Here is a 118,102-nt window from a genome sequence, read left to right as displayed (position 1 = left end):
TTTGCGACCCCATGGACTGTAGCCCGCCAGGCTCCTCTGTCCATGGGATTTCCCAAGAATACCGGAGTGGGTTGCCCTCTCCTTCTCCAGGGGATTTTCCCCACCCAGGGATCGAACGCTCGTCCCTTATGTCTCCTGCATTGGCAGGCGGGTTCTTTACCTCGTGTCACCTGGAAAGCCCAGAGGTGTAAGAGATGAGGGTTCAGCCCCTGGGTTGGTAACATCCCCTGGAGGAGGGCATGGCAACCCACTCCAGTGTTCTTGCCTGGAGAATCTCATGGACAGAGGAGCCTGGCGGGCTATGGTCCACAGGGTCGCAAGGAGTAGGACACAACCTAAACAACCTAGCATCCGCTGTCTTGCTCAGTGTCAGTGTTATGTATGTGGGATTCTCCCTCTTCTGTGGCTCTGTGGCTCAGTCATTTCACTGCTACTGTGCATTCCATTATATGGAGAGTCACAGTTTATTCATTCTCCTACTGATGACATTTGGGTCCTTTCCAGTTGGGGGTGATTGTAAATAAAAGCTTACTTTTTAATATTAATATTATGATAAAGGGACCTTTTCTTTGGGCCTGTCTAAAGGAGATTCTGGGCTTCCCTGGTGGCTCAAAGGGTGAAGCATCTGCCTGTGATATGGGAGACCCAGGTTCAATCCCTGGGTCGGGAAGATCCCCTGGAGAAGGAAATGGCAACCCACTCCAGTATTCTCATCTGAAGAATCCCATGGACAGAGGAGCCTGATGGGCTACAGTCCACAGGGTCGCAAAGAGTCGGACACGACTGAGCGACTACACTTTACACTTTAAAGGAGAGTCGAAGTTATGCTTGAAGGTCATTATTGGTTGTCCAGGGGCATTATATCTGCCCCTGGAAAGATATCAAAATCTCAACTCAGCCCTTTCGTCTCATGTACCAGCAGATGTCTGGTCCAAGGAAAAACACTAAGTCAGCCTCCTGAATTTGGGGGAGGGTCAGGTCTTGTTAAGAGACAAGAAATTTCACAAGTGTTTGGCTGAACTCATGTACTAATGTCTAAAGTTGAGCAATAGGGTAAGAAATAAAAAGGCAGCCAAGTAACCCTTTGGCTCATCTTTAAGTCTCTTGAGATGTTCTGAAGGCTTCTTCATTTTTTTTTTAAGTTTATTTCAGAAACGCCAAAACCCTAGAGAAGGCTAGGATTTCATCTTGGCCGAAGCAAGGGCTTTCCTATTTCCTCAGCAGAGGAGCGAGGGTTCTGAGACTGTCCGGAAAGACCCTTCCAGCTTTGGAATTCCTGGATCGTGCCCACTGATTGGGGCTCCCAGGCAGGGCCACTGGGGCTGGCGAGCTCCTCTATGATGTCACAGGGCTTTGTGAGGCAGCCTGGGGCAGCCTGTGTTCTGAGCCCCGCCATGCAGGCAGGGGACCCGGCACAATCAAGTAATTTGCTCAGAATCCAGGCGCCACTGAGTCAGCCACTCAGGACGAAATTCCATCTTTGAGATCATTTGTTGAGCATAGAGTCCTGCCCAAATCTGCCTATGACCCAGCTTGGAGAATACATCGACTCCATAGCAACCAGTGTTTGTCTCAGTGGTAGGTGGCTGAGATCCATATGCTGAAAAGTGAGAAGATGGGGAGGGGGTGTCCTTTCACATAGAAAAAGTGAGCGCAGTGCATCAAATCTCTGAATTTTTGAATAGGACGCTGGCTCTGGGGATCAAGATTAAGGTCAGATTTTTCAGGCTGGGTTATGCCACCCAAGAGTCTTACTGGGCATCGTAATAACTTTAGTTCTTAAAAATCAGGGCCAGTTCTCATTGTATACCACAAAGGTACACCTTTTGTACTTCTTAAGGTTTATACAAAATGAAAGTACTACTTATTAAAAAAGCAAAATAGAAAAAAAAAAAAAAAACACCTCTTCCTAGTATCAGAAGCAATCAATCCTAAAGGAAATCAACCCTGAATACTCACTGGAAGGACTGATGCTGAAGCTGAGGCTCCAATACTTTGGCCACTTGATGTGAAGAGCTGACTCACTGGAAAAGACCTTTTATTGGGGTTCAGTCGCTCAGTCGTGTCTGACTCTTTGTGACCCCATGGACTTATGCAGCCCACCTCTTTGCAACCCAATGGACTGCAGCTCGCCAGGCTTCCCTGTCCTTCACCACCTCCCGGAGCTTGCTCAAACCCATGTCCACTGAGTCAGTGATGCCATCCAGCCATCTCATCCTCTGTCATCCCCTTCTCCTGCATCTTTCCCTTCCCTCATCAGGGAAAAGATCTTGTGCAGAGATCACTATTAAGACTGTTCTAGGAAAGCAAAGGATTACAAATACTGATTATTTGCAGAAAAAAATTAGCTGTGACATTACGTAAAGCATGGTCATGTTTTCCTGGCTCAGAGACTTACATTTTAAAACTCAATGACCGTAAATACAGATTTAGTTTAGGGTTTTGGTTTCTTGGTGTGTGTGTGCATGTGTGCATGTGTTAGTGATTTTTAGCAGCATTCTTTTCTGTTTTACTGCTTTCTTTTCATTAACTCAGGGGTTTTTTTTTAATGCACTTAACATTTTACTTGCTATACATATAAATTATCTTTGAAATATGGTTTAACAAATTAATTCTGTATTTTTCCAGCATGTAAGTTTTAGTGAAGAAAATAATCGAACATGATTTTCCTCTGAGACGGCAGAGTTGAAAAGCCAGTCACAGACCTATCTCTTGGTAGGAGACGTTTTCTGTGTTTTGCGGGAGTGTCGGGGAGGGTGCAGGGGTGGGGAGGATGGGAGATGAGGTCCGTGTTCCTCTGCTTTAAGAAAATCTAATGTAGGATAACTTACGTTAGTAAAATAAGAAGTCTGGAGGGAGAGAGATTTTTATGTGGTCACATCTAAAGAAAACTTTCCCCAGTGTTCTTTTTATGTATATCTTTTCATTTTATATTGGAGTATAGGGAAGCCCTGGTGGCTCAGCGGTAAATGCCAATGCAGGAGACATGGGTTCAGTACCTGGGTTGGGAAGATCCCCTGGAGAAGGGCATGGCTACCCACTCCTGTATTCTTGCCTGGAGAATCCCATGGACAGAGGAGTTTGGCGGGCTACAGTCCATGGGGTCACAAAGAGTCGGACAGGACTGAGCAACTAAACAACAAAGAGTTGATTTGCAACATTGTGTTAGTTTAAGGTATACAGCAATGTGATTCAGTTATATACATACACGTATCTATTCTTTCCCACTTTTCCTTAGTATAGTAGAATTCCAGAGAATGTCGATTTATTGTCCAGTAATACTTCTGTCGTACGAATTCAAGTGTATATTTTGTATATTAAACTTGGTGGCCTCCCTTCACTAGTTTAACCTCCCTTTAACTAGTTTCTAATTCCTTTTGGGTTTTGGAGAACCTCAAAACAGAAGCCTCTTAAAATGACATTAAATAGGACGATGTTCAAACAGCTTCATTCTCTTTCCAGTTCCTTTAATCCGCCCATTTTCCCTCATTAAAAGTTATCTTCTTCTCTTACACATTGGCTATTTCTTCTTTTTATAATTAATTAACTTATTTGGTTGCTCTGGATCTTTGTTGGTTACATGTAGGCTTTCTCTAGTGGCAGTGCCCAGGCTTCTCATTGTGGTGGCTTCTCTTGTTGCAAAGCACAGGCTTTAGGCACATGGGCTTCAGTAGCTGCAACATGTGAGCTCAGTAGTAGTCTAGTAGGTTGAGTTGCTCCTTGGCATGTGGAATCTTCCAGGACCAAGGATTGAACCTATGTCCCCTACATTGTCAGGCAGATTCTTATCCACTGTACCACCAAGGAAATCCTGATAGTTCTTTCCTTAATCAAGTGTTTCATTTTTAAAGGGATTATTCATTCAATCAGCAAACCTTTATTGTGCGACCAAGATCTTGGTGAGGGTGTTGGGTCCTCTGTGCTTGGAGAATGCTCCTGTGTTAGTAAACTGCCGAATCCAGCTTTACACACCCGCGCCCTTTACCTGGCATCCTCAGGACTCCTCCCAGACACACGGCCTGACTCCACTGGTGGTGCTGCTTGGGCCCTGCAGATCTCAGGAACAGACTCTCCTCCATGGGGGTGGGTCTTGCACTTTCCCAGCCATGCTATGATGTGACTTGGCCCTTGTTACTGATCCGGTGGCCAGGAGTGGACTTGAGACCGAGACTTAAAGTGACTGTAGCATTCCACAGTCCCATCAGTGGGGCATACACTGCTCCTTGCCCACTTTCTTTCCACCATGGGATGTTGCATGTTTTTATTAATACATTTCTAACGGTCTGATTGGGGCTTCCCTGGTAGCTCAGCTGGTAAAGAATCCACCTGCAATGCAGGAGACCCTGGTTCGATTCCTAGGTTGGGAAGATCCCCTGGAGAAGGGATAGGCTACCCACCCCAGTATTCTTGGGCTTCCCTGGTGGCTCAGATGGTAAAGACTATGCCTGCAATGCAGGAGACCTGGGTTCAATCCCTGGGTCAGGAATATCACCTGGAGAAGGGCATGGCAACCCACTCCAGTATCCTTGCCTGGAGAATCCCCGTGGACAGAGGAGCCTGGTGGGCGACAGTCCATGGGGTCACACAGATTAAGTGACTAACCAGCAGCAGCGACAGTCTGACCAGCGTCAGATCTGCTTTTTTAAAAGAGACCTATGCTATCACTCCTACATGGGCTGAGCATGTGTAGGGATGAAAAACCCTTCTTTCACATTTTTTCCTTTAGTTTTATCTCAGGAGTTTGGGTCAATGACTTTAAATGATATTGTATGTTTTATAAGCATGTTATACATTTTGACTTTAAGAAATCTTATGAGGGGACTTCCTTGGGGATCTGCACTCCCAATTCAGGGGGCCTGGGTTTGATCCCTGCTCAGGGAACTAGATCCTACATTCTGTTACTAAGAGCCCACCCTCGGCATGAAGATCCTGCATGGCACAACTACACCCCAGCAGAAATCTTATGAATATGGAGTTTTAAGAGTTTTTTTTCTAAGGGTACACTTTATCTTATCAAAGTATGAGATAAGCACTGATGTCAAAATGATCCTGTTTTAGAAACACTGTAAATTGAATTTAAGCCAAGTAGACGATCTCCACACCATCAAAATATCTAATACAGCTTCTCGTAAATCTTTCTGGTTTAGGAAATATTAAAATGGACCTTCAAAAATGCTAGGTTTACAATGAGAAATGTTATAATTCAGTGCTTACTCTGTGCCTCCGTGACATTCGGCATCTGGATAGCCGTCTTTAGTATTTATCTTCGCTACAATCATGTGAAGAAGCAAGCGAAGATCCAGGAGAAAGGAAATCCGTTCATCTGGTCGCTTGGAGAAAAACTGCAAAGTAAACCTGATTCAGCGCACATCCCGAGAGCTTACAACGTGAGAGTGGAGAGGCAAAGTGAGGATGAGCCTGCAGAACCGAAGTCGTTGCTAAGATTGGGTAAGTACTTTGATTTCCTCTGTTAGCCATGGTAAGGGAAAAATATACCATACATTGAATATTGGGAAGAGGGAAGAGACTACCCTTTTTAGAGCAATGCAATTGTAAATTATGAAGTATTTCATATATGTTCATATATATATATATATATATATACCCACAGAGAGAAAATAACACAAACAGGCTTGTATGTATTTGCGTCATGAATGTGAGAATTTTAAAGTAATTTGCTATATTTGCTTCAGATACCTTTTTGTGTTTCTAAGAAATAAATTTTAATAGGTACAGTAAAACCTTCAACCCCATTCCCCTCCTCCCTGGATAGCTTCCTCATTTTCTTTAAGCAAAGTATAGCATGTATTTGAAGCATATTTGTAGCTGTTCTAGAATGAATTGCAATGCCCCTATGAATATTCACATATAAGTCTTTGTATAAAAATATTCTGTTTCTCTTAGGTAAATACCTTGGTATAGGATGGATGGTTCATATGGAAGCTGTATGCTTAACTTTTTCTAAATCCAGCTTATACATCTGGAAGTTCTCAGTTCACATACTGTTGAAGCCTAGCTTGAAGGAGTTTGAGCATTATCTTGGGAGCATGTGAAGTAAGGGCAATTGTACAGTAGTTTGAACATTCTTTGGCATTGCCCTTCTTTGGGATTGCAGTGAAAACTGACTTTTTCCAGTCCTGTGAACACAGCTGAGTTTTCCAAATTTGCTGGCAAATTGAGTGCAGCACTTTCACAGCATCATCTTTTAGGATTTGAAATAGTTCAACTGAAATTCCATCACCTCCACTAGCTTTGTTCATAGTAATGCTTCCTAAGGCCCACTTGACTTCACACTTCAGGATGTCTGGCTATGGGTGAGTGACCCCAGGATAGTGGTTGTCCAGATCTTTAAGAACTTTTTTGTATAGTTTTTCTGTGTATTCTTGCTACCTCTTCTTAATCTCTTCTGCTTCAGTTAGGTCCTTAGCCTTACTGTCCTTAATTGTGCCCATCTTTGCATGAAATGTTCCCTTGGTATCTCCAATTTTCTAGAAGAGATCTCTAGTCTTTCCTATAATATTGTTCTCTATTTCTTTGCATTGTTCACTTAAGAAGACTTTCTTATCTCTCCTTGCTATTCTCTGGAACTCTGCATTCAGTTGGGTATATCTTTCCCTGTCTCCCTTGCCTTTTACTTCTCTTCTTTTCTCAGCTAAATTTGTAAAGCCTCCTCAGACAACCACTTTGCCTTCTTGCATTTCTTTGGGATGGTTTTGGTCAACACCTACTGTACAATGTTACAAACCTCAGTCCATAGTTCTTCAGGCACTCTACCATATCTAATCCCTTGAATCTATTTGTCACTTCCACTATAATTACAAGGGATTTGATTTAGATCATAACTGAATGATCTAGTCGTTTTCCCTACTTTCTTCAACTTAAGCCTGAACTTTGCAATAAGGAGCTCATGATCTGAGCCACAGTCAGCTCCAGGTTTTATCATGATCCGAACCTCTGTCATTCATTGGATCATAGAGAAAGCAAGGGAATTCCAGAGAAACTGATACTTAACACTTCATTGACTACACTAAAGACTTTGGCTGACCAGAAAATTACTAGAGCTAATCAACGAATACAGTAAAGTTGCAGGATATAAAATTAACACGCAGAAATCTCTTGCATTCCTATACACTAACAATGAGAAAACAGAAAGAGAAATTAAGGAAACAATACCATTCACCATTGCAACAAAAAGAATAAAATACTTAGGAGTATATCTACCTAAAGAAACAAAAGACCTATACATAGAAAACTATAAAACACTGATGAAAGAAATCAAAGAGGACACAAACAGATGGAGAAATATACTGTGTTCATGGATTGGAAGAATCAATATTGTCAAAATGGCTATACTACCCAAAGCAATCTATAGATTCAATGCAATCCCTATCAAACTACCAACAGTATTTTTCACAGAACTAGAACAAATAATTTCACAATTTGTATGGAAATACAAAAAAACCTCGAATAGCCAAAGTAATCCTGAGAAAGAAGAATGGAACTGGAGGAATCAATCTGCCTGACTTCAGACTATACTACAAAGCCACAGTCATCAAGACAGTATGGTACTGGCACAAAGACAGAAATATAGATCAATGGAACAGAATAGAAAGCCCAGAGATAAATCCACGAACCTATGGTCACCTTATCTTCGACAAAGGAGACAAGGATATACAATGAAAAAAAGACAACCTCTTTAACAAGTGGTGCTGGGAAAACGGGTCAACCACCTGTAAAAGAATGAAACTAGAACACTTTCTAACACCATACACAAAAATAAACTCAAAATGGATTAAAGATCTAAATGTAAGACCAGAAACTATCAAACTCCTAGAGGAGAACATAGGCAAAACACTCTCCGACATAAATCACAGCAGGATCCTTTATGACCCATATCCCAGAATTTTAGAAATAAAAGCAAAAATAAACAAATAGGACCTAATGAAACTTAAAAGCTTTTGCACAACAAAGGAAACTATAAGCAAGGTGAAAAGACAGCCCTCAGATTGGGAGAAAATAATAGCAAATGAAGCAACAGACAAAGGATTAATCTCAAAAATATACAGGCAACTCCTCCAGCTCAACTCCAGAAAAATAAATGACCCAATCAAAAAATGTCTCCAAGGAAGACATACAGATGGCTAACAAACACATGAAAAGATGCTCAACATCACTCATTATCAGAGAAATGCAAATCAAAACCACAATGAGGTACCATTATACGCCAGTCAGGATGGCTGCTATCCAAAAGTCTACAAGCAATAAATGTTGGAGAGGGTGTGGAGAAAAGGGAACCCTCTTACACTGTTGGTGGGAATGCAAATTAGTACAGCCACTATGGAAAACAGTGTGGAGATTTCTTAAAAACCTGGAAATAGAACTGCCATATGACCCAGCAATCCCACTTCTGGGCATACACACCGAGGAGGCCAGATCTGAGAGAGACACGTGCACCCCAATGTTCATCGCAGCACTGTTTATAATAGCCAGGACATGGAAGCAACCTAGATGCCCATCAGCAGATGAATGGATGAGGAAGCTGTGGTACATATACACCATGGAATATTACTCAGCCATTAAAGAGAATTCAGTTGAATCAGTTCTAATGAGGTGGATGAAACTGGAGCCCATTATACAGAGCAAAGTAAGCCAGAAAGATAAAGACCATTACAGTATACTAACACATATATATGGAATTTAGAAAGATGGTAACGATAACCCTATATGCAAAACAGAAAAAGAGACTCAGATGTATAGAACAGACTTGTGGACTCTGGGAGAAGGCGAGGGTGGGATGTTTCAAGAGAACAGCATTGAAACATGTATATTATCTAGGGTGAAACAGATCACCAGCCCAGGTTGGGTGCATGAGACAAGTGCTCGGGCCTGGTGCACTGGGAAGACCCAGAGGGATCGGGTGGAGAGGGAGGTGGGAGGGGGGACCGGGATGGGGAATACATGTAAATCCATGGCTAATTCATTTCAATGTATGACAAAAACCACTGCAATGATGTAAAGTAATTAGCCTCCAACTAATAAAAATAAATGGAAAAAAAAATAAAATAAAAATAAAAAGAGTCTTCTCCAAAAAATAAAAATAAAAAATAAAGACTTTGGCTGTATGGATCACAAGAAACTGTGGAAAATGCTTAAAGGGATGGAATATCAGACTACCTTACCTGTCACCTGAGAAACGTGTATGCAAGCCAAGAAGCAACAGTTAGAAGTGGACACAGAACAATGGACTGGTTCAAAATTTTGAAAGGAGTACGTCAAGGCTGCATATTGTCACCCTACTTATTTAACTTATATGCAGAGTACATCATAAGAAATGCTGGGCTGGATGACTCATAGTCGGAATCAAGATTGCCAGGAGAAATATCAACAACCTCAGATATGCAGATGATACCACTCTAATGGCAGAAAGCAAAGAGGAACTAAAGGGCCTCTTGATGAGGGTGAAAGAGGAGAGTGAAAAAGCTGGCTTAAAACTCAACAGTCAAAAACCTAAGATCATGGCATCTGGTCCCATCACTTCATGGCAAAGAGAAGGGGAAAAAGTAGAAGCAGTGACAGATTTTGTTTTCTTGAACTCCAAAATCAGTGCAGACAGTTAACTACAGCCATGAAATTAAAAGACACTGACTCCTTGGTAGGAAAGCTCTGACAAACCTAGACAGCCTATTAAAGAGCAGAGACATCAGTTTGCCAACAAAGGTCCATATAGTCAAAACTATGGTTTTTCCAGTAGTCATGTACAGATGTCAGAGTTGGACCGTAAAGAAGGCTGGGTGCCAAAGAATTGATGCTTTCAAACTGTGGTGCTGGAGAAGATTCTTGAGAGTCCCTTGGACTGCAAGGAGATCAAACCAGTCAATCCTAAAAGAAATCAGTCTTGAATAGTCATTGGAAGGACTGATGCTGAAGGTAGAGCTCCAATACTCTGGCCACCTGATGTGAAGGATTGACTCATTGGAAAAGACCCTGATGCTGGGAAAGATTGAAGGCAGGAAGAGAAGGGGACAACAGAGGATGAGATGGTTGGATGGCATCATTGACTCAATGGACATGAGTTTGAGCAAGCTCCAGGAGATAATGAAGGACAGGGAAGTCTGGCTGCTGCAGTCTATGGGGTTGCAGAGAGTCATACGTGACTTAGCAACTGAACCACAACAAAATGCTCAGCTTTAAAGAAAATGACAAACCGTGTTCCAAAGTAAGGGTGCCATTTTCTATTCCCTTCAGCAGTGGAGGAGAATCCATTTTCTCCAGATTGGTCAACAGCTGACATGGTCAGATATTTAGATTTTAGCCATTATGATGGGTGAGAAATGGTAGGTATCAGTGTAGCCTTAATTTGCATTTTCCTAGGACTAAGGATTTTTGAGCACCTTTTCATGTGCTTAATGGCTGCACATCCATCTTCTTTTGTAAGGTATTTCTCCAAGTCTTCTGTCCACCTTTTTATTTATTTATGGCTGTGCTGGGTCTTTGTTGCTGTGTAGGCTTTTCTCTCATTGAGGCGAGTGGGGGTTACTCTCTAGTTATGGTGTGTGGGCTTCTCTTATTTCAGAGCACGGGCTCTAGGAGCTAGGACTTCAGTAGTTTTGGCACTTGGGCTTAGTTGCTCAGAGGCATGTGGTATCTTCCCAGATCAGGGATCAAACCTGTGTCTCCTGCATTGGCAGGCAGATTCTTTACCACTGAGCCACCAGGGAAGTCCCTGTCCATTTTTAAATTGGGATGTTTGTCTTCTGATTTCTAAGACTTTAAAAATATATTCTAGTTTCAAATCCTTTGATATGTGAGTTGCAAATATTTTGCACAAGTCTGTGCCTTCTCTTTTCATTCTTTTTAAAACTGAGATGTAATTGGTATATAACATTATGCTTATTTTAGGTGTACAACAATGATTTTACATATGTATACATTACAAGCACTTCCCCAGTGGTTCAGCAGTAACGAATCCACCTGCAATGCAGGAGAGGTGGGTTCTATCCCTGAGTTGGGAAGATCCCCTGGAGGAGGGCATGAAACCTACTCTGGTGTTCTTACCTGGAGAATCCCATGGACAGAGGAGCCTGGTGGGCTACATACAGTCCATAGGGTCACAAAGATTAGACAGGACTGAAGAGACTGAGCAGGCACGTATGCACACGTGTATTGCAAAACAGTTACCACAATAAATTTCATTAACATCCATCATCACACATAGTTAGATTTTTTTCATGTGATGATAATTTTTAAGGTCTACTCTCTTAGCAACTTTCAAGTGTACAATACAGTATGTAATACAGCATATTAACAGTAGTCACCATGCTGTACATTTTTATTCTCTTTTGAAGGGTTTTATTCAAGAAGCATTATAAAATAAAAGGTGCCTTTTATTCAATAAGCCAGGTGGCACAGTGGGAAAGAATTCGTCTGCCAAAACAGGAGACACAAGAGATGCGGGTTCAATCCCTGGGTCAGGAAGATCCCCTGGAGTAGGAAATGGCAATGCACTCCAGGCTTCTTGCCTCAAAAATTACAAGGACAGAGGAGCCTGGTGGGCTACAGTCCATGGGGTCACAAAGAGTCGGACATGACTGAACACAGAACATATTCCAGAAGCAAAATTTACTTCTCCTTAGTGAGGAGGAGAGCCTGATTTCAATTCTTCTAGGTTTCTTTGAGGTTTGTTTTATGATCCAGGGTATGGTCTATCTTGGTGAATGCTCCATGGATACTTGAAAAAAAAATTGTATTCTGATATTGTTAGGTGAAGTGTTTCATATATATATATAAAATCCCAATTAGATCTGGTTGGTTGATTGTATTGTTCAGTTCTTCTGTATCCTTGCTGAGTTTCTGGCTGGTAGTTCTGACAGTTGTTAAGAGTGGGTGTTGAAGACCCTGATTATAATTGTGGGTTTCTCTGTTTCTACTTTCAACTCTATTGGGCTGTTTCATGTATTTTGAGGCTGGTTTTTGGCATGCTTCTATTTAGAATCATTATGTATTACTCCCTGGAGAAGGAAATGGCAACCCACTCCAGTATTCTTGCCCGGAAATTCCACGGACAGAAGAGCCTGGCGGTCTGCAGTCCGTGGGGTCAGAGAGTTGGGTACTATTGAGCAACTGAGCACGCATATGTATTACTGGGAGCCACAGGGGGCGCTGTGGTTCTCCCGTTGGTGCTGGTTGGACTAGAGTGGCTGTTGCCAAAAGTTTTCCGCGGTTTTGTTTGTCCCCTTTCCTGGCCCTGTGGCTAGGCGGAACAGGCTTATCTGGGAGCTCGTTTTGTCTGCGCCTATTAGTGGTTCCACTTGCAGGCTTTGACAGCACCCTGTCTGAGAAGGGGACGACAGCGGATGAGATGGTTGGATGGCGTCACCAACCCAATGGACATGAGTTTGAGTAAACTCCGGGAGATGGTGATGGACAGGGAGGCCTGGCATGCTGCAGTCCATGGAGTCGCAAAGAGTCAGATATGACTGAGCGACTGAATTGAACTGAACCGAACTGTCTGGGATTTACAGGAGGTAACAAAGAAATCAGGAGCCCACTGTCTCCTTCCTCCTAAGACCCCTAGCCAATCTGCCCCCTTACCTCCATCTTTCAGAGAACCCCTTGCTTATCTGCTGTGTCATGCCAAGGATTTTTTTAGGTGTAAGAAAGAGGACCTAAAAGAAATGGGGTCACTGATTTTTGATAGGAACCCGCTTTATAAGCAACATAGAATTTATATCAGTTTTGGAAAACATTCCTCAGGCAATGGAAAAGACAGTTCATTCTCCCATAAACAGAGCACAATATAAATCTACTAAGGAAACTTAACTACTTACATTATTCAAGTTTCTGACTTTTTCTCTGATTCGCAGTTGTTCTTAAAAATTTTCATTTCTGTTTATTTGTGGCAGTATATATTGATATATTTAACAATTTTTCCTTAAGTAGTTTATTGCAGCATTATTTGATGTCTACAAGATCATGACTATTAAATCTTTATTGTAACTTATTGTAAGTATAAAATGACTTTCTGGGTTGTCCTTCCAGTGAATTCTATACTTTAAAAAATATTTTGACTCCTGTGTTCTTTGAACATTCTTCCACTTTTAACCATTTTAGTTCATCTTATTTATCTTTTATGGTTTCATTTTGGTTTTTATTACCATCTAAGAGTTTTTATCATTTTTTTTTTTTTTTTTTTTTTAGTTTTTATCTTTTAATGGGAAATTCCCCTGGAGAAGGAAATGGCAACCCACTCCAGTAGTCTTGCCTAGAAAATTCCATGGATGGAGAAGCCTGGTGGGCTACAGTCCGTGGGGTCACAAAGAGTCAGACACGACTGAGCAACTTCACTTTCTTTGACTTTCTGCCAACTTTATTTATTGTTACGACTAATGGGCTTTCCTGGTGACTCAGTTGGTAAAGAGTCTGCCTGCAATGGGGGAGACCTGGGTTCAATCCCTGTGTCCCGAAGATCCCCTGAAGAAGGCAGTGGCAGCCCGCTCCAGTATTCTTGCTGGAGAATCCCGTGGACAGAGCAGCCTGGTGCGCTGCAGTCCATGGGGTCACAGAAAGTCAAGACTCGACCGAGTGTCTAACACCGCTGCTCACTGCTGTGTTGGCTGTCCTCGGTCATCTTATTGTATTCTCTTAAACAGAGTTCTGGAAGAGGGACTTTAGCTCTCACCTGCCCTAAACCCCTCAGTCAATATAGCTTCACAGGACGGTTGTGAATCGTGATATGACCAAGGAGGCCGAGCACATACTTCTCTGGAGAGACTGAATGACTGAGGGTAACTCATTGTTCAGGTTTTGCTAAGGGCTCTGCTTTGAGGTGTGTGAATCTTTTGATTTTAACCTTATCATCTGGTGCAGGTGACAGGTTTAGGTTCCACAAAAACTACTCTGACGTGTTATAAAAGGAGTGAATTCAGGATATCTTTGTCATTGTCCTTTATCAATGTGACGGTGGTAAACCTATACTTATGTGACTTAACACCTTTTCTTTCAGGTGAGAATTTTAACTATTCAACCCCAGAATTTATACATGGATATTCAACATATGGATTTAATCCCATTATCAGTAAGAACTTGGGCCACTACAGAAACGTGCCAGATACCAGGAATGTCATGTATGTTCCCTCTGATATTTTTTTTTACATATTACATATTAGTTTAAGATATACAGCATACTGATTTGATATTTGTATATATTGAAAAGTGATCATCACAGTAATCTAAGTAACACTGATCACCATACCCAGCGGCTTCCCCAGTGGCTCAGAGGTAAAGAATCCACCTGCAATGCAGGAGACACTGGTTTGATCCCTGGGTCAGGAAGATCCCCTGCAGAAAGGCATGACAACCCACTCCAGAACTCTTGCCTGAAAAATTCCGTGGACAGAGGAGCCTAGTGGGCTACAGTTCATAGAGTCGCAAAGAGCCGGACAGGGCTGAAGGGACTGAGCCCAGCACAGGAGCACCATACATGGATACAATTTTTTCTTCCCTTGTGATGAGAACTTTGAAGATCCTCTTTCCTAGTAACTTTCAAATACGCGATACAGTGTCTTCAGCTACAGTTGCCATATTGCACCTTACATCCCCATGACATTTATTTCACAACTGGAATTTTGTACCTTCCTTATCTCCTTCACCCACCTCTGGCAACCACCAGTCTGTTCTTTGGATCCATGAAGTTGTTTTTTTTTGGGGGGAGGGGTACTGTTTTTTGTTCCTTTGTTTTAGATTCTATGCGTATGTGAGATCATGTGGTATTTGTCTTTCTCCGACTTGTTTCACTTAGCAAAATGCCCTCAAGATCCATTCACGTTGTTGCAAATGGCAAGATTTCCTCCTTTTTAATGGACGAATTTTATAGATAAATATAGATGTATAGATCATATTTTCTTTATCCATTCACCACTCATAAATACTTAGGTTGATTCCATGTCTTGGCTCTTGTAAATAATGCTATAATGAACATGGTGGGGGGTACATATATCTTTTTGAGTTAGTGCTTTTGTTTTCTTCAGATAAATACCCAGAAGTGAAATTTCTGGCTCATATGGCAGTTCTATTTTTAATTTTTTGAGGAACTTCCAGTACTGGTTTTCTATAATTGTTGCACCAATTTACATTTCCACCAATGATGCACAAGGATTCCCTTTTCTCCACATAACCCCAACACTTGTTACTTATTGGCTGTTTGATAAGAACCTTTCAGACAGGTGTGAAGTGGTATGTCATTGTGGTTTTGATTTACGTTTTCCTGATGATTTGTGACATTGAGCATCTTTTCATGTGCCTGTTGCCCATCTGTATGTCTTCTCTGGAAAAAAAAAATGTCTCTTCTGATCCTCTGCCCATTTTTAAATCCGGTTGGTTTTTTTTTTCACTATTAAATTGTGTGACTTCTTTACATATGTTAGATATTAACACCTCATCAGATATATGATTTGCAAGCATTTTCTCCTGTTCAGTAGGTTGCCTTTTTGCTTTCTTGAGGGTTTCCTTTGCCGTGCAGAAGCTTTTTGGTCTGATATAGTCCCACTTGTTTATTTTTGCTTTTGTTACACTTGCTTTTGGTGTCAGATCTATAGAAATTCAAGACTGATGTCAAAGAGCTTACTGCCTATCTTTTCTTCTAGGAGATTAATAGTTTTAGGTCTTATATTCATTTAATTCATTTCTTGTGGGTCTTCATAGAACCGTTCAACTTCAGCTTCTTCAGCATTACTGGTTGGGGCATAGGCTTGCATTACCGTGATATTGAATGGTTTGCCTTGGAAACGAACAGAGATCATTCTGTCGTTTTTGAGATTGCATCCAAGTACTGCATTTTGGACTCCTTTGTTGACCATGATGGCTACTCCATTTCTTCTAAGGGATTCCTGTCCACAGTAGTAGATATAATGGTCATCTGAGTTAAATTCACCCATTCCTGTCCATTTTAGTTCACTGATTCCTAGAATGTCAACATTCACTCTTGCCATCTCCTGTTTGACCACTTCCAATTTGCCTTGATTCATGGACCTAACATTCCAGGTTCCTATGTGATATTGCTCTTTACAGCATCAGACCTTGCTTCTATCACCAGTCACATCCACAACCGCGTCTTGTTTTTGCTTTGGCTCCATCCCTTCATTCTTTCTGGAGTTATTTCTCCACTGATCTCCAGTAGCATATTGGGCACCTAGTGGCCTGGGGAGTTTCTCTTTCAGTGTCCTATCATTTTGCCTTTTCATAGTGTTCATGGGGTTCTCAAGGCAAGAATACTGAAGTGGTTTGCCAGTCCCTTCTCCCGTGGAGCACATTCTGTCAGACCTCTCCACCAGGACCCGTCCGTCTTGGGTGGCCCCACAGGGCATGGCTTAGTTTCACTGCGTTAGACAAGGCTGTGGTCTGTGTGATCAGACTGGCTAGTTGTCTGTGATTGTGGTTCCAGTCTGTCTGCCCTCTGATGCCCCCTTGCAACACCTACCGTCTTACTTAGGTTTCTCTTACCTTGGACGTGGGGTATCTCTTCATGGCTGCTCCAGCAAAGAGTAGCTGCTGCTTCTTACCTTGAAGGAGAGGTATCTCCTCATGGCCGCCCCTTCTGACCTTGAACGTGGAGTAGCTCCTCTTCGCCGCCGCCCCGACCTCCGGCGTGGGGTAGCTCCTCTTGGCCGCTCCTGCACGTCGCAGGAGCCTGCACTCTCGGTCGCTGCCTCTGACCTTGGGCAAGGGGTAGCTCTTCTCGGCTGCGCTTCTGCAAGTTTCGTTGCAGCCGCCATGCTTCTGCGAGGTCCATCGCAGCTGAAGTTGAACAGTTCTATGAAGACCTACAAGACCTTTTAGAACTAACCCAAAAAAGATGTTCTTTTCATTATAGGGGACTGGAATGCAAAAGTAGGAAGACAAGAAACACCTGGAGTAACAGGCAAATTTGGCCTTGGAGTAGAGAATGAAGCAGGGCAAAGGCTAACAGAGTTTTGCCAAGAGAACACACTGGTCATAGCAAACACCCTCTTCCAACAACGCAAGAGAAGACTCTACACATGGACATCACCAGATGATTAACACCAAAATCAGATTGATTATATTCTTTGCAGCCAAAGATGGAGAAGCTCTATACAGCCAGCAAAAACAAGACTGGGAGCTGACTATGGCTCAGATTACAAACTCCTTATTGCCAAATTCAGACTTAAATTGAAGAAAGTAGGGAAAACCACTAGACCATTCAGGTATGACCTAAATCAAATCCCTTATGATTTTACAGTTGAAGTGAGAAATAGATTTAAGGGACCAGATCTCATAAAGTGCCTGATGAACTATGGACAGAGGTTCGTGACATTGTACAGGAGACAGGGATCAAGACCATCCCCATGGAAAAGAAATGCAAAAAAAGCAAAATGGCTGTCTGAGGAGGCCTTTCAAATAGCTGTGAAAAGAAGTGAAAAGCAAAGGAGAAAAGGAAAGATATTCCCATTTGAATGCAGAGTTCCAAAGAATAGCAAGGAGAGATAAGAAAGCCTTCTTCAGTGATCAATGCAAAGAAATAGAGGAAAACAACAGAATGGGAAAGACTAGAGATCTCTTCAAGAAAATCAGAGATACCAAGGGAGCATTTCATGCAAAGATGGGCTCAATAAAGGACAGAAATGGTAGGGACCTAACAGAAGCAGAAGATATTAAGAAGAGGTGGCAATAATACACAGAAGAACTGTACAAAAAAGATCTTCATAACCCAGATAATCATGATGGTGTGATCACTCACCCAGAGCCAGACATCCTGGAATGTAAAGTCAATGGGCCTTAGAAAGCATCACTACGAACAAAGCTAGTGGAGGTAATGGAATTCCAATTGAGCTATTTCAAATCCTGAAAGATGATGCTGTGAAAGTGCTGCACTCAGTATGCCAGCACATTTGGAAAACTCAGCAGTGGCCACAGGACTGGAAAAGGTCAGTTTTTATTCCAATCCCAAAGAAAGGCAATCCCAAAGAATGTTCAAACTACAGCACAATTGCACTCATCTCACACACTAGTAAAGTAATGCTCAAAATTCTCCAAGCCAGGTTTCAGCAATACATGAACTATGAACTTCCAGATGTTCAAGCTGGTTTTCGAAAAAGCAGAGGAACCAGAGATCAAATTGCCAACATCCGCTGGATCACTGAAAAAGCAAGAGAGTTCCAGAAAAACATCTATTTCTGCTTTATTGACTATGCCAAAGCCTTTGACTGTGTGGATCACAATAAACTGTGGAAAATTCTGAAAGAGATGGGCATACCAGACCACCTGACCTGCCTCTTGAGAAACCTGTATGCAGGTCAGGAAGCAACAGTTAGAACTGGACATGGAACAACAGACTGGTTCCAAATAGGAAAAGGAGTACATCAAGGCTGTATATTGTCACCTTGCTTATTTAACTTATATGCAGTGTACATCATGAGAAACGCTGGGCTGGAAGAAGCACAAGCTGGAATCAAGATTGCCGGGAGAAATATCAATAACCTCAGATATGCAGATGACACCACCCTTATGGCAGAAAGTGAAGAGGAACTAAAGAGCCTCTTGATGAAAGTGAAAGAGGAGAGTGAAAAAGTTGACTTAAAGCTTAACATTCAGAAAACTAAGATCATGGCATCTGGTCCCATCACTTTATGGGAAATAGATGGGAAAACAGTGGAAACAGTGTCAGACTTTATTTTTTGGGGCTCCAAAATCACTGCAGATGGTGACTGCAGCCATGAAATTAAAAGATGCTTACTCCTTGGAAGGAAAGTTATTACCAACCTAGACAGCATATTAAAAAGCAGAGGCATTACTTTGCCAACAAAGGTCCATCTAGTCAGGGCTTTTCCAGTGGTCATGAATGGATATGAGTGTTGGACTGTAAAGAAAGCTGAATGCCAAAGAATTGATGCGTTTGAACTGTGGTGTTGGAGAAGACTCTTGAGAGTCCCTTGGACTGCAAGGAGATCCAACCAGTCCATCCTGAAGGAGATAAGTCCTGGGTGTTCATTGGAAGGACTGATGCTGAAGCTGAAACTCCAGTACTTTGGCCACCTGATGTGAAGAGTTGACTCATTGGAAAAGACCCTGATGCTGGGAGGGATTGGGGGCAGAAGAAGCAGGGGACAACAGAGGATGAGATGGCTGGATGGCATCACCAACTCGATGGACATGGGTTTGAGTAAACTCCGGGAGTTGGTGATGGACAGGGAGGCCTGGCATGCTCTGGTTCATGGGGTCACAAAGAGTTGGACATGACTGAGTGACTGAACTGAACTGAACTGAATTCATTTCTAATTAACTTGAGGGTATGGTATAAGATAGAGATCCAATTTCCTTCTTTGCATGTGGCTGTTGAGTTTTTCCAATTATTGAAGAGACTTTTCCCCACATTTTATATTCTTGGCTCATTTGTTTGAGCTCATTGTTATGTAAATTAATTGACCATATGTATGGGTTTATTTCTGTACTTTCTACTCTGTTCCATTGATCTATGTGTTTGTTTGTTTTTTGTGCCAGTACCATACTGCTGTGATTACTGTAGCAATCTGTGAAGTTTCCAATTCCTCCACCTTTTTGCCAGCATTTGGTGTGAACAGTCTTTTTAATTTTGGCCATTCGAATGCATCTGTAGTGGGATCTCATTGAGGTTTAATTTGCATTTTCCTGATACCTAATGATATTGTGCATCTATTTATGTGTTTATTTGTTATCTGTGTATCTTCTTTACATTTTGCCCATTTTAAATTTAAACTTCAAATATTTTGCCTGTTTTAAAATTGGCAATTAAAAATTAAAATAATAATAGAATTTATTTATTATTGAGTTTGGGAAATTTTTATATATTTGGGTATAAGTCCTTTATCAAATATATGATTACAAATATTTTCCCCTAGTCCATGGTTTGTTTTTTCATTCTCTCAATAGTTAGTACCTTTTGAAAAACAAAAGTTTTTAGTTTTAATGGAGTTCAATATTTTTTATAATTTGTTCCTGCTTAGCCCAGGATCACAAAAATTTTTCATTGGATTTTCTGCGAAGATGATCGTGACATCTGCATCCTTTCCAATTTGGATGCTTTTCTTTGACTTAACTTATCACACTGGCTAAAATCTCTAGTACAGCATTGAATAGACAACCTTGTTGTGTTCTTGATCTTAACACTCAGTTTTTCACCAGTAAGTGTGATGTTATTTTTAGGCTTCTCATATATGTTCTTTTTCAGGTTGCAGAAATTCTCTTCTTTTCCTAGTTTGTTGAGAGTTTTTCATCAGATGGATGTTGGATTTTGTCATATCTTTTTCTGTGCATTGAGATGTGTGTATCTTTAGCTTGTAAAGATGGTAAATTATGTTGATTTTCTAATGTTAAATAGAGGCTACATTTATGGGATATTCCCTACTTGGTCATGATGCCTTATCTTTTTCATATATTATTGCATTTGTTTTTGCTGAAATTCCAAAATTTTGTTTGGAATTTTACATCAGTGTTTGTGAGAGCGCTATTGAACATCCTTGTCTGGTTTTATCATCAGAGTGTTGTTGGCCTTGTAGAATGAGTCGGGAATTATTTTTTTAGGATTTAATTTTTTAATGTTTGTGATTGATTTCTGCTAAATACCTTACACTAAAGACATTTCTTTCCCTTCACTTGAAATTTTCTCCTTTATTTATTGACATTAATTTTCCTTTCCTTTCTTTAAAAATGGTTCTTCTCATGGATGTGTCACAATAATGCCAGAGGATTCTGGAGGAGCAACAGAATTGCTCTGTTGGTAGCAAAGTCCACTTCTGGCATATTCAATGACTGGCCAAAGCTATGTCAATTGAGAGTGGGTTTAGGATTTTATTCTAATCAGAAATGACTGCTAAATTCTATCAAATAATTTCTTAGCATGATCACTATGGCTTTCCTCCATCAAATTATTGATAACTTATGTTGAGCCATCCTTACATTCCTGAAATAAACTAACCTTAGTTATACTATTTTTCTAAAATGCTGTTTTATTTGATCTGCTAATATTTTGTCTAATTGTTTTGACCTGTATAAATTAATTAGTTTGTATCAGTGTTCCTCAGAGGTCTACAATTTCTCTGTGAAAATTTAAAAAGTCTGTGTCCTTGGAGATGTGAGCAGTCATATAATACCTAGTAGCACTGGCTAGTCAGGGCTTCCCCAGTGGTGCTAGTGGTAAAGAACCCGCCTGCCAGTGCAGGAGGTGGAAGAGATGAGGGTTTAATCCCTGGGTCGAGAAGATGCCCTGGAGGAGGGCATGGCAATCCTCTAGGATTCTTGCCTGGAGAATCCTGTGAACAGAGAAGCCTGGTGGGCTACAGTTCATGTGGCAGCAAAGAGTTGGACATGACTGAAGTGACTGAGCACCCAAGCACTGACTTGTCTAATTTAAAGAAACTTTCCTGTAACAGGAAGCACACACGTTGTATGTAGTGATTTCATTTCAGCAAAACACAACCCGAAAGTAAAATTAGTTTAATTATAATTTAACTGTTTTTAGCTGTAATTTACTAATTTTTTTTTAACAATTTTATTTATGGTTATATAAGAGCTTATAAGAGGCTTCCCAGGTACTGCCAGTAGTAAAGAATTCACCTGCAATGCAGGAGACACAAGAGATGCAAGTTCGATCCCTGGGTAATAAAGATCCCCTGGAGAAGGAAATGGCAACCTGCTCCAGTATTCTTGCCTGGAGAATTCCTTGGACAAAGGAGCCTGGAGGGCTACAGTCCATGGGTAACAAAGAGTCAGACATGACTGAGCACGCATCACCACCACCACCTCCAAGAGCTTATAAACACAAGATTGAGTTTTGTTTGCATATGCATATTTGGGAAACATTAAGGTAACTGAAATCATCCCTGGAGGGCTGACAGTTTTTTTCTTCTGAGCCTATGCAAGACTCAAGTTTAAGAAACTCTGCTTTGTTTTTGTTCTTTGAGTTACTGTCATCAGATTTTTATATCAAATTTATACTAGTTCCATAAAATGAATTTGTATGTTTTCTCTATATCTCTATGCTCTAAAATCATTAAAATACCATCATTATGTATTTCTTATTTTGAAATGGAACTTGTCTGGTAATTATGAAACACTGCTCCATTTTCTGCTGTCAGACATGGAACAAGTTTAGTTTTTTCGAAGGTTATTGATTGCTCTGCTCAGGCTTTCTATTTCTAGGGTCTATTCAGAACTATCTATTTTAATAAAAATCTACTTCATCTACTTTCAGATCTATTGGCTTAAAGTCACACATCCTGTTTTCGTAATTCTCTTTCACCTTTTCTGTCACCTTGCCTTCATTCTCATTCTTATTGTACATTTTTCTTCTCGATTTCAAAAGCTGGATAGAAATGGGTATATATTAGTCATCGTCCAGAAAACTTTTGCTTTGATTTATCAATTTTACTTTTTTTGTCTTCTAATGCATTAGTTTCTAGTTGCCTTTCTAGGGTTGTTTCTTCTTTCTTTTGATGTATTTTTGTGGTCTTTTTGCCCTTCTATAAGATTAAAATAGTTTATTTCATCTCTTCCTTAGATGATAATAACACATTTGTAAGTATTCATTTTATTCTGATTAGGATTCAGCTATATACATTAGGGTTTTTTTAAAAAAACAGTTCTTTGGTAATTGGCTGTGCTGGGTCTTTGTTGCTGCGTGTTCTTTCCCTGGTTGTGGCGAACAGCGGCTACTCTCTAGTCGTGGAGGATGAGCTTCTCACTGTGGTGGCTTCTCTCGTTGCAGAGCACGGGTCCCAGGTGCTCGGCCTCCCGTGGTTGCGGCTTGCAGGCTCCAGAGCACAGGCCCGGTAGCTGAGGCACGTGGGCTTTGTTGCTCCCCAGCGTGCGGGATCGTACGCTTAGAGGATTGTCACTCCGTTTAGTGCCCACTAGAGCCTTCCGACTCAGAGTGTGGTCTGAGGACCTGTAGCACTGGGAGCCCCTAGAAGCGTGTCAGCCCCCCTGAATGCCAGGCCTGACCCCAGACGTACTTAATCAGACTATGCATCTGGAAAGAAGCTCAGGAATGTTTCTGCGCATTAAAGTGCAACACTCTTCAGCTGGGTTGGCAGGGCTGCTGTAATAAAGTACCATAAACTGGCACACTCCAATGACAGCGGTTTGTTGTCTCACAGGTCTCTGGAGGCTGGGAAGTCAGAAACCTTGGTCGGCAGGGTTGGTTCTTTTCTGGGCTGAGGGGAGGATGGTTCAGGCCCCTCTCCTTGGCTTAGAGACGGCCCTTTTCTTCCTGGGTGTCTTCACATCACCCTGTGTCTGTCTCTGTCCCCAGGTCCCCTTTTTGGAAGGACATCAGCCTTATTGGATGAGGGCCACCCGAACGACCTCTCACTCATTACAGCAACCCCATTTCCAGATTGGGTCGTACTCTGGGGTGCTGGTGGTTAGGAGGCCAATACGTGAATACGGAGTAGGGGGACGCAAGTCAACCCGTAACAGTCCTGCTTTAACTAGACCTTTGGGAACCGTGTTAGCGAAGCACAACATCAGCTAACTGTGGACAGCCGAGCACTTGTCCAAATGACCTTCACCCTGAAAAGAAACGTGTTTAGGCCCAAAAGGTTTTCTCTACAGAAAGACCACAGCAACATTCAGCAATTAATTTTGGAGAAACCCATACACATTAGGTTTCTCTTAGCTGTTTACACTCATGTGATGTGAATTCAGGCTCCTTCAGTATCATTGTCTCATTCCTCTGAAGGGGCTCAATTTGTAGTTTTCTCAAAATGATGAACTTGGACTAGATAGAATATTAGAGATGTGATCCAGTAGCCTGAATTCACCATCTCTCTCATTCTTGGAGTTATACCCTCACCCCCTGCCCACTCCCATCTCTCACCTCTTTACTCTTTGATGAGGCAGTGATCTTAGGCTTCCCAGGTGGCACCAGTGACAAAGAATCCGCCTGCCAATGCAGGAGACACAAGAGATGTGGGTTGGATCCCTGGGCCAGGAAGATCCCCTGGAGGAGGAAAGGACATCCCACTCCAGTATTTTTGCCTGAAACTGTTTGCGGTTGCAAACAGTCAGACCCGACTGAGCACACATTCACAAGGCAGTGATCTTACTGGAACGTCAGCCTGTTAATCCTACCTGTTTCTGGGAAGCCACATTTTCTCATCTGACGATTTGGACCACATGAGACACACGGCATTCACCCCCCTGGCTGCCCCCTCAGGTCATTTCTTGATTCTGTCATCTCATATTCTCTTCCCTTCCAGCACGATGTCCGTTTCCACCCAGTAGGCACGGCTTCTGTATCTTCATCTAGTCTTGGATAAAAACGTTGACCAGGACAAGGTCCTCTTCTTCCATGGTGACATCAATCCACCAATATCCTGAAGGTCTGTCCAGGATCCCAGTGGGGCTTCTGCCCAGCACCTCCTTCCCTGGTGTTTCCCACCCCACCCCCGTTGTCGCATGGAGTGACTTTCTATTTTGACTCCACTGTCTGGCCACAATTGATTAGCCCAGGAAGGGGCACCTGAGCCAAACTGAGCTAGTGAATCCTTGTCCTGTGAATGTGGGGAAAGGAGGAAGTCTTAGCAGTTTCTCCTTGAGTGCTGGACTATTGGGCATGCTGACATCAGCGACATAGCCATTCTGTGGGAGTAAAGAACAGGAAGCAAGCCAGGCTGCAGAGAGAGAATACGAGCCGCATCATGAGACTTGTGTGCGTGTGTGCACAGTCATGTTTGACCCTTTGCAACACCACGGACCATGGCCCACCGGGCTCCTCTCTCCACAGAATTTTCCAGGCAAAAAAAACCAGAGTGGGTGGACTTTTCCCACTCTAGGAGATCTTCCCAACCCAGGCATTGACCTTGCATCTCCTGCACTGGCAGGCAGGTTCTTTACTGTTCTGCCACCTGAGAATCCCATAATGAGCCTTGTAGAATACTTACCACCTGCGGGACTTCCCTGGTAATCTAGTGGCTAAGATTCTGGGGCTAAGAATTCGAGTGGCTAAGGTTGTCGCCTGTAAAACACCATGGACAGAAGAGCCTGGAGGGCTACAGTCCATGGGGTTGCAAACAGTCAGACACGACTGAGTACACGCATGCACAAGGGGTGATCTTACTGGAACGTCAGCCTTTTGATCCTACCCGTTTCTGGGAAGCCAGTGCAGGGGGCCCGACTTCCAGCCCTAGGCAGCTAGACCCCGCACGTCACAGCTAAGAGTTTGCATGCCCGAATGCTGCAGCTGCAGAACCCATATGCCGCAAGGAAGACTGAAGATCCAGCGCACCACAACTAAGACCCAGGGAAGCCAAATAAATAAATATTAAAGAAAGAAAAGACAAGAGCAGTAACGGAGCATGTTAGACTGACTTTCAAACCTCTAGTTAGAATTGCTCTTCAATGCTCCAGGATCATGCCTGTCACCAGGTCCTGTGGGACATTTGGGTCCCCTTTACAGCGTACCTCTTTCTTAAGCTTAAGCTAGTTCCAGTTATCATTTACAACCAAAATATTTCAAAATACAACCCAATAAGGTAGCAATCCAAACAATGCTTAATAGCTAAAAACTAATATTACTAAAATTCAGAGTCCATATTTCTCTCAAGTGCACAAAAAAATAATAAAACATTTTTTGCCAGATCCTTGGAAGAAATCTAATTACACCATCTCCATTATTACATTTCTTTGTTGCAACAGACTATACAAGTGTAGAAATAGCACATGGATTTTCTTTGAAGATAGGACAATAAAGTTAATTTGAACCTTTTAATGTGTATAAGCTTATTAATTGATTTTTATAATAGAAATGAAAATATAGGTATAATTTATGTTTATACTATATTCAAAGTAGGACTAATTTTATCAAAACAGAGTCTCAGGAAAAAGCAATTATGACAGGCATTAAGAAGGGGGGAATGATTTAGACAATATTAGAACAGCATAAGACGTTTAAAGAAATTTTTGTATCTTAATTTTTGTGTTTTAAAAGTACTGTCATCTTATCATCATAATCATAAATTAAAAGAATAAAGAGGAAAAATTTGTATAAAGTGTTTCGACGAGTCCTCAAAACATCTAATGCTTTTAGATGAATCATTTTCTTCCTCTTTCTGCAGGTGTCGGAAAAAAACGTACCCAGCCAAACTACCTACTGCCAGCATCATCATTTGTTTCCACAATGAAGAATTTAGTGCCTTGTTTCGAACACTGTCCAGCATCATGACCCTCACTTCACAGTATATCCTTGAAGAAATTATTTTGGTAGATGACATGAGTGATTTTGGTAAGAGAGAATGCTAACCATCTTTCTAATCATCTTTGAAGTCAGTGCTATCTCTGTGGCACTTGAGTTATTTTATACAAAAAACATTTTTGGTGGGTGTCGAGGCAGGCACTACTTTGGAGCACTGATGGTGATGTGAGAGTTTGGTCCCTGACCTTCTGGTTGGGCTAATGGAGTGGCTAGCACTTCCTTGAGATAAACGTAGGGGCAAGCCGGTCTTTAGAGGTCATGGATGATGTTGAAAAAGTGATGTCTTGGATGGGTCAACAACAAGCTTTTACTGTATAGCACAAGGAACTGTATTCACCGTCTGGCGATAAACCATAATGGAAAAAAATATGAAAAAGAATATGCATAACTGAATCACTACAGTAGAAATTAACAGTAGAAATTTCTGTACCGTAGAAATTAACACAGCATTGTAAATCAACTCTACTTCAAGAAAGTAACATTTTTTTCAAAAGTGACATCTGAACTGAGATGAGTTGGGATTACATAGATGAAGGGGAAGGAAAAAGTATTTTAGGCAGAGAAAATGGCCCAGAGGCAACAGAAAATATGGTGAGTTTGGAATAGTTTTTTATTTTATGTAGGGTGTGTGTGTGTGTGTGCGCTCAATCGAGTCCTCCTCTTTGCGGCCCCATGGACTGTCACCCACCAGGCTCCTCTGTCCATGGAATTTTCCAGGCAAGAATACCGGAGTGGGTTACCATTTCCTCCTCCAAGAGATCTTCCCCTCCCAGGAATCAAACCTGTGTCTCTTGGGTCACCTGCCTTGGCAGGCGGATTTCTTTACCACTGCATCACTGGGAAAGGACTCACGTAATTTATGTATGAGCATAGTTTTAGGAGGGATGGGGTGGGCATAAAACCAGAAATGTAAAAAGGTAGCCCCTCATGAAGACATTGTTTGAATTTTATTTGGAGAAAATGGGGAATGATTCCAAGACTTAATGTAGGGTAATGACCCAACCCAGGTGCTTTACATGAAAGAATTCTAATCACACCAACTACACTTCAGGGTTTATTCCTTCATGTTCACTGATTTTAAAGAACTAGAACACTAGAACAAAATCTTTAGAGCTCTGTTTAGCATTTGAACTCAGTTGTCTATTTTACAACTTAATTCCAAACTTGAGGCAAGCCGAGAGGACCCAGATAAAGGATAAGCTCTCTGGGGTCTGCAGGTTGCCTGTGGGGTTCTTTTCTCATGGAAGCAATGCATGCATATTGGATACTACCTAAAGGTCTACCTAATCTACTGTGAATCTGACCCACTACAGGCTGGGACAGAAAAAAGAGGAGGAGAAATGGAAGGAAGAGGAGCAGGCAAGGGAAGAAAAGAAGAGGAGGTTTACCCTTGGAGAAGCAACCGAGATGCATCAACTCAAAAGTGAAATGGGGTCTTCCCTTGTGGTTCGGCAGTTAAGAATTCACCTGCCAGTGCGGGGGACACAGGTCTGACCCCTGATCTGGGGAGACCCCACATGCTGCAGGGCAACCGAGCCTGTGTGCCACAACTACTGAGCCTGGATGCCTAGAGGCCATGCTCTGCAACAAGAGAAGCCACCGCAGTGACAAGCCCGCGCACTGCGAGTAGAGAGTAGAGCCCTGCTCGCCACAAGAGAGGAAGCCTGTGCACAGCAAGAAAGACCAGTGCAGCCAAAAAAAAAAAAAAGTGGAATGGAACTCAAGCTAGTGTCAGCTCCATTTAGGAATTTCACTCATTGGCCAGGCACTGTATGCAGGTCAAGAAGCAACAGTTAAAACTGGACAAGGAACAACAGACTGGTTGCAAATCAGGAAAGGAGTACGTCAAGGCTGTATATTGTCACCCTGCTTATTTAACTTATATGCAGAGTATGTCATGTGAAATCCCGGGGCTGGATGAGGCACAAGCTGGAATCAAAATTGCCAGGAGAAATATCAATAATTTCAGATACGCAGATGACACCACCCATTATGGCAGAAAGTGAAGAAGAACTTAAGAGCCTCTTGATGAAAGTGAGAGGAGAGTGAAATAGTTGGCTTAAAGCTCAACATTCAGAAAACTAAGATCATGGCATCCAGTCCCATCACTTACTGGTAAATAGATGGGGAAACAATGGAAACAGTGGGAGACTTTATGCTTTTTGGGCTCCAAAATCCCTGCAGATCGTGACTGCAGCCATGACATTAAAAGATGCTTGCTCCTTGGAAGAAAAGCTATGACCAACCTAGACAGCATATTAAAAAGCAGAGACAATACTTTGCCAACAAATGTCCATCTAGTCAAAACTACGGTTTTTCCAGTAGCCATGTATGGATGTGAGAGTGGACTACAAAGAAAGGTGAGCCCAAGGAATTGATGCTTTTGAACTGTGGTGCTGGAGGAGACTCTTGAGAGTCCCTTGGACTGCAAGGAGATCCAACCAGTGCATCCTAAAGGAAATCCGTCCTGAATATTCATTGGAAGGACTGATGCTGAAGCTGAAACTCCAGTACTCTGGCCACCTGATTCGAAGAACTGACTCATTGGAAAAGACCCTCATGCTGGGAAAGTTGGAAGGCAGGAGGAGAAGGGGATGACAGAGGATGAGATGGTTGGATGGCATCACCGACTCAATGGACATGAGTTTGAGTAAGCTCTGGGAGTTGGTGATAGACAGAGAGGCCTGGTGTGCTGCAGTCCACGGAGTCACAAAGAGTCAGACACGACTGAGCGACTGAACTGAACTGTGTAGGACCCACCTGAATGCGAGGAGTCCAGTGCTGTTCATTTCTGGTTTTGTGCGTGGGAGGGGATGTGGAAGGATGGCTAGGTTCCTCATCTGGCTGAACAACACATCTGGCCACATGTGGGGCAAAAGGCCCCAGTAAAGCCATGAGCAGGCAGCAGGGGGATCTTTGCTGGACTGTGAAGTCTAACATCTCACCCAAAGGATGAAGATCCTGCCATGGACGTGCAGTCCCAGGAGGACTGAGGAGCTCCCCAGGGGCCCCAGCCTTTCAGAACTATGCCGAGAGTTCAGAGACACACCTGGAGATCTGCCCAGATGTTCTTCAGGCATCAGAGGACTCGCCGCTGATGGCTGAGAGATGGTTGGACCAGACACTCTGCTTCTCCGGGATCCACAGCCACCTGATGGGTGATCATTTCACCCACACCACCAAGGAGCTTAGTCCTGGACCCACACAGAACCTCAAACACAGGAAATGCAGGAAATGGGGTGTTAGGTGTCCTGATGGTGCTCAGGGTTGAAGCACCCCCACTCTTAACCCACGATGATTTCCTGTGGGCTCTAGGAGAACTTTCTTGAACTGAAGCTAGTCTTTTCTGGCTCATACCAGTGGGTACTGGTGATGGAGTCCCTCAGCTTGGGATGGCAGGGGCTGAGAGCCTAGACAACCACCTCCATTGAGTCACACGAGAGGCATGTCCAGGGCCGACCTGCTGCCATCCACCCTTCTCATAGTCCTGGTCCCTCTTGGCTGCACACAAGCAGCATGGCCATCTCCTGAATGACTCGAAGCCTCCACTTCACATCAGTGAGGACCGCTGCCAGAACAGCCTGTCTCCTCCCACGGCTGCCGCACAGACTTCCTCTGAGTCCTGGACGGTGGAGGGCATTTGTAGGCATCCGATCTGAGATGCTGCCCCTACCCTGCAAGGGTGGCTGTGCAGCCTGCAATCTGCCTCTGAGCAGGGCCCTGGCACTCTATTCACAGACAACGAAAGAGATTTCTTTTATTCTTCTGCCAAGACTATAGTGAACCTGCCTGTATTGACCCCCAGCCCCCAGATTCTCTGACCTCTGAGGCGTCGGTATCCGTCTCACCAGAGACTGACTCCTTCATTGTCGTTCAGTCCCTAAGGCATGTCCGACTCTTTGTGACCCCATAGACTGCAGCACACCAGGCTCCCCTGTCTTCCACCACCTTCCAGAGTTTGCTCAAATTCACATCCGTTGAATCGGTGATGCCATCCAACCATCTCATCCTCTGCCACCTCCTTCTCCTCTTGGCTTCAATCTTTCCCAGCATCAGGGTCTTTTCCAATGAGTAGGCTCTTCACATCAGGTGGCCAAAGTATTGGAGCTGCAGCTTCAGCATCAGTCCTTACAATGAATATTCAGGGTTGATTTCCTTTAGGATGGACTGGTTGGGTCTCCTTGCAGTCCAAGGGACTCTCAAGAGTCTTTTCCAGCCCCACAGTTCTAAAGTATCAATTTTTCGGCGCTCAGCCTTCTTTACGGACCAACTCTCACATCTATACATGACTACTGAAAAAAAAAACATAGCTTTGATTATGCAGACCTTTGTGGGCAAAGTGATGTCTCTGCTTTTTAATACACTGTCTAGATTGGTCATAGCTTTCCTTCCAAGAAGGAAAGGACCTCCTTTATCGTCATCATATTAACCTCTGAGTATTGAGTGACTGTTATGTGTCAGACTCTGTGCTTGGTGATATATTTCTTCTTCTCACTGCAGGCCTGCAAGGACTATGTTAGATCTGCCTTCTCACTGATGAGAAAGCTAAGACTTGAGTGGTTGATAACCGGCCTGGGGGTTAGTACCCCCAGGCACAACTGTTATAAATAGAGTCAGAATGCTCCAAAGCACCATAATATATGCTTTTTTCTATTAAAATTTTAATAATGATATATTAAAATAGAGGCATTTCATGGATTTCTCTGGTGGTCCAGTGGTTGGTACTCTGTGCTTCCAATGCAGAGGGCATGGGTTTAATCCTTGGTCAGGGAATTAAGAGCCCACATGCCACAAAATGTGGCCAAAATGTTAAAAAAAAAAAAAAAGGAGTATTTCACTAGCAACACAGAAGAATATTCACAGTTGATTTCAATGCTGAATCTCCTTTTGTTCACGTTTTGTGCACATTTTGTGCATGTTCATTCAATCAAACTTTCTTTTTTAAGTTTGGAACATCTGCAGAATAGCAGTTTTTAAGAATCAATCGAAATTATGAGAAACTGGTTTAATTTCTCATAATTACGAGAAAGTGGTTTAATTATGAGAAACTGGTTAATATACTTTGCAGTTGTCCAATGTTGACTCTTTTTTCCAGATGATTTGAAAGAGAAACTCGACTATCACTTGGAAATTTTTCGAGGAAAGATTAAATTAATAAGAAACAAAAAGAGAGAGGGGCTGATTCGAGCAAGGATGACCGGAGCATCACATGCTTCAGGTATGAAGGTTTTGCTCCAGACAGGACCCCATGTCTGTGTCCCAGAGGTCTTCCTGCCCATGTAGAAACCATCCTCACGTGTCTCCATGGCATAAACAGAAGAGTGGGAATATATTTCAGTCTTATGAGTCTTTAATCTTTGACTCTGAAAGTATTCTGCTTCAAGATGTTAATTTGTTATTTCAAATAGAAGACAAATAGAAGTTATCCATTGTTGGGGGGGTGGGAGGCATAAGCTCAGCCTCCTGTTACAGGACCAGCCCCCCAGGTACAGACACTGGGATGGAGTTGTACATGCAGGGGGCCCCCCAGGAGGGCGTGGCCTTGGAGTGAACACTCCAGAAGATCCCAAAGCTGGGGGACCTCCTGGGGCAGCTTCTCGTGAAGGGAGGTCTCAGCCGCCAGGAGCAGGGGATCCCATCTGGCCTCCGGCATCCCTTGGGACAGCAGCCCCGTCCTCCACTAAGGGCAGTTCCTGAGCTGTGAGACACGGGATACCAGCAAGGGAATGAGTCCCGAGGGGAATCCCGATGATCGAGCTTCCTGGAAGCCCAGGTAATCAGAGGGCTGTTCCCAGAAAATTAACCTAGGACCAAAGGTGAGGGGTGATGTTTAAGGGTCCGGCCATGTGGCAATCTGAGGAAATGTCTCCCTTCCTTAGCAAGGCTATTTCCTTATTGAGTAGAAGGCCAACTAAAAGCAAAATCGGAATTTTTTTTTTTTTTTTTTGTCTATTTTGGCCTGATCAATTGAGACATTGTCTTACTTAACTGCATTGCTCAGTCCTGTCCAACTCTATGGACTGTAGCCTGCCAGGCTCCTCTCTCCATGGGATTCTCCAGGCAAGAAAACTGGAGTGGTTGCCATTTCCTTCTCCAGGGGATCTTCCTGGCCCAGGGATCAACCCAGGTCTCCTGCATTGCAGGCGGATTCTTTCACTGTCTGAGCCACTGGGGGAAGCCCTCTACCAGATAATACGTAGGAACTGTCCAAAACTCAGTACAAACCACTAAAATGGAATGATGTGTGTCTTTTCAGAACGTTGATTCTATGCATTAATATGCATGTGTGTGTACATATGTATGTGTATATATACACACACGTACACATAGACACACACACATAGATTTAAGGGCTTTTAAATATATGGAATTGTACTATCTCTCTTGTTCTGAGACTTCCTCTTTTCATTTCAGTTTAATGTTTTGTAGCTTTTCCCATGACAATGCCTGATAGTTACCTCAGTTTTTGTTTCCAGAATAGTATAGTATTCCATATGGATTTCATAATTTGTGTCAGTCAGTCAGTTCAATCGCTCAGTCGTGTCCAACTCTTTGCGACCCCATGAATCGCAGCACACCAGGCCTCCCTGTCCATCACCAACTCCCGGAGTTTACTCAAACCCATGCCCATTGAGTCGGTGATGCCATCCAGCCATCTCATCCTCTGTCGTCCCCTTCTCCTCCTGCCCCCAATCCCTCCCAGCATCAGGGTCTTTTCCAATGAGTCAACTCTTCACATCAGGTGGCCAAAGTATTGGAGTTTCAGCTTCAGCATCAGTCCTTCCAGTGAATACCCAGGACTGATTTCCTTTAGGATGGACTGGTTGGATCTCCTTGCAGTCCAAGGGACCCTCAAGAGTCTTCTCCAACACCACAGTTCAAAAGCATCAATTTTTCAGTGCTCAGCTTTCTTCACAGTCCAACTCTCACATCCATACACGACCACTGGAAAAACCATAGCCTTGACCAGATGGACCTTTATTGGCAAAGTAATGTCTCTGCTTTTTAATATGCTATCTAGGTTGGTAATAACTTTCCTTCCAAGGAGTAAGCATCTTTTAATTTCATGGCTGCAGTCACCATCTGCAGTGATTTTGGAGCCCAAAAAAATAAAGTCTGACACTGTTTACACTGTTTCCCCATCTATTTCCCATGAAGTGATGGGACCAGAGGCCATGATCTTTGTTTTCTGAATGTTGAGCTTTAAGCCAACTTTTTCACTCTCCTCTTTCACGTTCATCAAGAGGCTTTTTAATTTCTCTTCACTTTCTGCCATAAGGGTGGTGTCATCTGCATATCTGAGGTTATTGATATTTCTCCTGGCAATCTTGATTCCAGCTTGTGCTTCTTCCAGCCCAGTGTTTCTCATGATGTACTCTGCATATAAGTTAAATAAGCAGCATGACAATATACAGCCTTGACATAGCCACTTGTCCTTTCCTGACTTTTATTTTTTACAATTACTGAAAAAAAAAATTGCACTGGCAATTTTTGTACTTACACCTTTGTGGAAATTAATGCTTGCACCTATGGGATAAATTCTTAAAAGTGGAATTGCTGGGCCGAAGGGGAGTCTTATTTTAAATTTTGATGGATGGTGCCAAATTGTCCTAAAACAGATGGCACCAATTAACAGCTCCATCACAAGGTATAAGAGGACCCTCTCCCTGGAGCCTTGCTGACACTGGTTATTTATTACCAATCATTCTGTGCTGTGCTTAGTCGCTCAGTTGTGTTTGACTCTCTGTGATCCCACGGACCGTAACCCACCAGGCTCCTCTGTCCATGGGGATTCTCCAGGCAAGAATACTGGATTGGGTTGCCCTCCTCCAGAGAATCTTTCTGACCCACGGATCGAACCCAGGTCTCCCTCACTGCAGGCAGATTCTTTACCATTTGAGCCACCAGGGAAGCCCAATCATTCTAGTCTTTGACGAAATTTTGGTCAAAAAGCTGTATCCTTTATTTTCTTGGCATTTTCTTGACTACTAGCAACAGGGAGTATTTTTTCATATTTTTATAGATTGTTTATAGATTTTTCTATGAATTTGGTCTGTTCATATCCTTTGTCAGTTTTTTGATTGGGTTGTTTGTCCTTTTGTTATTGATTTGAAGGTGCCTTTGTGATATGACTCCTGTGTTATATATATATACACTGCGAATATCATTCCCCAGTCTGTGGTTGCTCTTCCCATCTTTGTTGATGGTGTCTTGCGTTGAACAGAAGTCTTAGTCACTCAGTTGTGTCTGACTCTTTGTGACCCCATGGACTGTAGCCTGCCAAGCCTGCCAGGCTCCTCCATCCAGAGAATTCTCCAGGCAAGAATACTGGAGTGGGTTGCCATTTCCTTCTCCAGGGGCTCTTCCCGACCTAGGGATCAAACCAGAGTCTCCCGCATTGTAGGAAGACTCTTTACCATCTGAGCTACCAGGGAAGTTGAACAGAAGTTTACCAAAAAATCCGCTTCCTCTTGCTGGGCACAGGGCCGCGCAGGACTCTCCTGCCTTCCTTTCGGTAGGAATGGCCCATGACTGTTTCAGCCACATTTCCTGACCAAGGCGTGCAGGAAGTTGGTTTGTTCCCCTCCACTCTGTATTTCCCTTCTGGCTGACGAGGGTAGAGCTAAATGAGTAGAAAGAAACTTTGACTGCATAGGAGCTGTTGTGCATTTTGGAGGTTTACTTTAAGGGCCAATAGCTTTGGGACTTCCCTCGTGGCCCACTGGTTAAGATTCTGAGCTCACTGAGAGCTTGGGTTCCATCCCTGGTGGGGGATCTAAGACCCTACGTGCCACATGGTGCCACCTAAAAGGAAAAGTAGAAAGGAAGAGAGAAGTGAAATTCATTTAAAAAGTCATGGCCGCTAGCTTTAACTTAATAATGAAATAATCAGATTCATCAATATTTTTCTTTATGATTTTTATGTCTCTAGTTTGAGAAGTTCTTCCTTACTCTAAGATCCTGATGATATTCTACATTTTAAAAAAATGTTTGCTTTTCACGTTGCATTATTATTTTTTTTTTCAATTTCATTCATTTATTTTTGGCTGCACGGGTCTTTGTTGTTGCTGGGCTTTCACTAGTCGTGGTGAGCAGGGGTACTCTTTAGTTGCTGTTGGCAGGGTTCTCGTTGCAGCGGCTTCTCTTGTGGCAGAGCTTGGGCGCTAGGCCTGTGGGCTTCGCTAGCTGCGGCCCACAAGCTTACTTGCTCTGTGGCAGGTGCAATCCTCCCAGACCAGGGATTGAACCCGTGTCCCCTGCATTGGCAGGCAGACTCTCAACCCCTGGACCACCAGGGAAGCCCTGCCCTCATCACTCACCTCGCCTTGCGCTCCCCTGGTGTTACTGACCTCTCGCTGCTCCTCAAACATGCCAGCTTTACTCCTATCTCAGAGCCTTTCTTTGCGTGTGATTTTCCCACCTAGAATGTTCCTCCTCCAGTCCCCTGCGTGACCTGTTACTTCACTTTTGTTCAGGTCTCTGGTTCAGTGGCATGTTATCAGAAAGGCCGTTCGAAATCACCCTGTACAAAACAGCGAGGTCCTGTTCTTCTCTATCATCCTGCCTCTGATGGGGTTTTCTTGGTAATATTTATGGCTGCCTGTCCACTCGCCCTTGTGGGTGACGCTGCCTATGTGATGACCGAAGCTGCCCTCAAACTGAGACAGCTGTGATGAGTCTGTGCTGTGTCCTTGGCAGGAGGGCAAATGACCCCTGCTGGGTGGGTTTAACTGCATCAGGAAGAAATCGAAGGCTAGAGTTTTGCAAAGTGGAGAAAAATTGAGAAAGAGAAGCTCTAATTAGATGGCCTGAATAAAAAGGAAAGGGGACTTTTTTGCATGGGAGCAGAAATGTTATGGTTTGGAAGCAGCCATAAGTAGCTAGGAAATGCTGGCATTGTCCTGAACCCAAGGATTCTTGTGGTCAGGGAGGACGAGGAGAGACTTTCTATGAGAAACAGCATCTTCTTGGGAGAGTCAGGGTTACATCAGACAAGGAGGTCTGCAGGAGAACTTAGTGCAGGGAAATTTATTTTTTTAAGGGTTTTGTTTTTTAAAAGAGTTTTACTTATTTTTGTCTGTGTTGGGTTTTCCTTGCTGTTTGAGGGTTTTTCTCTAGTTGCAGCGAGCAGGGGCTATGCTCTAGTTGTGATGTGTGGGCTTCTCATTTCAGTGGCTTCTCTTCTTGTGGGGCACAGGCCCTAGGGTGTTGGGACACACGGGCTCAGTAGTTGCTGGTCAGGGGCTTAGTTGTTGTCTTGCTGAATCTCAGCGTGCACACCCTTCACTGAAGCCAGGGTAGGCGAGGTGCGGGCAAGGAAGCCGAAAGGAAACTCAAGGAGCCGAAGCAACTGCAGACACGTTTATTCTCTCCTGACCGGCCCAGCAGCTCCAGCAGCAGACACGCTGTGTTCTCTCATGGTTGACCCAGCGGACGCAGCCATAATGCAGCCTCAGAGGCCTTTCAGGGGGAGCTTACAGAACAAAAGTGGCCCGTGGCCAAGCAGGGACATCGTGATGCACACACACAGTGCTACAAGTGATCTCAGCTATTACAAAACCATGCATCTGCAAAATGTGGGGTGAGAGCAAGAGGCATGGGGCGAGAGAGCCTGACCACCTCCATCCTGGCTAATTTGCTCTTTCCCTAAAGTTGCCCAGTAACATGTGGAATCTTCCCAGACCAGGGATGAGCCCATGTCCCCTGCATTGACAGGTGGGTTCTTTACTGGACCACTAAGGTAGTCCGGAAATGTACTTTGAATAAGGGAACTGTGGACAGAGTGAAAGGGTAGTCCACAGTGGAACAGGGGGCTTGGGGGAATAAATACAAGGCAGTCTGGCAATGAGAATGCAGCCCCTTCCACTGAATTGGCCTGGATGGTCATCAAGAGGCCAAGAGGGCAGAGATGAGGTGTAGGTTTCAACTGCCATGCTGAAGGCAACAGGTTAGCAAAACCGAATACGCCATTGAGAGCTTGTGGTGTCACTTGAACATCACACAGAACGAGAGACGGTTTTGTTGTCTCCTATGGGAGACAGAAGAATGCCCTTCCCCAAGGAGGTCCTCCTAATTCCCAAAACCTGTTAACATGTTTACTCATGTGGTGCAGAGGGCAGTGTCTGAGTCTCTGCCACAAACATCCAAGGGAGGTAATGGAGGACAGAACAAAAAGCACTGGGTTTTGAAGCAGAGCCTTCATTTCAAGTTTGGTATGTGCCAATTACCAGTTCTGGAATCTTGGGCAAGTCACTTCTCTGAACCCCACATTCCTATTCCATGATATGGGAACAAAGATATATAACTAACATGGTTGTTGCAATGATTGAATGAGGTCATTATGAGCACTCTTTTTTAAGCATTAAGTATTAAACAATAGCTTATTAGAAAGTGATTACGTGTGTGCATGCTAAGTCGCTTTAGTCACGTCCCACTCTTTGCGACCCCATGGACTGTAGCCTGCCAGACTCCCCTCTCCATGAGATTCTCCAGGCAAGAATACTGGAGTGGGTTGCCATGCCTTCCACCAGGGGATCTTCTTGACCCAGGGATTGAACCTTCATCTTTTATATCTCCTGCATTGGCAGGCGGGTTCTTTACAGCTTAGCACCACCTGGGAAGCCCAGACAGTGAGTAGTACAAATAAATAAGAAATTAAAACATAGATATTTAATTATATGCTTCAAAATGATAAAATATGTAAAATAAAAGTAGGAGAAATACAGGGAAAAGTAATGAAAATACAGACTATTCATAGTGGGAAGTCTCTCAGAGATTTTAGAACTCATCATCCTTATCTTCCAGCTAGAGAAACTAATCTCCCCAAAAGACTAAAGACCTGCTCCAGGTCACATAATTCAGGACACAAACACTCAAATTCTGATTTCCATGGCAATGAATAGTATTACCACACTACTGGTCATGGAAACATAGCAAACAAACAAAAAAAAAGAAATTCAAATAGCAGAGTCACTTGAATTTTTTTCACAAAATCCAAATGACCATGTTTAACAGATTTATGGTGTGAATGAAGTGGAAATGCTTGGATATTTTATAAAAGTTTATCATACACTTAAGCACAAAGAGATTCTCTGTAAACTCCCCATAACTAGATTTTGTGCACCACATTATTAAACATCAATCTCAAAACAAAAAAATTAAGAAAGATAGCCATAACATAATACAATAAACTGAAATAAAATATTATTGTTTACAACAATTTTATTGTTAATAAAAATGAAAACATTTAATACCTTAAAAATAATTGCCTTAGAGACCAAATCGAGAATATTTAAAATAGATATAATGAGCTATATTAAATAGTGAAGGACAGGGAAACCTGGCATGCTGCAGTCCACGGGGTCACAAAGAGTCAGTCACGACTTAGCAAGTGAACAACAACAAACTAATGTTTAAATGTAAAAATGTTGACTCTAAGGAAAAGCAGAAAATAAAATGAAACAAGGGGAGAAAGAGACTGAAAATATTGAGAGAGATTGACACAGCATTTGTTCGTTTGTTTTTAAATATGAAAACAAAACTTGCAAAACGCTATTCCTAGAGAAGTTGTGGGAATAGGTTGTGCTGGGAAAGATTGAGGGCATGAGAAGGGGGCGACAGAGGATGAGATGGTGGGATAGCATCATCAACTCATTGGGCATGAGTTTGAGCAAACTCTGGGAGATGGGAAAGGACAGGGAAGCCTGGTGTGCTGCAATCCACGGGGTCGCAAAGAGTCGGACACGACTGAGCAACTGGACAACGGCTACAAAGGTTGCTGCAGGAAAGCAGAAAGCAAGCTTCCACTCAGGGAAGATGAAGAATATTTCTCCTGACTTTTAACTTCAGTGAGCAATTCACTTGTGAACACTTCACAGATATGTTTTTTAAGGAGGAAGGATGGGAAAGATCCTTTATCAGGCCCATTGAACTAGTGTCCTTCAGTGTTTGTTTTTTTAAAATCCGTTTGTTTGTTTTTGGCTGTTTATTTTGTTTGTTTATTTTTGTTGCTGCACACGTGCTTTTCTCTAGTTGTGGCCAGCACGGGCTACACTCTAGCTGCAGTGTGCAGGCTTCTCACTGCTGTGGCTTCTCTTGCGAGCACAGGCTCCAGGCGTGGAGGCTTCAGAAGTTGCAGCATGTGAGTGCAGTAGTTTTTGACTTCAGTAGTTTCAACTCAGGGTGCTCTAGAGCACAGGCTCAGTAGTTATGGCGCCCGGGCTTAGTTGCCCCGTGGCATGTGGGGTCTTCCCAGACCGGAGATCGAACCCATGTCTCCTACATTGGCAGGCAGATTCTTTACCACCAAGCCACTGGGGAAGTTCTGGCCCTTCAGTGATTTTAGATTCTCAGGAGAAGTTAGGAAGTTAATCTGGGCATATAGCATTTAGCAGAGTCACCATGTTGTACAACCATCACCCCCTCTTGTTTGAAAATATTTTCATCACCCCAAGAGAAAACCCCACACCCATAAATAGGGAAATTTTCTTATTTCCACTTCTCCCAGCCCCTGGCAACTACCAGTCTTCATCTGTCTGTGGATTTACTTATTCTGAAATGAAATCAGACCTTTTATGTCTGGCTCTTTCACCAGCATAATGCTTTTGAGAGTCATGTACATGTACCAGTACTTCATTTTTTATGGCTGGAGGATATTCCATTGTATGTGTATATGTGGTTTGTTTCTTTACTCATCTGTTGGTGGACATTTGGGCTATTTCCATGTTTGGGATAATATAAGGAGTACTGCTATAGATATGCATATACATGGGTACGTTTGAATTCTTTTTAATTTTTTTGTTGTTCTCAAAGCATGCAGGATCTTAGTTCCTCAACCAAGGGTTGAACCTGTGCCTCTTGCTTTGGAAGCATGGAATCTTAACCATTGGACTGCTGGGGAAGTCCCCTGAATTCTTTTTAAAATGTGCCAATGAGTGGAATTTCTGGGTCACATGGTAATTCTGTTTAACTTTTTGAGGAGCTGCCAAACTATTTTCCACAGCAGGTGGGCCATTTTGGGCTTCCTGGGTAGCACTAGTGGTAAAGAACCCACCTGCCAATACAGGAGATGTGAGAGGTGCAGGTTTGATCCCTGGGTCAGGAAGATCCCCTGGAGGAGGGCATGGCAACCCACTCCAGTATTTTTGCCTGGAGAATCCCATGGACAGAGGAGCCTGGTGGGCTACAGTCCATGGGGTTGCAGAGAGTCGGACACGACTGAAGTGACTTACCACACCACACAGCAACGTGTGAGAGTTCTGATTTTTCCATCCTCCCAGCAGTTATTATTTTCTCTTTTTTGTTTTAAATCTGATAGATGTGAAGTGGTATGAAGTGGTACCTCACTGTTTTAACTTGCGTCTCCTTAAAGAGGTATGATGTTGAGCATCTTTTCATGTGCCTGTTGGTTATTTGTATATCTTCTTTGGAGAACCAGATGGTATTTTTCACCTATCAAATTAGCTGACGTGATTTTTTAAATGTTTGTGTGATGTAATGTCATAGAAGCTATTTTAATGAAAAATGCAAAGTGTTGATTGGAAAAAGGTGTCAGGCTCTTTTTAGCTCGGTTTTGATCGAGGCATGAAGACAACAGGTATTATATTCCAAGGTGAGTTGTCTGACACCGTGTGCTCCGTGGCTCAGTCCTGTCCGACTCTTTGCAACCCCATGGACTGTACCTGCCAGGCCCCTCTGTCCATGCGGATTCTCCAGGCAAGAATACTGGAGTGGGTTGCCATGCCCTCCTCCAGGTCTGACACAGTACCATAAAGAAATTCCGAAATAGATATCTGAGAAGCAGTAAGAGAACTCAGCTACCTTCAGTCACGTTGTCAGAATTAGGATTTTTGGATAAAGCTGCTTGCTAAAGCCTGGTGAGAGGAACTTGATGTGAATTATTTCCTGTGTTGGGGGCTCAGCGCATCCTCAAACATTCGCACAGCAAAACCAGAAACATCCCGGGGGGAAGAGGAATGAACTGGTGTTGGCTTCTCACCAGGGAATCAAAAGGGCGGAAGAAGAGCTGCGGAACCAAGGACATTTGCATCTGTGTTAGTCTCTCTACTGATGGCAGGGTTTGCCCGGGCAATGTGTTTGGGTGAGAGAGCAAGCAGATCAGGGTTCCCAGCCCCTGGGCCACGGACAGGTAGCGGTCCATGGCCTGTCAGGAATAGGGCTGCACGGCAGGAGGTGGGCAAGTGAGCGAAGCTTCATCTGCATTTACAACTGCACCCCATCGCTGGGCTTCTCCTCCTGTCGGACCAGTGGCCGCATTAGATTCTCACAGAAGCACGAACCCTACTGTGAACTATGCATGCGAGGGATCCAGGTTGTATGTCCCTTATGAGAATTATCCTGAAACCATCCTCACCCCACCCTTGGTCTATGGAAACATTGTCTTCCCCAAATCCACAAAACTGATCCCTGGTGCCTAAAAAGGTTAGGGACTGCAGCTCTAACCCACAGTCACCAGCTCCTTCTGAATATCAGTGGCACACACTGTCCTGCATTTTTGATACAGTATCAAATATACATTTCTTACCTCCTCCTAGGGAAACTGAAAGCACCTTAATAGCCAAACTTCCCTGGTGGCTCAGATGGTAAAGTGTCTGCCTACAATGCGGGAGACCTGGGTTTGATCCCTGGGTTGGGAAGATCCCCTGGAGAGGGAAATGGCAACCCACTCCAGTATTCTTGCCTGGGCAATCCCATGGACAGAGGAGCATGGTGGGCTATAGTCCATGGGGTCGCAAAGAGTCAGACATGACTGAGCAACTTCACTTTCACTTTCATAGTAAGTGTTGGATAAATACTTGTTGCATTGAAACTCAATTTGTATTGTCAGGTGTTTCCTACACATGGGCTAATACTCACCTGTTTTTGCCTCCCCAGGGGACGTTCTAGTGTTTCTGGATAGCCACTGTGAGGTGAATAAAGTCTGGCTGGAGCCCTTGCTGAATGCCATTGCCAAGGACCCAAAAACGGTGGTGTGTCCTCTGATAGATGTCATTGATTACCTATCCCTGGAATACCAGCCCTCTCCTATTGTGAGAGGAGCTTTCAACTGGCATCTGGAATTTAAATGGGATCATGTTTTCTCTTATGAGATCGAGGGACCAGAAGGACCCACTACACCTATCCGGTGAGATTTCTTCTGGTAATGGAGAAATAGCATAGAGGTAGTGGGAGCAGGGGGAAGCCTGCAGAGATTATCACTTTGATTTCTCAAGCTTCATGAAGAGAAATATTTCATTGTTTATCTTGTTTCTAAAAGTCTGTAATAATAGAACATGGTAGGTTTTGTTTCTTTAATTGAAAGGAAGTGATGGAATTCCAGTTGAGCTATTTCAAATCCTGAAAGATGATGCTGTGAAAGTGCTGCACTCAGTATGCCAGCACATTTGGAAAACTCAGCAGTGGCCACAGGACTGGAAAAGGTCAGTTTTCATTCCAATCCCAAAGAAGGGCAATGCCAAAGAATGCTCAAACTACTGCACAATTGCACTCATCTCACATGCTAGTAAAGTAATGCTCAAAATTCTCCAAGCCAGGCTTCAGCAGTATGTGAACTGTGAACTTCCAGATGTTCAAGCTGTTTTTAGAATAGGCAGAGAAACCAGAGATCAAATTGCCAACATCTGCTGGATCGTCAAAAAAGCAAGAGAGTTCCAGAAAAACATCTATTTCTGCTTTATTGACTATGCCAAAGCCTTTGACTGTGTGGATCACAATAAACTGTGGAAAATTTTGAAGGAGATGGGAATACCAGACCACCTGACCTGCCTCTTGAGAAACCTATATACAGGTCAGGAAGCAACAGTTAGAACTGGACATGGAACAACAGACTGGATCCAAATAGGAAAAGGAGTACGTCAAGGCTGTATATTGTCACCCTGCTTATTTAACTTATATGCAGAGTACATCATGAGAAACGCTGGGCTGGATGAAGCACAAGCTGGAATCAAGATTGCCGGGAGAAATATCAATAACCTCAGATATATGCAGATGACACCACCCTTATGGCAGAAAGTGAAGAGGAACTTAAGAGCCTCTTGATAAAAGTGAGAGGAGAGTGAAATAGTTGGCTTAAAGCTCAACATTCAGAAAACTAAGATCATGGCATCTGGTCCCATCACTTCATGGGAAATAGATGGGGAAACAGTGGAAACAGTGTCAGACTTATTTTTCTGGGCTCCAAAATCACTGTGGATGGTGACTGCAGCCATGAAATTAAAAGATGCTTACTCCTTGGAAGGAAAGTTATGACCAACCTAGATAGCATATTAAAAAGCAGAGACATTACTTTGCCAACAAAGGTCCATCTAGTCAGGCTATGGTTTTTCGAGTAGTCATGAATGGATGTGAGAGTCGGACTATAAAAAGCTGAGTGCTGAAGAATTGATGCTTTTGAACTGTGGTGTTGGAAAAGACTCTTGAGAGTCCCTTGGACTGCAAGGAGATCCAATCAGTCCATCCTAAAGGAGGTCAGTCCTGAGTGTTCATTGGAGGGACTGATGTTGAAGCTAAAACTCCAATACTTTGGCCACCTGATGTGAAGAGCTGACTCATTGGAAAAGACCCTGATGCTGGGAAAGATTGAGGGCAGGAGGAGAAGGGGATGACAGAGGATGAGCTGGTTGGATGGAATCATCGACACAATGGACATGGGTTTGGGTGGACTCCGGGAGTTGGTGATGGACAGGGAGGCCTGGCGTGCTGCAGTTCATGGGGTCACAAAGAGTCGGACATGACTGAGCGACTGAACTGAACTGAATTGAATTGAGCATCTCATCCCGGTGCAGAATACCACATGGTTCATATCCCTCAGATTTCAGCTGTCCAGCTTTAAAATGTAGACATGATTCTCAGGGATCAGTTGCATGTTGATCAATGATTAGAATACTAGCACTGTGGATAGCCCAGAAAAAGTCAGTCTGCCAAATTCATATATAAAATATTTATCCAAGGGCTTCTGTCTATAATTTTATAGGTTGAGAAGAAGGTCATTTTCCTTGGATATTAGTCTTGGAAAATATATTTCTAAATGTGAGAATAATCTCATTGTTAGGGCTTCTAACTGCATTTATGAGGCTGTTTCTCAAGAGACTTTCTCCAGATCACTTCCCACATTTTCTAATAACTTTGACTCCAGGCTCACTTCTCCTTTAATGTTACCCTCTTTGTTTCACAAACTATATGAGTCAATTTTCTAACACCATAGCCTAGCAAGTCCTTCATCTTTGCCTCTATTTTAATTTAGCTAGGGTTGTGTGATCCTCTAAGAGTTACTTAACCTCTCTGAACCTTATTTCTTTCTCCATAAGTCTGGTGAATAATTTCACATGCTGTTATGAGAATTAAATGAGTACATACTTAAATGTATATGAACATAATTTTGAAGCTAACATGGGTGTTTTCTAGTTTTTAACTGTTTTCGCTATATTCAATATAACTTTGGCTAAAATCCGTAACGCCTGCACATATGGAATCAATCTAATGTCTGTGTGTCCTTTGTAGGTCACCTGCAATGGCTGGAGGAATTTTTGCTATAAGTAGGCATTATTTTAATGAAATTGGACAGTACGACAAGGGCATGAATCTGTGGGGAGGAGAAAACTTGGAACTCTCACTAAGGGTAATTCCAACCTTATGTTTTCAATAGTTACCTTTATAGATAGAAAGTAAAATCTAACTTTAAGTCACATAATATGTTGTGGCAGCTATGCCCTGTTTCCCTACAGGCACATCAGGTGCTATTCAGGTGTCACATCAAGTCAATGATTTATGGGATTCCTTACAGAAATGGGCTTCCCTTGTGGCTCAGCTGGTAAAGAATCTGCCTGCAATGCAGGAGACCTGGGTTCGATCGCTAAGTTGGGAAGATCCCCTGGAGAAGAGAAAGGCTACCCACTCCAGTATTCTGGCCTGGAGAATCCCATGGATTGTATAGTCCATGGGGTAGAAAAGAGTCAGACACGACTGAGCGACTTTCACTTACAGAAATGGAAAACCTTTCATAAAATATCAGATTTTCTTACCTATGTTTTTTCTAACATCAGATGTGTTAAATTAATATGATATTTCTCATGTTTGTGGAATCTCTTGGTAGTCGTAGCATGGTAGAAACAAACACAGGATTAAGAGGGAGAGGACTTGGGTGTCACTAAATATGTGGGCTGAGGTAGCCCTCTGTTTCTCTATCTGTAAAATAAGAGGACTTGGTTAAAGATGTTTAAGTTGTCTCCTGACTCGTAAATCTTGAGATACCTGCTACAGCATGGATGAAACTTGAAGACATTTTGCTAAGTGAAAGAAGCCGGAATGCACATGGGGTGAGTGAGTGAAAGTCGCTCAGTTGTGTCCGACTCTTTGTGACCCCAGGGGCTATATGGTCCATGGAATTCTCCAGGCCAGAATACTGGAGTGGTAGCCTTTCCCTTTTCCAGGGGATCTTCCCAATCCAGGAATCGAACCCAGGTCTCTCGCATTGTAGGTGGATTCTTTACCAGCTGAATTCTCAGGGAAGCCCCAGATGCAAATGACCATGTATTTATGAGTCCATTCATATGAAACGTCCAGACTAAGCACATCGGCAGGAACAGAATGTGAATTAGCGGTTGCCAGGGGCGGGGGGAGGAGAGTGACTGCTGATGGGGACAAGGTTTCTATTTGGGGTGGTGGAATGTCCCGGAACTCGATGGTGGCGAGGATTATGCAACCTTGTGAAAATACTGAAGATCACTGAGTTATATATTTTAGAAGGGTGAATTGCTGGTGGTGTACAAATTATACCAATAAAAATAATAGATTTAACTTAAAAAAAAAAAAAATTCTGGCCTCGCCTACCGCTCGGCCGAGCGTCTGAGCCGCCCGGGTCCAGAGCGCAGGCGGCGAGGCCCCCACATCTGCAGCGCGCTCGGGCTGCCGAACCGGCACCTCGCCTCCCGCCGCCCGATCTCCTTCTCCTCCCGCGCCGGGTCTCCCATGACGCCCGAGCCCCCGGCCGGCGACAATGACCACTTCCCTGCAAGATGGGCAGAGCGCCGCGAGTCGGGCGCCTGCCGGGACTCGCCGCTGGCCGCCCAGGTGTGCGGCCCTGCCCAGGGGAGGGGCGAAGCCCGGGACCTGGCGCCGGGCCCCTGGCTGCTCGCGCGGGCGCTCCTGCCCGCTCCGGACGCGACCCGCGGCTGTGCCGCACACAGGAGAAAAAAGAAAGATCTTGATGTTCGGAAATGCCACCTATTCCAAACCCTTTTCTGAGCTATGCTGCTCTCCATTTACATCTGTGTTGTCAGCAGGCCTGTTTCCCAAAGCAAATTCAAGGAAAAAACAGGTAATTAAAGTATGCAGTGAGGATGAAACCAGCAGAGCTTTAGAGGTACCCAGTGACACAACTGCCCGAGATGTTTGCCAGCTGTTGATCCTGAAGAATCACTACATTGATGACCACAGCTAGACCCTTTTTGAGCACCTTCCTCATGTAGGTCTAGAAAGAACAATAGAAGACCATGAGCTGGTGACTGAAGTGCTATCTAACTGGGAGATGGAAGAAGAAAATAAGCTATACTTTAGAAAAAAATATGCCAAATATGAATTCTTAAAAAACCCAATCTGTTTTTTCCCAGAGCATATGGTGTCTTTTGCAACTGAAACCAATGGTGACATATCCCCCACACAGATTTTGCAGATGTTTCTAAGTTCAAGCACATATCCTGAAATCCATGGCTTCTTACATTCAAAAGAACAGGGAAAGAAGTCCTGGAAAAGGATTTACTTCCTTTTAAGAAGATCCGGTTTATATTTTTCTACTAAAGGGACATCAAAGGAACCACGGCATTTGCAGCTTTTCAGCGAATTTGGCAATAGCGATATTTATGTGTCACTGGCAGGCGAAAAAAAACAAAACAAAACACAGAGCACTGACTAACTATGGATTCTGCTTTAAGTCTAACAAAGCAGGAGGGCCCCGAGACCTGAAAATGCTCTGTGCAGAAGAAGAGCAGAGTAGGATGTGCTGGGTGACCGAGGTTAGATTGCTTAAGTATGGCATGCAGCTGTACCGGAATTACATGCATCCATATCAAGGCAGAAGTGGCTACAGTTCTCAGAGTATATCTCCCATGAGAAGTATATCAGAGAAGTCCCTGGTAGCAATGGACTTCTCAGGCCAGAAAACCAGAGTTATAGAAAATCCCACTGAAGCCCTTTCCGTTGCAGTTGAAGAAGGACTAGCTTGGAGGAAAAAAGGATGTTTACGCTTGGGCAGTCACGGTAGCCCCACTGCGTCTTCACAGAGCTCTGCCACAAACATGGCTATCCATCAGTCCTAACCATGGTTTCACCACAAAATTTCTAGAGAGGAAGCTCAGCAATTAATTATTCATAAGGTCTAGTGGATGGAGTGTTCTTGGTATGGGATAGTCAGAGTAACCCCAAAACTTTTGTACTGTCAATGAGTCATGGACAAAAAATAAAGCACTTTCAAATTATACCAGTGGAAGATGGTGGTGAGATGTTCCACACCCTAGATGAGACATACAAGATTTACGGATCTAATCCAGTTGGTGGAGTTCTATCAACTCAATAAGGGTGTTCTTCCTTGCAAGCTGAAACATTATTGTGCTAGGATTGCACTTTAGCCAAACCAGAAGTGACTTGTTAAACTGGTAAGGAAAAAGAACTCAAGAAAAAGACCATAAATAAGGGTGAAGGCATTGCCATGGTGAAAATAATCTATTTCACCTACAATTACAAAAAATAGTTTGTGCATTACAAATAATTCAAGATTTGGGTTGATGTTACCTTCATCATTTAAAAATTCATTAGTTAAAATTAAACCTCAGAAAAAAATGAAAGAAAAAATTCTATGAGAACATTGGACATCAGGGTCAGTCCCAGCCCTATCCCTCACTTGCTGTAAGATGCTTGGCAGGTCATTCACTTTTCTAGTTCTAGGTTTTCTCACCTGTTAAATTGTTGTTATTTAGTTGCTAAGTCATATCTAACTCTTTGCAACCCCATGGACTCTATCCCACGAGGCTTCTCTGTCCATGGAATTTCCCAGGCAAGAATACTGGGATGGGTTACCATTTTCTTCTCCAGGGGATCTTCCCAACTCAGGAACTGAACCTGTGTCTCCTGCATTGGCTGGCAGCTTCTTTACCACTGAGTTGCCAGGGAAGCCTACACCTGTTAAATAGGAATAAATAAAAATTCCATTCTGAGAACTGTATAACAATTTAATGTGGGAATTCCCTGGTTGTCCAGTGGTTAGGACTCTGTGCTTTCACTGCCAAAGGCCTGGGTTCAATCCCTGGTCAGGGAACTAAGATACTGCAAGGTGCATAGCATGACCAAAAAAAAAAAAAAAAGATTTAATGAAATAATTGGGGTGGAGAATAAGGTACAAAGTAGATATGCCTGGAGAGTCTGAAGAAGATACTAAGGTATGACAATTCAAACATTTATCATATGTTTATTATAGGTCATTTTTTTGCATTTGACTAAATTCTAATAGATTTTTATAATGATCACTTTGAACTGTGCATAAACATGTGGGCTGTCAGCTCATCGTCATTGCCCTTCACATTTTTTCCCTCACTTTTCTCTGCTTTGTGTCTTTTCTAACAGAGACAATCAGATGTAGAGAAAACTGCTTCCTTTATGAGAAAATTCCTATTCTCTCTGAGCTTTAGCTTCTTGAGAAGTGTGTGTGTCTGTGTGTGTGTAAGTCGCTCAGTCATGTCCAATTCTTGTGACCCCATGGACTTTAGCCCACCAGGCTCCTCTGTCCATGGGATGCTCCAGGCAAGAATACTGGAGTGGGTTGCCATGGCCTCCTCCAAGGGATCCTCCCAACCCAGGGATCGAACCTGCATCTCTTACGTCTCCTGCATTGACAGGTGGGCTCTTTACCACTAGTGCCACCTGGGAAGCCCCTGCATTGGCAGACAGATTACCTCTAGTGCTCAGTCTTTTCCAGAAGTGTTCTTGGATTTTAGAGCAAAATCCAAGAAAATCCCCTTGCCTTGCTCAGCTGTGCTCAATCTCCTTCCCAGGAATTTATTCTTCTGTGTATCTCTCAAACATGGCTGTTCCCAAGACTTTTCTTGACAACACTTGCTCCTCACCCCACATGCTCTTCAGGGCTCAGGGCTGACGTGGAGCCATTTTTTGCACCTGTGAAGCCGTGCCTGTTGTTAACCTAGTGCAATGTTTCCTTATCTGCTAGGAAAAAACCTCTCCACTGAGCCAGCCACCTGCAGTCCACCATGCCAGCCTTCTCCACATCTCAGCCTTCCCCTCCACGACCCAGAAACGAAAGGGACCCAAAGGGGTCAAAAGGCGAGCCAGGGCCGCCAGGATTTGTAGCAGCATGTCTCTTCTCCTTGGCCCGTGTCTGTGCCATCCCCTGGTTGATCCTTTTCCTAATATACCCATGTCAGCTTCCGTGGCTGTAACTGACACCTGTGTGGTGCTAAAACCCACGTCCCGTTTTAGCTTCAGACTAAACGAGAGTCATCTCAGTTTCGGACTCTCTTGAGAGTTCAAGTGAAGTTCGAGGTCCAACACACCCATCATCTAAGGAGTAGCTCTTGCATCAGGCTGTGCCACGTGCTGGGTATTCAGAAGACGCAATCCCATTTCATTCATTTACTCACTCACTCATTCAACAGTATGTACTGAGAACCTGTTATGTGCCAAACACTGCACTGGGTGCTAAAGTATAGCAGCCCTTAATGTGGAAATGGTTTCGAATGGCATAAAGTTTCCATTCTCTTTGGGGTAGAGTAAAATGATTAGTTATTTAGTTGTATTTCTGATCACTGCGATGAAGGAGAAATACAGAGTACTGTGAGGTCATATAGAAGGGGAACCTGGCCTTGTCTTGGGGGAGGGGTGTATCTTCAGTGGCTTCCCTGAAGAAGTGGCATGTTAGGTGAGATGTGAAGGATACAATGTATTTCATTTTCCAGTTGTTATCATGTGTGACATGCACTGCTCTGAAATATTACAGATACTAGCTCACTTCATCTTCACAATAAACCTGGGAGGTAGGTACCCGCATTGTCTCCTGTTTAGAGTGGAGAAACGAAGTCACAGAGAGGTAGTATAGCTTGGCAAATTCACAGAACTCATAAGCAGTGTGCTCCAAACCTGTCCCTTCCTGGCTTTTATGATCTATTCAACTTCAGGTCTTAAGGCCCCCGCGGCCCCCCAGCTCCGGTTTACCCGGTTTCTAAGTCCCTTCTCGCTAATGAATGAATGTGAAGTCACTCAGTCATGTCCGACTCTTTGCAACCCCATGGACTGTAGCCTAGCAGGCACCTCTGTCCATGGGATTTTCCAGGCAAGAGTACTGGAGTGAGTTGCCATTTCCTTCTCCAGGGGATCTTCCCAACCCAGGGATTGAACCTGGGTCTCCCGCATTGCAGACAGATGCTTTACCATCTGAGCCACCAGGGGAGCCCAGGCTTCTCGCTGAGGCTGGCCATATATTGGATCCCTCCAATGCCCAGAACTTGCTTTAGTTGCCCCGAGCTCACTATTACCATTGCTCGTGGGAAGTGATGATTCGCTGGTGCCCTCGGAGCTGCAGCTTCAATTCCAACCTCGGAATAAGTCTCAGAACCAGGGTCCAGGTTGGCACCTCTGTTTCCCTGAGAGAGCATGCAGCCTGTGCCCTGGCTGGCCCCCTGCCTCAGTGCTCCATCCCACTGTACCCCAAAGGGTCAGGACACTGCCTCGAGGCCCAGGGCCCTGCTCTACACCCGGAGAACCACCTGCCTCACCTCCAGACTGGGCGTTTAGACCCGGACGCCAGCTCAGATTCGGCCCACAGTTGCTGCAGCCCGGGGAGGTTGCAGTTCGAGAGCAAACCACAAGTGCTGGTTTGTGCTAGAGAAGGGCTGAAGCGGGTTCTCCTGTGTCTTCACCTCGAGGATTAGGCAAGGATTAGGGCTGCTCAGCACCCAGCCCCCTGCTCAGACCAGTGACTTTTCTTGGCCCATCTGCTCAGAATTTCCACCCTGTAGGGTTTCCCCAAGTCCCTCTTTCTCTGCTCACTCCACCTGCTCCATAACCTTATCCAGATCACATTTGCGTGACTGATGGATGCAAGTGATACCAATTCTTGCCCCTTCCCAGTTCCTTCTCCTGAGTCATAAGCTTGTGTGACCAGTTGCCTACACGTTACCATCATTAGAATGTCCCATAGGTATGCTGACCAGCTAGGTGGGTGCTGGGAAAAAGGGGTGTCAAGGACAGCCCAGTTACCAGTCAGCTAATGCCATGATGATGCTTGTTACAGAGCAGTTCAAAACCAGGCAATTCAGAACAAGAAGCATCTACTTTCTTCTTTCAGATGTCTGCGGGTTGGCCAGCATGGCTCTGCCTGGGCATTTACACTGGCGGGGCTGGGCTCTGAGTCTGCTCAGCTTTGCTGGTCATTCTACTAGCAATTCTGGGCATGTTCTTATGTGACAGTAGGAAGGCAAAAGTCAAGGCGAACCACACAGCCTATCTAAAGTCTCCAGAGACACTGTGTCTGCTCATGTTCCATGGACCAAGGCTTGTCAAATGGACAAGTCCAAAATCAATGTGTCAGAGAAATATACTCTGCCCCTTGGTGAGGGGTAGAGAGCGAGACAATGTTTGCAGAACAGTATTTTCATCAATCACACCAAGTTTCTAGAATGAGCAGCTAAGTGGATAAGAGGTCTCATTTACTTCCTTAGTGTATCAGTTAGTTTTTGATGTGTAACAAACTGTCCCAAAAATACAGTAGCTTGAAACAACAAACAACTGTTACTCCTCAAAATTTGTTGTGTTGCTAAAATGGCTTTTTCGGTCACAGCCAGGAGGGCTGATTTTACTAGTGATGCTTACACATCTGTGTTCATCTGGAGGGTCAGCTGGTGCTGGCGAGCATGGGATGGCCTCATTTACATGTCTGACATCAGCCAGTGTCCAGTGTTGGGGCAGCGGAGGTGACCAGACCATTTGTCTCTCGTAGTTAGGCAGGCTAGCGAGGTTCATTCACTGTGAAGTGGTCACAAGGTTCCCAAGAGCAAAAGGTTCCCAAAGTGCTGCACACACTTTTCAAGCATCACCTTTGCTAATGTCCTGTTGGGCCAAAGCAAGTCACAAGGCCAAGACCAGTTTCAAGAGATGGAGAAATAAACCTCATTTCTTGATGAGTGGAGTACAGAGTTACTTAGCAGTTAGATGTGCAGGTAGGAATGAAAAGCATATGTGGCCGTGGTTATAACCTACCACACTTCACTACAGCAGAGACACTCTCATTTTACAAAATACAAACCCTAAGCACTTCACAAGTGTCAGATTATCTGATGCTCATAGCAATCCCATGAGACAGGTACTGTCTTTTTTTTTTTTTTTTTTTTAATATTTACTTATTTGGCTGTGTTTGATCTTAGTTGCTGCATGTGGGGCCTTTGTTGCTTTCTGTGGATCTCTCTTTTCAGTGCACAAACTTTCTAAGTGCCTAGGTTCTCTAGTTTTGTCATGCAGGCTCTCTAGTTGTGGCAGGTGGGCTCTGAAGTGTGCAGACTCAGTAGTAAGGCTGGTGCTGTTGTAATTCTCGTTTTACAGATGAGCAAACTGAGACAAAAATGGATTGAGTAACTTCTGTAACTTTCCCCAGATCACATGGCTCATAGGGGATTTGAACCACATGGAGTGGCCTCTGAGTTTGGATTCTGAAGTACTAAACTATACTAACTCTTTTTTGTGTTTTTTTAATTATTATTAATCTATTTATTTGGCTGCACTGGGTCTTAGTTGCAGCACATGGGATCTTTTGTTGTGTCTTGTGAACGCTGAGTTGTGGCATGTGGGGACTAGTTCCCAGACCAGGGATCTAACTCGGATGCCCTGCTTTGGGAGTGTGGAGTCTTAGCCACTGGACCACCAGAGAAGTCCCACTATATTAACTCGAGATGGGATATTCTCCCTCCTCACCATCCTCTTCCTCCTCCAATAATAATAGTAATACTGGGAGCTGGACAGGCTACTTCCAGCAGTGTATCCGAGAAAGAAAGCTGACCATCTCCCACATGGACAATGGGCAGAACAAAAGACGTGTCCAGATGGATTGTGTCCCTTTGAGAATGAATCAAGAGGAGAAGAGCAACCGCACGGGCCGTGTGAAAATGGGGCTAAGCTGTGACTGCATCCTCAATTTGACTTTTTGAGAAAGTCTCTTAGTGTGTGTTTTACTTTCACTCCCTATTGTCACTTTGGTTACTTGACTTTTGTTTTCTATTTTGTGCTCATAGCCAGATCTCTTTTTTGATAAGAAACATTTCACACATATAAGACTGCACCAACAATAATAAATACTTCTGTATCCATCCTAAATATTAAATGGATATTACTGATTTTCCAAATTTCCTTAAGATCTCTTGAAAAAGAGATTAAAACATTGTAGGTGACTGGTATCAGTTAGCTTTTGCTGCATAACAAAGCACCCCCAAGCAGTAGCTTCAATGATCAACTATTTAGTTCTTAATTGCAGGTGAAAAAGAGATTCAGAGAGGATATGTCTGATCATCAGCATGTAGCAAAGATGATAAAAGAACCTAAATCTTTGGACTTCTGCTCTAAGGGATTTTCTACTGTGTCATTCATTTTATTCTATTATTTTTTAAAAATTTATTTTATTTATTTGGTTGCACTGAGTCTCAGTTGTGGCATGTAGGATCCTCCCTGTGGTGAGGATTGCCCCACGTCATGTGAGATCTTAATTCCTGAGCCAGGGATCAAACACATGTCCCCCCCCACTGCAAGCTGGATTCTCAACCACTGGGCCATCAGGGAAATCCCTTCGTGATTCATTTAAGAGTCTCATGCTCTACCAATTGAGCAAGCCAGGTGAAGATACTGTGGCATGCATTCTGGAGAAGGCATTCAATGTGTATTTTTGTAGACATTTTATGGGAATCAGTTCAGTTCAGTCACTCAGTCATGTCCGACTCTTTGTGACCCCATGAACCACAGCACGCCAGGCCTCCCTGTCCATCACCAGCTCCTGGAGTCCACCCAAACCCATGTCCATTGAGTCAGTGATGCCATCCAACCATCTCATCCTCTGTCATTCCCTTCTCCTCCTGCCCTCAATCTTTCCCAGCATCAGGGTCTTTTCCAACGAGTCAGCTCTTCGCATCAGGTGGCCAAAGTACTGGAGTTTCAGCTTCAACATCAGTCCTTCCAATGAACACCCAGGACTGATCTTTAGGATGGACTGGTTGGATATTTCCGGGTATTTCTAAAGAACCCTGGAAGTTTGTTGTACCAGTCATTAGGTGTCACGTCAGAAGTTCTGCTTTTCCCTTTTCTTTAACATAATCCTTTCCAACTGTCTGATATTTTCACCATAATACTTTTGAGCATTGTTTTCAGTGAGTCTTATTTTAAATGATTAGGTGGATTTCCTAAGAAAATATCTATAAAACTGGGATGTTTGACCTTGATTAATTAGAACAGTGGTTCTCACACTTTAGAATGCATCAGAATCACCTAAAAAACTGATTGAAGTACAGAAATACTGGGCTCCCAGACCCAGCATTCTTAGGTCAGTAGGTCTGGGTAGGCCCAGGGATTTACATTTGTGAGTTCCCTACTGATGCTGTTGCTGCTGACCTAGGAACCATGTAAGCATCACTGACTCAAATGGAAGAGTTGTGTAAGTATACTCTACGTAAGGTTTATATTACAAGCACATTCTTTGTGATGTTATCTATAATAAAAAATTTAAAACTACCAACATTCCAATATTCTTGTATTATTCCAAATAATACAAGACTTTATAAATAACTTTGCAAAACATTAAATTAAAAAAGCAAGTTATCTTACTGCTGTGTATCTATGTATACACACATACATACTTGGATTATTAGATGGTTTCCCTGGTGGCTCAGTGGTAAAGAATTCCCCTACCAATGCAGAAGACGTAAGTTCAATCCCTGGGTCGGGAAGATCCCCTAGAGAAGGAAATGGCAACCCACTTCAGTATTCTTGCCTCATAAGTCCCATGAACAGAGGAGCCTGGTGGGCTACAGTCCACGGAGTCATGAAAGAGTTGGACACAACTTAGCAACTAAACAACAATTTCGATTAGTATTGACTGATGAAGTCTTTAAAAAGTGATTTTTTCCCCCTGTTTGCTTTTCTACACTTATTTTTCCTATGGTCATATATTTTTGTGTAGTAAAAAAAGTTATTAAAAATAAGCATTATAAAGTGTTTTAAGTACAAAAAAAGAGGAATAACTGAAGTCACCCATGATCAATGTTTCTTTTGTTACCTACTAACAGCCAACCCAATCCACTATTCTTGCCTGGAGAATCCCATGGACAGAGGAGCCTGGTGGGCTGCAGTCCATGGGGTTGCAAAGAGTTGGACAGGACTGAGCCTGAGCGACTGAACCTAACAGCCAGCAGTACTTAAGAGTCTCAGAAAATGTTATGAAAGTAACATTTGTAACATGAAAGTAACAATATGCTGAAAGGCATATTGTTTGAGAATATCCTAAGACAAAGTATCCTGTCAGTCTTCATATGATCAGCCTCAGAGTTGGTCATGTACGCGCAAGGCAGGACCACTTAGTATTCAGAGCCATGACGCTGGGGCCAGATTTGAGTTTGAAATTTGTGCTCTGCCACTATATTACTGGGCAAACTTCTTGACTAATGTTATGTATTAGTTTCTTCATTTGTAGAATGGGGATGATCACAGTGTAAGGTTGCTGTGAGGATTAAATGAAATAAGACACTTAACGATGGCTGTTGTTTCTGTTTTAATTCAGCAGTTGCCTGTTACTAGCAAACAGACACTAATCATTAATGCGTTTTCTGTTTTCCTTATGTCTATAGATCTGGATGTGTGGAGGCCAGCTCTATGTAATCCCCTGCTCTCGAGTTGGACACATCAATAGGCAACACACGACAAACCACTCTGAAGTTATAAAAGCCATGGAATATAACAATCTCAGACTGGTACACATTTGGCTAGATGAATACAAGGTGAAGGATACATTCCTGGTTTGGGAAGATGAGTCAGAACAGAGAGGGACTAGCTCTGAAGAAGCCTTCTACTGCCTTCCAGATACCAAAGTCTGTGCTTTTCCTTACATTAGGGTCCAGGTGGTGCTAGTGGTAAAGAACCCGCCTGCCAATGCAGGTAGACATAAGAGACATGGGTTCCATCCCTGGGTTGGGAAGATCCCCTGGAGAAGGGCATGGCTACCCACTCCAGTGTTCTTGCCTGGAGAATCCCATGGACAGAGGAGCCTGGTGGGCTACGGTCCACAGGATCGCAAAGAGTCGGACACGACTGAAGCAACTTAGCACACATGTGCCCTTTCAGTTCCTCACCCACTCATTTTTCAGACCCTATTTGCGATTAGTTCCTTCTAACCCACTACACTGGCACCTTACTCATTGTTTTAATCTCTAGGGAAACTCAGGTTTCTCAGGAGTAAATCGACCAACACACGAAGTCTGTTTTTTCTTCCCCAGGTCTATTTCCCACTCCCAAGATTACCCCTCTGCAGCAGACGCCTCTCTGTCCCCATCCCCACGCATTCTCTTCCTCGACTCGCTACCAAGTCCCAAGTGATGTGGCTGAAGCGCCACACATGAGGATCTTTGCTACCTCTTTTCCTTTCTGGTCAAAGGTTTTTACATCAAAGCCAGGCCCCTTCATGCGTGCATCTCCCCATGCTTTCAGCCTCTTACCAGGACCTTTAGAATGTGCATATAGAGAATATATAGATGCAGCTTTGTTTTAATTTGAAAGTTCAAACTGATGTGGACAGTAGCCACACGACCTCATTGCAGATACATGGGTAGAAATATGGAAGACTGTCTCTGTGATAGTATATGTCCTGGTCTTGATCTAATATTTCTTTATTAATATTTTAAATTATAAAAGTAATAATACTTCAAATTCTTTAGTAAGCAGGGCAATATGAATTAAAACCTCAGTGAGATATTTTTACATAGCCACCCAGAGGGGCGAAACATTTTTGAAGCCTGACAGGATCATGTGTGGGCAAGCATAGGCAGTCTCAGACACTGTGGGTGGGAGTGTTAATTGTTACAAACTCCTTTTGGGAAACAGTTTGGCACTATTGAATAAAATAATGAAAGATAATGACTATCCCATGATCTAGCAAGTCCATCCTGTGTAGACACTACAGAATGGGTGCTTCTGTGCACCAGAACAGATGAACAGGAATGTTTATAAACAGCTTTGATTGTGTTAGCCAAAACAGAATACAACCCAAATGCTTATCAGGAGGGGAATGGAATATGGTAAATATGATATGTTTAATCGATATACTTCTATGTAGCAATGAAAATTAACCAACTTTAGACACACATACAGCAGCATAGGTAAATCTTCAAGACAGTGAACAAAAGAAGCCAAACACAATAGCATACATACTGTATTTTTCCATTTCTATAAAGTTAAAAACATAATATCAAGCCATATCATTTATGCATGGATAATTAGATATCAATGCTAGAAAGAAAAGCAAAGAAATGAACACATAATCAGGATAGCACTTGAAACTTAAGAGGAAGAATTAACTGGTTTTGTTCTATTTCTTGACCTAGCCAAGTTTATTCAGGTTGATTTTTTTGATAATTCATTAAGGTGCACATTTATATTTTATGTGCTTCTTTTGTATACTTATTGTATTTCCTGATGTTTAAAAATTATTTTTAAAAAGGTGAAGCATCTGCATTTTTAAAAGTCTTACAGTATTGAAAAGTATGAAGTGAAAAGTAAGCTTCTGAAGCCCATAGTTCTACCCCTTAGAAGTCATCACTAACTTTCTGTAGTTTCTGTTACATTCACACACACAGGAGTATATAGCCTTTTCTTTTACATAACTAGATTTGAGCATCAGTATTTTGTTTTAGAATTTTCCATTTATTTATATAATTTAAAAACATACTTTCAAAGTCTTAAAATCAGAACATATAAACATGTCATTCTTTTAAATATTTCCTTTGAATAGATTTCCTAAAATTTATCCCATTAATAAACAGCCCCCATAGATAACATTCTGATCGTCTCAGCTTTTTGTTATTCTTTAACTCTGCTGAAATGAACATCCTTTCCCCATGTCTTTTTGCACATTTGTAGAGATATATCTTGAATAAATCTGGAAACAAGGACTCATGGGCCATGAATTAGTGCCTGCCTAAATCCTGATGAATGTCCAAACTGTGCTTCAGTGTCTACACTGGCGGAGGGAGAAACTGAAGCCAGGACGCCCTCCTCCAGAGCCAGTTTTCCCTTAGCCACTGCACCACCCTCTGTTTCTGAAACCATTAAAGTGTTGACGGGGACTGGGGAGTGAGGGGTTCTGTCCTGTAGCCTCACTGGGAGATCAGGAGAAAGGGGGAACACTACCACAGGTAACTATGACTCTGGGCTCTTGAGAAGCAGGACCTAGGTCTCCTAGTCCCTCTAGCTGCTTTCATCACGGTGGTCACAGCACAGCCTGTGAACAGCTGCGGCTGAGTGAGTCCTGGGTCTCATGTGTCTGCCCTCCCCACACAGAGGAAAAGGTTTATTGTTGACTGTTTTGTTTTAGTTCAGATGATGAAAATACATACTGCTCTGTTAGATGATGAAATTAGATTCTGCTCTGTTAGATATCATGACTTGATGAACAAAGATTTGTTTGGTTTCATGAAATGATTCTTTCCATTTAGGAACAGTTTTTTCTACGAAGACCTGCTCTGAAGTCTGCTGCCTATGGAAACATTAGTGAGCGTGTTGAGTTAAGGAAACGATTGGGTTGCAAGTCATTTCAGTGGTATTTGGATACTATCTTCCCAGAATTGGAGGCATCTGAGACAATCTCATGAGAGGAACACCAGTCGTTTTCATTAAAAAAGGGTTAAAAAGTCCCCTAGTCCTTCAACATAGAGAAGGGACAAGTTTGGACCATTATGAAATTATGTGAAATACAATAATAAATACAACCAGAATGGTTGACACCAGAATTGCCTTTTTTCCTCCCTTTAATGATGGCTCTGGGTACTTAGTTTCTCGCCCCTTATGGAGTGGCAAGACCTTGAACATTTGAAATGCATGTTGTCACACAGTTTAGACTATCAAAATTGAGATGCAGTGTATCATTTCCAATTATTTGCCAAGCCTCAGGTGGCACTAGTGGTAAAGAACTCACCTGCCAAAGCAGGAGAATTAAAGAGATGCAGGCTCAGTCCCTGGGTAGGGAAGATCGTAGGAAATGGCAACCCACTCCAGTATTCTTGCCTGGAAAATTCTGTGGACAGAAGAGCCTGGTGGCCTACAGTCCATGGGGCCACAAAGAGTCAGACATGACTGAGCACAGCACATTTGCCAAGCCTACTTCGCCCTGGTAGACCATAAAAGGAGTGCTCCACTCATGGTCAACTCAATTCCTACTGCAGATAGGTGACTGGGGCCAGTGACCTCCCCAGAAAGACATTCTCAGAGAGCCGTGGTTGGCCCATACTAATTTTGGCTCAACTGTATTGAGCTCCTTTTTTTGCTGCTGGTGCAGATTCTGATCCTTATGCCTTGCTTGATTGGTTTCCTGAGTTTTTAATGTCCAGCCACTTGCCTGGATGACCCAGCTCTCCAGCCCAGCCTCCCCATTTGTTCCTGTCAGCCCTTCAGTTAATCGGAGACATTCCCTCTTCCTGGCTTCTGATTTTGCCTTTTTCCTGCCTGTTCCCTCCTAAGGCTCTGGCCTACAGCTCTCCTGACACTCCTTGGCCCGCACGCCTTGTCGATAATCTGTGTTTGATGTGACTTGAGAACTGTTTAGCTGGGATTGGGGAAGAAGTAACGACCTTCCATATCTATGCCGGGTGGACACACTCCCGGGTGTCTTAAAGTACTTCTATCAGGCTAGGGGGATGGCGGTGGCATTCACCATGGTGCACGCAGCTAGAAAAGTGAAAATATATTTAATTCAAAAACAAAGAGAATGAGAAAATGAGGGAAGGAACACACTGAAAGGAGTAGAAAGGAGAAGACTTAGAATCACTAGACATAGCTTCTGCTGGAGAAAATGTAGTTTTATATAGCAGGAAACAACTTATCTATTAAGCTCATTCTATCAACAACTGAATGGTCAGCTCAGGCCATGTGTGTCTAGGTGCTGGGACACAGCAAACAATGGTGCAGGTAAACATCTGTCCCTTCATGGAGCTCGTGTTCTTTGAAATAATATATACAGTGTAAAAAAAAAAAAGAACCAGTTTATAATGTCTTTAAACCCATGGTGTTTGACAAAATACTCTATAAAATCTATAGCTAGAAAGAGATGGGGAAAACCTGTGCCCATATGGTACAGGGCTTCCCAGGTGGTGCTAGTGGTAAGGAATCCACCTGCCAATGCAGGAGATGCAGGTTCAATCCCTGGGTCAGGAAGATCCCCTGGGGTAGGTAATGGCAACCCACTCCAGAACTCCTGCCTGGAAAATTCTATGGGCAGAGGAGCCTGGGGGGCCACAATCCATGGGGTCACAGAGCGTCAGACACGACGGAGCACACACAACACACGTTTGTTACAGGTGGTTAGGGTGACTTGATTGAGCTTTTACAAAGTCAATCTGGCAGAACAAAGTAATAGCCACATTATTATTATATTCTTGGCACATATTTATACCTTAGCTGCTTCTAGAAAGTAATAAAAATCAATTGTAATAAATCAATGAACCTATTAAAGTTAGAGTAATATACAAAATAAAAGTTATGTAGCCAAAGGCAAAAAGAGAATTTTAGTATAAATTCAGAGAATCTTCTTGTTTGGTAAGCATAAAGAAAGATGTAAATACCAATACTGAACCAAGGTGGGGGGGAATGTTCTTTTTCTTAGAGCCATGGGCCTAACATTGTCTCAGTTTTTTTAATGCAATTTAGTTCAGGTACTAAATAACATGAATGAGTCTTAGAAATGATGTAGAAGTTGCCTAAACAGTTTCCTCTTGAATATTATTTCAGCTAACTCTGGAAGAGAAAACAAATCAGAATCAACATCCTAGTGTTTGGTGTGATTGAAAGGAAATCTATACTTGCCCGTAGGTGGCAATTTGGGTTTTTGTATAGAAATTTTAAAATTTGATTTGTATCCTGGAGCTAGTTGAGAAGAATCTGCTCACCTTGCACAGTGCTTGTCACAGAACTGTTTTGGGTATGACCAAAAGCTCAGTGAAAGTCGCTCAGTCGTGTCTGACTTTCTGCGACCCCATGGACTGTAGCCTGCCAGGCTCCTCTGTCCTTGGAATTCTCCAGGCCAGAATACTGGAGTGGGTAGCCGTTCATTTAAGCCTTAAATTAGCCAGAGAATTCTGTAAGAAAAGCATACTTCCAGGAATTTACCTAAGACACACAGATACGAAATAAAAAAAGAGCCAACATTTACTGAGCCCTCACACTGTTTCATGCCCCTTGGTAAGTACTCTGCATAGATGATCTCATTTCATCCACATGACTTTCTAAGATACTAAATAGTTCCTGTTGTTACTGCCATTTCATAAACCAGAAAACTAACGTTAGAACTTCTCCAGGGTTAGCATTGCCAGATTTAGCAAATAAAAGTACAAGATAGGGACTTCCCTGATGGCTCAGTGGGTAAAACTCTGAGCTCCCACTGTGAGGGGCACAGGGGTTCTGTTCCTGGTCAGGGACTTAAGATACATGCTGCATAGCAAAAAAGAAAAAGTACAGGAGGCCCGGGGTGAATTTGAATTTTGGATAAACGATAATAATAGTATAAGTATGTCCCACATATTCCTTGGGATATACAAATGAATTGCTTTCTTTTAACTGAAATTTAAATTTTAGGCCTCCTGTATTTCCTCTGGAGACTATCAGTTCAGTTCAGTTGCTCAGTCGTGTCCGACTCTTTGCAACCCCATGAATCGCAGCACGCCAGGCCTCCCTGGTCCATCACCAACTCCTGGAGTCTACTCAAACTCATGTCCATCGAGTCAGTGATGCCATCCAGCCATCTCATCCTCTATCTATGGATAAATGAACACAGTTCATATGCTAGCTTAATTCATCCAGCCTCAAAGACCCTGGGTTTAAATGCCATACTGTAAAAAGTATTTTCATGTCATTCTAATGGTAAAAAATTGGAGCTTCCCTGTAGCTCAGTTGGTAAAGAATCTGTCTGCAATGCAGGAGACCTGGGTTCGATTCCTGGGTTGGGAAGATCCCCTTGGAGAAGGAAATGGCAAACCACTGCAGTATTCTTGCGTGGAGAATCCCACGGACAAAGGAGCCTGGTGGGGGCTATAGTCCGTGGGCTCACAAGAGTCGGACATGACTTAGTGACAAAACCACCACCAGTTGAAGTTACCGAAAACTTCAACTTCTGGAATGGTATGGTTGTATGTTAATTTGATGGGACAGGATGAACCCATCTGAAGTAAGAGCTAGAAACAGATCTGCTCCAGGCCCATCAGGACAAATATTTAAATACCATCAAGGGTTGAGGGTGGAGCACTGGCAGGTCTCCTGCACTGACTGTACCCTGGATACTGATCTCGAACTTTTTATACATAAATCATCTGGAGATCTCGGTAAAACGTATATTTTGATTACTAGTTGGTCTGGCGTGGGGCCTGTTGATTGAAAAAAATGCATAACCTACACGTTAAGTATTACCATTTATTCAGTGGACAAAACCAAGGACTTAAGCCTGGAATGCAGTCTCTCAGATAGCTCTGAGAGACTGCTCTGAAGAGGTAAGGGAGGAGCCAGGATAGATAAGAATTTCTGCAACGAAGGTCAGACAGTAGGAACTTTAAAGGTTGAAGAAAATCAGATATTGCAAGGAAAGGAATTTAGTGCTTTTCTATGCACGGGAAGATGCAAGAGTCCGGGCTTACTGAAATCATTCCTCTGATATGCAGCCTAGCCAAAAACCAGAGCCAGAATGCTATTCCTTCCCAAGGGCGGAGTGCAGAGTTTGGGGGTGGCGAGGTGGCTGGGGGCTGCGGCAGGACTCACTGCAATGTGATGGCTTGAGGACTGCAACACCCTTGGCTCACCGCTCTGTGGCTGGAGTCAGCGTTTCTAGTAAGCTCCCCGCCCGCCTCTCCAAGTGCCTTGCTGCTGCTGTTTTGCAGGTGTGCTCTACTTTCCCACTCTAGCCACTCGCTCCTGAGATTTTAACCCGAGCTTCTGCCCAGCCTTGACATTTTTAACCCATCATAACTGGGACCGCACATCTTTTAATATGTTTAAGACACCTGTCCTTAATGAGCCCGTGTATACAAGAGTTAAGAACCCGCAGCCAGCAGGACTGACCCCCTCCCCCAGCCCACCGGCAGGGGCTGGGCCGCGGCTCGCCCGCAGCGGGCGGTGACGTCAGCGCGGGCCGGGGCCCGCTGGTCACGTGGCGCTCGCGGGCGCGCGCTCGGGCCGAGGCTGCGGCGCGGGCACGGGTTGAGCCCGCGGTGGGGGTTGGGGGGAGAAGCCCCTGTGGCCCGGGGCTGCGTTTCCTGCCAGGCGGCTCCGCCCGCTGCGGCGGCGAATGCGGCTCGGAGTCGGGCCGCGGCGGGAGGGAGGATGCTCCAGCCCGAGTCCCGAGAGGCCGGGGTGCTGCGCTGACGGCGTCGGGGTGAGTAGCGGCGGTCCGGCGGCTTGTGAGCCCGCGCGGCCTCCGTCCGCCTCCTCAGCGCCTCAGGCGAGCGGCCGCGGTCCCGGGTGCCCCGAAGGTGCGAGCGCCGGTGGCTTCCTCCGCCTCAGCCGCCGCCTGCTTCCGCGGGGTATCGGGCCGCAGACCCGGCGTGGGGCCGGGGGTGGCCTGAGGAGACACCGGGCCCTGTGGGAGCGGCGGGCGGCGCGAGGAGCCACCCCCGGCCCCGCCGGCGCGTCTGAGAAAACGCGGTCCCGGGGGTTGCGGCCGCCTCTGAGAGAAAGCGGTGCCCCAGAAACGACTGCGGCGAATCGCAAACGTCTAGACACCGGAGCGACTGGGGTAGTGCACCCCCTGGGACCCAGCTCTCGGTTCCCACAGTATTCGAGCAGTGTGCAACAGTTCCTTGAAAGATTTTTGAAGAAAAACACAATTTTGCTTTCTTCATGGTTGGGCTGTGCCACTCAGGCTTTGACCAGGTCCTCGCAGGGCATTCGGTGGGTGAGCATCTGAAGTTTGCCTTTTCTGTTTCTTTGGAGTGCACTTGTTGAAGAAATTGGGTTCCTTGTACAGTTGCCCAAGCTCTTAACATACGTGTGGTTTAAATACAGTGATATCGAGCCCCCACCCTCCTCCATTTCGGGTTGATTTCACCCTTTAAGGAATTTGAATATGCTTGTGATGGAAGAGCTTCGTGTATTTTTTTTCTCATCGAAGATATTTCCTCCTGCGTGCCTTTTTACTGTGTGTTAGGAAAGCAGTCGGTTGGTTGGTTTTCCAAATGTAAGATGAAATTATAACTTTGAAATGCTTCTCACGCTGCCGTGCACCAATAAAATACCAGTAAAATAGTGTGGTGGTAGTTTTGTCCCCCGAAATAACAAGCCAGACCTTCCCCCGCCCCCTTTAACTCCTCTCAGTTCTTTGCTATTACCTAGATAAATACCATATGTTAAGTTCTACTCTGCCTTGAGAAAAAGTCGAAACCAGAAAACCTCTCTACCCTCAATATATATCAGCTGAGGTTTTCCAAATTAAACGTTATGAAATAGTCCACGCTCTTCCTGCCTTCTCTTGACAGTTCCTCTGCTGTTCTTTGCATGAGTTCTATCTTCACTTTTCTTTTTTAGTCTCTTGTTATTGTGGTAAAGTACACATAACTTGAAGTTTATTGTTCTAACGGTTTTTAAAGTATACAACTCAGGTATTAAGTACATTCACAATATTGTGTCACCATAACCATTATTTCCAAAAGTTTTTTACCCTAAACACAAAGTCTAACCATTAAGCAATAACTCCCCACTTGCTCTCCCCCCAGTCCCTTCTGTCTCTGAATTTGTTTCTTCTAGATGCTTCACAGAATTGAAATCATACAATATTTTCCCTGTTCAGCTTATTTCCCTTCAATTTTTCAAGATTCATCCATGCTGTAGTGTATCTCAGACTTCGTTCCTTTGGATGGCTGGATACATGCATATAGCTGAGCAGCTGTATCACAATTTGTTTATCCATTGATGGACACTTAGGTTGCTGCCATTTTTGCCTACTGTGAATAACACTGCTGTGAACATGTGTTTACATGTGTCTGCATGAGTCTCCGTTTTTGATTCTTTGGGCTATACATATCTAGGAGTGGAATTGCTGGGTCATATGGTAAATCTATGTGTTTTTTTACTTGTTTTATTTTTAAAGAACCCCCCCCCTTCCATTTTTAAAGTTTTATTGAATTTGTTACAATATTGCTTCTGTTCTGTGTTTTGGGTTTTTGGCCATGAGGCATGTGGAATCTTAGTTCTGGACCAGGGATTGAACCTGCACACCCTACATTTGGAAGTGCTCTTTACTGTCACTAAGACTTAACTGAGTGTTTTTATTCCTCCTTTCTCCCTCAGGGTCCCATATCTGGTCAAGCTGACAAGTGCTGGCAGTTCTGCCTCTGATTCTTCTTACCACTCACTTTCACAGCTCTATTGCAAACCGTGAATGCCTCTTAATGGAATTTTTTTTTTTTCTAACTGGCTCCCTGGTTCTAGATTTTATTTCCCTCTGTCCCAAATCATTTTATACATTGTTCCTAGGATTTCCTTTCTAAGGTATATTTGCTTAAAAACACTAGCTTCCTTTTGCTTTGTAGAGTGAGTTAATTCTCACCCTCAGGGTCGTAACCCCAGCCTGTCCTTATAGAATTAATCAGTTCTACTAACCTTAACCAGATGTGTGTATTCCTTGTAACCAACCATCCTACCTACTATTCTGTTTGAAAAACAGAAAACAAATACATGTTGTAGTTTCTTTAGACATCAGCTTTCTGCATGAGATATTTTAGCTTTTGGGCCCCTGAAGTCTTAGTCTTCAAAGTCAAACTTAAATCTTAAGTTCTATAAGGCATTTCTTTTAAGTTTTTTTTTTTAATATACACATTTAATTTGTCCTTTGTACTTGTTTCTATATACTGTGGTTTATATCTGTATTGTAGCATTTTTTGGAGTTTACTTTAGGAAATGCCTACTTTTTCACCCGATTTATTATTTCTTTAGGATTTTTATTCTTAGAAAAAGTGGGATTATTGGCCAAAGGGTGTAAAGATTTTTAAGGGCTTTCCTGGTGGCTCAGACAGTAAAAATTCTGCCTGCAATGTAGGAGACCAAAAGTTGGATCTCTGGGTGGGGAAAATTTGGAGAAGATGGAATGGCAGCACACTCTAGTATTCTTGCCTGGAGAATTACATGGACAGAGGAACCTGGTGGGCCCATGGGATCACAAAGAATCGGGCACCACTGAGCAACTTACACTTTCACTTTTCAAGAGTTGGAAAATAGTAGCTTATTTTTATTTGCATCTCTGTAGTAATTATTGAGACTGAAGACTTTTTCGTATGTGTTTCCCTGTTCATCCAAGTTGTTTCATTTATCAGTATAGCTAACCCTTGAAAAACACAGATTTGAACTGCATGCACAGGTCTGTTAATTTGCAAATTTTTTTTCAACAGTAAATACCACAGTACAGCAAAATCTACAACTGGTTGAACCCTGCTGTACAGAGGTACTGAAGATATGGAGGGATATAAGTGGATTTTCCAACTGCCTGGAAGGTTGGCATTTCTACCTGCCTTGTTGTTCAAGGGTTTGAAAAATGTTACATGTAGAGTCCCAGCCCCAGTGTTACAGAACACAGTTTCTCAAACTTGGCACTGTTGACATTTTGAGCCAGATAATTCTTCATTGTTGGGGTCTGTTCTGTGCATTGTAGGGGATTTAGCAACATCCCTGGCCTCTCCCTAGCAGGTGTTAGCAGGATTCCTGGTCGTGGCAACCAAAAACATTTCCAGACACTACCAAAAGATTCTGGTGGTGCTAGGTTTCCCCAGACATTGCCAAATATCTCAGGCTCTGGCTGAGAACCACTGGAGTGTAGAGAGTGGACTTGGAGCCAGAAGCCCAACTTCAGTGCGGCAGTTCACCCTTCTGATGCTCTGTGTCTGTACATAGCCTGCGGCAGGCATTTCCATGTGAGCATTCTGTTTTCTGCAGGCTAGTTTGTAAAGTTGATCTCCAGTGAATCTTGTGTTAAATTATGAGGAGGAAGCAGCAGTGAGGAGAAAACAGTTAATATATACAAATAACACAACCCATAAGGACAGACTACTCAAATCTGTGTCCTGCGATTCCATAGACAAGAATTAGTTGAGGACTTAATCATGTAATGACTCCTGGAAACCAACCTACATACAGAGTCAAAGGAGCATTTGGTTGTTGGGTGATATATATATGTACACAGACAGACTGACAGACTGACTGACTGACTTCCCTTGTGGCTCAGCTGGTGAAGAATCTGCCTGCAATGCTGGAGACCTGGTCGATCCCTGGAGACCTGGGTTTGATCCCTGGGTTGGGAAGGTCCCCCGGAGAAGGGAAAGGCTACCCACTCCAGTATTCTGGCCTGGAGAATTCCATGGACTATACAGTCCATGGGGTCGCAAAGAGTCACGACTGAGCCACTTTCACTTCACTTCATATATATATATATATATCAATACACACTTATGTGTATATGTATAAAGACATATAAATGTTTTACTTTGCAAAATTTCAAGACATTAAGAAAAGTGACTGTACAAAAGTTATTAATGGTCAAGTTTTTTTTGTTATCTCTGTCATTATGGACTCATGGATAGTTATCTTTACTTTGGATTATAATGCAGTACCACTTTATTTTGTTGCTTAAATTGTTTTAGGTATGGCCTTTGTAAGCTCTTTCATTTCGTTCCATCTATTCCTTTAACATATCGCCATCATTCTGGGATTTTTTTTTTCCCCTGGAGTTTTTTTGTGTGTCATTTTCTTTCCTTATGGCACTGCAAGGTACTTCAGGCTCATCTTCCATATTTCCTTTCCCAGTCCAAGAGTCAGTCACTCCTTAAAGGAGCTTTGGTTCCTTTTATCGGAGAATTCTGTTAGAAACCAAGATTTGGGCACTAGGTATGCTTGTTGTCATGGGGGTGTTATTCTTCTAGACCCTCTCAGCTGATAAGCAAGAAAATATATGTGTACATATATGGACTGTTCATAGGGTTCTCAAGGCAAGAATACTGAAGTGGTTTGCCATTCCCTTCTCCAGTGCACCACATTTTGCCAGAACTCTCCACCATAACCCATCCGTCTTGGGTGGCACCACACGGCATAGCTCATAGTTTCATAGTTTCAAGGCTGTGGTCCGTGTGATCAGATTGGTTAGTTTTCTGGGATTCTGTCTACCCTCTGATGGAGAAGGATAAGAGGCTTATGGAAGCTTCCTGGTGGGAGAGACTGGGTCTTATTCTGATGGGCGGGGCCATGCTCAATAAATCTTTAATCCAATTTTCTATTGATGGGTGGAACTGTGTTCCCTCCTTGCTATTTACCTGGGGCCAAACAGTGGTGGAGGTAATGAAGATAATGGCGACCTCCTTCAAAAGATCCTATGCATGTACTGCTACACTCCCTGCCCCCAACCCTGCTGCAGGCCACCACCCACCCACAGCTCCATTGGAGACTCCTGGACACTCCCGGGCAAGTCTGGGTCAGTCTCTTGTGGGGTCCCTGCTCCTTTCTCTGGGGTCCTGGTGCACAAGGTTCTGTTTGTGCCCTCCAAGAGTCTGTTTCTCAGTCCTGTGTAAGTTCTGACAGCTCTCTGGTGGGGTTAATGGCAACCTCCTCCAAGAGGGCTTATGCCATACCCAAGTCTATCCTAAAGGAAATCAGTCCAATTTGAAAAGACCGTGATGCTGGGAAAGATTGAAGGCAGGAGTAGAAGGGGATGACAGAGGATGAGATGGTTGGATGGCATCACCAACTCAATGGACACGAGTTTGAGTAAACTCTGGGAGTTGGTGATGGACAAGGAGGCCTGGCATGCTGCGGTCCGTGGGGTCACAAAGAGTTGGACACGACTGAGTGACTGAACTGAACATATATGGGCATATATGTGTGACAGTCTGTCTAAAGCTAACATGTTAAGCCAAACGTGTACATACTGGTATCTTGAACTCTAATCCATTTGGATGCTACAACTGTCCCTCTAAGTACTTCTTTTGCTGTATCACACAAATTTTGATAAGTTGTATTTTCATTTTGATTCAGTGCAAAATATGTTAAAATTTCTCTCAAGACTCTAATTTCCAGATATCTGGGGGTGTGGGGGAGGGGGTTGCTTGTTTTTTGCCTTTCTGTTTCTGATTTCTCGTTTAATTCCACTTCATCCAAGAATATACTTTGTATGATTTCTGTTCTTTTAAATCAGTTCAGGTGTGTTTTATAGCCCAGAATATGATCTACATTGGTGAACTGGGCTGGAAAAGAATGTTTTCAGCTGTTGTCTCTTAATTCAGTTAGATCAAGTTGATTGATAGTGTTGCTCAGGGCATCTGTTTCCTAACTGATTTTTCTGTCTACTCGATCTCTCAGTTACTGCCAGTGTTGTTGAAGTCTTTAACTTTTTTTCTCATGTTTTGCTTTGTGTGTTTTGATTCCTTCTTGTTAGGTATACACAGGTTCAAGATTGTTATGTCTTCCTGGAGAATTGATGTCTTTATTATCATGTAAGTGAAGTGAAGTCTCTCAGTCGTGTCTGACTCTTTGTGACCCCATGGACTGCAGCACGCCAGGTTTCCCTGTCCTTCACTGTCTCCTGGAGCTTGCTCAAACTCATGCCCATTGAGTCAGTAATGCCATCCAACCATCTCATCCTTTGTTGCCCCCCCTTTCTGCCCTCAGTCTTTCCCAGCATCAGGATCTTTTCCAGTGAGTCAGCTCTTCTCATCAGGTGGCCAAAATATTGGAGCTTCAGCATCAGTCCTTCCAATGAACATTCAGGACTGATCTCCTTTAGGATGGACTAGTTTGATCTCCTTGCTGTCCAAGGGACTGTCCAGAGTCTTCTCCAACACCACAGTTCTAAAGCATCAATTCTTCATTTCTCAGCCCTCTTTATGGTCCAACTCTCACATCCATACATGACTACTGGAAAAACCATATTTCTGGGGGACCATTATTCTGCCTACCACATAGCATATCATATTTCTTAAAAAATTTTTTTGGTGATTGCCCTAGAGTTTACAATATACATTTTAAACTAACCCCTGAATCTGCCTTAAAGTAACGTAATTCTGGTGTCTCAATGGTGAAGAATCTTCCTGCCAATGCAGGAGAGGTGGTTTTGATTCCTGGGTTGAGAAGATCCCCTGGAGGAGGAAATGGCAACTCGCTCCAGTGTTTGTGCCTGGAAAATCCCACGGACAGAGGGGCCTGGTGGGCTACAGTCCACATGGTCATAAAAGAGACACGAGTTAGCAGCTAAACAACAATAATAATGCTTGGTGTATGTATAGGTTTCTCCCACCCGCCCCTGTGACCTTGTTGTCATTCACTTAACAGTGTGCTGTGTTCACCCAGTTGTTGTGTGGTTGTTTAGTTGTTAAGTCTTGTCCGACTGTTTTTGCCACCCCCATGGACTGTACCCCACTATGCTCCTCTGTCCTTGAGATTTCCCAGGCAAGAATACTGGAGTGGGTTGCCATTTCCTCCTCCAGGGGATCTTCGAGACCCAGGAGTTGAACCCGTGTCTCCTGCATTGCAGGCAGATTCTTTACTGCTGAGCCAGTGGGAATGCCCTTGTCCTGTTATTTTGTTCTGCCCTTGTTCTGGTTGTCTTTTAGGTCAGATAAGAAAAGTAAAGGATTTTATTTTCAGTGTATTTATCCCTTTTCTGATGCTCTTGTTTTCTTTATGTGAATCCAGGTTTTTGACCTATATCATTTTTCTTCTGCTTGAAGATTTTTTTTTCCATTTTTTTGCAGGACAGGTCTGCTTGAGATGAATTTGTCAGTTTTTTTTTTTTTTTAATGAAAAAGCCTTTATTTCTCCTTCATTTTGAATAATATCAATGAATATAGAATTCTGAGGTAGTAATGGGGTTTCATACTTTAAAAAGTTTACTCTGCTCTTGCTTGCATAATGAGAAGTCCACTGTAATTCTCTTTCCTCTGTAGATAAAATGTTCTTCCTTCCCTGTAGCTTCTTCCAAGATTTTGTATTTGCCTTTTGATTGTCTGAATATGGTATACCTAAGTGAGGTTTTTTTTTTTTTTTTTTTTTTTTTGAGGGTACTTAATGTGTTTGGTTGTACTCTCAGCTTCCTAGGGTCTGTTAATTTTGGAAAGTTCTTGGCCATTATTATTTCAAATATTTCTTCTGCTTCCTTTTTTCCTTCTGATATTCCAGTAGTGTGTATGTGTTATACTTTCTGAAATTGCCCCACAGTTTTTGGATATGCTGTTTATTTCAGTCTTTTTTTCTCTTTGCATTTAAGTTTGCAGAGTGTCTGTTGACCTATATTCCAGCTCACTGCTGCTTTCTCTGGCTGTGTGAAGTCTGATGAGCCCAGGGAAGGCGTTCTTCATAGCTTTTGCAGTGCTGTTGGTTTTTGGCATTTCCTTTTGATTCTTTCTTACTGTTCTATCATCCTATTCTTGCATGTTGTCTTTTTCCATTAGAGCCCTTAACATATTGATGATAGATATTTTAAATTCCTTGTCTGCCAGTCCCCAAATCTGTGTCATCTAATTATGGTTCTAATGATTGCTTTGTGTTGCTGTTTTCTCTTTTATTAAGCATTTTGTTGTTGATTTTGAAAGGCTGTTACGTTGTATCAGGTAATAGGAGTTAATAGAGGTTTGGCAGTGTTTAATGTTTGCAGTAGTTACAGGTTCCAGAGGCTTCGGATTCTTCTAGTGCCCTGTTCCTATAAGTACTGTTCCCCAGAGAGAGTCTGCGTCAGCTCTGAGTGCTAAGTCACTTTGATCATGTCCTGCTTTTGCAATGCCATGGATTGTATCCCACTAGGCTCCTCTGTCTATTGGATTCTCCAGGCAAAAATACTGGCCTGGGTTGCCTTGTTCCCCTCCAGGGGATCTGCCCGACCCGGGGATCAAACCCGTGTCTCTTAGGTCTACCTGCATGGGCAGAGTGCCACCTGGGAAACCTGTATCAGCTGTAACACACCAGTATTCTATTTGGAGCCCTGCTGGCATTATGGTGAAGTGTGAGGAAGGGTAAGAATTCTGTAGTCTTCCAATTAAATCTCAGCCTGTGTCTGTGACCTTCACAAGTGTTCTCCGTTGCTGTAGCTTTATTCCTCCCTGCAACCCACTCCCTTCCCTAGCTGCAAAATTTCCAGTCTGTTTTTTAGAAGCCTTCACCTTTGTTGATTACTTTTTCCCATGGTGGGTCAGATGGTTAAGAATCTTCCTGCAGTGCAGGAGACCTAGGTTTGATCTCTGGGTCAGGAAGATCCCCTGGAGAAGGGAATGGCAGTCCTCTCCAGTGTTCTTGCCTGGAGAATCCCATGGACAGAGGAGCCTGGCGGGCTGCAGTCCATGGGGTCACAAAGAATTGGACAGGACTAAATGATTAACTAGATCTGTCAGGACTAGATCTGATAGACAGAGAGCCTGATGAACTATGGACTTAGGTTCCTGACATTGTACAGGAGACAGGGATCAAGACCATCCCCGTGGAAAAGAAATGCAAAAAGGCAAAATGGTTGTCTGAGGAGCCCTTACAAATAGCTGTGAAACGAAGAGAAGCTAAAAGCAAAGGAGAAAAGGAAAGATATTCCCATTTGAATCCAGAGTTCCAAAGAATAGCCAGGAGAGATAAGAAAGCCTTCCTCAGCGATCAATGCAAAGAAATAGAGGAAAACAACAGAATGGGAAGGACTAGAGATCTCTTCAAGAAAATTAGAGATACCAAGGGAACATTTCATGCAAAAATGGGCTCAGTAAAGGACAGAGATGGTATGGACCTAACAGAAGCAGAAGATATTAAGAAGAGGTGGCAAGAGTACACAGAAGAACTGTATGAAAAAGATCATGACCCAGATAATCACAATGGTGTGATCACTCACCTAGAGCCAGACATCCTGGAATGTGAAGTCAATGGGCCTTAGGAAGCATCACTACGAACAAAGCTAGTAGATGTGATGGAATTCCAGTTGAGCTATTTCAAATCCTAAAAGATGATGCTGTGAAAGTGCTGCACTCAGTATGCCAGCAAATTTGGAAAACTCAGCAGTGGCCACAGGACTGGAAAAGGTCCATTTTCATTCCAATCCCTAAGAAAGGCAATCCCAGAGAATGTTCAAACTACTGCACAATTGCACTCATCTCACACGCTAGTAAAGTAATGCTCAAAATTCTCCAAGCCAGGCTTCAGCAATACGTGAACTATGAACTTCCAGATGTTCAAGCTGGTTTTAGAAAAGGCAGAGGAACCAGAGACCAAATAGCCAATATCCACTGGATCATCGAAAAATCAAGAGAATTCCAGAAAAGCATCTATTTCTGCTTTATTGACTATGCCAAAGCCTTTGACTGTGTGGATCACAATAAACTGTGGAAAATTCTGAAGGACATGGGAATACCAGACCACCTGACCTGCCTCTTGAGAAACCAGTATGCAGGTCAGGAAGCAACAGTTAGAACTGGACATGGAACAACAGATTGGTTCCAAATAGGAAAAGGAGTACGTCAAGGCTGTGTATTGTCGCCCTGCTTATTTAACTTATATGCAGAGTACATCATAAGAAATGCTGGTCTGGAAGAAGCACAAGCAGGAATCAAGATCGCCGGGAGAAATATTAATAACCTCAGATATGCAGATGACACCACCCTTATGGCAGACAGTGAAGAGGAACTGAAAAGCCTCTTGATGAAAGTGAAAGAGGAGAGTGAAAAAGTTGGCTTAAAGCTTAACATTCAGAAAACTAAGATCATGGCATCTGGTCCCATCACCTCATGGGAAATAGATGGGGAGACAGTGGAAACACTGCCAGACTTTATTTTTTTGGGCTCCAAAATCACTGCAGATGGTGACTGCAGCCATGAAATTAAAAGATGCTTACTTCTTGGAAGGAAAGTCATGACCAACCTAGATAGCATATTAAAAAGCAGAGACGTTATTTTGCCAACAAAGGTCCGTCTGGTCAAGGCTATGGTTTTTCCAGTGGTCATGTATGGATGTGAGAGTTGGACTGTGAAAAAAGCTGAGCACTGAAAAATTGATGCTTTTGAACTGTGGTGTTGGAGAAGACTCTTGAGAGTCCCTTGGACTGCAAGGAGATCCAACCAGTCCATCCTGAAGGAGGTAAGTCCTGGGTGTTCATTGGAAGGACTGATGCTGAAGCTGAAACTCCAGTCCTTTGGCCACCTGATGTGAAGAGTTGACTCATTGGAAAAGACCCTGATGCTGGGAGGGATTGGGGTCAGGAGGAGGAGGGGATGACAGAGGATGAGATGGCTGGATGGCATCACCGACTCAATGGGCATGGGTTTGAGTAAACTCTGGGAGTTTGTGATGGACAGGGAGGCCTGGTGTGCTGCCATTCATGGGGTCGCAAAGAGTCGTATATGACTGAGCGACTGAACTGAACTGAATGACTAACACTTTTCCCCTCTCAGATTTGACTGGAGTGCTAGGAGGGGCTGGAGGAATGTCTTTCTTTAATCTGGAAAAAGCTCTGGTGTCTTTTCCCCCTGGAGCATATGCCTATGTCAGGAAGAAGACTCTGGGCTAGATTCATGTTTTGCAGTGATTATTCTCCTCCTCCCCTGCCTTAGTCAGGAGGGGATCTGTCTGGGGCCTGCACATACACTGTGGTGGGATTCCTGGAGGTAAAACCCTCAGAGGTGCGGCCCCTCCCTGCTCCAGACTGCATTCTCTCCCTTTTCAGCCAGTTTATGGTGCAGCTTCTGCTCCAGGTAAGCAGATCTCAGCTGTGTGTCTCCAGGTTTTCAGTGGTAGTTTGTCCTATAACCTTTGTTCTCTGATGGGTTCAAAAGTCATTGATTTTCGGTTTATTTTTGTACAGATAGAAGAGATGGCTTCTAAGCCCTTTTCATATAGGAGCTGAAAGCATGCCTTTAACTTAGATTTTATGACTTCTTACCATCTTGAGTGAACCAGCTGCATAGGTTCAGGACTGCAGTGTTGTATCTGAGAGTTGCTTGTGTTGCCTGCATTTGATTCTTTATATTTACCTGCTAATTAACAGTTATTTCAAGCTACGTTGCCTGAGAGCTTTTGATTTCCTTGGAGAAACTTATCACTTTGAAATTTTTTTTACTAGTTGAAAAAATATCTTGCAACTGTTCAGAAGAACTTTTTAAATGATTTTAGTTTTTGGCTGTGCTGGGTCTTCACTGCTTTTGCTCTGGCTTTCTCTAGTAGTGGTGAGTAGGGGCTACTCTTGGTTGCGGTGCTCCATCTTCTGAATGCAGGAGACTTATTTGATCCTTGGGTTGGGAAGACCTCCTGGAGAAGGGAATGGCCACCCACTCCAGTATTCTTGCCTGGAGAATCCCATGGACAGAGGAGCCTGACAGGCTACAGTCCACGGGGTCACAAGAGTTGGACACGACTTGAGACTAAACCACTGCCACCACCTGGGAAGCCCCCTGAAGTAAATCCTGAGATATAAATTCAGATCCACACGGTGAGTAATCCAGGACACAGCAGTGGGGGAATGAGGAAGTGAGGGTAGGAAAGCCAGCCAGTAAGGGGCGTGTTTTCAAGCCGGTTTCCACTGTGGGCAGTTAAAGCCTAGTCATGCTGGGAATGGGCTGGTGAAGAGTACGGGTGGCAGTTCCTCTGGCTGTTTCTACCAGCCTGCTGTGAGGGCCCCCGCTTAGGAGGGCCCTTCCCCCAGGGTGTGGGCCCGCCCCGCAGGTGGGCAGATGGACTCCAGAGGCTGGAGATGCAGGTGCTGGCGCTTGGAAGTCAACCTCGTGCAGGATGGTGAGGCCCCAGAGGATGTGCAGGTGATTCTGCTGTATCGATTTCCTGCAGCCTGATTCAACAGGAGCAGCTAGGAATGAAACTGGCTGTTTGCCAATTAGATTCGTTTGCTTTCTAAACCTCCTGAGGTGGTAGAATGCATTCAGAAATGAGTTTCTGAAAAAAAAACCCAATATTTTGTCACAGTATGGTTTTCTCCTGTCTCTCTTTAGCGGTGCCTAGCCTGTTCCCTTTGAAATACAAAAAGCAACAGTTCAGAACATAGTCCTGGCCTTGTGCTTCTGGTGATGGCTGTCTGGGTAGCTTTTTTTAAGATAGTTGATGCTCCTGAAAAGCCTGAGACTTTAAAAGTAGTAAAGAATTACTGGGTTTCAATTTTAGGAGATGATAGAAATCCAGAGAGGTGAACGGACATCTTGTTTGGGAGGTGAGTTACAGATAGATAGCTTGACTCTTGTGAGAAATGTAAATTTATGTTAAAAAAAGAAAATCACTGGATGACTTCTATTTTTTTTTAAGGAATGGCAAATTGAGAATCACTGGGCTCTTCTTTGCCAGATAGTTACAAAGCAACAGAGGACATAAGGTCACTGGGATTCAAATCTAGTTTCTCCCCTTACTAGCTGTATATCCTTAAAGTAAGTTACTTAATTTCTCTAAAACTAAGAGGGGAAAAGATAAGACTCATTGTTCTCTTCCTGTCTATCTTACGCCGTGGACTATTTTCTGTTCCTCTTAATTTGCACACTTGACTAATGTACATAAACCACTCTGTCAGCCTGTATACCACTAGAGACTCTTGACGTGCTTGCAGAGTAAAGCCATCAGTAGCCCTGTTTTAGGGGTCCTCAGCTCTGCTAGTACGGCTTTAGACCCTGGGGCAGAGCTGGCTGCCGAGGCCGTGCTGACCAGGGATGTATGTACACGTGTATGTATTCTGTGTATTTGTGCATCTCAGAACACTTATTTCTAACAACTGCTTTTTTCCTTTTCATTCATTTTATCTTTATCTGATATACTTTTGACTTAATCTTCCTTCTTATAGGCAGAAAGGAAACAAGAAGTAATAGTTTTATGGTTTGGGGGGTTGTGTTTATGTACTGTTCATTTTATGACCCTCCATCAGAAGTTGCCATCTGGGGTGTACCCTGCGTGGTCTCATGGGTAGGACTTGGTGCTTTCACTGTCATGGCCTGGGTTCAGTCTCTGGTCTGGGAAGTGAGCCCACAAGCCATTTGATGCAGCCAAAAAAAAAAAAAGGAAGTTGCAATCTGGAGGCTGGTCAGCAGCTTTTGGAATTTTGAATTTGAATTGCTTTAGGTGGGGGACATGTCCTGACACTTAGAACCACACTTATTTTCTCTTTCTTTCCTCTTTATAATTTGCTTGGCTTCTGACTACATTTGAGTTTAAATCCCTGTGTTGACATGATATGGGCTGTTTCTGCTGGGACTGAAGACAAGACCAGATGCCAGCTGCAGTCAGGGCATTTCTTGAGGATGCCTGGCAACCTTGATCAGATCCATGGGGTCAGAGACGAGTTAAAATATGACTGGTTGTAATAAAGAAGCTTTAGTATGTATAATAGAATACAGATTTAGAAAGACCTTGAGAGCAATGATTCCATGAAGTAAATGTTTGTTGTGCAGGCCCTTTTGAGCCTGTGGTCACTTTCTTCTTCCTGTCTTCTGTAGGTCTTAACCTAGGGAGAGCTGCTCCTTACTGGAGCATTTGATGGGAGAGAGTATTAAAGAACAATAGCCTTGTTAGCTTCTATCAGCCCTTATTCACTGACAAAGCAGGTGGTAATTTTAAGTAATTTGTCATATTTTCTATCCTTTTGGTTTTCTTTAGTGTTTAAATTTGCTTTTGTCTCCATCCAGTCAACATTGCCATGCAGTTTTCCTCTGCATTTGAGATATCATATATACACACTTACATATGTTTATGCTCCTTGATTTTCTTATAGAGAGGACATTCATAAATATCAAAAGGTCAAAGGATTATTCCCAGAGAGCTCGTGATGTCTGGAATTTGCTCTGAACCTTTCTTAGTTCAATAATTGCCTTAATTGTAATTATGAAATAGCTTTCTTTCTAGCCTTCAGAGTAGATAAGGAATGGGAAAGAATAGTGTGTATTTTTGTGTTGTCATCACTTGGTAATTTTACAGGGTATGTAGGACAGGCACTGTTATAAATCAGTACTGACTCCAGCTGAGTTAAAATATGAATCTCTTTCATGGAAAAAGCTAACAAAATGTTTACTGTTTGACCCTTTGGAATATATACTGATGAGAAAACAGCTGGAAACTACTGAAAGGTAAATACTTAACATTTAGAGATAAACATTTTAAACTTCATTAAATATTATGATAATTATTTGGTACTGAAGGAAAATGAGGGCTGTCTTGTTTGGTTAAGTAGAAGTGTCTCTTTAGTCTCGTAGTAAAAAAAAATGGCTATTGAAAGAGGCACACCGATTTCAGACTAGATAATGATTTATAGAGAAAATGTAATTTTTCAAATCATGCTTTTAGAATATTTGTTTAGTGTCCAAATTTTATTGTCAAATTTTTGACAAATTAATGGATTTAAAATATTTCTTCCTTTAAGTATGCTAAAATCTCTGTGCTTCTGAAGTTAAAAGGCCATATATCTCATTTGAAGCCTTAAAATATTTAATCCTCTCCAAATTTGTTTTTGTTTTTAAATTAGGAAGTTTTTTCCTAAGAAAAATTTTACCCTTATTATTAAAGAAATACATACTCTTTATGTTTTTTTTATGAAGAAAAGTAGATAGAATATTATCTATAGTGTTACTATTACATTTATTTTTCTATTACATATTTCTATTTTTCTATTACATTTATTTTTCATTAATTACAAATAGCAATATAACATTTTGTGGCTAGGGTAGGAAGATTAAAAATAACTAGTAGAATTTGCAGCAAAACATTGATAGACTTCAGGGTTATTTTAATTTTTAACTTCTTGTTCATCTGCATTGTGACTAGAAAGACAACTTTTGAGGAAAACGACTTTGTTTTTCTGAGTTGCTGTCTGAGTCTTTTACATGATAACAACTCCTGGTCAGGATGCTGGCAGTTTGCCACTTTGCTTTTCCCAGGGCATCGTTTAAAATGGCCTCTTAGCGTTAAGCCTGCAGAAAGTCATGACCACCCCAGTCAGTCAGAGGCGCTTACTACCCTGTCCTCTCTCCTGCTGATGTCCTCAGACAGAGAACTGCCCTTCGCCTAGGTGGTGGTGGTTCTGTGCCCCCCCCCCCCCCAATCTCGCCAATTCTGGGATCCATAAGTAACAATACATCTCATATGTCAGCTTAAAAAAAAAAACCACAATGCAAGAGTTGCGAGTTAAGTTTTATCTGGGGCAAAATGAGGACTGCAGCCTGGGAGACAGCGCCTCCAACAGCACTGAGACACTGCCCCAGAGAGGCAGCGCGGAAGGACAGCGCATATGTGATTTTAGTGAGGGGGGCATACATGCAATCAAACGTGCTTTTCCAGAAGGTTTCTGCTAGTCATGAGACAGTTGTCACCATGAGGAATTTGAGTGCTTTTCTAGATATGAGGAGATAAAAGGATTTGGCTCATAAAATCAGCTCCTGAAGATGTCTAACTACCTAAAGGCCTGTCCTGCTAGTTTTTCCCCTAGCACAGCGTGCCTCCTTTCCCGCTTTCCACCCTGAGCTCCTTTCAGAGGGTGCTGAAAATCAGCAGCTGCAGCAGCACATGATTTAATCCTTGTAGCGTTAGATGGCAAGTGCCCAATTGTAGTTGACACCTGAGCCTCCATCCTTGGTGAGGGTGTGCTAAAAGAGTGCCTTCAGTCCCACAGCCCGGTGGGTGTCACTTCTCCATGGTGAGACCGGGATGCTGAGAGGAGCTCCGTGCTGCCTCCAGGTGGTTGGCTTGTGCCTCCTCATTCAGCATTCTTAGTTCAGTACACCAGCTCCAGCTTCTCAGCACATGTATTAGGCCAGATATAAGTGCGGTTTCGGACCATGAATTTTAAATCTTTATAACTAGGCTCCACATCTTTATTAATCAAAATACGAACCATCATAATCACATTTTTGCCAGCGAGAAATAAGTTTATTCCTGTAGTGTAAAATTCCATGCTTTGAGATTCAGCAAACCCTTGGAAAGCATTCTCTGCCTCCTGCTGGTTGTGGAAGGGTTTTCCCTGAAAAAAAGTTGTCCGGGTGCTTGAGGAAGTGGTAGTTGATTGGTGAGAGATCAGGTGAATATGACGGATGAGGCAAAACTTTGTAGGCCAGTTTGTTCAACTTTTGTGACGTTGGTTGTGCAACATGCGGTTGGGCATCGTCCTGGAGAAGAATTGGGCCCTTCCTGTTGACCAGGGCCGGCTTCAGGCCTTGCAGCTTTCAGTGCATCTCATCAATTGGCCGAGCGTGCTTCTCAGATGTAATGGTTTCTGCGGGATTCAGAAAGCTGTAGTGGACCAGACGGGCAGCAGACCACCAGTGACCATGACCTTTTTTTGGTGCAAGTTTGGCTTTGGGACGTGCTTTGGAGCTTCTTAATCCAACCACTGAGCTGGTCATCACCGATTGTCATAGAAATTCCACTTTTTATCTCACGTCACAATCCAGTCGAGAAATGGTTCTTTGTTGTTGTGTAGAATAAGAGAAGACGACACTTCAGAATGACAATTTTTTAAATTTGCTGTCAGCTCATGTGTGTGGGCTTCCCTGGTAGCTCAGACGGTAAAGCATCTGCCTACAATGCGGGAGACCCAGGTTCGATCCCTGGGTTGGAAGATCCCCTGAAGAAGGAAATGGCAACCCTCTCCAGTATTCTTGCCTGGAAAATCCCATGGACTGAGGATCCTGGTAGGCTACAGTCCATGGGGTCGCAAAGAGTCAGACACGACTGAGCGACTTCACTTTCACTTTCATGTGTATTGAGCTTTGTCTCCTTTCCAGTGTGCTTCAAATGCCAAATGACTGTAGAATGGTCAGCGTTGAATTCTTTGGCAGCTTCTCCTGTAGTTTTAAGAGGATCAGTTTTGATGATCGTCTCAGTTGGTCGCTGTCAACTTCCGATGGCTGGCCACTGTGCTCCTCATCTTCCAGGCTCTCGTCACCTTTGCAAAACTTCGTGAATCACACTGCACTGTATGTTCATTAGCAGTTCCTGGGCCAAATGCATTGTTGATGTTGTGAGTTGTCTCCACTGCTTTACAACCCATTTTGAATTTGAGTAAGAAAATCACTTGAATTTGGTTTTTGTCTCACATCATTTTCCTACTCTAAAATAAATATATGAAATAGCAAGTAATAAGTGATTAGCAACAAAACAAAGTGGCAAGTGCCCATTAAAATGAGGTATAACATAACCACGTTTATTTGACCATATTCCAATATCAAACAGCAGAGTTCAACGGTGCAAAATCAGAAGTACTTTTGCACCAACCTATTATTTTCTGATTTTTTTTTTTTTTTTTTAGCATAATAGCAAAACTTAAAGTATCAATCCCTAGCACCTTGAGTGGTGTCTGGCATATAAAACTCTTAAATGATTCGAGTGTTAGCCTTTTCTCTAGAATTATTTAATGATTTTCAGAAGAAAAATATTAGATTGTTCAGTACATTTAGTAGGCTGTGACTGGAAAATTAGTGGAATGATTTTAGTATCATGTTAAATCATGCCATTTGTGACAACACTGTTGGACCTACTATTAGTGAAATAAGTCACTCGTGTGGAATCTAAGAAACAAACACAGCAAAAGAGAAAAGACTCATAGATACAGAAAGCAAACTGGTTGTTGCCGGAGGGGATGAGGGTGGGGGATGCACGGAATAGATAAGGAGATGAAGAGGTATAAACATCCAGTTATGTACAGCATAAGAAATATTAGTCAGCGATGATGTAATAACTTTGTTGTGACAGATGATCACTGAACTTACTGTGATCACTTTGTAAGGTATAACAATACCTCAGTTATAGTTCAATAAAAAAATAAAATAATGACAATGTCTAATGAAACTGTGTAAACTGTTTAGCCCTGCTTACATTATTATACTCTTCTCATTGCACACAACCTAAACAGTGTCCTGTAACTTCTTTTGGAACATAAATACACCTTAATTGTTCACAATAGATGCTCTGCTAACCATAATGAGTTTGAAAAGACAGAAATGCTTGTGTCTTCATGGGGTTGCTTACAGTAAGTATAGCAGTGCTTATACTATAGGCAAATTGTTCATTGGGGTATCTCCAGTTTGTGTGTCTGGAAAGGAGTCTTCTCTCATTAACGGTACCTCTCCAGAATCTGAGTGATAGCCTCTCATTTTCCAACACAACATGCATCTTTTCAGATCACTCTCTGTGGTAACAACTCCAATGGTCATTCAGCTACACCAGGGCCCAGTGGCCCATCCACATTTTTTCATCCTGCTTCATTCTTCCTGACCCTCTCATCTCTCCTTGTCTGGCTTAAATCTGTGGCCTGTCATTCTAATCAGCCCGTTGCATATACCTTTCCCCGTTCTTCCTCTGTACCACCCTGGCAAAACCAACTCTTAGCTTACTAGCCATCTGTTCCCGGGCAGCTCCCAGACCGTGACTAGAGGAAACATGAAACCACACCATCTTGTCTACTGAAAATTCATGCAAACAGGTGGTTAGCCCTTTATTTGGGCTTCCCTGGTGGCTCAGATGGTAAAGAATCCACCTGCAATGCGGGAGACCTGGGTTTGATCCCTGGGTTGGGAAGATCCCCTGGAAGACTGCATGTTAACCCACTCCAATATTCTTGCCTGGAGAATCCTCATGGACCGAGGAGCCTAGCAGGCTACAGTCCTTGTGGTTGCAAAGAGTCAGACACGACTGGGTGACTAAGCTCAGCCATAGCCTTTTTAAAAAATTTTTTATTTACTTATTTATTTTTTTTTTTTCCATTTATTTTTATTAGTTGGAGGCTAATTACTTTACATCATTACAGTAGTTTTTGTCATACATTGAAATGAATTAGCCATGGATTTACATGTATTCCCCATCCCGGTCCCCCCTCCCACCTCCCTCTCCACCCGATCCCTCTGGGTCTTCCCAGTGCACCAGGCCCGAGCACTTGTCTCATGCACCCAACCTGGGCTGGTGATCTGTTTCACCCTAGATAATATACATGTTTCAATGCTGTTCTCTTGAAACATCCCACCCTCGCCTTCTCCCAGAGTCCACAAGTCTGTTCTATACATCTGAGTCTCTTTTTCTGTTTTGCATATAGGGTTATCGTTACCATCTTTCTAAATTCCATATATATGTGTTAGTATACTGTAATGGTCTTTATCTTTCTGGCTTACTTCGCTCTGTATAATGGGCTCCAGTTTCATCCATCTCATTAGAACTGATTCAAATGAATTCTTTTTAATGGCGAGTAATATTCCATGGTGTATATGTACCACAGCTTCCTCATCCATTCGTCTGCTGATGGGCATCTGGGTTGCTTCCATGTCCTTTTATTCATTTACATTTTGAAGAATATATTACCTTGGTATCTAACTGCTAAAGTTTTTGCTTTATTAACTATTCAAGTTTATGATTGAAAGTATTTGGTCACTAGTTGTTTTGTATTAACTAACCTTAATTGTTTGTTTTGACCCTCTTTTTAAAAGCTTTCAAGCCTCGGATATTGAGGCCATGGCTATATAGAAGGAATGGCAGATAGTATGAAGCAAAAAACTTTTTATCGTGTAGATTCTGGATTCATTATTTGTTAGCATAGATTAAGTTTTCAGCCTTTTGATTTTTGTTTGGATATTTTCATTTCTTAACCAGTTAAAGACCTGTTATTTTATTTATAACAGGCATCTGATTGGTTTCTACTTTCTTTATATCTGGGTGTTAACTTCTTGACCTGTTTAAAAGACTCCTGAAATCTTTTGCTTCTGAAGATTTGGAATTAAATATATATTTTTTAAATGACCAGGTTTTGTCAATTCCCCTCATTTTTATAGGTTCCTCAATTCACTACATTAAAAATTCTCTAAAAAATTGCCATAATATGGCTTGAAAAATTATATTTACCCATTAAATTGTTGAGAGTTAACACACTTTGTAGTCTAGACCAAGGACTCTTGATGTGCTGTTGCGGAGAGGGTGAGCTGGGGGTATTATGTGAAAAATCTTGATGGAGTGGGTCAAACCTATGGGTGAGGAGAAAACTTTTTTCGTTTTGCCATCGTTAGGTGCTGGCAGCCAAGAGGCAGCCGAAAATCATGCAGTGAACCAAGTAGAAAGTAGCCCCTCTCTTTATAGCAGAGAGCCTTATTTAATTTGTGAAATTGGACAGTGAGAGTCTGGTGGGGGTTTTTTTTTGGTACCATTTCTAATAATAAATATGGTTATTGTCCTGCCTAGTTGTCATGCTCCGTTGCTTAGTCGTGTCTGACTCTGCGACCCCATGGACTGTAGCCCACCAGGCTCCTCTGTCCATGGAATTTTCCAGGCAAGAATACTAGAGTGGGTTGCCATTTCCACTCCAGGGGATCTTCTCCATCTAGAGATTGAACCTGCATTGGCAGGAGGATTCTTTACCTTTGAGCCACCTGGGAAGCCCATACTGTTGTTGAAGTCAGGTTGAAATAAGATCTCCATGCATAGCATTAAGGTACTGCTTGGCTCCAACAGGATAGTAGTATATTTGTTTGGAAATCCCAGCATTTTGCAAGCACATGATAACTACGTTATAGTAATTTTTCATTTGTTCAGTCACTAAGTTGTGTCCAACTTGTTGCAACCCCATGGACTGTAGCATGCTAGGCTTCCCTGTTCTTCAGTATCTCAGAGTTTGCTCAAACTCATGTCCTTTGAGTCGCTGATGCTGTCTAATCATCTCATCCTCTGTTGCCTCCTCCTCTTCTTGCCCTCGATCTTTCCCAGCATCAGGGCCTTTTCCAATGAGTTGGCTCTTTGCATCGGGTGGCCAAAATATTGGAGTTTTAGCATCAGTCCTTGCAATGAATATTAAGGATTGATTTCCTTTAGGATTGACTGGTTTGATCTCCTTGATGTCCACAGGACTCTCAAGAGTCTTCTCCAGAAATTTTTTCATTAATTTCAACAAATATTTGTTAAATGTTTGCTGTGTGCTAGCTTTTGTTACAAGCTCAGGGGATACTGCAAGAAATGGAACAGACAAAAAACTCTTGCTCTGATGAAGCATACATTCTAACAGGGAGCAGACAGACAATAATTAACATAATGAATAAGAAATTAATGTATGTAAGAAGCTGGTAAGTTGTATGGAGTAGGGAAGATGGGAAGTACTAGTGTTCAGTGGTTGAATTGCGGTTTTAAATTTGGTTGTCTAGACAGAACTTTGTTGAGAAGGTAATAATTGAGCAAAGATTCAATAGCGGTGAAGTTGTGTGCTAAATCATTCCAGTTGTGTCTGACTCTTTGCGACCCCATGGACTGTAGCCCGCCAGGCTCCTCATCCATGGGATTCTCTAGGCAAGAATACTGGAGTGAGTTGCCAAGCCCCCTCCAGGGGATCTTCCCGACCCTGGGATTGAACCCATGTCTCTTACATCTGCTGCATTGGCAAGCGGGTTCTTTACCATTAGCATTACCTGGGCTGGGATGAACAGTATTCTAGGCAGAGGGACGAACCCATGCATAATCCCTCACACATAGGGACCCATAAGGAGACTGTGTCTAGGATGAAATGAATGAGGAGGGAAATAGTGGGAGATACAGTCAGGCTATTACATAGGGACTTGTAGGTCATTGTAAGGAACAGAGGGTCACAACTACCTTTCATGTTATATTTTAAAATTAGACCTAATGAGGAAAAAGTTAACATTTGTTGAACCCTAACCTTCCCCTGTTGTCCTGAGCTGCTTAATCGCATAGCCCTTGATTAGCATGCTCTGGTTTCTCTGTGATTGGAAATGTTGACTGGCTTCCTCTCTTGGTCCCTTTGGCGGGGCTCCCTTCTGTGTTCCCTGTCAGGGAGGCCAAGGTTGAAGTGGGAAGGCCTGGAGTGGTTTGAGCAAAGAATCTAAATATAAGCCTCCTTATATAGTTGAAGAAGAGATTGGCTTCTTATTCACAGTTCTTTATGGAATCAGAGCAACCTGTACAGGTAGTTTTTTTATTACTATTTAATTTTTGGCTGCGCTTGGTCTTTGTTGGGGCACACAGGCTCTTTGTGGCTGCACAGTGACTTCTCTTGTTGCAGAGTACAGGCTCTAAGGCGTGTGGGTAGTTGTGGTACATGCGCTTAGTTGCTCCACGGCATGTGGGATCCTAGTTTCTGCACCAGGGATCGAACCCATGTCCCCTGCAATGACATGCTGATCCTTAGCCACTGGACCACCAGGGAAGGCCCATGCAGTTAAGTCTTAAACTAAAGAATTTCATGGCCTTTTGAAGAATTAGTGCTTCTGTTTCTGTTATTATTTGCTTGTTTTTTTCCTACCTCCAAGGACACATTTTAGGCATTTATAATGCCTGTTTTAGTTGAAATCTAATGTTTCACTGAAGAACTATGGACAGAGGTTTGTGACATTGTCCAGGAGGCAGTGGTAAGACCATCCCCAAGAAAAAGAAATGCAAAAAGTCAAAGTGGTTGTCTGAGGAGGCCTTACAAATAGCTGGAAAAAGAAGAGAAGCTAAAGGCAAAGGAGAAAAGGACAGATATATCCATCTGAATGCAGAATTCCAAAGAATAGCAAGGAGAGACAAGAAAGCCTTCTTCAGTGATCAATGCAAAGAAATAGAGGAAAACAATAGAATGGGAAAGACTAGAGATCTCTTCAAGAAAATCAGAGATACCAAGGGAATAGTTCATGCAAAGATGGGCACAATAAAGGACAGAAATGGTATGGACCTAACAGAAGCAGAAGATATTAAGAAAAGGTGGCAATAATACACAGAGAACTATACAAAAAAAATCTTCATAACCCAGACAACCATGATGATCTGATCACTCACTTAGAGCCAGACATCCTGGAATGCAAAGTCAGGTGGGCCTTAGGAAGCATCACTAGGAACAAAGCTAGTAGAGGTGATGGGATTCCAGTTGAGCTATTTCAGATCTTAAAAGATGATGCTGTGAAAGTGCTGCACTCAATATGCCAGCAAATTTGGAAAATTCAGCAGTGGCCACAGGACTGGAAAAGGTCTGTTTTCATTCCAATCCCAAAGAAAGGCAATGCCAAAGAATGCTCAGACTACCACACAATTGCACTCATCTCACAGGTTAGCAAAGTAATGCTCAAAATTCTCCAAGTGAGGCTTCAAGAGTGTGTAAACCGGGAACTTCCAGATATTCAAGCTGGATTTAGAAAAGGCAGAGGAACCAGAGATCAAATTGCCAACATCTGTTGGATCATAGAAAAAGCAAGAGAGTTCCAGAAAAACATCTACTTTTGCTTTATTAACTATGCCAAAACCTTTGACTGTGTGGATAACAACAAACTGTGGATAATTCAAGAGATGGGAATACCACCAGACTATCTTACCTGCCTCCTGAAAAATCTGTGTGCAGGTCAAGAAGCAACAGTTAGAATCGAACATGGAACAATGGGCTGGTTCCACATTGGGAAAGGAGTACATCAAGATTGTATATTATCGCCCTGCTTATTTAACGTATATGCAGAGTTCAGTTCAGTCTCTCAGTCGTGTCTCTTTGCGACCCCATGAACCGCAGCACGCCAGGCCTCCCTGTCCATCACCAACTCCCGGAGTTCACCCAAACCCATGTCCATTGAGTCGGTGATGCCATCCAACCATCTCATCCTCTGTCGTCACCCTCTCCTCCTGCCCTCTATCTTTCCCAGCATCAGGGTCTTTTCAAATCAGTCAGCTCTTCACATCAGGTGGCCAAAGTATTGGAGTTTCAGCTTCAACATCAGTCCTTCCAGTGAACACCCAGGACTGATTTCCTTTAGGATGGACTGGTTGGATCTCCTTGTTCTCCAAGGGACTCTCAAGAGTCTTCTCCAATACCACAGTTCAAAAGCATCAATTCTTTGGCGCTCAGCTTTCTTTGTAGTCCAACTGTCACATCCATACATGACTACAGGAAAAATGCAGAGTACATCATGTGAAATGCTGGGCTGGATGACGCACAAGCTGGAATCAAGATTGCTGGGAGAGATACCAGTAAGCTCAGATGTGCAGAGCAGAAAGCAAAGAACTTAACCTCTTAATGAAAGAGGAGAATGACAAAGTTGGCTTAAAACTCAGCTTCAACAAACAAAGATCAGGGCATCTGGTCCCATCACTTCCTGGCAAATAGATGGGGAAACAGTGGAAACAGTGACAGACTTTGTTTTCTTGGGCTCCAAAATCACTGCAGATGGTGACTGCAGCCTTGAAATTAAAAGACACTTGCTCCTTGGAAGAAAAGCTATTGATAGCTTACGGTGAATGGTGTCAGATTCTTGATCTCCAAAGAAGATTTAGTTGCAGGACCAGGCTTGATCACTCAAGCGCTTTTGTGTCGCAGAGTTTTATTAAAGTATGAAAAAGGGCAGAGAAACCTTCTGGCAGAGACCTCAGAAGGGGACGGAGAGTGCCCCTCTTGCTAGTCTTAGCAAGGGAATTATATACTGTTTTAATTAGTTATTACAATAAGTCAAAAGAATGTCTCAAGGTTGTAAAGATCTTACTAGACCCACAATTTACATGTTAAGATAACAGGATTAGCCAGAAGGTTTTCAGGAAGGAGAAGCTGTCCTCAAGCAGGACACATTGTTACTGTATAATCCTTAGTAGAGTTAAACTTAGTTGTTTGTTGTGTAATCATCAGTTCGAGGCTTAAAGTAAAAAGTTTTTCTTCTTAGTTTTATGTGACTAAGACTAAGAAATGTAGAGGGGAAAAAAAACATTTGTCCTTTCCTCTTTGTTGAGAATTCCAGACCCCTGTCTCCACTTCGGGACCACCAGACCCTTTTTTACTCCTTGGGGATCCTGGACTTCTTATCAATCTGCCTAGGAATTGACTCTGTCACTGTGACCAACCTAGACAGCATATTCAAAAGCAGAGACATTAGTTTGCCAACAAAGGTCTGTCTAGTCAAGGCTATGGTTTTTCCAGTGGTCATGTATGAATGTGAGAGTTGGACTATATAAAGAAAGCTGAGTACCGAAGAATTGATGCTTTTGAACAGTGATGTTGGAGGAGACTCTTGAGAGTCCCTTGGACTGCAAGGAGATCCAACCAGTCCATCGTAAAGGAGATCAGTCCTGGGTGTTCACTGGAAGGACTGATGCTGAAGCAGAAACTCCAGTACTTTGGCCATGCAAAGAACTGACTCATTGGAAAAGACCCTGATGCTGGGAAAGATGGAGGACAGGAGGAGAAGGGGACGACAGGATGAGATGGTTGGATGGCATCACTGACTCAGTAGACGTGACTTTGAGCAAGCTCTGGGTGTTGGTGATGGACAGGGAGGCCTGGTGTGCTGCAGTCCATGGGGTCGCAGAGTCAAGAGTCAGACACGGCTGAGTGACTGGACTGAGTGACTGAGTGACTGAACTGAATGTTTCACCTAAATGTTTCTACTCAGGATTGTCTGCAACATTTTGTTGCAAAGTTACAAATTTGTAACTTTAATATTTTCATTTTTCTTAATGGCTCCATTCACTTTGCTTAGAGAAAATTTTCTTCCACTTTCAAATAAAGTGGATCTTTTTCTGTGCCTGCCTTTAACTTAAAAAGTGCTGCCGCTGACCTGACAGCACTTTGATTGGTGTCTGACTCTCCTTTTGTGCAGTGGTCATTTCCCATTGGTGTTACTGCTGTGGGATTTTTTTGATTGTTTGGGTACTGGTGTTTTCTTCTGTTTTTCAAGCTTTTGAATTGACATGTGGTGAAAGAACTAATAGTTCTTGGTTGGCAGATAGTTAAGAAATTGAACCATTTGCTGTCTTCTGGGCTTATGGCATAAAATTGTACAAAACAGCTTAATTTTTGAATTGGAGCTTACTGATGCTGATTTGCTTTGTCCTGGTTTGGGGGAGGCATGATAATTTTTTAAAAAATTATTTTATACTATAGAAGTTAGTAATGTATGAGTAGTATTGCTTTGTAGATTTCTTCTGTTTGTACATGACTTAAATAGTGTCTCTGCTGTCATGCTCAGTGAGATGATTTTATATGTGCAGTGGGCTCTTTATAAACAGTTCCTGAGGGGGCTGTGTGAAGCCTCCATGAAGACCTGCTGTTACAGGAAGCTTAGGAAAACACTGCTGTTCAGTGCCCTGTTGTTTGTAAGGCATCGTACGGAGACAGAAAGTGGGATCATTTGAACTCTTGCAGTTGTAAATTTGAAATGAAACTGTTGACTCTAGAGTGGGCATTAGGGCAGGTTTAATCTTTGATTGGAAGGTAAAACTTTAAGTTGCTTATTTATAATAACAGATTTTAATATCCTTGGATTAAAAGATGTAGTCTTATAATTTTATAATTAGAAGGGACCTTAGATGTGCTGTCATGACATGTGTAGTACTTATGTTTTACTTATGAAAAGTTAGAACCTCGAAAATATGAGCAAAGTGAAAGTGGTCCAGATCAAAGGTGAAGTAGGTATCCATTAACCTGGGCTGATGAATAAGTCAACTGTTTTGCTGCTGTTGGTTTTCTCAGTACTAACACAACTGGTCTGTGGTTTTAATTGTTGAATTCCTTTATTTTTTTTATTCAGTGCTATCCCTATATCTTCTTACATTTGACTTTTCGTTAATGACACACATGGGATCTTAAGTAAATTGTTTAGAATTGCAACTTGGTAGTTTGGAAAACAGTGAATGTAAAGTTGGTATTTGATTTTTTCAGTGTCTAAAGTGTCTAACATATTTATCCTTCTCTTTTAGGAAATTGAAAATGGCCCTTCAGCAATGCTAGGTCTATAATGGGAAGTGTCACAGTTCGATATTTCTGTTATGGATGCCTTTTTACATCTGCAGCCTGGACGCTTTTGCTTTTTATTTATTTCAACTTCAGTGAAGTGACTCAGCCACTTAAGAATGTGCCCATCAAGGGGTCTGGGCCCCACGGACCATTCCCCAAAAAATTTTATCCCCGTTTCACTAGAGGCCCAAGTCAAGTATTAGAATCACAATTCAAAGCAAACAAAATTGATGATGTGATAGATAATCACGTTGAAGATCCAAAAAGAGGCAATGTGAAATTCTCTTCTGAATTGGGTAAGTGTACCTGATTTTTGCTAGCAATGTGTCAAAGTATTTCATCGTTGGAAGTTCAAATATTCTTTAAATCATGTATTGTTCAGAGGACTAGACTTGTGACTTTCTTCTGTACTGATATATTTTGTTCTTGAACTAGCTGGGGTCCTGTGATTTTTGCAGACAAAGTAGGGTGTTATATTCTATTTTGTTCAGTTCTGACTTCAGTATTTTATGAAGACTTTGGAGAAACTATCAGGTCCAGAATTGGGGAGGGGGGGTGGTGGGAGGGGAGAGGGCAGAAAGGAAGAAAAATTAAGTGGTTGGAAAGAAGATGGAAGATTTTATGTGGGAAGATTTTAATTGCTAGCATTATTTAATAAGGGAAAGCAGTGGTTGAAAAGTGACTATTTTAACATATTTTGAAAGGCAGAGTTAATTAAGACAGGACATAAACCATTGGGTTTAGAAATAAATTGAGACTACTTATATCTAAAAAGATTTCTACTTACAAGAATTATTAAGGTGCTGGAATATATTTATTAAATATAGGAGTTTTTTTTATTCTTCAAAAATTATGTTCTGTTCAGTTTGGAAGCAAGACTGAATACTGCAGTTATAGAGTCCTGGTTTCAGCAAATTTTATTTTAAGGGTTATATGAGCCATTTTGGTTGTCTTTAAAATTTAACTTTGATCTTCATTGAAGAATCAAATAATAAGTAATTTAAGAGTAAAAGCATATAGTGAGAGATTCTGAGAGAATGAAAGATCCACAGAATATAAAGGAAATGTAAAAACAGATTTCATAGTTTCAATGAATAAAATCAGTTTCTAGAATTTAATCATTTCCTAATACAGGAGGTCAGAAGTATTAAGAATTATATGAGGGAAAAGGAAGCTTTTGCTTTAGTTTTCGTTAAATATACCTTCTATTCATTTTCAAAGAACCATTGGGACCTTTTTAAAAGCATTAATGGAAATTCTTCTAAATTTTTGTTTATAGTAATTTTTATAAAATTTTTATAAAGTTGTAACATTGGGGTTGCCATTTTTAATGGACTTTGCCTTTGAATGAAGTAGTGGGAGAATTGTAGATATTTGAAGTGACAAACTCAAATTACCCATCTGAAACACTAAATTCTTTATAAAAGATCCTAAAGATCACCAAAAAATTATAGCTAATAAATGAATTCAGCAAAGTCGCAGGGTACAAGATACACACACCAAAACCAGTTGTATTTCTGGACATTAGTGATGAACAGTTCAAAAGTAAAATTAAGAGAACAATCCCATTTACAGTGGAATCAGAAAGAATAAAGTACTTAAGAATAAATCTAGGCAAGGAGGTATAAGACTTGTACATAAGTTGTGCTACAGAGCACAACTGAAAGAAATAAAAATGGACCTAAACAAACAGAAAGATGTCCTAGGTTCATGGATAGAATGCTTAATGCTGTTAAAATGTCAGTACCTCCCAGAGCAACTCACATTGAATGTAAACCTTATCAAAATCCCAATGGCCTTTGTTGAAAAGATGGAAAAGCTGAGGCTGAAGTTGATAAGGAATTGCAGGGTGCTCTGAAGTCTTGAAAAAGAATAAAGTTGGAGAACACACACTTCTCTATTTCAGAACTTCCTGACGGTGTGATACTGGCATAAGGACAGGTACGTAGATCGGAGGATAGACTGAGAATCCACAAATATACCCTTCAGTGTCTGTGGTCAGTAGCATCTATGGTAATACCTAAGAACAAGTAACATGTGTGGTCAGTTGGTTTTCAGAAAGGGGTGCTAAGAGCACTTAATGTGGAAGGATGGTCTTTTCAGCAAATGGTACTGGGCCTATTAGATACCCCCATGCAAAGGAATGAAGTTGAACCCTTACCTCATATTGTATTAAACTAACTCAGAATGGATCAAAGCCCATAAAACCCTTAGAAGAAATCTTCGGAATAAATCAAATAATAAATTGGGAAAACACTGCATTCTGTATTTCATCTCCTCACACCTGTGTATCTATAAAACAATCAGCATTCTTAAAAACAAAAGTCTACTCAACTTTAATTTTTTTCTGTTATTATTTGCCCATGCCAAAAAAAAAAAAAAAAAAGGTGGCAGTGAAAGTACTCAGTCCTAACCCCTGGACCACCAGGGAACTGTCTTACTTGACTTTTAAAATCCGATGTTTTCCTGAGTATCTGGCCATGAAATCTTTTTTTTCTTTTTAACCTCTACTAACGTCCAGTGGAATTACTTTTCCATGGCTCAACTTCAGGAAATGCTATTACAGGGGAGTCATTTTGTGAGGAGAGAGGCTAAATGTTTGATGTGGGAAAGAGAAAGCAAAAGGAAGCTTACTGTTCCAGGTAAAGGGGAGATTTCTGATAGTGTGAGAGCAAAGGTATTAAATTACGGTGATTTTGATCAGCTCTGTGGTGGACTTTCTTGACTGTGAAGTTGATTAAAGTCTGGAACTGGAGACTTTTTACAGAAAGGTTTATCAGTGGTCTGATTTTCTAGGGGAGGAGTCCATATAAAAACTTGGGGTAAAAAATTTTTCTAGAAAACAGAACCAAAAAAACCCCTTGCCCAGTTAATTGGGGCCTCTTGAGATCCATATGGGGTTCTGTAATCTGTTGTCTTTATGGTATAAATCATCATTAAGTCTCTTTTTTTCTTGGTCATAGGTAAGTTTTTTTTTTTTTTTTTCTTGAAAATATTCTTAAATTATGGCTAATGAGCCATAATTTAGGGTTAAGGTATACTTGCTTTTTGAGCTAAACTGAGGAAAATTTGACTTAAACCTCGATTTAGTTTTTTTGAAAATGGAGACAAACTAGGTTTGAGAAACATGGCTATTACCTATTTATAAGAAGTTAAACCCAAGATTTTCTTTAAATTTTGTTATTCATTTTTTCTGGCTGCACTGTTGCTTTGCTGGGGCTTTCTCTAGTTGTGGCGAGCAGGGGTTACTCTTGGTTGTGCTTCGTGGGCGTCTGACTGCGATGGCTTCTCTTGTTGCGGAGCATAGACCCTAGGCACCTGGGCTTCAGTACTTGCAGCATGTGTGCTCAGTAGTTGGGGCTCTCGAGCTCTAGATTGCACACTCAGTGCTTTGATGCAGAGGCTTAGTTGCTCCATGGCATCTGGGATCTTCCGGGACCAGGGGTTGGACCCGTGTTGCCTGCATTGGCAGGCAGATTCTTATCCACCGCACCACCAGGGAAGTCCTGAAGATTTTCTTAAGATCATAACAGGAATTGTAGCATTCTTTTCCAGATTTAATGCACTGACCATGACTTCATTCTTTTGCAGGTATGATTTTTAATGAACGTGATCAGGAGTTGAGAGACTTGGGGTATCAGAAACATGCCTTCAATATGCTTATTAGTAACCGCTTGGGCTACCACAGAGATGTGCCAGATACGAGGAATGCAGCGTACGTTCCTTCCTAGTTTCTGCTCGCATTTTAATACCAGTGCTTTCAGTGCTGGTATACTCAGTCGTGGGGGTGGTGTTCATAATCTGCAGTTAGGCTGCACTATCGGTATCATTCGGGATGCTAGAAAATTTAAGACAGATTTATTTCCACTCTTATTATGCTTGAAGCCACATGGTCTGAGATTGTACTGACAGAGTTCTAGAACTTGCTGTGTTTCTTTTGAAATTTAAAATCATGGGAAAAAGGAGGGAGGTACCGATTGCATATAATTAAGTAACCTTCTGAGCATATGTTTATTTTAAATGTTTGTTTATTGGATTCATAACAAAAAGAAATTCACATCAGTGATGAATTCCACTCGTGATCTCACTTTCCTGTTTTCATTCTTTTTGTCTTTTCAAAGGCTTTTCTTTCATATGTCAATCAATCATTCACTCTACAGATCTGTTTCAGCACCTTCTGTTTGCTGGACACTCTGTTAGGCCCTGGAAATAAAATAAGACATAGCCCCTCAGTTCACAGGGCTTAGTATCCGTCAGGGGAGGTTGATAAGGAAGTGAGTAATTACAGTAGCACAGAAGGAAGGCTGTGATAGGAACGGGTGAGGTGGGGCCCCCACACCAGAGTGACCAGGGAAGGCGTCAGAGAGCGGGAGGACCGAGCAGCACCATGCCGCACGGTAGTCCCCGGTGTGGGAGCAGATTGAGGCTGGAGATGTCCTGTTTGTCACGGGACTGAGACAGTTCTGTTTGCCTGTAGTGAAAGAATGGCAAGAGGCTGAAAGTAGGGGGCCCAGACATCGTAAGGCATTGTATGCCATGCAGAAAAACATGGGATTCCAGATTTTATTTTTTGAGTCAGTGGTGTTTTTTTTTTTTTTTTTTTATTGTGGACACTTAAAGCCCCCTAACCTTCTTTAAATCAAAGAGTTGCTTACATGGAAGCTCATCCATTATCCTGATGTATGTCATAGTTTACTCAAATCTTTTTATATGATTGAGCAAAAATTAAAATTTTCAAATACAGATATTCATATTTCCTTTTGAAACTTCATTGAGAAGAAACTGAATATCAGCTGTCGAGTGCTGCATTAAAACCTTGCAGTGATTTCAGTAAAAACACATTTTTGTGTAACCTCTACCAAAGAAGAAAAAATTCAAGTTTTAAAAAATTGAAGTGACTTAAAAATAAGCAGAGTAGCAGAAAATGGAGGGAGAAATTATTAACAATTATAAAACTCTTGAATAAGAAACCACATTGTTTCCTTAACCACTTTAAAAAAAAATTGTTAATGATGTAAAGAAGAGGTTCAGCAAGGGAGCAGTTAATGTTTAGTGAATAATAACCTGACACATTTGGGCCTTTTGAAATGTCAGAGTTTTCTGATACTTATCTTCCAGATGTAAAGACAAGTCCTACCCGGCGGATCTGCCCGTTGCTAGTATTGTAATTTGTTTCTACAATGAAGCTTTGTCTGCCTTGCTGCGGACGGTGCACAGCATCCTGGACCGCACGCCCGCCCGGCTTCTTCATGAAGTCATCCTCGTGGACGATGACAGTGACTTCGGTGAGGAGGGCTGTAACTGGCAGTGTGGGATCTCTGCTTTGGCTCACTGCAGTAATGACCACTGGCCATGCCCTCCCTGAAAGACAGGAGGGCCCTCATGAATGCAGTTGTAACAGAGCCACAGTTACATACCTGACTCCAGGGTAATTTCAAGGAAACTGCATTAACTGTGTAATCTGTTTTCAAACTATACTGTCCAGGCTCTTGAAATTTTTCCCTTGGCTTACCTTTTTAAAAAATATTTTTATTTTGAAATAATCATAGATTGGCAGTGAGTTATAAAGAGGTCCTGTGTGCTCCTTCACCCAGTTTCCTCCATTGGTTACATTCTATATCCAATAATAACACAGTATTGAAAGCCAGGGGGCTTCCATGGTGGCTCAGAGGTTAAAGTGTCTGCCTGCAATGCGGGAGACCTGGGTTCAGTCCCTGGGTTGGGAAGATCCCTTGGAGGAGGAAATAGCAACCCACTCCAGTATTCTTGCCTGGAGAATCCCATGGACGGAGGAGCCTGGTGGGCTACAGTCCACGGGGTCACAAAGAGTTGACACGACTGAGCGACTTTACTCACTCACTCACTCACTGAAAGCCAGAATTTAACATTGATACCATGCGTGTGTACAGTTATTTGCCATTTTATCCTGTGAGTATATTTCTGTAACCACCATTGTAATCAAGGTACAGACAGGACTACTCCATCACCCCAAAGATCTCCTACCTGCCACCGCTCTGTATTCACACACACCTTTCTCCCCACACACCCTTAATCCCTGGCACCCCTCATCTCTGTGATTTGTCTCCATCTTTACGGTATTGTCACAGGGCTGCTATATAAACAGAGTCGCGCGGTATGTGACCTTTTAGGACTAGCTTTAACTTGATGTAGTGCTCTGGATTAGGTTTGTCTTGTCAGTCTTTCACATCAGCTGCCTCCAGATCAAGTGGGTGGCATTGTGATGGCTCTTAAGATGGTCTCTGAATGCTGGCATTTTATCTTTTAGTCCATACTTCTTACCTTTCTTTAATTCAGCATAGACTCTTCTTAAGAGTGATTTTGTGTGTACAGAGCAGGATAGAGGGCAGTCCTCAACCTTGTGAGAGAGATGGTATTCCCGTTTTACAGGGGAGGAAATAGTAATTTTCTCAGGCTGTAACCTGGTAGAGTTGAAATTAGATCCAATCTCCTGCCAGTGCAGGAGAGTCAGGTTCTATCCCTGGGTCAGGAAGGTCCTCTGGAAAAGGGAATGGCAACCCACTTCAGTATCCTTGCCTGGAAAATCCCACGGACAGAGGAGCCTGGTAAGCTACAGTCTATGGGACTGCAAAAGAACTGAACACGACTGAGTGACTAAACCACCACCATTCAAGCTTTCTGCTCTTTTCACTAACAGTAAGCCCCAGAGATACACTGATAAGTTATATGCCAGTTATATGTCTTTTCACAGCTTGAGAGTCTTTATTAAGCATTCCTTATATATTAATAACAGAATGGTATGCCATTATACTTAAGTATACAAAATGAGGAAATATACGTTGAGACCAACAAGAGCAAAATTCTCAAACCTTGGTAAACATTGAAACCTCATAGGAGAAACAGGGAAAAATTAATTTTAAAAATAAGTGATTAAAAAAAAACCCTAAGAATTTGAGTCTGGACCAAGTAGAAGATTGGCTAAGTAATATAATTCTAGAATTTATTGGTGTTGAATTAATTTTTTTAAGTTAGCCTGTGATTTGTTTTTCATTCTGTGGGTATTTTTTTCTAAAAGAGAAAATTCATGATCAGTTACAGTCGTTTATATGCTAACTATGGAAAGAATTACTTATTAGATCTTGTATGATCTCTCCAGTTATGAAATTTAAAGGTAAATGAGCTAGAATTTATAAAAAATAGTGCCCATGGAAGATGCTAAATTATAAATTAGTATAAGAATATATTTACTGCTGCTATTATATAATTCTTGGTAGGGCAAACAAGTTATTTCTCAACTATTCTGAAACAGAGTAGGACTTAAATTACTTTGAAAAAAAGGCATTTACATATCAGTTTCTTCTTTAAGTCTGATTTGTATGTAGTCAGCTGAACATTCATACACTCAAAATACTCATTTCAAATGTTCTTTATGCGAAGCATTGAGTTAGTTGCTATGGAAATACAAAAAGTCTGTAAGTTAAGTAACTACTCCTTTAGGCTAGTATTCCAACTCTTATCCCTCATTTTCTTCCTTCCAGGATAAGCTATGCTCTCCTTTTAAAATAAAGCAGAAGATTCTGTAATATTTACTTGTTGCAAGCACCAGATACAGCTCTAGAGTATCTAAAATACCTGTGCATGTGTCTCATGTGGTTTGAACAATCTTCAATTTTCAGATGATTTGAAAGGAGAACTAGATGAATACATCCAAAAATACCTCCCTGGAAAAATCAAAGTGATAAGAAATCCAAAGCGCGAGGGCTTGATTCGAGGAAGAATGATTGGAGCGGCCCACGCCACAGGTAGGACTTTGCATGGCTCTTCTTGAGTGGTGAGAGCTCTGTTCTCCTGCCCTCCCGATCCTGCATCAGGCAGTGACAGGTGGAGCCTTAGTGGGCACTGGCGGCAGGAGAGATGAGGCTCGTGCTGTTTTGGAAAGGCCTTTCCCTAGTGGAGCCCGTTGTCCCAAAGCCAGGCCCCAGGAAGGCGAGCTCTGGCATCCTCACTGGTCTGCCTCTCTGATTCTCTTCAGCTGTGTTGCATCAGTTCAGGTTTCTGTTTATCTCTATGGAAGGCTGGTGCTGGTAATTTTCATTTACGATCTGGATAAAAGCTTTTCCTTTTTAAAATACATTTATTTAAGTTAAATGAATATGTTTAAAAATATTAGGTGTCTAATATTTCATGTAGTACCTGGAAATATGCATCCCCCCCCAAATCATAAAGATGACTTTAGAATTCTGAAACTTTGGTGGGGCATCCCCTCGTAGTGAGAAAATCTGCCTTCCCACACGCTGCCCTCCTCAGGATGAGCAGTCCTGGGCTTCGCGGTGGCTGGCGCTGCTGTCTGCCACCACCCCTCCTGTACACCCGCTGTCCCGTTTGTGGGGTTTATTTGTGACTTCATTTGTAGTCTTCCTTCTTCCCTCTTCTCTCTCTCTCCCTTTTTTTTTAAAATTTTTTTCCTTTTATTTTTTATTTTTATTTTTTCCATTTATTTTTATTAGTTGGAGGCCCCTCCTCTCTGTTAACACCTGCAGCAAACAGAAGCAGTTAACAAAACATGAGGTGCAGCTCCGCTTCATCCAGTCCACAGTCACACGCAGGCTGAATTCAAGGCTTATGATCTTTCTTCTTATAGAGTTCTAGTCAAATAAAGACTCTCTGACTTGGCTGTTTTGATTTACAGAAGGCACGAGATAGGAAACTGGCATGTTTGTGGGGTACGGCAAGATCGTGCCACAGATCACTGTACTTTCCCAGTACATTGTTACTGCAAGCTTTTCTTTTTCAGGCAACAGTAGTCATCTAGTTTTTTCCTTTATGTTGTGTTGGTCCTTGTTCAAATATAGTTTGGGATCTGTCAAAAAAAAAAGTTTTGGGGAAATCGGTCTCAGGTTCAGGGTGACCATGTATTTTTTTTTTTTTTTTCAGGGTGACCATGTATTATCATCCTTCATTTAGTTAAACTGACTTTAATAGAAAAAGTAATATTTTTCAAATTAAGAAAAGCTATTAAATTTTCTCCTCAAAGGAACCTTGATAAGAGGTTGAACAGTTTGCCTTTCTGCATTAAATGACGTCTGGTGACCTTGTGAAGGTCGTTCACAGGTGCTGAAGGACACGGCCAAGTCACCGCCATACTGGAGCACTTTCTTGCTGGAGGTTCTGCTGTTGTTAATTGAAATAGGATGCATTGGTTGCTTTATGAAATCCATGTAAAATCTATATCAATACATTTATTTCATGGATAAAGCTTTGGAATAATAATAATGCTGTCTGATGATGAGATTCTGAGTTTTTCAGGTGTTCAGGGATAACCATTAAGTTATCAAAGAAACCCTCACTCCTGTTCATGTTTATCAAGCAGAGTTAGAAATGCATGAGAAAATCTTCACGGTTTTTATTTTATTGCCAAGAAGAAAAGTGTATCCTGTGGCCCATGAGACTGAGGGAATTAGAAAGGAAAGGTGGGAAATGGAGGGCGAGCTGGTCACGTGGCTGTCAAGTGGTGGATCCACGGGAGCAGGGAGCCGTGCAGCAACGTGATGAGCTGGCTGCATGCCCCTCACTCCTGAGAGTCCTGTTGTCGAAATAATTGGTAACGGGTCATGTTTATGAGTCACCAGTGAAAGTGAGCTACGTCCTCTAGCCTTGGTTTGCTGAAGCAGGGACATGTTACATAGTAAATTTACAAATATATCCATTACAGTAATTGTAATAAAAATACACACAGCTGACCACTCCTGTTGCACTGCTCCATATCTGGCTGTCAGAGAACTGGATTGTTTCCATGAGACTGTCTTTTTTTTTTTTTTTTTTAACTGAGAATATGAATTGTCTGTAACTTTTTTCAAGACTTGGTTTATGGTCTGAGTATGTTCTTCAGCCGTGGCAGCACCCTTGAAGCAGGATTTCCCGGCTGACTGACTCCCAGGACCGATTTGATAGCTGGGGCTGGAAGGGTGGCGGCTGCTTTCTCCTCTGCACAGGTGTTGTCCCTGGAGCTGGTGCCCATTCTTGAATCGTGAGTGGCACTGCCCTCAGGGCCTCTGTGGTTTTCCTCCACAGGAGAAGTCCTGGTGTTCCTGGACAGCCACTGCGAGGTGAACGTGCTGTGGCTGCAGCCCTTGCTGGCCGCCATCCAGGAGGACCGGCGGACGGTGGTGTGCCCGGTGATCGACATCATCAGCGCCGACACCCTGGCCTACAGCTCGTCCCCTGTGGTGCGGGGGGGCTTCAACTGGGGGCTGCACTTCAAGTGGGACCTCGTCCCGCTCTCCGAGCTCGGGGGACCGGAGGGAGCGACTGCACCAATAAAGTAAGCCTTCTCCTGTCTGTCGGAAAAACTCCCCGAAGAGAAAACATGCTCAAAGATAATTCCTTTCTCTTGGCAGAAAAGCACAAGTGTTGGCTTGTTTGTCCATGACGAATTTTTGAGTGCTTGCTGAATTTTATGTACTCTGCCAAGACCTAAGGAAAGATTTAGGGATAAGAAATTGTCTATGCTCTCAGGATTTATATCTCAGTGAGAAAGGCAGGAGAAGTCAAAAGTATCCTGGGATAATTGTTGTGTAGGACAGCCTGGAAGGACCCCCTGTGTTGTGTTGTTTTTATCAGACCCCATGGTTATTGTGTTGGTCATTAACATTTCCAGTTCTTTGCTAGTGTGAGTGGTGCTGTGAAGAACATTTAATACATAACTACAATTAGGATATTAGGATGGATTCCTACCAGCAGTGCACAAAGCCATGGTGGTGGTTTAGTCACTAAGTCATGTCCAACCCTTGTGACCCCCTGGACTGTAGCCCGCCAGGCTCCTCTGTCCATGGAGATTTCCCAGGCAAGGATACTGGAGCGAGTGCCACTCCCTTCTCCAGGGGGTCTTCCCGACCCAGAGATTGAACCCGGGTCTCCTGCACTGCAGGCAGGCTCTTTACTGACTGAGCTACAAGGGAAGCCCACAGCAAGTCATAGTATGTGATCTATTTTCAGTTTTCTTCCATGTTCTCGAATATTATAAATCTGCTCTTATGTCTTATTTCTCCTTATTTCTGTTTGCTTCTAAATTTCTCATGTCAATCTCATGTTTATCTATATTTATACTTTTTCAAGTTCTTGGGTCCGTTCTTTTTTTAGACTTTTTTTTTTGTAAAAAAGCATATGTAAAAAAAAATACACATCTGTGGGAGTGTATATATATGCATACAATTTAATAAATGGTTGTAATGTGAACACCTGTGAAACTACCACCCAGGTGAAGAAATAGCACCCACATGCCCTTTGTACCTCCTCCTGGTCACAGCGCAGGCCTTGTCCCTAGAGCTGACCCTCACTGTTTCCTTGCTCTCCTGTAGTCTTACCACCTGTGTGTGACTAGACAGGGTAATTTAGTCCAGTTTTCTCTGCTCTCAGACTTCATGAAAATGAGGCTATGACTCATCTTGCTTTTAGTCACATTGCTTTAAAAGCCTCTGTGCTGCATGTTTACATAGCTGTAGTTGAATCATTTTTATTGCTTTTTATAATTATTAACATATAACATTTATCCATTTACTGTTGGTGGGGCAGTTGGGTTGTTTTCAATTGGTTTTTATTTTTTCACCTTACACAGTAGTACTGTTGTCAGCATTCTTTTTAGTGTGTTTTTTAATTGGAGGAAAATTGCTTTGCAATGTTGTGTTGGCTTCTGCCATACAACAATGCAGATCAGCCATAATCATACGCATGCCCTCCCTCCCCTCTCCCCACCCCACCCCTCTACGTCACCAGAGTGCCAGGCTGAGCTCACTGTTACATGGCAGCTTCTCACCAGCTGTCCGCTTTACACGTGATGGAGTGTGTGTGTCGGTGCTACTTTCTCCACTTGTTCCACGCTCTCCTTCCCCCACTGTGTCTACAAGTCCATTCTCTACATCTGCATCTCCAGTTCCTTTCATGCCAATGGGTTCATCAATACCATTTTTCTCGATTCTAAGTCGTGTCCCAACTCTTTGTGACCCCATAGACTGTATCACAATAGGCTCCTCTGTCCTCCCCTATATAGATAAATATATGTATGTGTGTATGTTAATATACAGTATTTGTTTTTCTGATTTACTTCACTCTGTGTAACAGGCTCCAGGTTCATCCACCTCACTAGAACTGACTCAAATCCGTTCTCTTTATGGCTGAGTGATAGTCCACTGTATATACGAACCACATCTTCTTCATCCGTTTGTCCATCTGCAGTTGGACATCTAGGCTGCTTCCATGTCCTGGCTATTGTAGACCGTGCTGCAGTGAACACTGGGGTACATGTGTCTTTTAGAGTTGTAGCTTTCTCAGGGTATATGCCCAGTAATGGGATTGCTGGGTCATATGGTAGATTTATTCCTAGTTTTTTAAGGAATCGCCATACTGTTCTCCATAATGGCTGTATCAGTTTACATTCCTGCCAACAGTATAGGGTGATTCCCTTTTCTCAACACTCTCCAGCATTTGTAGATTTTTGAATGATGGCCATTCTGACTGGTGTGAACTGATACTCATTGCAGTTTTGATTTGCATTTCTCTAATAATTAGTGATGTTGAGCATCTTTTCATGTGTTTATTGGCCATCTGTATGTCTTCGGAGAAATGTCTGTTTAGGTCTTCTGCCCATTATTTGATTGGGCTGTTTGTTTTTCTGATATTGAGCTGTTATGAGCTGCTTGTATATTTTGGAAATTAATCTTTTGTCAGTTGTTTCATTTGCAATTATTTTCTCCCATTCTGAGGGTTGTCTTTTTTTTCCCCTTTCACTGAGGCTTGTCTTTTAATCTTGTTTGTTTCCTTTGCTGTAAAAGCTTTTAAGTTTAACTAGACCCCATTTGTTTTTGTTTTTGTTTTTATTTCCATTACTCTAGGAGGTGGGTCAGAGAGGATCTTGCTGTCATTTATGTCAAAGCTGTGCTGCATATGTTTTCCTCTAAGAGCTTTATAGTTTCTGGCTTAAGTGGTAACCCACTCCAGTATTCTTGCCTGGAAAATCCCATGGACGGAGGAGCCTGGTAGGCTACAGTCCATGGGGTCCCAGAGAGTTGGACATGACTGAGCAACTTCACTTTCACTATACATTTAAGCCTTTAAAACACTTTTAGTTCATTTTTGTGTATAGTGTTAGAAGTGTTCTAGTTTTCTTCTTTTACATGTAGCTTTCCAGTTTTCCCAGCACCACTTACCGAGGAGGCTGTCTTTTTTTCATTGTTCTTGCCTCCTCTGTCAAAGATAAGGTGCCCACAGGTGCGTGGGTTTATCTCTGAGCTTTCTGTCTTGTTCCATTGAGCTGTATTTCTGTTTTTGTGTGGATACCATACTGTCTTGTGACTGTAGCTTTGTAGTGTAGTCTGAAGTCAGGAAGGTTAATTGCTCCAGATCTGTTTTTTTCCTCAAGATTGCTTTGGCTATTTGGGGTCTTTTGTGTTTCCATACAAAAAATAGTTCTGTGACAAATCCATTGGTAGTTTGATAGAAATTGCATTGAATCTGTAGATTGCTTTGGGTAGTATAGTCATTTTCACAACACTGATTCTTTCAATCCAAGAACATGGTATATTTCTCCATCTGTTTGTCGTCTTTGGTTTCTTTCATCAATGTCTTATAATTTTCTGTATACAGAAAACTATATATACTTGTCTCTTTAACTAGGTTTATTCCTAGCTGTTTTATTCTTTTTGTTGCAGTGGTGAATGGGATTGTTTCCTTAACTTCACTGATTTTTCACTGTTAGTATGTAAGAATGCAAGGGATTTCTGTGTATTAATTTTGTATCCTGTGACTTTGCTATACTCTTTGATTAGCTCTAATAATTTTCTGGTGGAGTCTTTATAGAGTTTTCTATGTGTAGTATTCATGTCCTCTGCAAACTGAGAATTTTACTTCTTTTCCAATCTGGATCCCTTTTATTTCTTTTTCTTCTCTGACTGCTGTGGCTAGAGCTTCCAGAACTATGTTGAATTAATAGTGGCAAGAGTGGGCACCCTTGTTCTGTACCTGATCTTAAAGGAAATATTTCCAGTTTTTCACTCCTGAGAATAATGTTTGCTGTGGGCTTGTCATACATGGCCTTTATTATGTTGTGGTAGGTTCCTTCTGTGCCTACTTTCTGGATGATTTTTATCATAAATAGGTACTGAATTTTGTCATACCTGCTGTCAGCAGCCTTCACGGCTTCTGGTTTGCAGGCATGAAGCTGCCCAGTCATAGGCATGCCTGTCTTCGCTTGGAGTCGAGAACACTCCCCACACCTCCCACTGGAATGCCACTGGCTCCTCAGCTGGCCTTCAGGTACTTGCCAGCTTCCTTTCATCCGAAGGCGACTTGGAGGGAGGCTGATGGAGACCTGGCCAGCTCAGGTTGCTGACCTGAGTTCCTGGCAGGGTGGGCGTGTCTTCTGCTCTTAGACTTTGTGGCAGTTTTCTGAGAAGTCCATGAGACACCCCCAGCTCTCAGCGGTCTTGTGTCTTCACCCGCTGGCAGCCCTTCTTCCTGCCAGGGCCTTCAGTGTGGCTCTCTGCCCATCTGCTCCCGGCTCTGCGATGGGAGCACGGTCATGAGCACCCTTCAGGAGAGCACGCTGCCCGTGGGGACCGTGCGTGTCTCCATCTGCGCCCCCGCGTCTGGGACTGGAGGCAGATGGCGTGCTGACTCCACCTTAGGCGCTCCTTCACCGGTGCAAGGGGGACGCTCCTCAGACTGTGCTCCGTAGTCTCAGTATTAGTGCAGTGGCCAGTTTCTTCATCATCTTCAGGGCATTTGTTTAATTTTTAATATTTTTAATAAAAAAGCATATATCACAGTAACGTATCAGAGTATAGAACAATTTAGAATGAGAAGTGGCCAACTCTGCCTCTGCCCCATTCTCAGTCCTGTCCCCCAGAGGCAGTTCCTTTTAACCAGTTTTATTTTCTGGTCTTCCGTTTCTTACTTCCTGAACTGTAACCAGTATGTGTGGTCCTCTTTCCAACATCACACTGACTTCAGACCTGCTCTGCTGGGAAGAGGAAGAAGTAGTTCATTTTACATCACTCCAGGTACTCCTTATCTCTTAGGGTTGCAGTTTGGTTATTTTGTTTCTGTATTGTTCTTTTTGATACCTTTTTAAAAAAATTTGTTTTTTGTTCTGACTTTTGACAGCATCAGGTGACACCCTTCTCTGAATGGTAAGGATAAGCTCTTTCACTCTCAAGATAGCGAGGTTGCTAACTTCTTGAGTTGTATGTTTAGATTTTTTAAATTTTTAGCCTTTTTTCTTTTATATATATATATAAAAGATGGTAAGTTTTCTCCTAATCATAGCCTTAGCTGCATCCCACAAATTGTGATGTATCATTTTAAATTGTCATTTATTTAAAAATGTCTTCCTTGTGTTTTCTCTGACCCGTAGTTTATTTGGCAGTACATTTATTATTTTACAGGCATATAGAAATTTTGTTCAGTTCAGTTCAGTCGCTCAGTCGTGTCCGACTCTTTGTGACCCCATGAATCGCAGCGCGCCAGGCCTCCCTGTCCTTCACACACTCCGGAGTTTACTTAAACTCATGTCCATCGAGTCAGTGATGCCATGCAGCCATCTCATCCTCTGTTGTCCCCTTCTCCTCCTGTAGTTGTTATTTAATCCTAGCTTACACTGTGGTCTGTATTTTCTGCAGTTGTCAAGATGGGATTCAGCATCTGTTGGGCAAGGTTTATTGTGTTGTAAAAATACTCTCTTTAAAAAATTTATGTTCTATCAGTTGTTTCTTTATATATTTTGTTCATATACTTTGAGGCCATGTTGATAGATGCATGACAGTTTAGAATTATTGTATCTCCTGATGAATGAAAACCATGTATTGTTATGAATTGTCTTTCACCGTATACTTCTAGAATAGTGAAACTTTCACTTTATAGTCTGACATTAATGTGCCTGTTCCAGCTTTGTTTTGATTAGGATTGAATTAGATAACTTCCCTTCCTTTTTGTGGTCAGTCTTCCCATGATCTTATATTTACGTGTCACAGGTAGTTAGGTAGTTATTTCATTTCTAAACCAGTGTTGGAAACTTTGTTTTAATTAGGGCTTACTTGATTCCATTCAGTAATATCACTTATATTTTTGTGTCTATGATTACAGTGGTACTCTTTGCTTTCTATCTGTTCTGTTTTCTTTTCTCTCTGCTCTTTTGGTCTGAATTCCGATTTATTATTCTGTTCCCAACTGCCACCCATTATTAGACATTATAAACATTCTCACATTTTGTTTAGTGGGTACCTTAGAGAATATAACCTTCATCCATGACTTATCAAAGTGTAATATAAATTGGTACTTTTTCCAGACAGAGCAAGGATCCTCAGATATTCCTACCCCAGTTACCCACCTCAGGTTGTGTTGAATATGGGTGTGTATGTTTAACCTCCACAAGCCACTTTTTATGCAGGCGCTATTCATTTTGGTTTAGCTATATTTCCCTTTTATCCTTTCTACATCTGCAAGCTTCCCCCTAGAATTTATTTTCATTATGACTAAAGGACACATTTTAGTGTTTGTTTTTGCTGGACCTTCAGGTGAGATTACTCCTCCTTTTCTGAAAATGCCTTTTGTTTCATCATTATTTTGAAAAATAATTTTACTTGATATTCAGTTCTAGATTGGCAGATGCATTCTTAGGGCTTTGAAGGTATCATTCAAGAACTTTCTGGTGAGATGTCAACGGCTGTCTTATTTTTATTTCTTTTGAAGGCAATCTCTTTTCATCAGCTGCTTACATTTTCTTTCTGTCATTGTCAGAAGTGTTTTTCAGATATGCATAAATTTGATTTATTGATAGCATCTAATTATCTGCCAGATTCTCAGCCTTGTCTTTTATGCTTGGACGTATTGAGCAGCTGGAAGTCTCTGCCTGGTGACTGCTGTTTGAAACTCCTGCGCATCTGTTTCTTTTAGATTGTTTCTCTTTATTTTTTACTTCCGTGTGATATATTTTCTTGATTGTCTGGTTATTTGTTAGTTTGCTTGTTTATTTCTAAAGGTAGACATTGTTATGAAAAATGATAGCAACACAGTCATACAGGGATAGTGTTTTCTCCTGCAGAGAATATTGCATCTCTCTGAGGAGCAGCTCGGGACTAGACTCCATGACTCCTGGTGCAGAGTTCCAGGAAGTGAGATGATTGAAATCCAGGCTGGAGTCTCTGTGGGAGCCAGTCTACATCAGATTCTCACAAACACAGGGTTTCTCTGCTGTGGCAGGATTGACCTTTCGGGCCAGATGGTTCTTCTTGGTGGAGGGGCGGGGCTGTCTCTGCATTTCAGGATGTTTATCCTGAACCCCATCTCATACCAGCAGCACTCCTCCCCGTGAGCTGTGATAGCTGAAAATGTTTCCACACTTAATGAAGCATTTGCTTGAGCACCACTGGTCTCCCACGTTTGCATCCAGGTCAAAGTGTGGCTTGTCTGGTTTCTCCTTGTCAGGCCCTGGAGCCCAGTTCTTATCCCAGGGGGCTCCGTAGGCCTGTCAACAGCAGTTAAATAGTTCAGGTGGATTTCTGTCAACTGTAGTCATAAATAAAAAAAGGACTTGTGATGCTTAGAAAAGTAGCTTTTTTCTTGCCAGCTCTCACAATCTAGAAAACTTAAGTAGGCAGCCCAGCTCATTCCCTCATAAATTAAACATTTCAGAATAGTTATATCTAGTTTTTATTGTTGTTCAGTCACTCAGTTATGTCCGACTCTTTGTGACCCCATGGACTGTACCCCCCCAGGCTTCCCTGTCCTTCACTGTCTCCAGGAACTTGCTCAAACTCATGTTCTTTGAGTTGGTGACATGAGTTTTTATTAATAATGTTCTAAAACTGCACTGAATTAAAAAAAAAAGTAGATCGTTGACTATAGAATTGGTACAGTAACTGTCCTCCTTTTCTAGGTCACCTACAATGGCTGGAGGATTGTTTGCCATGAACAGAAACTATTTCAATGAACTTGGACAGTATGACAGTGGCATGGATATCTGGGGAGGAGAAAATTTAGAAATATCTTTTCGGGTAAATTTTTTTTTGTATGTTAATCAGTTAACTGTGCAGTGAAATGTAATTTTCATCTGTGATCCCATGTTTTCTGTAAATCATCTTACTATTTCACCATAATTTATGATATAGATAATACCATTCAAAATAGCAAAAGCCTCTGAGAAGCCTTATATTTATTTTATAAGAATTTTAAAGTGATAGTTGGTATAAATTTAGAGGTCTTTGTGTGCATTGACTCTAGAGTTTTTGTTTTTCCTTTGTCCATTAATCTTATTTGATGACCTAGGATAATACAGTTCTGGTCATATTTTCCTGACTGCCCGAGGTCACCATTGTTCACACCTGTCTCCTGAGGAAATTATTAATAGCTCCCCATTTACTTTAAGGAGTAGCCCAGATAAATTATATCTGCCCCCTTAATAGACTGCTGAATCCTTTGTATACACAGATTGCTCCAACCTACAGAGGAAATTCACCTTTCATAATCTCTTCTCTCATTGCTGAGGCTGGAAAGATGACGGTCGTGGGTGGGGTCTGTGGCTCAGGGAGTTGTGCTAGTGGTTAGGACACCAGCTTTGGAAAAGGCGGAAAGAGGGCAAGGGGCAGAATGCAGGTTTCTCGCTCTTGTTCCCATCTCCTGGTGTGTCACGGGATCCCTGTTCAGATACCGTAATACCTTGTGTATGTAGTTTTGTATTTTTGCAAATGTATCAATTCCAGTTTTTCCTATGTAATCTTTAGAATTTGTAAGTTGTGAGCTGCAATAAAATATTTTAATACCTTATCTACACAGTAAGACTAATAATAACTAAATAAAGTGACTCAGTCAAGGGCAAAATTTAGACCAGAACCAAGATCTTCTGATTCTTACTATTTTTTATAAAATAATATTTTTCTAAAAATGTGTGTGCTTCATGAGAAAGTATGTGTGAAACTGAGATTAGAGGATTGATAAGCATTCCTTGTCCCTAAGTCCTGAAGGTCAGCTTCCTTGATCTGTCAAAACATCATGTCTGAGAAGACAGTTTTAGACACAGGAGAGTAAAAGAATGTCCCATTGTTTTTAGGGTTTTGTTTCTTTTTAATCATAAAGACAGATAATTTTAAAATATGTACTTTGACTTCATTCTGATAAGACACCTGCTTAGTAGAGGTTAACCTCATAAAAGCCATGTGCTGACCCTCAGCACTGTGGGCGCTATTAACATGTGTTCTGCTTCCGACCAGATCTGGATGTGTGGAGGTAAGCTGTTCATCATCCCTTGCTCTAGAGTTGGACACATTTTCCGGAAAAGGCGGCCGTATGGGTCCCCCGAGGGCCAGGACACTATGACGCATAACTCCCTGCGGCTGGCACACGTGTGGCTGGACGAATACAAGGTGAGGCCTGGCTTCGGACAGCCGCTGCTCTCCTGCCTGTCTGTGTGTCTGTCTGATGACCTTCATCTCTGTCCGGGTCACTTTCCTCTTTTCTTCACCCAGGCTTTCACTCAGTTTTTTTTATTCTGGCTCCTCTTTAACTTTTCCTGGTGTCTAGTCTGTGAGAGGTAATTAGCCAACGTCAGGGGACACCCGTTTCTCCTCTGTCGCTCCCGTGACTCCTGCAGAGCCAGGCTCCTCTGCTACACGCAGCTTTCAGTGTTTCCCCTCTCATGACTTGGCTGAGGTGACGAAAAAATCCATTCACTTACTTTTTCTTTTAAATTCAGGAGCAGTATTTTTCTTTAAGACCTGATCTGAGAACCAGAAATTATGGAAACATCAGTGAGCGTGTTGAATTGAGAAAGAAGTTGGATTGTAAATCATTTAAATGGTATTTGGATAACATTTACCCGGAGATGCAGATATCTGGGCCCAATGTCAAACCCCAGCAACCCATTTTTATCAACAGAGGGCCAAAGCGCCCCAAAGTCCTTCAGCGCGGAAGGGTAAGAAAGTGATTCTTTCACAATGTTTCAGTAAATGTTGCCTAATAAATGAAATTGTATACTTCATAGAATATTTAAGGATAGGCTTTAGCTTGCTTTTCATTATATATTTTTTAGGAGAATTTCCTCAATTCAGGTATATTTAGTATCTTTGCTGTTAATATTAAGATCCTTTACCTGCCAGTATTAGAGAAAACACAACTTCTCTAAGCTATGTGCTAGCTTCCAAGAGCCTATAAATGTGAAGGCATAAATGAAGACATTGTACATGAGCGTAAAATTCATTTGGCAGAGACCAGAAAAAAATGAAAGGAGAAATGGGGCTGCTGCAGACAGGAGGGAAAACCGGTGGTTCGGGTCCAGGTGGTAGTGTGCAGGCAGACTGCACAGCCCCATGTCCTGGGTTCTTTCACAGTGTCCGCAGTTCTTCAGTGGTTGGAATTAAGCCTAGACCTTTTTCCCATTTTGTTCTCTCTACCTTAAGTAAAAATGGATGCATACCACATAGTTGAAATCCCTGTTACTATTACCTTGCGTATGTAATCACCTTTAATGTTCAAAAATGATCACTTTGGGCTTACCTGCTAGCTCAGCTAGCTGGTAAAGAATCCACCAGCAATGTGGGAGGACCCTGGTTTGATCCCTGGGTTGGGAAGATCCCCTGGAGAAGGCCACGGCAACCCACTCCAGTCTTCTTGCCTGGAGAACTCCATGGACAGAGGAGCTTGGTGGGCTACAGTCCATGGGGTCGCAAAGAGTCGAACATGGCTGAGCAACTAAGCAAGTGCTGATCACTTTGCCTAAACGAGATACTCTTTTATGTAGCTCATCTTTGGAATTCGTGTGGCGTTTACAGTCTCTATTTACCTCCAGTTAGGTACGTATATTAATTTAGATACTGGCTGTTTTGACTTTGTTTACTCAGTGTCATCTCCAGGTTCTTTACTGCAGAGATGGTAAATTTGATTTCCTTCCTCCCCTGGAACAGATGAGCAGTCTTCCATCTGTAGGTGGAATTTCTACTTGACATACCACCTGCATATGTTGTTAAAATTGCCTATAACCTTGAAGTCACTGTTGTGATGATCCTATGTGCTGAAGCCAGAATTCAGTAATAAGAAATGCTTCCCTTTTTAGGACCTTGAAAATCCATACCTTTGAAATATTTTCATGTTTCCTTTCTATTCATCCATATGTACCACATTGTCAGGAGCAATCTCTTCTTTTACAGCTCTATCACCTTCAGACCAACAAGTGTCTGGTGGCCCAGGGCCGCCCGAGTGAGAAGGGAGGCCTCGTAGTGCTGAGGGCATGTGACTACAGTGACCCAAACCAGGTGAGTGATGCCCGCACTCACTCTTGAGGGTGGGGCAGACATCAGGGTTTTAATCTGACTTTCCTTCTAATTTCTACGTACAGGAAAGTAGAACACATCTGTATTTTCATATTCCTTTCCATCATGGTTTATCACGGGGTACTGAATGTAGCTCCCTGGGCCGTACGGTCGGACCGTGTGGCACCTTCGTGGTTTGCGTCCGTTAACCCCAGTTCTCAGCCCATCCCTCTCCCCACGTGCCAACAAGCCTGTTCCCTGTGGATCTGTCTGTTTCACAGACAAGTTCACCAGTGTCTGCTATAGATTCTACATGTAAGTGACACCGTGTGCTATTTCCCTCTGACTGACCTCACTTAGTAGGATAATCTCTAGGTCCATCCATGCCTCTGCACATGGCATCACTTCATTCTCATGGCTGAGCACACGCACCGCATCGTCTCATCCCTTCATCGGCTGACGGACACGTGGGTTGTTTCCGTGTCTTGGCTATTGTGAACAGTGCTGCTTGTGAACTTAGAGGCGCGTGCATCTTTTTAAATTAGTTTTGTCTAGATATGTGCCCAGGAGTGCGACTGCAGCTGTGTGTCTAGTTTTTTGAGGACCTTCCATACCAGTTTACTTTCCCATCAACAACACACGAGAGCTCCCTTTTCTCCTCACCCTCTCCAGCACGTTATTTGTAGGCTTTTTACTGATGGCCTTTCTGACCACTGAGATAGTGCTCACTGTGGTTTTGGTTGCATTTTCTCTGATAATGAGCAACGCTGAGCATCTTCTCCTGTGCCTGTTGGCCATCGGTGTGTCTTCTTTAGAGTCTTCTGCCCATTTGTTGTTAAGTTGTATGAGCTATTTTTGTATTTTGGAAATTAAGTCACTGGTTGCATCATTTGTGAATATTTTCTCCCAGTCCATACACAGGGTGTCACTTCATTTTGCTTATGGTTTCCTTTGCTGTGTAAAAAGCTTGCAAGTTTGGGTAGGTCCCATTTGTTTATGTTTGCTTTTATTTCTTTCACTTTGAAAGGCGACCTAAGAAAACATTGGTACAATTAAAATGTCAGAGAATGTTTTGCCTTTGTTCTCTTCTAGGAGTTTTATGCTGTCATGTCTTACTTTTGAGTATTTTTGTGTATGGTGTAACTTCATTGATTTACATGGGGTTGTCGAACTTTCTCAAACACTGCTTGAAGTTAAATTGTTGTTTTATAGGTCATTAATTTGTTGTCTCCTGTAGTATTTTGTTTAGAGCATTCTTCTCTGTTATACAGAATGAATTTGAAGTGTATATATGGATTTGTTAGAAATGGCAAAGGAAGTACACTTTCTTTCTGGCCAAGAGCATTAAATCTGCACTGAATGAATCAGAGTATCTTTTACAGAGTTTTCTGTGGAACTGAGTTTTCCTCATTTTTAGTAGTTCAGAGGAACCTTAGCAAAATTTCAATTCATGTCATCCACATAATTTATTCTCACACTGTGTGTGTCCTTTCAGCGATTCTGCGTGGCGGACGGGCTCATTCAGGAATGGAAAGAACACCTGGGCCTTTTTTGGATAGATTGCACGCTTTGAAATTTCTAGGACTCCATGCACACTAAGATGTTAACATACTGGAAAACACAGTTGAAAAAGGATTTTGTGCCACATTTGGGTGCGAGAGCTCTGTACTGTGGACAGGGGAGTGGTCAGTCATAGTGAGGAGACTAGTGAAACTCATTCCAGAACAACGTTAGGACGTTTGAGGAGATGGAGTTATTCTCCTGTCCATACTACATTGTACTGTACAGAATTGTACTTAAACACCCTAGCCACCTGTGGTTGTTGAAATTTAATTGAAATACATTTTAACAATCCATTTCCAGTTCTCAGCAGCCACACGTGGGCTGGTGGCTCCTTTGTCAGACAACATAGATGATGTTCTATCACAGCACTGATGGGGAGCTCTCTCTCCATGTTAACAGACTCAGCACACATGTTTTGGACCCACATGAAAAACTAGCAATGAATAAAATAATTCAGAGGATAGGAGAAAAAGTCTTCCTTTTAGATTTATCGATGGTGCATGTTGGAGAAAAGTTATTCATTGCACTTGTCCATTTCAGCCACATTCAGGTCTTTGTTTTTTCTGAAAAGACTCTGAGACTATAAAGATGATCAGTGAACTTGGGCCCTGGGACTAGAGTATAATATTCCAGGCGGACGTGATGAGGAATATGGACCTCATCATAAGAGCCTTGTGAGTCTCCTGTGTACACAGGGCAAATCAGCAGCCTCGCTGGGCTCCTGCTGTCCTTACACAGGCCGAGAACTAAAGCACTGTACAACTGTGGGATCTTCCGTCAGTCCAGTCTGTCCACTCCCGCACGAAATGTGCCAAGGGTCGTGCAATCTGAATTTCAGAACCTAAAGCAAAACTGGAGGTTTTAACATTTTTATTTTTTTCTTCCTTAGGTTTGGATTTACAATGAAGAACATGAGTTGGTCTTAAATAATCTCCTTTGCCTGGATATGTCAGAAACTCGCTCATCTGACCCCCCGAGACTCATGAAGTGCCATGGGTCCGGAGGATCCCAGCAGTGGACCTTTGGGGTGAGGAACCTGCCTGATGGTGACAGGAGGTGTGAGGAGCCGGACAGGGCTGAGGGGTCCCAGTCTACCTTGTAGCCGGTGGTCCTGAGTGTGCAGCAGCCCATAAGTCAGTCGTCTTCAGTGTTCCACATCTCGTCGAGATTTTTGCCTCTTCTTTACCATATTCTGGCAGTAAAAGTTTTTTAATTGGCAAGTAATTGGTGGTGTTTTTTCTCCACTTTATTTTCAGAGGAATAACCGGCTGTACCAGGTGTCAGCGGGCCAGTGCCTCAGGGCAGTCGATCCACTGAGTCGCAAAGGCTCTGTTGCCATGGCGATCTGTGACGGCTCCTCCTCACAGCAGTGGCATTTGGAATCTTAAGGTGGACACTGTGGTCGGAACGGTGACTGTCATGCTCATCCCCACCACAGAGCCTGAAGAAGTGCTTCCCCAGGAAGTTGAAGTCATTTCTGGACTGCTGTTAAGGATTTCTTCCTTATGGTAGGAAACCAGAGTGCAGTGTTAACTCTAGATCTAGAGTCAGGTTTGTGTAGAAGGATAAAGTCCAGGAGATTGATGTGTCTGTTCAGGTTTATTTGATCAGGAATTTGTGATTTCCCTTCTTAGATTTCATAGGTGATGGTTAATTTTTAAATTTCTACTACCATGTTCTGAATAATTTTAAATATACTGAATCCACATTACTTTTAACTTTAGAAGGCATTCATTTATAAGATTATATTTAAGAGTTATTATAAATTATTTTGGTGAATATGGTACTACCCACATTTACATTAAAGGATCCTTTTGATTATTTACCCTAGGATTCTTTGTCTGCTCTTTCTTTCATCTTGTATTGGAGCCTCTGCTCTGACTTATCCTGTGTGTGTGATACATGGTAAGTTCACTGAGGTTTGGCTAATGGACCAATAAGTGAGGTGTAGGTCACAGCCCTAAGTAACCTCAGCAGTGTTTGCTTCTTAGCTTGAACTATGTGAGTTGTAAGTATTCAGATTCACCGAGTCAGCCTCAAAGTTGCCAGTGAAATACCCTGGTAGAGTTATTAAATAGGAGGTCAGGATTTCAGAAGCTATATGTCAGAGGTATGAATTTAGAAATCATCTGTATATATTATAAATATCCAAATATAAAGTGAGTTTTTTCACCAAAAGTACATCTCAGGAGACAATCTCATGGGGAACTTCCTTATTTTATGTTGAAACACAAAGTTTAAGTACCATATTTGAAACATGTTACAGGATAATATATGTATACACACACACTGAACAGTTAGATATAAACAGGTCCTCCTGATCCCAGATAGTGTCTGTGTGGCCTCACCAAAGTCTTGGAAACCAAGTCCGACCCCGTGACATCTTGGAGCAGCTAAGAGGAGAGTGGCAAGGATGGTGACATAGAAAGACCCTAAGCTTGCCTCCTCTCACGGGCAGACCTAAATTGCAACTATTTGTAGAAAAACCATTGATGACCTTGGCCATGGCCTTGCTCACCAGAAGGCCCAGGATTTGGCCCCACACACCAGCACACAGGCATCAGACCTTGGGCCCTAGCCTCATCCACCAGTCAAAAACCACAGCCCTGCAGACCCCACCCACTAGCAATCTGATACCAGCTCTGGGACCCCTGGAAGCAAGACTTGAGGACCTTGCTCTGCCCACCAACAGGCTGGCACTAGCTATGTAAATAGGTCAAAGTGTCCCCAGTTAGAAGGCAGAGATGGTTAGAGTGGATAAAAATGTAGGACCCAACTATATGCTGCCTGTAAGAAACTCACTTTAAAGAAGATGACACAAGTGTTAAAAATGAAAGGATGGGGAAATTGAACACCCATTGGAAGATATCCAGAGTAGCTAAATTAATATTCGACGAAGGAGATTTCAGAGCAAAGAATACCCCTGGAGATAATACCCCTGATGAAGGCATCAACTCATTAAGAACAATCTCAAGCATCTATAAACCTAACAACTTCAACTGTGTCACCAAACATGTGGGTGAAACAGGAGGATAGAGAAAACATAAATGAACACTATTAACCAGCTTGACAAAGAATACTCATCCTTTTCAAGTGCACATGAAATATTTACCGACAGAGATCACATGCCAGGACATTAAAGAAATCAATAAATTTATATAAATTCCAACTTACGCAAATTACATTAGCAATCAATAACAACTAGTAGAAATCAGTGATAAAGATACCTGGGGGAATTCCCTGGCCATCCACTGGCTAGGACTCCATGTTTTCACTGCTGCAGGAGTCAGTCCCTGGATACCTGGAAGATCAACCAGGAACATATTTCCCAATACTTGTGGGTCACCAAAGAAATCAAAGGGCTATTTTCAGCTGCCTGAAAATGAAAACACAACATATCAAAGGCTATAGGATGTAGCTCGCTCACTACACGGGAAGTTTATAGAACTGAGCTGTATTAGAAAAGGCTAAAGGTTTAAAATTAATGATAAGCTTCCAGCTTAAAGTAGAAAAAGAGATAAAAAAGCAAAGACGAAATACTAGACAGAAATGAAAAACAAGAAGTTAATGAAACCAAAGCTGGATTAAGATTATTGATAAATTGTCTACTAAGAAATTACCAACATCAATAATGAGTGGCAGCGTCACTAGAGATTCTGCAGATGTTAAAAACAGATAAGCAGTGGGAACTCTGATTCACTGCTGCTGGGAATGTAAAAGGGTATGGCCACTTGGAAAATGGTTTGGCAGTTTCTTGCAAAACTAAATGCATCATATGATCAAAAACCTGCACACAGATGTTTACAGCAGCTTCATTTGTAATTGCCAAAGTCTGGAAGTAACTCTGATGTCCTTCTGTAAGTGAATGGGTAAACTGCCACGTCTAGACAATGGAATGTTTAGTGCTAGGAAGAAATGAGCCATCAAGCCACAAAAAACTGGAGGAACCTTTAATGTATGTTCCTCAGTGAAAGAAGCCACCTGAAGTCTACACACTGTGTGATTCCAACTCTGTGACATGCTGGAAAAGGGAGAACCATGGAGACAGTAATACATCACTCGTTGCCAGGGGCAGGGTGTGGGGAGAAAGATACGGGC

At 42.5% G+C, this 118,102-nt stretch overlaps 2 protein-coding genes and 1 pseudogene across 7 annotated transcripts; all 3 read left to right on the top strand.

Moving 5' to 3' along the window:
* The first annotated feature begins 1,351 nt into the window (after positions 1 to 1,351).
* GALNTL5 (polypeptide N-acetylgalactosaminyltransferase like 5) lies at positions 1,352 to 59,292 on the top strand. 2 transcript variants are annotated; one of them, XM_020909949.2, is made up of 10 exons: positions 1,353 to 1,578; positions 2,629 to 2,715; positions 5,148 to 5,448; positions 14,003 to 14,123; positions 26,106 to 26,272; positions 31,338 to 31,460; positions 42,137 to 42,386; positions 44,762 to 44,879; positions 56,140 to 56,289; positions 58,999 to 59,292. In XM_020909949.2, the coding sequence occupies exons 3-10, from the start codon at positions 5,187 to 5,189 to the stop codon at positions 59,152 to 59,154; spliced, it is 1,347 nt and encodes a 448-aa protein (XP_020765608.1). In that variant the 5' UTR covers positions 1,353 to 1,578; positions 2,629 to 2,715; positions 5,148 to 5,186; the 3' UTR covers positions 59,155 to 59,292. The 2 variants fall into 2 exon arrangements, with proteins under 2 accessions (XP_020765609.1, XP_020765608.1); XM_020909950.2 differs by lacking the exon at positions 2,629 to 2,715 and having other exon boundaries at positions 1,352 to 1,578.
* Positions 46,257 to 48,460, top strand: LOC110148059 (growth factor receptor-bound protein 14 pseudogene; annotated as a pseudogene).
* A 4,407-nt stretch (positions 59,293 to 63,699) lies between the features above and the next one.
* On the top strand, positions 63,700 to 115,834 carry GALNT11 (polypeptide N-acetylgalactosaminyltransferase 11). Of its 5 annotated transcripts, XM_070452138.1 has the most exons (13): positions 63,700 to 63,914; positions 66,922 to 67,023; positions 91,136 to 91,468; positions 94,764 to 94,887; positions 96,291 to 96,457; positions 98,828 to 98,953; positions 101,223 to 101,472; positions 109,078 to 109,195; positions 110,408 to 110,560; positions 110,890 to 111,108; positions 112,340 to 112,444; positions 114,894 to 115,031; positions 115,261 to 115,834. In XM_070452138.1, the coding sequence occupies exons 3-13, from the start codon at positions 91,174 to 91,176 to the stop codon at positions 115,390 to 115,392; spliced, it is 1,827 nt and encodes a 608-aa protein (XP_070308239.1). In that variant the 5' UTR covers positions 63,700 to 63,914; positions 66,922 to 67,023; positions 91,136 to 91,173; the 3' UTR covers positions 115,393 to 115,834. The 5 variants fall into 5 exon arrangements, with proteins under 5 accessions (XP_070308239.1, XP_070308153.1, XP_070308186.1 ...); XM_070452052.1 differs by lacking the exon at positions 66,922 to 67,023 and having other exon boundaries at positions 63,701 to 63,914; XM_070452085.1 differs by lacking the exons at positions 63,700 to 63,914; positions 66,922 to 67,023 and adding an exon at positions 63,969 to 64,433.
* Positions 115,835 to 118,102: the final 2,268 nt, after the last annotated feature.

Source organism: Odocoileus virginianus, chromosome 1 (genome assembly GCF_023699985.2).
Source record: "Odocoileus virginianus isolate 20LAN1187 ecotype Illinois chromosome 1, Ovbor_1.2, whole genome shotgun sequence".
Lineage (NCBI taxonomy): Eukaryota > Metazoa > Chordata > Mammalia > Artiodactyla > Cervidae > Odocoileus > Odocoileus virginianus.
The sequence above is the reverse complement of the archived record's forward strand: the minus strand, read 5'-3'. Positions and strand labels throughout refer to the sequence as shown.

Bases quoted from the DNA above. Each gene is read 5' to 3' on its own strand.
- GALNT11 (XM_070452138.1), top strand. From the start codon at position 91,174: ATGGGAAGTGTCACAGTTCGATATTTCTGTTATGGATGCCTTTTTACA. The intron at 94,888-96,290 runs GTACGTTCCTTC...CTTATCTTCCAG, and splicing joins CCAGATACGAGGAATGCAGC to ATGTAAAGACAAGTCCTACC. The intron at 109,196-110,407 runs GTAAATTTTTTT...GCTTCCGACCAG, and splicing joins ATTTAGAAATATCTTTTCGG to ATCTGGATGTGTGGAGGTAA.
- GALNTL5 (XM_020909950.2), top strand. From the start codon at position 5,187: ATGAGAAATGTTATAATTCAGTGCTTACTCTGTGCCTCCGTGACATTC. The intron at 14,124-26,105 runs GTATGTTCCCTC...CTCTTTCTGCAG, and splicing joins CCAGATACCAGGAATGTCAT to GTGTCGGAAAAAAACGTACC. The intron at 44,880-56,139 runs GTAATTCCAACC...TTATGTCTATAG, and splicing joins ACTTGGAACTCTCACTAAGG to ATCTGGATGTGTGGAGGCCA.